Source organism: Nesoenas mayeri (assembly GCF_963082525.1).
Source record: "Nesoenas mayeri genome assembly, chromosome: 18".
NCBI classification, from domain to species: domain Eukaryota; kingdom Metazoa; phylum Chordata; class Aves; order Columbiformes; family Columbidae; genus Nesoenas; species Nesoenas mayeri.
The window spans coordinates 7,710,678-7,825,837 of record NC_137566.1 but is presented as its reverse complement, the minus strand read 5'-3'; the positions used below and the strand labels follow the sequence as shown (position 1 = coordinate 7,825,837).

General features: G+C 48.3%; 8 protein-coding genes across 16 annotated transcripts; 4 read left to right on the top strand and 4 right to left on the bottom strand.

Annotated features, from left to right (window-relative positions):
- Positions 1-2,068: 2,068 nt before the first annotated feature.
- Positions 2,069-25,302, top strand: SH3GLB2 (SH3 domain containing GRB2 like, endophilin B2; the record flags this gene model as incomplete). Of its 3 annotated transcripts, XM_080356199.1 has the most annotated exons (13): positions 2,069-2,131; positions 9,455-9,596; positions 9,936-10,064; positions 11,275-11,408; positions 11,861-11,953; positions 13,628-13,639; positions 15,643-15,705; positions 19,743-19,766; positions 22,341-22,430; positions 22,924-23,024; positions 23,505-23,519; positions 24,109-24,370; positions 24,901-25,302. In XM_080356199.1, 13 exons carry the CDS (start codon positions 2,069-2,071, stop codon positions 25,006-25,008), a joined length of 1,236 nt encoding a protein of 411 aa, XP_080212325.1. In that variant the 3' UTR covers positions 25,009-25,302. The 3 variants fall into 3 exon arrangements, with proteins under 3 accessions (XP_080212325.1, XP_080212324.1, XP_080212323.1); XM_080356198.1 differs by lacking the exon at positions 13,628-13,639; XM_080356197.1 differs by lacking the exons at positions 13,628-13,639; positions 23,505-23,519.
- Positions 24,748-55,625, bottom strand: NUP188 (nucleoporin 188). The gene is made up of 45 exons (XM_080356191.1): positions 55,582-55,625; positions 53,622-53,676; positions 52,951-53,024; positions 52,299-52,383; positions 51,527-51,607; positions 51,122-51,166; positions 50,564-50,656; positions 50,303-50,422; positions 49,720-49,931; positions 49,463-49,577; positions 48,748-48,948; positions 48,196-48,285; positions 47,547-47,612; positions 46,897-47,016; positions 46,306-46,432; positions 46,030-46,185; positions 45,558-45,684; positions 44,826-44,913; positions 44,659-44,735; positions 44,382-44,496; positions 43,927-44,047; positions 43,627-43,693; positions 43,079-43,207; positions 41,942-42,075; positions 41,440-41,546; positions 40,439-40,645; positions 39,618-39,787; positions 39,222-39,291; positions 38,523-38,590; positions 37,715-37,910; positions 37,122-37,199; positions 36,909-36,994; positions 36,327-36,472; positions 35,020-35,201; positions 34,445-34,645; positions 33,680-33,772; positions 33,309-33,467; positions 32,388-32,525; positions 32,045-32,119; positions 31,129-31,338; positions 30,274-30,405; positions 30,066-30,136; positions 29,511-29,640; positions 28,305-29,281; positions 24,748-24,938 (listed from the first exon to the last, which is right to left on the bottom strand). Exons 1-44 carry the CDS (start codon positions 55,605-55,607, stop codon positions 29,111-29,113), a joined length of 5,214 nt encoding a protein of 1,737 aa, XP_080212317.1. The 5' UTR covers positions 55,608-55,625; the 3' UTR covers positions 24,748-24,938; positions 28,305-29,110.
- Positions 54,963-61,390, top strand: DOLK (dolichol kinase). 3 transcript variants are annotated; one of them, XM_080356192.1, is made up of 2 exons: positions 54,963-55,762; positions 58,503-61,389. In XM_080356192.1, exon 2 carries the CDS (start codon positions 58,607-58,609, stop codon positions 60,176-60,178), a length of 1,572 nt encoding a protein of 523 aa, XP_080212318.1. In that variant the 5' UTR covers positions 54,963-55,762; positions 58,503-58,606; the 3' UTR covers positions 60,179-61,389. The 3 variants fall into 3 exon arrangements, with proteins under 3 accessions (XP_080212318.1, XP_080212319.1, XP_080212320.1); XM_080356193.1 differs by lacking the exon at positions 54,963-55,762 and adding an exon at positions 55,826-55,906 and having other exon boundaries at positions 58,503-61,390; XM_080356194.1 differs by lacking the exon at positions 54,963-55,762 and adding an exon at positions 55,951-56,012 and having other exon boundaries at positions 58,503-61,390.
- On the bottom strand, positions 61,354-68,087 carry PHYHD1 (phytanoyl-CoA dioxygenase domain containing 1). The gene is made up of 11 exons (XM_080356200.1): positions 68,013-68,087; positions 67,044-67,202; positions 66,452-66,527; positions 66,275-66,322; positions 64,731-64,786; positions 64,488-64,550; positions 64,371-64,392; positions 63,876-64,004; positions 61,923-62,039; positions 61,649-61,775; positions 61,354-61,467 (listed from the first exon to the last, which is right to left on the bottom strand). Exons 1-11 carry the CDS (start codon positions 68,043-68,045, stop codon positions 61,422-61,424), a joined length of 876 nt encoding a protein of 291 aa, XP_080212326.1. The 5' UTR covers positions 68,046-68,087; the 3' UTR covers positions 61,354-61,421.
- A 1,541-nt stretch (positions 68,088-69,628) lies between these two features.
- Positions 69,629-91,771, bottom strand: LRRC8A (leucine rich repeat containing 8 VRAC subunit A). Of its 5 annotated transcripts, none has more exons than XR_013923016.1 (5): positions 91,643-91,771; positions 80,764-82,927; positions 75,459-77,400; positions 72,476-74,176; positions 69,629-69,652 (listed from the first exon to the last, which is right to left on the bottom strand). XR_013923016.1 is itself a non-coding variant. In XM_080355929.1 (3 exons), exons 2-3 carry the CDS (start codon positions 82,918-82,920, stop codon positions 77,125-77,127), a joined length of 2,433 nt encoding a protein of 810 aa, XP_080212055.1. In that variant the 5' UTR covers positions 82,921-82,927; positions 91,643-91,771; the 3' UTR covers positions 74,742-77,124. The 5 variants fall into 5 exon arrangements, 1 of the variants encoding a protein (XP_080212055.1); XR_013923018.1 differs by lacking the exon at positions 69,629-69,652 and having other exon boundaries at positions 71,318-72,629; positions 72,697-74,176; XR_013923019.1 differs by lacking the exon at positions 69,629-69,652 and having other exon boundaries at positions 71,318-74,176; positions 75,459-75,641; positions 75,738-77,400.
- A 5,681-nt stretch (positions 91,772-97,452) lies between these two features.
- Positions 97,453-104,686, top strand: KYAT1 (kynurenine aminotransferase 1; the record flags this gene model as incomplete). Its single annotated transcript, XM_080356108.1, has 13 exons — positions 97,453-97,536; positions 99,748-99,806; positions 100,715-100,865; positions 101,153-101,302; positions 101,676-101,762; positions 101,864-101,992; positions 102,223-102,343; positions 102,752-102,828; positions 103,087-103,176; positions 103,541-103,727; positions 103,976-104,052; positions 104,307-104,393; positions 104,618-104,686. The coding sequence occupies 13 exons, from the start codon at positions 97,453-97,455 to the stop codon at positions 104,684-104,686; spliced, it is 1,368 nt and encodes a 455-aa protein (XP_080212234.1).
- Positions 104,687-106,452: 1,766 nt separating this feature from the next.
- Positions 106,453-111,824, top strand: LOC308047537 (putative methyltransferase C9orf114; the record flags this gene model as incomplete). The annotated part of the gene is made up of 12 exons (XM_080356107.1): positions 106,453-106,494; positions 106,584-106,626; positions 106,748-106,867; positions 107,182-107,341; positions 107,967-108,056; positions 108,334-108,383; positions 108,624-108,754; positions 109,349-109,421; positions 109,787-109,885; positions 110,547-110,649; positions 111,190-111,337; positions 111,522-111,824. 12 exons carry the CDS (start codon positions 106,453-106,455, stop codon positions 111,594-111,596), a joined length of 1,134 nt encoding a protein of 377 aa, XP_080212233.1. The 3' UTR covers positions 111,597-111,824.
- A 413-nt stretch (positions 111,825-112,237) lies between these two features.
- On the bottom strand, positions 112,238-114,700 carry ENDOG (endonuclease G). Its single transcript, XM_080355755.1, has 3 exons — positions 114,177-114,700; positions 113,498-113,607; positions 112,238-112,973 (listed from the first exon to the last, which is right to left on the bottom strand). The coding sequence occupies exons 1-3, from the start codon at positions 114,675-114,677 to the stop codon at positions 112,688-112,690; spliced, it is 897 nt and encodes a 298-aa protein (XP_080211881.1). The 5' UTR covers positions 114,678-114,700; the 3' UTR covers positions 112,238-112,687.
- Between the last annotated feature and the right edge of the window lie 460 nt (positions 114,701-115,160).

The window sequence follows — 115,160 nt, the reverse complement described above, 5'->3', positions numbered from 1 at the left end:
CAAAGGGGCAAATTTCCAAACTGCTCTATAGCAGAAGCACCCTTGGATTCAATAGCAGCCAGAGATTTCCACATGCACCAGAAATGGCTGCACGTGGTTGGAGAAATTTTATTTGCAGTCTGCATACAAAAAAATTAGCACAAGTAACCATATGTATGCTTTCATTGTCAAAACTCTGCTTTCATACGGTGCATCAAAGACCAATCAAAGGCGGTTTGCCCAGGAGGTTTCAAGACTGCTTGAGTTTATGCAGAGAGCTGGGGAGGAGAGATGTACTTCATGTCAAGGACAGAGCTCCAGAAGAATGGACTGAAAACAGAGGGGGTCGTCTTTTAAACACCGCAAAATTATAAATCCTTTGGCCCCGCTCCCTGCCAGGCCAACCATCACAGCAAGCTGACCCCGCTCTGCACGAGGAGATACTCCTCTTACCTGCTATCCAGCCATGCCAGGCTCTGGCATCTCCCCACGGCAACAAGATAAACCCACGGTGGGTGTCACAGCCAAGTGGCAACCCCCCCATTCCTGGCTGACCGGAGCCTCACACCCCACAGCTCGTGGGCTGGTGTGACCCCGTGGGTTGGTGCCACCCCCTGGGCTGGTGTGACCCCCTGGGTTGGTGCCACCCCCTGGGCTGGTGTGACCCTGTGGGTTGGTGCCAACCCCTGGGCTGGTGTGACCCCGTGGGTTGGTGCCACCCCCTGGGCTGGTGTGACCCCCTGGGCTGGTGTGACCCCGTGGGCTGGTGCCACCCCCTGGGCTGGTGCCACCCCCTGGGCTGGTGCCACCCCCTGGGCTGGTGTGACCCTGTCCAGAAGTCACGTTTGAAATGGTCTCAGGGTCGCCACAGGGACCAGGCGCGGGTGACGGGCTCTCCACACAAGGTTAAACGCAACGTTGAGGCCAGAGCGGGGATAAGGAGAGCAAAGGGCATGAAACTTTGAGCTCAGAAAACAGTCCGGGGGTTACTAGAGTTGCCGGAGGGGTACAGGCAGCAAGGTGCCGAGGAAACCCCCTTGTTTGGGGCAACTCACCACAGCCCTGGGTGAGGCGGCCCGGGCACGGGGGGTTAAACCCACCGGCCTGGCAGGCCCCACGCCGGCAGCTCCCCCCGGGAGCCCCCGCACCGGCTCCGCAGCAAGCCGGGTCCCTGCGAATAGCGCTCCCCGGGCCCGCTGCACCCCCGGGGCATCCCCATCCCCCTGTACCCCCGAGCACCGCCGTACCCCTGTGTCCTGGGGTCTCTCGGGCCCTTGGCGCTCCCAGGGCATCCTCCGGGTATCCTGCACTTGTGCACCCCGTCGTACCACCCGCACGACAGGCATCTCCAAGCCTCCCTCACTCGGTGCGTCCTCCATCCCCAGGCCCAGTTCCACCCGGGGGTCCCCGTCTGCCCCCCCCCCCCGCCGCAGTGATGGTGCTGCCCGCCCGGCCCGGTCCCCGCGAGTGAGCGCGGGCGGCACCACTCACCGTAGCGGGGGGGCGCGCGGCCCCGCTCGGTGCCCTCTCCCCCCGCCGCGCGCCATGGCCGCGGAAGGGCAGCGTCTCCTTCCCCCGCACCGCAGCCTACCCTGTGCGGGGCGGGGCCCACCGCGGCGGAGCAAAACCACCCCTCCCGGCACCCCTCCAGCCAATAGGAGCGCCAAGCTGTTGCCGGCCGACCAATCGGGACGCTTTCCCGGGGCTGGCTCGACGATGCGGCAGCGAGGGGAAGGGGCGGGAGGGCGGTGCGAGCGCCCATTCGATGGCAGCTGACAGCTCCCCCCGGCGCGGCTGCCCCGCTTAAAGGGGCCGCGCCTGCTACTGACGACCCCGCGGTCGAACGCTCTTCGCGGGGCGGACGGACCCCCGCAGGCTGCCGCTACGACTCGGTGCTCCCCTCCTGCCACGGCACCGCCCGGCCGGTTGGCTCGCCGCCGGGAGGCCCCGCCGGTGACAGACAGCCCTTTTAAGACGCCGCGGGGGGGTGGTTCGGGGAGGGCACCGGTCGGCGCTATAAAGGGCGGGCGCACGGCGGCCGCGGTGACAGCGGGGGCGCGGCACGGCGGAGGGGCCTCCCGGCGCCACCATGGACTTCAACGTGAAGAAGCTGGCGTCGGACGCGGGGGTGTTCTTCTCCCGCGCCATGCAGGTGAGTGGGGCGGGCAGGGCCGCAGCGCGTCGCCATGGCAACCGCGCCCGCCCGGAGGCCTCGGGCCTGCCCGGGCCTTCCCCCGCTGCTTCCCTCCCTCCCTCCCACCGCACGGAGCGTCCTGCGCCGCACCCGCGGATCCAGGGCACAGCGGAGCCTGGGGCTTCTTTTCCCCCGTTGGGTTTTTTTGGGGGCTGCTTGGCTGAGTCGCAGCCCCGGGAGCGGCCACCTCGGGGCTCTGGGTCCTGCTGGGTGACCCCAAGCATCAGCTGAGCTGTTGTGCTGAGACTGGTAAAGGTTAATAAGGAAGATGGCTCCAGAGATGCTTCTGACCCATTGATTGTGGCAAGGCACACACACACACGCAAGTGAGTGTGGAGTTCTTGTTCTTAAAGAAAAGCTTGCCTTGTAATCAGCTGTGCCCAGACCCATGGGGGCCCATTCCCTCTTGCCAGGGAGATGTGACAGAGGTGGCTTTGCTGCCGGTCTGCAGCCTGGGGAGGTCGGGCAGCAGTAGCTCCCAGCCCCTGACAAAACACAGTGCTGATAAAGCGATGGGGTGGAGCTGCTGAGACTGAGCAGCAGTGTCTGGGTGGGCCAAGATGGCATCAAGACCACAAACCTGAGATCAGGGATGCAGTGACCCCCTGGAGCTGCGGAGTGAAGAAACAGGACTACCCGTGAGGCGCAAAGTGCAGCAGGTGGGGAGATGTGGCTGCTGGGTCTGTCCACTTCTTGGGCATAATAACCGAAAAACTGCTCTTGGTTGGGTAGGAGAGAAACAGGTGAGAGTTGGTTGGGATCCTTCCTGAGGAGTGAAGTCACCAGCTGGTGACTCTGGGACTGGGCTTCTTGTTCTACCTGTTTTGTGGGGGTTGGTAAACAAATAGAGCAGTGCCGTCTCGTTCCAGACCTTCTGTGCAGTGGAGTAATTCTGGCTCTTTTAGGAACTGGTCTCCTGTAAACAGATATCACCTCCTGTAACTGTGCCAATGAGTCATATGTTATGAAAAAGAGAGATATTAACTACAGGTGCAAAATAAGGAGCAGATGGAAAGCTTAAAGATGCTGTTCTCATGCAAATGACCTTGGTAGCAGAAGAAAGGAAGAAATGCTGTAAAGAAATCTTATGTTTAGAAGCCTTATTGTAAGTCTCTGATAAGTGGTTTTTAGCTTCAAGGCGTAGGAAGGAGACAGGCATGGGAACAGTGTCTGCACACAGCAATTCTAGAGCAAGGAGGCGTTTATAAATAGCGGCTTCTGCCTGCTACACCTACTCCACATAATCTCATATGTGAGTATTCGTATGACTAATTACAGTAGTAATTTCTTGAAACAAAATGGGCACTAGTACTTGTGGACAGCATGCAGATGTTTGCATAAGGAGGGGAGACTGGAAGGAAATGGATCGCTGAAGCTGAACACTTTTTGAAATGTAATTGAGGGGAGGAATAGGCATTATTTGGGCTGTTCCCATAGAGTCCTGCTGCTGGTGTGAGTGAATGGATCCCCACCAAGAGCCAGAAATGACAGCTGAGATCTACTCTTGGCAACGAGGATTGGGTTTGTAGCACTCTCTAGCACAGCAGATCTTCCAAGAAGGGAATAGGACCTGTCTAGAATAAGCTCCGTTTTCTATAGCATTGGAGATGCTTTCTTTGGCTCCGGGCATTTAACAAAGTGATGTTTTACTGGAACTGCAGCGACTGGGAGATAAATGGACTGGCCATTATGTGCTGTGCCACTCAGACAGCATTAGCTATTGGTGTCTGGCTCAGATGTCTGGCCAACACACGAGAACTCAACTCCATCTGGAAGAAGAGCACCCCTCAGGGAGGGTGAAGGAGGTAGAACATGGTCAAGCCACCACTTCTGAGGTGGTTTCCTGAGCTTTGGGGCAGGAGCAGTCCTGGTTTGAAATCTCTTGAATATAACCTAGTGTAGGTGCTGACTGAAGGATTTTGGACTAGGCTTGACCTTAATCATGACCAAAAAAAAACCCCTTGACAAAGAGCTCTTTTCTTTATATGGCTTGTCTTAGTTCAGACACTGGTTAGCAGGACTCCTACCTGGGGAGAAGTGGGGCAGTTTGAAGGGCTCATGTGCTCCTGGGTGAGCAATCCTGTACCGATCTGCACCAGGACAGAGGTGGCCGTGACAAAGGTGCTGTACAAACAGTAACTATCTTACGAGGCTTGTGTATGCTTTTCCCTGACCAAGCAGTGCCCTGTGGGCTTCATGGCATCTCTGATGTTCTTTGGAAAAACAAAACAGGTAGTAGGAGTAGATGAAGTAGAGGAGTGCTGGTCAGCACTGCTGCCTTTGGAGTGGAGAACAAGCTTCTAGGCTTGGGCAGCTGCAAGAATAAAGAGCTTTTGTAGGATTTAGCATCACACTGGAGGATGTGCTGCATTGACACTTACACCACCAGGCACAGCCGTGGAGTAAGTGTCTTCAGAGGGGCTGCAGCCCCTGACAGCTCTGGCACCTGCAGACAGACTTCAAACAGGTCACACTCTGCATCTTCACTGAAGAAGAATAAGGCCCTTCCCCTTGATCAGCTGCGCCTTCAAGTTTCCAATAAGTGGGTTTGATCCCAAATCCCTGCAGAGGAAGCTGTGCTGATAGTTCCAGCTTCCCTACAGAACTGGCATCTCTCTTTCCAAAGGTAACACATTGGATGTCTCTGTTCTAGACAGGCTGCAAGCCAGGCTCTCTCAGGGATGTCTGGAAATAATTGTAGGTGTCTGTCTTTTGTCAGTTTTGATGTAAACTGTCTGTGGATGAAATTGCCCAAGCGTGAGTACAGCTTTTGGGTGCTTATCCCACTGCTAATGGAATTACTACTAGCAGCTAGAGGTTGACTTTATCTTGAAACTCCTGAAGAGAGAGAGACTCCCCCATCTCCCTGAACTCTGCTGATAGAAGAGACTTTTCCCCTCTGCTTGCTGACCTTGCTGGGGTTGATAGCTTGATTACTGGACACCTAAAAAGTAAAGAGAACAGAGGTGACTTAAGAAAAGTGTTTTGAAGGCTAGAGATACAGGCCAGAGCATGTTTCCATTTGAAACACACCTATGAATCCACAAGGGCAATATTTTTTTCCTCTCCTAAATGCCTTGCTCATGAGTTAACCAAGCTGTCCTGTTAATGGCTTCCTTCTGTCCTCTAGCACAGTTTCACTTGGCTCACAGCCTCGCTTTCCTGACTCCTGGTGACCAAATATTTGAAGCATATTCTGCGTCCGGTCCAGAGCTGTTGAAATTCAGGTGGTTTTTAGATAACGAGTGGCTACGGCTTCTCTCCTAATGTGACCTTTCAAAAGCTTGGAGGTAGATTTGCCTGTACAGATTTTGTTGTGTCTCCGATCATCCAAAGAGCAAATGTTACCATAGTCTGGGCATTATGGGCTTCAGAAAATCCAACAGCCCAAATCTACTGGCAGATACAGGAGTCTGTTCTTGGTTTAAGATCCTAGTTTTATCTTTGTGATTTAAGGTGAAAAGTCATAAGTAATGTCAAGCTGGAAAAACTGTGGACCCTGCAAGTGATGCAAGGGCCCGAACTCTGCCACCAGATCATCCTCAAGGAGTCTGAAGCTTCCCACTGAGAGCCCATGGCATCCAGGTCTGGGCTGCTGGACAGGAGAGGGATGGAAAAAATCACTCAAGCTTGGAAGAGACACAAGTCAACTCGTGGTGCATTGTGCAAAACAGCTGTGGCGTTGGCATAACTTGATGGGAACACTGGGATTTTGTTCCCCTTGTTTTGAAGGGGAGAAAAGTGCTAATGCTTTCAGCAAAGAAAACAACATGTGCTATTTTAAAACCCAACCTTGGTGGCCTTAAGTCTCCAGAGCTGTAGGCACAGCCTCTTTGATATTGTAGCTGCAGCACAGAGGGTGCCATCCAGCTCTATTTACTCACCCTCCTGACATCCCAGTAGCATCTCTACCAAATCACTTGGGGAAAGGAGAATTTTTCCCCAAGCAGGCAGCTGCCCAAACTGCAGTCTGGCAGGTTCTTGCTTCTTTTGGGCTGGTCACCCAAGTGCTGCTCTCCCAACTGGCCAGCCTGCTTGTCCACATGGGCCCTGATAATGCATCTGGTGTTCCTGCTGGCCAGCCAAGCCTCCCTGCCTGAATTATTGATGCCCTGGAATGCAGCACGGCTCTCCTCTTCCTGGAGAGCGAGAGTGGCACTTGACAAAAGGCTGCCCTGCATTATTAATCACCTCCTCAGGTTCCCTGTGCAGAGACGGGACCGGTGCTCAGCTGGGTCAGCTGCGGGAACGCTCCCTGCAGGGCAGGATCCGCGGAGCCTCTCAGCATCGCGACCTGGCACGTGATCCCAGGATGAGACCCTGGAATTGGTGCAGGGCAGGACTGTTGGCCCAGCCACCAGGTTCTGGAAAACAAAAGGGAGTAGTTCTGCTGCAGCAGGATGGAGAAGCTCAGAGTTCTCGCCAGGCATTGCAATAGCAAGCGCTGTGACTGCCCTGACCTCTCCCAGCTGGAAATGCACCAAGTGTGTAGGTCAACTTCATGCAACCAAGTTAATGCTCTAGTTTGTGGCAGTCTGGAGTATTTGGTGCTACAAAAGACACTGATGCCTCTAGTCCAGGAGCAGCAAGACACAGAATAATTTTAATCTGTCATTTTGCAATCAGGGGGCACGAGCGTATGATCAGTTTGTCTGGTCTCCTGCATCTCTTGGCCTCACAGTGAAATCTTTGTTCAATGGGGAGGAAAAATAATGAAATTTCTGTTATAAAAATAAATTCCTAGAAACAGAAATCCTTTGTGGGGCAGTTCTGCCTGAAATGCTTGAATAGCCGTACTTCATGAACTGCGGTTGTTTTGTCCCGCATTTCACTGCGGACACTGACTTGGGCAGGCACATAAGAGGGGATCAGCAGCTGAGACCTGTTGCCACCTGAAAGCTCGGATCTCCACTTGCACCAGCCATGAGAAAGAACCAGCTCATGGGATAAGGTAGTGTAACTTACCTCTAATCTCCTTCGCTGGCCGGGCTTTCATGAGAAGCTTCATTCGATCTCACTGCAAGCTGCTCCTGTGAGAGGTGGTTCTGCGCTCCCCTGCACCTGAAGGCACATTCCCAGTAGCGCTGTGAAGTCGGGCAAGTTCTCTGATCCACCTAAAATTCATGTTGGAGGTTAAGTTGAGCTGGATCAGTGACTCTGCATGCACAGACAAGGAGAAGTGTGTTGCAGGGGAGGAAAAGAGCACCCTTGGCAGCGACCTGCTGTGTGGTGGTACTGACTACCCCAAAGCTGTGCCTGGATCTGGACTTTGCAGTGTAGCTGACTGCTGGGCAGGGAGACATGAAGGTAATTAGGTGGAAATGGAGTAACAGCCTCCTGTGCCTTTGCACCCACCTCATGACATTCATGCGCTGCTTTCCAACCCTAAAGCAAGCCTGAATAAGAGCTTGTTTTCTGGCCTGACCCTTTGGAGCCACAGGTTACAGAAAATAGCCACAAAGGACAGTGATGGAGATACTTCTTGTGAATATTGCAAAAGACTCCAGAGCAGGAGAGATTTGAGAGGGCAGCAGCACTGTGGAGATGCCGGAGGGCTTCAGCAGCGATCTGACTGCAGCAATGCTGTAAGAACCCAACAAGAAACTGGGTTTAGGGCTGCTCCCGGGCAGATGCTGGTGCAGGATGTGTCTAATACTGCAGGGAAAAGAGCTAGAATTGAAAGTGAGATCTTAAAAAGCTGTCTGGGAAAGGGGGGGGCGAGGGAGACTCTTGCATCAAGGAGTCTTGGCTTGTTTAAGAAAGCTCTTAAACAGATGATTCAAAAACTGGTGCCAAATACCTGGGAAGCCCCAGTTTGCTGCATGGCCGTGACTCAGCCCAGCCTGGCAGCGCCTGGAAACAGCCCTGGGCTTCCAACAGCGACAGAGGGAGGCAGGCTCAGCCGCTCATGCACGGCTGATAGTTGCATGTGTCCCCAAAGACCATCACAGACCTTGGGTACAAAGCAATACAAACACTCATCTTGAATCTGCTTTTAGCCGGTAACCAGGGGCTGCTGGTCCCGAGGAAGAGGCTAGTGAAGCGACCCCTGGTCATGCATGGCTGCGAGTCCTCTGTCCCCATGGGCTGCCGGAGGGAGCGTGACTGTCCCTGCGCTTTGGTAGCCGTCACCACCACCATCAGGCAGAGCGGTTCACGGACTCCATCTCAATCTTGCCCAAACAGGTCGCTGTGCAAACATACCTGCAGGGCTTGTATATCTCAGACATCTAGTAACATTTGCGCAGAGCTGGTAACAGGACTCCTAAAGCCTATTAACCTACCTCGCGTGCTGGTTCTGGGTTTGTTCCTTATCTCAATTTGTTCCCAGCATTGTACTGGATGTGAATGCAGCTGAGGCTGCTGGGCAGCCACTGATCTTGCCAGAAAGTCTTTCTGGGGCAGCAGACAGCAGGCCCAGAGCCATGAAAAGGGTATCTTGGCCCATCTAGAGCTGAGCTGTGGGACAGGGGAGGAGGGAAGAGAAGGTGCAAGTGGCAGAATAGACAGGAGCTGTATTTCTCCTAAGGGCTTTAGCCAGGCTTTAATCTCTTGGCACCTGACTCTACCAGGTATTGTACAGTACCGTGTCCTGATAACAGTGGCACCAAGGGCCGGCAACAAGGGCTCAAAGGACAACTGCAACCTCCCAAGTGCCACAGCTGTCTAAAGAGGTCTTCTAGTATACTCCAACAAGATGCCGGTTCCATCAAGAGCAGCAAATTGTGCTTAAAAATACACTAAAGTTGGCCACCTTCACTGAGAGGAGCAAGTATGAAAACACTGAAGGCTTGCACAGCAAGTGCTGTAGCAAAGCCCATGTTGTGTGCATGCTTGTTAACTAAGAAGAGAACAAAGTGTGACTTGTGAGGTGGACGTGGCGTTTCTGATCCCGTTGGGTTTTGTAGAGTTGGTTAGGAGAAGGTGAAGGAAGCTGGATGCTGCATGAAATACTGCAAGCTATGCGCACTTGAATTTGATTCCTCACAACTACAGTATTTTTGCATCAGACCTTATTAAAAGCTGCATACTCTGGACCACCTCTCAAACATGGGCTCTGTTTTTAGCTCAGTGCTTTTTTCCACCCTTGGGCAAATTTTTGTCCTTTTCCCCTGAAAGATGCCTGGGAACAAAGAATGACACCTTGAAGGCTTTTTAGCTCCACTCCAAGATAAGTGCATGAGACAGAATAAGCTTTCGTGTCTCTTAATAGCTCTATAGCACACTATAATTTTGCTTTAATACAACAGACCTTCTAACGACTACTGCTCCTTCTTGCAGTTTACTGAAGAAAAGCTGGGCCAGGCTGAGAAGACTGAACTAGACGCCCACTTTGAAAACCTTCTGGCCAGGGCAGACTGCACAAAGAACTGGACAGAGAAGATCTTGCGTCAGACCGAGGTTCTGCTGCAGCCAAACCCTAGTAAGTCCAGCTTCTAATGTTCAAAGAACAAATATCACTTGCAGCTCAAGCGATGTTAAAAGACGTGCCCTCTGGCAGACAGCCCTGTTGCATTGAGTTTGTGGGGGCTGGAAGAAACCTGTCTTTGCAGGGCTTCTCCTTCCTTTACTGCATAGCCGAAAGATGGCTGGCTGCTGCCTCCCCGAGCCTGGCAGCGTTCCTGAGGGCTGGGACGTGGTTGGAAGGGAGGTGACACCTCCCCAGTGCATGGTTGAGGAGTGCATGGGGTGTGCCACCATGAATGCCAGCTCCAGGGGCCCCTCCTTCATCCTGTAACCACCCGTGACATCCTCATTCCAGGTGCCAGAGTAGAAGAATTCCTCTATGAGAAGCTTGACCGGAAGGTGCCTTCCCGGGTCACCAACGGGGAGCTGCTGGCACAGTACATGACAGAAGCAGCAAATGACTTTGGGCCAGGAACACCTTATGGTAAGTAAGCCTGGCTAATTAAACCCCCCTGGGAATCCATCCCTTCCTAAGAGGGGATCCCCACTGCTATGATGGGTTAAAACTTTTGCAGTGCGCCTCTTGAAGGAGGCAGGGTGTCCTGCTCCCCCCATGGCAACCTGCCTGTTAGTGTGTCCAAGCAGATGCCAGAGAAGGGTCTTCCCTAGCACAGAATCTTGGAGCAGGAAGGCAGTTCTTACTGCACAGCAAAACATGCTCTGTGCTGTGGGAAGAAGGGGCCGGAGTCTCCCTATTGCTAAAACAATCCTCAAGTCCAGCAGAGCTAGAGAAGAAACAAAGACACACAGATCCAGGGTAGTTCATAGAACTGGTGACAGGACACAGAAACTATTCTGTGCTATCTCTGTGTCTTTCTAAACTAGCCTGAACAGGGAGTTGCAGTGAATGGCTTTAGCTTTGTGCAGTTTTAGTCTAAGGTGATGTCTAACTGCACAGGGCTTCTCTAAACTCTGAACAGGAGAACCATCTGTTAACTGTGTCTTGCAGATGGAGGGTGAAAATCTTTCCCCAGCAGAAAGAGAACAGAAAAACAGACTTGGGAAGGTTGGTGCTTGGCTACAAGCCTCAACAGGCCCCTTCCTGACCACACAGAGTATCCTTCTGCTCCTAAATCCTAACAGTTGCCCCTTCCTGGGGGAATTTTGAGCTTCTTTAAGCAGCAGACCTGCACAGAAGCACAGCTTTAACTTCCAGCTGCCCTTGCCTCTGCCATGAGCTTTGTACTGCTTGCCAAATCAATAGTTGTTCAATAGTGAGTCCTGCAGAACAGCTGTAGCTGCATCTATAGCCAGCACTGCCTAATCAACTTATTTTTTTCTGCTCTGGTGCTTTTTAATTTGCTGCTCTGTTCCTGTGCCTCTGTTTTATGAGACAAACAAAAATCATTCTGCGCAAGCAGGTGTAGCAGTAAAAGGACATCAGCAGAGTAAGTGCCTCAGCAGATAGATAAAATCAAAGCTGCACTGGGAGCAGCTGAGAAGAGGCCTCAAGCTAAAGGCAGACTGTAGTTAGGAATGAGGCTGATGTGGTGTGGGCATGGTCACCTTGGCCAGGCAGGGTACACTGCGCCTTTGTTCCCCAACACTGGAGCCTGGTGGCTCTGTGTGAATTGGCTGAAGCCAACACGAGGTTAATTGGTTTCTCCTGGAGTTGAAGGCTCCTGTTGTTGCAGGGAAGACCTTGATCAAAGTTGGAGAGACTCAAAGGCGCCTGGGTGCAGCAGAACGGGACTTCATCCACTCTGCCTCCATCAACTTCCTGACTCCACTGCGCAACTTCCTGGAAGGGGATTGGCGAACCATCTCTGTAAGTGCGCTGGCAGGGAAGGGGAAGCTTGTCATGTCACCAGAGACAAGGAGGACAGGGACAGAGGGAGACAGTGCTAGAAGAGCACATTTTCCTTCCCTATGAGAAGGGAGGACTCCATACCTTTCCCCTCAAAGGATGCTAGGATAGGGGAATGCCCATCCTGGATCTGCTCAGGGCCACCTCTGCAGCAGAGAAGGGTTGCCAGTTGATGTGCATGAAGAACATAACTCCTTTCCCGACTCCTTCAACCCACAGGCTGCTCTGTTTCATGTGTCCCTGGCAGCCAGGCCCAAAACTCCTGCTAATGAGATCAGTGTAGCAACTGCTTCTTTCACACTAGCACTTTTTTGTTAAGGAAATAAATTTGATTCCTAAATGATACCTCATTTCTTTCCCTCACCAAGAGCTCCTAAGTAGTCTGTTCTCATCCTATTTTCTATCCCTTCCAGAAAGAGCGGAGGATCCTACAGAACCGCCGCCTGGATCTGGATGCCTGCAAAGCCAGATTGAAGAAAGCCAAAGCTGCCGAGGCAAAAGCAGCGGTAACTTTTTCCCTCATTCCCCTTGCCTGTCCTTCTGGCCCCAGGGATTGGCTCACATGAGCAAAGCCACATGCTCTCTGGACAAAAATTAGGCTGCCCAACAATGTCCTGGCTCTGGCAGCCATGGGTAGGGATATTCCCTGTCTGATATGCAAGGGAACTGGGAGCAGGAGCCATGTGCCTGTTCCTTGGATGTTCTCCCATGGGGGAGTTGTTGAAACAAATTGTTCTGAACTTCCAAAATCTGCCAACTTCTACTTGACCCAGGTTCCCGTCTCCTGACTAACAGTAGTTGCTGGATGACTTGTGCTAATAACTAAAAGGTTGTGTCTTCTGAGGACTTGCTAAGTTTTCCTGGGGATCTCAAAGCAAGGCAAGAGAGAGCTGAGCTGGGAAGTGCACAAGGGGAGAGCATGCTGGGGCTCTGCAGCAGCCCCAGGCTTTCAGATTTGTTAGGGTTCTCCCAACTCAGTCTTCCCTAGGCAGGAGTGCCAGGAGAGCCTGTGAGAGGTGACCAGGGTCAGACTGGCTACCAAGACACCCTTCCTTCAGTCTCTCTAGTCACTTAATTCATGGTGCTGTCTAGTTACAGGCTAATCTTGCCCTCTGGCTTTGGCAAATTCATGGCAAGTAAACTAGCAAAGCTCCCAGCTCAGAGCAGTGCAGAAGGGACTAGTAAGTCAGCCATCAGCAGGTATAGCAGAGTGCTGAGGTGTATGTGGGAAAGCCCCAAATAAACCTTTGGGTGAACAAAAGCGATAGCTGCCCTTTAAAGGTCCCTTCCAAGCCAAGCTATTCTACAATTAAAAGAGCCTTCTCTCATTAGTCAGGTCAGCCAGATCCACCAAAGGTAACTTCAGGGATGGTGCCTCCAGTCTCAGTGGGAAGTGGTGGCCATTGCTTTATCTGAAGCTCAAATCAGAGGAGGAGTTCACTTACCTCCTGTGCTGCTTTCCTTTCCACCCTCTTTACCTTGCTTCCTGTGTGAAGTGATCCCAAGGCCTCTCACCTGCACCCAGACACTTGGGTGAGGGACTTCCCTGTAGCCAGAAAAGTTTGTTTTCCCACTGGAACTCCCGGGCTGGGCTGCCCCAGGCAGGATGCAGAGCCAGTCCAGGCTTTCCAGTGTATTTGCCCCAAGCCACATTTCAGCTTCTCTGCTTCTTTGAAACCAAGATCACACAACAGAAGAGCAACCTCAGCTGCTGTTGTGGGCACCCATCTCTTACCCAGCTTAGCATAAAGGGGGGCGTCCCTGGGCTCTGGGTGCCTCCCTGACTACTAGAGGACAAGGCACAGGTGGAAGCTCCCAGCATGGGGGGGCAGAACTGCTGCCTCTGCTCTAGGTGTGTTAACTCATCGTTAGACCACAACGTTCCCCTGTAACATGTCTGGAGTCCTGTGCCACCCTCCTCCCATCCAACCTGGCCTGCAGTATCGCACCTCTCCCAGCTCACCACTCTCTTGCTGCTCTTCCCGTCTGTGGTGCAAACCTGTGTTCCCACAGCTGCTGTCTCGTGGCTGTCCCTCCGAGTGCGCTGCTGCCCAGACCTGTCAGCTGCTCTTCCCGTGTCTGGGCTTGTGCATTTCCCTCGGACTTTGTGCTTCGGTCCTTCCTGTTGATGCTGTTTTGTTCACTAACCTTTTTGTTTTGTTTCTTTGTGATTTGCTCAGTGTGAGGGAGATGTGAGTATTGACTGTGCTAACAGTGCTGTGATTTATTTTTTTTTTTCCTTTAACACCTCTCATTGTCTCTTTCCCATTTTAAACGAAAAGTCGTATCTCCCTTGTCCCATTGGGACTGGCCCTAGAGCATGTATTGAGCGTGGTCAGGGCTATGGCTGCCTGGGGAAGGTGTCCCCGAAAGATGGGGCAATCTCTTGCTGCCTACAGCCCCTCTGGAGCATGCACTCGGTTCCATCAACGCTGCTTGCAAGCAGTGCTCAAGAGCGCCATGGGCTCCCGTCAGAACCCACACAGACTCCTCCAGCTGCAGGCAGGAGGGGTCAGGTTGGGTGGCAAGTCCCTCTCCTGGACGGGAGGCAGCCCAGAGACAATGACAGGCAGGTTGATCTGGTTGTGGTGCTGTTCTGTCCTCCAGGCTCCTGGGTTCTGCCCATTTTCCCCATTACAAGAGCAGAACAGGGAGGGAGGTGGGTCCCTTCTGATCACTGCTTGCAAATACAACTCGTCCATGCATAGGAGTGCAAGAGGAGTTTGCCTCCTTCATCCCATGTGCTGTGACTAGTTTTGGGACTCTCTGGAGACCAGGGAATGGGAGGAGAGGTTTCTTCAGTTGCACTTGATAATGAAAAACAAAACAAAAAACATAAGAAACTATTTGTGAAACATCTCCTCTCCCCACAGGGAGGAGTCAAGCCTAGTTGCTGTGCTGGCCTCAAATCTCATTTGTGCATTTTTCTCCCTATATTCAGATTTGACTTGTAAAAGGAATCACTCCTCCTTATTCCTTCCTCTAGCCATCCCCAAAACTCCTAGATGGTTAAAAAAATATCTTATTGTTGAGATTGCCTGATTGCTCTTCCACACACTGGTCACTCATTCTAGCAGGCTGCTCGGGGCCCAGCAAATCGGGTCAGTGTGTATAAGCAGATCTGTGTGAGCTGCAAAGAGATTAACCTGGGAAAGGAAATGTGGGGCCCGAGAAGATTAACGACATAGCTGGGTTATGGCAGATCGTGTGCCAGCCTTGCACACTGGCCCAAGGCTGACCAGGAGGATGCCCTGGTCCACCACACCAGTGTGATGGTCCTGATGTAAGCTAGAGAGCTGGTTTATCTCTTCAGGTGATGCTACAGCCAAAGACCATCCTAGGAAACTTAGTCTTAGCTTAGCTGAACAGAGAGACCATGCTATGTGGAGGTTAGTGAGCCCACACCTGTGTGGGGATGGACTGGATCATTCCCAATGAGGAAAACCTCCAGAATGCTTGAGTCTTCCTGCCCCAGGGCAGAGGTTTAGCTATGGAGAAGGTGGCTCAGAGGTTTGGTGACCTCTGGGCTGAAAACTCATGCACTACCTTTGGCAACAGCAAGGCTTTGGACCAGATCTGTTTTGGCTAAGTCATGCTCCTTACTGAGAATAGCAGATCTGAGTCTGTTAGGGGGAAACATGCCCAGAGGTTTGGTGAGAGTAAGAATAAATAGACGTGTTTCTTTGAAAGGCACTGTGGAAAGGATGCTCTGGTGCTAGTGAACACAGCCACTTTGAGGACAAAGCCCTGTACAGGGACACATCTAGGATTGTAGGTGGAAAGCAAGGAGAAAGAAGGTCCTGCTCACTGGACCGAGCCAACATGAGCAACCTGCTGGCTGCCAGGGAATGGGAAATGTGTTTGAGATTGTGCCATCTCATCTCCACTCCAACTGGCCACTGTGTGAGCAGATAGCTGTAAGTGCAGGCAGAGTTTCTAACAGTAGAAACATCTGCTGTTCGGGTACTAGGTGTGACTGCATGAGCCAGTCCACCTCCTCTTGCACAAGCCTGGCTTCCACACACCACCGCCCAGACTGCTGGGAGACCTCCCTCCTGCCATCCCATAGGAATTTGAACTAAGCTCCCAGCACAAACAGGAAAAAAACACCAGTCCCTTCTTCCATCCATTGCCCAACTGACTCCTATCGACTCCTCTGCGTGACTTGTACATGAAACTCTATTCCCCTCACTAGGCTGTGCCTGACTTTCAGGAGACTAGACCTCGTAATTACATTCTCTCCGCCAGCGCATCTGCGGTAAGATTGCCTCCCGCTAGATGTTGCCTCTCCAACCTCTTCCTGCCCCTCTCTTCACCCAACTTATACTCGGACCTAGTGCTCTGCTGTTTTCAACATTTTAATGTGACATGGGCTGCCCAGGGTTCCTCTGGCTCCACCTGAAGGATGCAGATCACCCCTGTGAGGGTGCACGGTCAGGGTCTGGCACTTCTGCTGCTTGGTTTGCTTTCTAGTTTCTCTGCCAATCCTTTTCCACATTTTCTAATGGGAATCTTCTGGGTTTTATTGCTAGTAGAGCAATTGAAAGGAAAAAAACCTCAAAGGTTAGCCTTTCTGGCTGGTTCCAGCTGTATGCTGGCTGTGTCACACGTGTGACTGCCTGATGAGTACAGTGGCGTCAGTGCTCAGAGGATTTGTAGTTGGTCAAGAGAAGCAAAGGTAGAGGAATCTGCCACCAATCGTGTCTGTAATGCAGGAGGCTGAGAGCGCAGGCTTGTTTATTCTGCAATAGAGGTGAATGTTTTCCCTTTCATCTCAGGGCCTGTCTGGTGGCTGTTATGCAGTCAGATGCGCTGGGGGTGGGTGAAGAGCCCGTTGCATCTCTACTCTGTTGCACTGAGTGGCTGTGGTCAAGCAATTGACTTTCTGTGCTGTGTTCATGGCTCCCCATTGCACAATGTCACATTTCTCGTTAAAATGTTGAAAACTGATCATCTTGCTTCCTAGATAGCATTCAAAACAACACTGATGCCTGTTAGTAGAATAATGTGAGAGTGGAAGGGCTGGGAAGGGGGACCTGTAGATATGAAAAAGGACAGCCCAGCCTTCTAGCAAACAAAAACTGTCATGGAAACAAGGTGGGTTTGGTTAACAGGTAACCCATCCCATTTGGAGAAAGAGGTATGTGAGAGCTGATAGCATCAGTGTTAGTTCTCAGGGGGATCTGTCCTGACCTTCTCAGAGAGCGATGCTGGGATCAGAAATAGCTTTGTACCAAAGCTAGAAAACTGTTTCCATAGATAACCAGCCTGATGACAGGGGTGCTTCGGAAGAAGCTGATGCTGGTGATGCTGTAGCAATTGCTCAGTTCCTGCCTCTCCTAGTACAGCTGTGAACCTGTGGCTCTGGCTTCTCCCTTGGAAGGGTCTGTTCCAAGGACAGCACAAGTATTGCAATAATGGACTAAGACTGAGCACTAAGAGAATTAGAGGAGAGAAGCTGGACTTTCCCTGCCTCTGAACAGCTCAGGTTAGACCAGGGTATCGTTATTCCCCAAGACTTTCCAAAGCAGACCTGGAGACAAGCGTTTGTGTAACAGGTATTAGCATGTCAGAGTGCCCAGATGCTCAGTCCAACAGGTCATCACCAAACCAGGGCTCTCAGTGAGCAGCCAGCACGGACCTCGATCACTCCATCACGTTTGATGGTTACACAGTGGGCATCCCAGCACAAGTGCCTGTAGCAAACCCGCAGGCCTGGCCAGCAGTGATCCTCCTGGCTGCCGAAACTAGTTCACAGGTTGCAGTTGGTGGCTGAAGTGCCACCTGAAGTCCAGCTGCACTTGACTCACTTGAATAACAATTGGAATCGTTAATTAGCAAAACACAGGCTGAGCCCAGACAGCCCTGTGCAGGCAGAACCAGTTTATAATGAGCTCTCTGCTCCCAGCATCCTCCCCGGGGGGTCAGGTACTGCAGCCAGGTAGGAGCTCTTCATGCTGTTGCTCTGCTTTTCTTCCAGGCCAGAGTCCTTCTGCTACTTTAGCCTTAGCGTGCGCTGACAGCACAGAGCAGTGCTTGCTGCTCACCTTGCTGCTGGGCTCTGCTCCCTGCGGGGGGGAGGGATTGCTCATGCCCAGGTAACAACTTTGTCTTACAGGTGAGCAAACAGGTCAGCTCTCTCCTGGCCCCTATGCCCTCAGCAGGGCTCTGATTTGGATTCTAAATTTATGTTGGTTTTTTTGGAGACACGGATAACACGGTGCTTTTATTTTTTCCCCTTCCATAACAGGAAGGCTTAGCTGGAATTAGATCCACCTGGAGAGAAGCACCTCCCTTGTTTTGTACGAGTTGGAGGCTAAGGAGCCATTTCTCCTCTCTCCCACACTGACCTTTTGTTTTTGTGTAAGAAGGTGTACGTGGGCTGTGTAAACCTAAATATCCCTTTCTCCCAGATCCTGCCACTTGCCTTCTGCTTACTCCTAGGAATGATTCCAAGAAAAACACACTGAGTACCTTCAAGGCTGTTCCTCTGGCTTGAGCTGGGGTGGAGGAAGAGAGAGGCAAATCATGGGCTTCTGTCTGAAATGCTCTGACTAGAGCCATGTAGTGTCTGAGCCCAGGGACAGGTCTGGGCAAAGCTGGCCTGCCCCAGAGCACCACAGGGTCAGAGCTGGAGATTGCACAGCAAGGCCAATGGAAGAGAAACAAATTTGTCTACTAATTGAGAACTGCAATGATTAAACAGGCCTGAAATGGCTTAAGTACTGTCTACAGCATCTAAGTAGGAAGAGTGAAAGCTTCCCATTGTCTCCATAGTAAACCTTGCTCCAAAAACATGAGTCTTGTGCCAGAGCAGCAGCTCAGGCTGGGACCTGCTTCTCAGCTGCCTACAAGGTGCTTCCCACCATCCAGAACCACCTTTCAGAACAGGAGCTCTTAGACCAAGAAGGAAAAGGACCTCATGTTCCCTCACATGGCTGAAATTGCCCAGGCCTTAATAGAACCTTTTCCTCACCTGCAGTAGCAAATAAAGGTCAGAGAAACCACCCAGCACACTGAGCATAGCACAGGGACAGCCTGTGCCCGTAAGAGGACCAGCTACAATAACTCCACACAAATGAGAAAAGATAACAATCAGGCTACATACCATGGAATAGGAACCGAACTATAGGCCATGGGACAAAAGCCAGAGCAGGCAGCAAGCCAAGGAGCTGCTGTAACACCTTTCTGCTCCAGCTCTTCACCAGGTGCTCCTCATATTGCCTGGTGAAGTTCTCTCTGCAGCTGGGGCTACCACAGCCCATGTGAGCAAACCTCAATGAGGTCTAAACAGAGCGTGTTGTCCTGTGACACAGCAGCATCCAGCACAGAGCCCTTAGGTGCCTGCGGTGCTGATTCAGCCATGCTGTGGTGAACTTCCCTGATCTGCAAAGGTGACATCGGAGGGTGAAGGTCTCAGAGGCCATCTGTCCCCTGGCCCCACCAGTGTGGGGTGTTGCCAAAAGGATGGTGTGCTCCAGTCGATCCAGGGTGATTTCTCTTCATGTTGCCAGGGCTGCAGGAGTAATTTCTGCTGAGGAAAGGCCAAGCCGAGAACCTCTGGGAAGGATCAATGTGTTTTTCTACCTCTTCTCTTCCTTTCCCACTGCTGTGCGTGACTTCTGTTGTCCATTGTTTCATGTCCTGGAGCCAGATCCCAGCAGCAGCTGGCAGTTGTGCTGCCCCAGACGTGCCCCTGGGGCTGAGGGGAGCAGGAAGGAGCCGTATGATGTTTTCCTGGCTCAAAGGCAACATCCAGCCTTGCGTCCTTTCCTTTGTGCCTGTTGGTAGCTCAGGCTGGATCATGGTTCCACTAACCTGAGATCTCTGGACCAGTGGGTGAGGAGCTCTGGCCTCCGTGTGCCTTGAGCTCATGGCAGCTCCCAGGCCCTGTTTGTGGGCTCAAGCAGCTCACCTGCCTCTCCACAAGCCTAAAACAAGGGCTGACCTTCAACACCAGCCTCTGCAGCAGAGTGACCCTCATTCACAGGACTCAGCTGCTTAATCCATTTCTTCCTGGAGCTCATTAAATGCCATTTTACCAGCCCTGGCAGGGAGCAGAGCGGGAGCGCTGCCGGCTCTGGTGGCATGGACTCGCTTTCCCATTGCGAAACTGAGCTCGAGGGTGCAAAAATGAGGGGAAGGGACGTGGATCTGGCAGCTGCTGCTGGGTGAAGGGCGAGCTCGTCCCCGGAGCTGCCCCGCTGTGTCCACTTGCCCATTGCTGTTAACACAGAGTGCTTCTCAACGTCTCCAACACTGATCTCCTTTCCTGTTGCTCTGTGGCCCCTACAGCTTTGGAGCGACGAGGTGGAAAAAGTAAGTACCCAGCTGAAATTGTACTCAAACCTTTTTGGGGTGGGGGGATGCTGCGGATTCCTTCCTGCTCCACCTGTGCAGAGGAGGATCGGTGGGACGTTGCTGTTAGCTCCTCATCCCGCAGCTCTGCGGTTCAGTGCGACTCTGCCAGCGGCTCGGGAAGAGCTTGCCCTGTGGGCCAGTTGGCTGTACCCAGTGTGCGTGGGTTCGGCTGTACGTGATAAAAACCAGCTCTGAGAGCCCTGCGCTGGTGTCATAGGAGCAGAGGTGACGCGCTGGGATGTGATTCAGCTCTGCTCCTGTGGCAAAGGCCCTGCCTGCTCCCGTTTTGCATGTGCTGTGCGTTAGCCTCTAGTAGCCCCTCGTCTGTTCTGGGGTCCAAGCAGGAGCTCTGGGCAGAGCTGTGGCCAGGACAGAGGGGTTTCTGGTGCCCAGCCCCAGCTGCTGGAGGGAACAGCCCTCTCAGGAGGGCAGGGTGGGAAGTTTGGAGTCTGTGACAGAGGTGACTGTCTGGGTGAGCTGCACTTACCCTTCTGAGTGGATCCGTGGCGGCAAAGTCCCAGATCTCGTTTATTTTCTGTGTTGCCCAAGACGAGCGCAACTCGTCCGTGAAGATGGATGGAGGGCTGCTAGTGGACTAGAGACCAGGGTGAGCTCTGTGTGGAGCTCCAGCATGGTGTGGAGCTTTCAGAGACGCCTCCTGGGATCCCGTTGCCTTTCACGCCTCAAACACCCCCGGCAGACGTTAGCCTGAAGCCTGAACTGCAAGGTGGTGGAATGGCACGTTCCTGCATGCTGTGCATGATAGAAACCTCTGACTGCCTTCCTCAAAATGCATTAGCAGAGCAGACTGGCTGTTTCTGAACCAGCTCATCCCTCAAACAAACAAGGTGACTGCAGTCAGCTGTCAGCATGCACGGCTCTGTTCCTCTATCTTTGCTCTATCCTGGTTGGATAGACCAAGGTATGTCAGTCAGCTTCAAAGTTCTTCATGTCTTGGAGGAGCACAAAACTGGAAGGGACCTCCCGGGTCACAGTCTGTGCTGGTTTTATGGGAAACTACATCCTGTGTCTGCTCAGAGCTCACAGGGAGAGGCAATGGAGCAAATCCCAGGTGCTGCCAAACACAGCTGTGTCTGCCTGTCACACGTTTCCAATGGCTCTGCTGTCACTGAGGTCTCTGTGCAGCTCACTAGAACAAGAATCTCTTGGTGCTTAGTGAGGCATGGCACTGGTATTTCCTGCTACATTCCCCCTTTTCCTTTAGATAATCCCTTTCAGACAGAGGATGCAAGAAAATAGATCACTTGTAGCTTAAAATAGACAAATCTGATTAAAAGACAGTCAAAGCCTTGCTTTGTTCTGGCCTCGCTGCACAACAGTCCTGGTCGTGCTGTCAGCAGATGAGGAGGCTGGGGGGACCCTGGGGTGACCCTGCTCGGAAACACCAGTGATGCAGCCTCTGCTCTGAGACCATCATCCTGTGTGTATTCGCTCTCTGGAGTCAATTCCAGATGAATTGCTCCTGTGCCAGAATAATTGGAGCATTTCCAAAGCAGCAGAAGGAGAACGACAGAACTGGTGCTGTGCAGGAACTGCTGCGCCAAGGCGGGCAGCCCCGATTGCTGCTCCCTCCTGGAGAAGGGGACGCTGAACCACGCTCCTCTCCTTCCAGCAAGCTCTAGCCCAGTGAACGTCACTCTAAGAGGCAACTGGCATGTTCTACTGCATGTTAAGGAGTAATGCACGTAAGAGAGAGTGAACGTGCTGCTCGTTTACCCTCCAGTATCACCCTGTCTTTGAATCCCCATTGACTGCTACTCACTATTGCTGAGTTCCTCCTGGCTCAAAATAAGTAATGAGCTTCCAAGGAGAGCCTTGGGTAGGAGTTTGGGTTGTTCATCTCCGTTGCGGAGAGATGTAGCTGAGTGGCAGCAATTTGGTAGGTGCTCCGTGGCCTCAGCTTTTGTTCTGTGATGATAAAAGGATACTGGCAAAAGTTGTACTTCTGGAGAGGAACTTGGGGAGGTTGTCCCATTCCAATACCTATAGGCTTGGAGAGGCATCTAACAGAGCTGTATTTTGCAGCAGACTCAGCCGTGCTGACCACAGGCACTGTCCCGTTTCCAGTGTTCCCTTTGCAGAGGACAGATGCTGATGAGCAGCATCGGCTGCCCAGTTCTGAGTCCTGCAACAGGCAATAGAGGGAGAGGTGCTGGCATGGGACTGGCTTTCCACACAGCTCAGGATTAGCAAAGCCTTTCCATCTTCATGTTCTGGTCTTGTGGGAGCAGGAGCTTCCGAGCTTGATGCATCAGTCTTGAGCTGCCGTTCCATGACCTGCAGTGATCCAGTGTAGGATCAAGCAGGAATCAAGTTGAAATACAGCCAGAAGTCTCTGGGATCCTCACCCTGAGTGTGTGGTCCCGGGTGCACGTGGATCCTGCCGAGCCAGCAGCGCACGTGTCGGTGCCAGAAGGGGCTGGTGGAGGAGGCGGGTGCTGCCTCTCCCTGGAGGAGGCAGAGCAGGGTCCTCTCCTGGTGCTGTCTCCAACACCCTGTCCTGTCTTGCAGGCAGAACATGAGCTGAGGCTCACGCAGACAGAGTTCGATCGCCAGGCGGAGGTGACACGTCTCCTGCTGGAGGGGATCAGCAGCACACATGTGAGTCTTCCTCGGTAATGGGGGTGACGGGGACAACAGAGACTCTTGGCTCCTTTGTTGAGGAATGCCAGCAGGATGCTGGAGCCCTGCACTGGGCGCAGAGGTGGAAGAGGTCATCAACTTGGAGGCTACAGCAACCTCCTCATCAAACCTGGAATGTTCAAAGTAAAACCATAGTGAAGCGTGGGCAGGCAGTGCCATCATGCCTGCAGTCTTCAAAATGCTTCTGAGCCAGAAAGACCTTGTTCTTCTCTCACTAGAACTGTGGATGAGCCACATGGGCATGGCCAGAGTGCCAGGAGCAGCCTCCTCTCTGATATCACCCTTGGGCCTATGCAAATTAACAAATTAGTGTAGTCAAGCTAACCAAATAACTCTTAAATGCTGGCCTGCACAAGCCTGCTTCCCACGGGGTAGGTCGTGGCTGCAGGGAGAGGGATCCTCTGCCTGGCACCCAAACTCACAGACCGGCCTATGGTCCTTCTCCCTCCAGGTGAATCATCTCCGCTGTCTCCACGAGTTTGTGGAGTCTCAGACCAACTACTATGCTCAGTGTTACCAATACATGCTTGACCTGCAGAAGCAACTGGGCAGGTGAGATAAGACGCTGCTTTTACTTCTCTAAGGGTCATTCAACTGGTTGCCCCTGGCTCGGGCCTCCTTCCTCATCCTATGTCATCATGTCGGGTAGTTTTAAAGCCCCTTCCAAGCTCTAACAGAGCTTCTTTGCTTATGGAATGGTGACCAGTCCGGGTGGTGATGCGTTTAGAGCAGGCTTTGCCATGGGGATTCATCAGGGGCTTATCCATTCATCTCAAAGCACAAGAGCCATCAGTGTTCCTCCAAATCTGTGAAATCATATGGGAGACAAATTCCCGTTGCCAGGCAGCAATCCTGAGCGTGCTGTGCTGCAGCAGTGGCTAATTCGGCGCTGCCGGCCGCGCGTCCCGCGGGTGCAGGCAGGGCTGTTCTGTGTGTTACCTGGCACAGCAGCGCGGTGGCCTGACCCCAGAGGGGCTGTTGCTTCTGCATGATCACTCACTGCTCCTGTTCCCTTCTTTTCCACGCTTGCAGCTCCAAAGGAGAAATGTAAGTAGGATGTTTTTGCTCTCAGAGCTCTGCAACTCAAACTCCGGAGTCTCTGCGGACTCACTACAAAGACCAGAGCTGCACTCCCTGAGTGTGTGTGTGGGGTATTTACAGATAAACAAGACCGACCTCCATTACTGTCTGTAGAGCCCAGCAAGCCTGGGAGCCTCCAGTCTTGGCATTTAGTTTAACAGCAACGACTGTCCCTTTCTGAAGAACTAGCAGACTAAACAGGTACCACAGACGAGGTGAGAGCAGGGCAAGGACACAGCACATCCAGTAAAGCAGCTGCAGAGCCCAGAACAGCGCCTGCCCAGACCCCTCTCTAGGCCCACGCTTCCCTCTCATGCTCTGCGGGTCGTGGAATGGGACACAGGGATCAAAGCCAGCAGACAAGCGTTACCTGTCACAGTCTCTGCACCCAAGAACCGAGTGCATTTCCCCACCCGAAGGGCAGCGCAGATGTTACAGCCGTTAACTGGAACTCCTGAGCAGTGTAACCACTGAAAGAACAAGCTCTTTCTTGGTTCCTTGTATTAGAGCCTTACTGAACTCTGCTTCTCTTTTTATTTTTATCCTCCTGTGTAAGATTTTCAGGCACATTCGTAGGCAACGCAGAATCCACATCTCCTCCCCCAGCCGCCGCCTCTCCTCCAGCGGTTGCTGCCACGCTCCCCGCTGTGCCTACAATTCCAGTTGTGCCCACGATTGTTGGGGTGCCTAATTCCGTGGCAGAGAGTGTCCTGAACCCCAATGAAGTCAAACCTCCCGCCAGCGGGACGCGGAAGGCCCGAGTCCTCTATGATTACGAAGCAGCTGACAGCACCGAGCTGGCACTCCTTGCAGATGAGGTTGGTACCTTTTCTTTGCTTAGTATTGCATGCTCAGCAAGGTCTTGGTTACATTTCCTGCCCGTAAACCCCCCATTTTATGGAACTGCTACTAGAGATTTTTCCTTGACACTGGTGCCTGCTGAACTGCAGTGAGCTTTGCTCATGGCCATTTGCTATTTCAGAGTATCACCCCAATAATTCTCCTCTTCTGGCTGGGGGCCTGATCTAATCATACGGAGAAAAATGGAAATTCAGCAACCTGCAAACTCTTTTGTTGACTAGACTGAACATTTGCATTCAGAAGGGATGATGACATGGCAATATCATGCCACCCTGTATGCAAAAATAACCGTAAGTCAATTTGGAGAATGAAAAGGCAACAGGGACGTCAGTGGGCAGATTTCTGTAGATGTTCTATTAAAGCTGCAGATGGCTCCAGGGAAAGGGCACAAAGGTTCTTGCTAAATGAGCTCAGGAATTGTCGTTCTTTCAGTTCTTGGCTGTCTCTGCAGAGTGAGGTCCTGGCTAACACCGTCTTCTCTCCCCAGATGATCACTGTGTACAGCCTGCCAGGCATGGATCCCGACTGGCTCATCGGTGAAAGAGGGAACCAGAAAGGGAAAGTTCCTGTCACTTACTTGGAACTGTTAAGTTAAATGTTTCCAGGAAGAAGAATGTACAAGTAGAACACGCCCCTCATCTCCTGGCACTTCTAACGCCGATTTCTTCATCCGAGACCATTGCTCTCTTCAGGGTTGACACTCCATTGCTAGTACGGTAATTGTGGAAAAGTGGTAAAACTGTTACTGGAAGGTTTTGGGAAAGGGCTGGTGGCACCCGAGACTGAATTCATTACCTACCAGTGCGGCCTGCTTTGAGGTATGTCTTGATGGCGTGAGGTTCCTTGATCATTTTTCCTACCTTCCCATTGTCTTGTTTCTCGCAGCGGCTCCCCCAGGGCCAGCGAGCTGCCTCCCTCAGCGGCTGCTCACCGAGTTTAACTTACATCCCCTCGTGTCTGGTGTGAGTTAGTGCCTGTCTGCCCCTCCTGTCCTCCCTCTCCTTCAGCAGAATTGCCCAAGTCAAACCATCAAGCGTTTGGAACCCTCTGATGTGTTCTAGCTCTTAAGGCAAGGAAGCTGAATTTCAGCATTAAGAGCCTGTTAAGCCCACCCACCTTGCTCACCTGTGGGAGAACAGTAAGGCAAGGCTCGAGAAGAGCCGCGCTTACTATCATGGTGCCTGATGGCTTCAATCTTTCAATAGAACCGTCCTCTGAAGCTGGAAGGGAATTTCTTTGTGAAGATCAGCCTAATAATATAGGGTCTGTATGTCAAAAATCAAACCTCAGTGCAAGGGACCATGCATCTTGCTTGCATTTCTCTGCTCTTGGACTGCAAAGAGTTTACAAGCCTTTTTACAAGCTTTGCTCCCTGTGTTAATTGTCCAGGCTTTTATTTCGGTGTGTCTGTTCCAGGCATGGTTGAGCCTGACTTTATTTTCACCCCAGATGACAGATGTCCCTAACGCTTCCCCTCCCCTCCCAGCAGTGAACAGACTTGGTGCATCCCCGTACAGTGAGGGACGGTCCCGCTTGCTGGTACCTCCAACAACGAGCCTGTTCTGGTCAATCCAGGCTGCCCTTGGCGTACACGGTGGTTTAGCTCAAAGGGAGCGCTCAGGCCTATATGCTTTTTAATCCCCTAATGAGCTTTTTAGCCAGAGCTCACCTGAAGGACTCCTGCTGCTGTAACTAGTTTTCCACTTGAGCTGGATGGAAGAGAAACTCACCTGCACCAAGCTCTCGGTTCACTCCTTCCCCTCGGTATGTCACAACTAACTTTGCTTGTTTATTGATCTTTTGCACTTTCCCCAATGGTATCGTGACCACTCTAATGTAACAGGGCACCGAGCACCTGTGGTATGTAGGGCTCGTGGTTTTCAGCACTTATTTGCCAATAAATGAACTGCCTGACCCGCTGCCTCAGTGTTGTGTGTGGGCTCAGGGGCCGCAGCGCTGGCTCAGGTGTGCGCTGTGTCCTCCTGTTGTCCCAGGCTTGTTGTAAAAGCAAATTAAAGCTGCTCATCCTCCCTGTTCCAACTGAAACTTAAGGTCGTTAATGCCTTGCAGTTCTCGGTACATCTTGGTTGTACTATAGATTCGAGAACTCCAAGAAACAACAGCTCCTCCTTAACCTGAAGCAGAAATAGAGCAGCAGTCTGACTGTAGCTGCTGAGGGACTGGAAATGCTCTTCTAGATCTAACGGACTTTTTTGTTGTTATGGAAACTAGATCTGCTGCTAATCTAAAATCCTAACGCCTTGTCCCGAGCGCCCGGCTTGGGAAGGACGCCTGGGAAAAGCAGCAGTTGAAATGCTCCGTGGTGCAGCGATAGCGCCCAGTTTGTCTGGTTCAGTGACAGGGAATGGGGAAATCACATCATGCTGCTGGTTTTGTTACAATTGCCATGATTACCACTGCCACAGTTCTACCCCAGCCTATTTCCCTGCCAGTTCCTGCACCTCTCCCTCAAGCCAGTGATGTCCCTGTTATTCCTCTCCCTGGTGCATTAAAGAAAGAAGAACAGCTTTAGCAACAACAGCAGCAGCTTAATGATGCAGAAAATGGTGTCTCTTCCCTCAGAAGAGCCGCAAGGAGTTCTGTTCCTGGCAGCAGCGCTCCCTTCCCTCTGCATTAGAGGGGGACGCGCAGAAACATCTAGTGCTGCTTCTAACGGGCTCTTTACACAAAGATCGCAGTCTCATGCTGCTTATTTCCAGATGTCCCTTAGCGAGGGCTGTTCCCTGTCGCTCTGGTCAAGGTACAATCAAATGTTGTGCTCTAAGGCAAAGCTGTAGCTCTAAAACACAGGTGTAGCCAACAGCATCCACTCTTCTTTGCTATGTGGCACCAAGGACTCCTGCCCAGCACTGTAAACTCACTCTAGTGCCTGAGCACTAAAGAGTGTTGTTACTTCTCCCTAAATTCTCACGCTGTCTGTTCTTTTTGGGCACTAATAAAGTGATTAACACACTGCCTGGAGCTTCAAAAGCTGTAACAGAAGGAAAGGCACCTACCAGAGCTATCAAAGAACAGCCCCGACTGTGACTGCTGAGCTGTACCCGCCTGTTTGCCACCTTCTCCGCAGTTCTTCACCTTCAAACCTCTATGTTCACACCGGGGGTTCCCTGTGGCAGAATGTGTTAACCATTACAGGACCAGGCTTGGGACCGTCACCCCACGTCCTCCTGTCAGAGCAGCTCACCTCAGCTTTGGGAAGGTAACCAAACCCTTCTCCTGTCTACTTTAAGATCACTTTGCTCCAGCCACTGAGTTCAGATCTCTCCAAAGCCTTCAGGGCAAGTAAATCTAGATCCAAAAATTGTACTAGAATATCGTGATCACATAAGCTTACAAGGAAAAAAAAAAAACTCAAAGCAAGATAATCTAATTTTCTCGCTCTAGTCTCTTAAAACCATCGAGATTAAAAACATTCTGATTGGTAAAGCAATCAAGTGTCTCTTGAGGAAAGAACTGATAGGCTACTGGCTCACAGCTACACTGAAATTTGATTTCTTAGCTTAGGAAAGTCTGTCTAGATTTCAGGCTTTATTTTAAGCAATAATCACTGACCTTCTCTTAGTGTCTCCACCGCACATGGAGCCTTGGAACTTTTAAGAGTTTGTTGATCTGCTTGAGAGAGCGATACCAGCACACCACAACCTCACCGCAGACAGTGTCTTTGTAGCTTGAGCCCATGCCCCCCCTGCTGCTGCACCGTAACCCGTGCGTGTGGCCCACACCAGCATGTGCAGAATCTTTCCTGAGTATTTCATAGTGACGCTCATTTAAAACCTCCTACAAGTTCCCCAGCGTGAGAGTAAGAGAAAGGGAGTGGGTGTGGGGAAGCTGAGGGAATCAACCTTTGCCTACAGTCACTGCAAACGGTACCTGGATTGGCGCTTACAAGCCACAACTCGCATCGCTGTTCGCTGGCACTTCGGCCCAGCTGACGCCGCAGAACGATGGTGGGGAAATGCAGAACTGGTGCTGCCGTGTCCAGTACAAAACCACCAACGCAGCTGCTGTCTATAAAGGTTTTAATATCAGTATAAATAGGGCACAGTTACAAAAAACTGCAAGACTGGAGCAATGGAATTTTGATTTACAAACGCTGAGTCAGGCCTTTGCTCTTCAGAAACACACACAACACGCAGACCGCGGGGTGAAGGGGAGGCGTGAGCACACGTACACCGTCTTGCCTTGAACCATTCCGTACAAAAATAGCGGTAGAAAGATGGTCTCTGAATTGCTGGCTGATCCCGTGGTTGTGCCTTAACTGGACTCTGGCTGTGAGGGAGAGGCAAATTGCACCTTAAGAGCAGAGTTACCGCCCAGTGGAAAGCTGGTCTCTCTCCATCCAGCCACAGCTTCCCCAGCTGAGGTACAAGCTATAAAAATAAAGGTTTTGAGTGTTCAGCACTAGAACCCAGCCGGGACGCGGCGGCAGATGGAGCGGGTGGGCTGCGCACGCGGGCTGACCGCCAAAGAGCCGCTCTCGGCTTTCCTTTCGTTCACGCTGCTACTTGGGTTGCAAGAGTTGAAGGGGATCGCGCTGCTGCCGCCACAGCTCGTTCGCAGCCCTGCCCACACCGGCCTCCCTCCCGCTACCAGCTCTGCAAGGGTGCTGCCTCCTGGGGTGGTCGAGAATCGTTCTGCTGCAAGTCCTGGAAAGGGAGGCAGGGGCCGCACAGGATCTATCTCTGCACGTGCCGGACAAAGGCCTGCACGAGCTGAAACAAAGGCTCCTGCCCCTCCGGACCCAGCTTGGAGGCAGATTTTCCTTGCGGAGAGGGAAGAACCCCGCTGGCCGGTGAAGAGGGGCCACCGCGGCGGAAGTAACGGGACAGGCTGGAGAGCAGCGTACTCTGAAATGAGAAGCAGGCAACAAGTGAGCTTCTTCCAAACACGCGCCCCTCCACCTCCCCCAAAAAGGTGCAGGTGGTGCAGGAACAGGCACCGGTTTGTGCAGCCCAGGCTTCCTACAGCTGTTGGCTCACGCTGGGGAACGGCTCCATGGCAGCCAAAGACAAACAACCTTCTCCCACAAGACACGTTTACCGCGCAGAGCGAGGCAGGATGGTACAAGCTGCTTACCAGCTCAGAGCTGAGCTCCTGCTTCATCCGCTGCTTGTCACGGGGATGCACAGCTGGGTCTCTCAAGTACCGAACAGCCTGGGAGATGAGCAGGTAGAAACAGTTTTCCATTGTAAACATGAGCAGAGACCTGTGCAAAGAAACGGAGATGAGCAGGAGCCAAAAAGGTCAGCACGCTCTAGCTGCAAGGTCAAAGACTCTGAGAAAGGCTTCACACGGGGTGTGCAGGAGGGAACACTGTTACTGTTCACATTCTACTCAAGCAGCGATACCCAAAAGCTGTGGTATGCGGAGCAGAAACCCCTGTTAGCCATCAGGGATGTCCGATTTAAAAGTCTTGGTAAATAAGTATCAAACAACGCTCTACCTACATCTTCAAAGGTTGATGTGATGGCTTCACACACGCTCCCCCAAAAAATCCCTGCTTGCTTTGGGAAGCTTCTGCTGGGCCATCTGAACCCTCTGGACTCAGAGTGAGCAGCTCTGGAGCTCAGCTCTGAGCCGAGGAGCATGAGGTTCTGCTCCTCGGCCACAACTAAACAGCTGGAAACTTACTTGAGGGTTTTGGTTCCCTCTTGCATATTCAGCCCTGCAGCCTGAGGGAAAGGTTCCTTCTTCTTATCCAGCTTAAAAGGAAAAAAGACAGGCATTAGAAATAGGAGATAGAAAAGGGGAAACACTTGCACTCTTCAAAGTATCAGCCGAAGGAGTGCTCTGAGATCACCAGCTGCTGTGATCTCCCCACCACAGGAATGGCTGTTACCTCTCCCAGCATGTTAAGGGCCACGTTGACTGTGGCAAGGAGGGTCCCAAAGGAAGGTGCCACATCCGAGTCAAAGGCTGGTGTGGTGAAACTCAAAACAAAGAGCAAGTTGTACTCAGCAAGGTCCAGCGACTGTGGAGAAGCAGAAAGAGGAGTGAGGCCACGAGTGTGCTGTTGTCATAGTAACAGGAACACCTAGTCCCTGTATCACACTTTTTGTATGGAGAACTAGAAGCACTGAGATAATTTCCCAAATCCCGGGTGTACAGACAGAGCAGCAGAGAGTGCTCTGTGTGATCCTGCACAATCAGACTACATGGCTCTTCTCACATGAATGAACCTTCTCAACTACCAAGCCGTACAGCTTGCCACCAAGCGGCAAGCAAAAGTAACGACTGTTGCCAGGTTGTTTTCAAACACCCAGGCACAGAGGCATAGGAAAAGGATTTTAACTGTCTAAAAGTCAGCAGCAGGACATTGCCGGAATCGAGGATTAAACCTTCCTTCTCTGAACCTGGAGACCAGCCACTGGTCACACCGACACAGGAAGATAACGAGAGGGTGTCACTTCTGCAGGGCGGCACACTGAGGATACAAACCCGGCTGGGTTTAGTCTGCTCCGGTAAGGTTACACGCACACAGCATTGTGCAGACCGCACAAAGCTCAGCCCGGCCATCATTTCACACCCAGCACTCCCTGACTCCTACGGGGAATTCCTTGTGTCCTGCCTTCCCGCTCTGTGCAGTCACTGTCTCAAGCAGGACAGACTGTGCCCTGCTAAACACCCCCAGAACAGCACTTGAAATACCAGAACCCCCCTGCCGCAGGGAGCAGCATCTCTCCTCTCTCCCTACCTGATCCAGGAGGATCTGGCAGACATCAGGGGTGAAGTGGCGCAGGGCAGCAAGAGACTTGCTGAGGATTTTCAGGAGGCTGTACTGCACCGTGAGCAGCGCCTTCTGCTCCGCTGCCTCCGACTCAGGACCGGGGTGTTTGGAGGAGGCTTGGGGGTTACGCTGCACTCGTGGAGTCACGCTTGATGGAAGGGAATCGCCATTTTTTGCCTGTGGGGAAAGAAAAAAAGAACGTCTTGAATGCACATATGATTATTTTGCACTAAGATTAATACTTTGAGGGAAAAAAAGATGCTACGAATAAAAGGAATGAGGAAATAAGGCACCCAAAGTCTGTCACAGTTGGTGTGCAGCGGGGGAAGCACTGCATTGCAGGGAGGCAGCTGCAGAGGCTATTTAGATTCCACATTCCAGAAAAATAACCTCTAATCAACACACTGAGCCTTAGCCATGATGAAACAACACATCAGGAGCAATGCGTCATCTCCACCTCATGAATTTAAGGATTCCCCAAGAACAAGAGCTCTCTCTTTTGAACAAATTCAATCAGATCAAGGACAGCAGGTCAACAGCGGCTTAATTAACGGCACTGCAGAGTACTACAGCAACGCAGCCTTCGTGCTACAGAGTGGGCAGCTATAAAGTGATAACAGCACCATTCAAACACAGGCTGCTGTTTCTCTAGGACCGGCTTTACACAGGCCAGGAATTTGGGAGTCCAGACTACTCTTTGCACATTTTTTTGCTGTGGAGAAATGCAAATCCTAACTGTTGATGGTTGCCAACAATCACCAGTAGGATTATCGACAATTCAACATCCAAGAGCCTGCATATTGAATACTATTTGCCTTTTAACAGGGAGCGTGGGCGTGCAACACTCTGACCTCATGGTTTGGTTCAGGGTCCCCATCCTCACCTGCAGGTAGTGCTGGAGCATTTTGCGGCTGTGCAGGAGGGAGGTGCAGGCCTGACACAGGTAACACAGATTCACCTGAAATTAATAACGTGGAAAACTGAGAATAAGACATTGAATTCCTCAAGTTATTTTTCTAAGCTATCTTCAATCTGTCTCCAACAATTATTTTTCCTCAGTCAATTCAGACAAGGTACTGACAGCACAGACGTTTAAATGAGCTCAGAAGTAGTTCCTATTAAAAGAGCAATAATAAAAAAGTGATACAATGCCATTTTCTAGTAACACATCCATGTCCCTGCACTCCAAGGCAATGTATTATCCACAGTAATAATTGGATTCTTACCTGCATGTCCCTCATAAGCTGTGGCAGGTGGAAATGCCACTCCTTGGTGAAATTTGAGAGCTGAAGAATGAAACCAACAGTGTGATCGGCCTCTTCCAGACAGGCCAAGCTCTGTACTGTCCGTACTGCATTCAGGCACTGGAAAGAGAAGAAAATCTGTTAAACAATGACTGTTAAATCACTAAAATCCCACTCCCTCCCTTAGAAGAAAAAGCTGAAGCTGCAGAGGACCTGCCCTTAGGGACTGGAAATGCATTGGTGAACGCAGCCGCACAGCACGCGGGTCAGACCCAAACAACTTTCTATTCTTAGTCAGAGGTCGATGCACTTCACGAGCTGTGCTGCCGTACAGAAGGCAGCTGTTTGTCCAGGGAACATGCTACAAACAGAGTTCAGCACCTGTGTGCAAACGGGACTCTTCAGCCCATCCGCACTGACACAATCCAGGCAGTGCAGGTATTTCAGCACTGCAGGACACGAGAGCTTGCTGACCCGGGTGGGGACTGCACCCTGACCACAGCATTGCTGTTACTGGAGCAAGGCTGAGCCGAAGCCACCTCCAAGACAGCTCTCATACTTCTATTTCCTGAGCAGACAACCACAAAGTGGGTTCCCAAACAACTCACTTCTGCTGCTGGGTTAAGCAGGCACATCAAACACCTGTAGCAAAGTTATAACCCCAAGAGTGAACAGGATGAACAGATGGTGTCTGCCCAGCTCTAACAAGTATTGTAACAGTTATCCCTGCCCCACTGCACAGCTTGAATATTCTTTCCTCCTTTCCCCACAAGGGAATTATTTCTAATATAAATCTTTCTGAAGCAGGAGCCTCTTTTCAATGTTTCTGCACTTCCTGACATGTTTCCATGCCTGTTGCAACACAGAAGCCAAGGAACCATCGCAGGGAAGTACACAACACACCTGAAGAATCCTCTCTTGATGGACACCGACAAAGTCCAATGCTTCCGTCAGGAAGTTGTATCTCAGTGTTTTAAGAAGGCGTTCCATCAGCGACATGGAGACACGATAGACCCCGGGCCAAGAGGGGGCATCCAACGACTTTCGAGATGAAGCGGACGTCTGAACAAATCAGATACAAAAATAAATTACCTATTTATGCCTCTGCCCAGTGTGGCATATGCCACAAACCCTCCACCCTGCGTGGGAAGTCTCCAGTCCCCAGGGGTGGCTGCTGTCCCCACAGATGGGAGTGCTCCGCTCAACCACAGACCCAGGGCAGGACATGGCACGCGCTCCTGGCACGTTCCCACCCAAAAGGACGCAGCGCCCACCTGGATGGCTCCGTTAGTGCTGAGCTGATACACACTCAAGAGGGGCAGGCAGACACTCTCTGTGACACCAGCTCCAGCCACTGCTGCTGCTCCCTACAAGACACAGAACGAGCCACTGTTAAAATGGGCACATCTCTCTCCTCTCTGAGACTAAAGAGATTGATTTTGCATTAGATATTTCTGTCCTTTGCACTGTCATCACCTTTTTAGAGAACTTCCATCCACACATATGTCTATGTTGTTAAAGAATTAATATCAAGAAAAGCAACACTGTTCTTCCAGTAAAATTTGACCTGCATAACTGTACTATGAATTCCATTTCAATTATCACCTGGTTTGGTACATACAAAACCTTTGAAAAGGGCTGGCTTTGGAACGACCTTGCCTTCACCTCAAGCCACACACAAGTTGAATTTCTAATAGATAAATTACGCTTTATTGCAACTAATGAAAAAGCAGGTTCCGACACTTAAATGCTGTTTTAACTAGGAGGGGATAATTTGCATTGCAGAAGAATACATTTGGTGAAAGTGCCTGCTCTAAATTACAGGTTTGGCTCAGCTCTTCCATCTAAGACATCCCATTATCGAGAAGAACGAGGAAAACTAAGCAGGCGTACGCACAGGACCTGCGGCTCGCCAGCCTTTAAAAAACAATCCTTTATCTACAGATCATTGTTCAGCTGCATTGCAGGCAGAATAATAAGATAGACGGTTCCTATTAAAAATGTATAGCTATATGCTCTCATTTCTCCGCATCTCTCACCTGTTGAGTCCTCGCTAAGGTCAGCAGTAAATGTAATGAGGCCTCTGTGAAGTGAAGGTTTTGTTTAACTCTCAGGCTGATCTCCAGTGCGGCAAAGATAGTGGGAAGCACAGGGACTTTCCTGGTCACCTGTAGCCAGTAGTCTCCATCTTCATCAACTTCACAGAGCTCTTTGGCCAGATGCAGACCCAGAACACACACCTGCAGGGACAAGAGAACAAGGTGCAGGCTTGACACAGGTACCAAGAAAATCCCGAAGGCATTTACTAACACAACCTAAAGTTCAATCATTCTCAGAATCATAAATTAAGGCACCTGGTATCCCTCACATTACACTCTGCACGCTTCCTGGCTGTATTAGCAATCGTGACAACAATTTTTAGGACAGATCTGTAAGACGGGCAGCAATGGCCAATTTCCCAGATTGATGTGTGCCAGAGCAACAAGGAGTAATTCTGAAATAGAAACTGCTGAAACTTCTTTTGAAGGCAACCGGCTGCAAGTGGAAGTTGTTCCAAACATACATGGAACCTTTGACTAGAGAGAAGAATGAAGCAGATGAACAGGTCCCTCACCCCATCTCGCTGGTCTTTGTGTTTCACTCGGGAGGCATCATCTGTCTCCATGCTGTCCTTGTCATCTGTAGCATCTCCCAGGGTCAGGCTGTGTCGCGTCTGATCAAAAAGCGCAATGACCTCATCCTGGAGCGTTTCACACACGCTCAGCACCAGCTGCGAGTACTGGGGGATCTCGTTCACTGTGGCACACACAGAACAAACCGTTAACACACGATACATGTACTCAGGTGTCCAGTTTAACCAATAACGTCACTGGGGCATGTTTCTTGGAGTTAGTATTTATTCTGTTTTCATTTAAAAACCCACAAAACAGAATGTGAGGAACTGTGACTAAATGACATGGTTAAGTCTAGGAAGATGTAATAAGGGATTAGAAGGTCATCTGGATAACAAAAATACGTGGTTTTACTGAGAAGTCACATAAACTCATGACATTTCAAGGCGCAAATCAAGCACTACTATGGACAGATTATTCCATAATTGCTCACTACAGCATTTCCTACCCAGTTTTCCAGGCTGCTGTACTGCCCCATGCAAATTGGGTACAGTCTATGTTTGTGAGTCCCTATAAATACTACATTCTTATCAAAACCATGATGATAAATCACAGCACCTTGTACCAGCATGACTGGAAACTCAAACTGAACGGTAAAGAAAAGCATTTAAAAATAACCCAACGCTCTACTTCCTATTTATTTTCTAAAATATATAGGTTCACAGGGCCCAGGCAGTGGCAGAAGGACATGGAAAGGGAAACCGATACACATCTCAACACCACGGTTGCCTTTGTATGTGTTGTACAGAGAAATCGTGCCCAGATTCCACCGAGCATCTCCAAGTGCCACTGCAACGTAAGATGCCTCACAAGTGCCAACAGTAACGACCAGACTAGTTTCTCTGGTTTGTAACAAACAACCTGCTTGTGTTTGGGTCTTTTTTTATCTCAAACTAGAAATTCATGTCAGAATCCAAGCTCTAGTGTGACTGTGAGATGGTGTCACCAGGGTGTCCCTCCCACACCTGCTGAGCTATTTTCAAAAAACACATGGCAACCCCGTCTTGTCTCTGTCAAACTGTTCAAACACAGAGGTTATTGTTGGGGAAAGACAAGAGAAGGGAAGACACAGACACACTATGAATGCTGAACCTCACGTTTTTCTAAAACTAGCTAAAACAGGTAAAAAAAGCAGAGAAGCCCCACAGGCTGGTGACTATATTCAGCATCCTGTACTACTACTGACACCAAAAGGATTTTTACCTTTAGAACATTAGGGAATATGACACTCGTACACACACCACCTCACCTTTCATCTCCTTCATTTGCAGCACAGTGATAAGAGCTGAGAACACTTTGGCTTTGGTTTTCTCCATCATCTGCTGATCTGCCTGTAGCACTCCCTCCAGAATCTGCGTCAAGGAGTTTATGATTTTATCCACAGAACCCAACTCGCTGACAACAAAAAGGGAGAGCTCTTCAGATTAGACAACATCCCTCAGTAAATATATTGGCTTGATTGAGCTGTGTGGATCATAAGTCATACAATCCACACAAATAAAAGCAGTTGTTTTAAGTAAAGTTTAAGTCACCACCTGGATCTCACTCCAGACATTCCACAGCGCAGTGAAAATGCAGGACTGACCATCACAAAAGCTTTTTTGATACACTTTCCACAAGCAAGCAGGAAGCCAAGCCATAAAAATATCACTACAAGAGATTTCAGCAACAGCCTACAGACATTTGCCCACCCCAAAGAGAATTTTGTGATAAGGTTTCGGTTTCCTCCCCAGATCACTAAGGGAATCTCACTAGAGCAAATCACTTAAACATAACCTCCCAAGTTTTTCTATTTAGCAGTGACTAGTAATTATCCAGATAAAATACCTACCTCTTCCACTGTTTGAGCAGGATGAGAAGGAGGGTGCACAGCATAGAGCCCAGCTGCAGACAGGACACTGACATGGGAACTAGAAGCTAAAAAGAAATACTGCAAGAGTTAGAGTTGCGATAGTTACATGTAGGAACACTTAAGAATGTCACAGCATCTAAAAAACCTATGATGACAAAGAGCTGCAGAAATAGAACTAGAAATAGCACCTACCAAAACCTTGGTCCCGTTTAGCACATCCAGAAACAACTGCTGATGAACTGCAGAATCAGTCAGGTGCATTATTTCTGCCTAAGATCCACAAAGACAGAGATCAGTCAAGCACAACAAAAGATGCACGTTCTTAACAGTCTAACAGTCCACTGCTTTGTTACATTAAGAATTCACTAACTTTTATAGCCGCTGAGTGATACAGGTTTATAGAAATCCCTGAAGTATTACACTAACAGTTGACAAAACGTTGGCAGTGACTCGTTTCCCTAATGGTGCATCCCTGCCTCACTTGACTCAGCAAAACCTCTTCAGGATTCCAGAATTACTTAAAATTGCTATAAAAATGATTTTACTACCTCCCTCCCCTGCTCAGACAGACAATGTGCTCATTTTGATCAAACAGTAAAATGCCACCACTCTTAACCTCTTGTACCATGTTCACGCCAACTGGTGGTGTAAACTTATATACAGCAAAATTGAAAGAAAAAACAGTGAATTCTTCATTATGGCTCAGCTGGCCCTGAGAAGCTTGACATCGGGTTATTCAAAACGTTAATTTCAGATTAACATGAAAAACGAGAGGCAGCTCTTACATGGCTCGTAGAGATTATGAGCAGCATCCTCCAGGCTGAGATGAGCATTTGATACTCGGTGACGGAGGCGCAGCTGCTCCCCTCGGTCTCTGCCACGTGATACGCCAGTAACTTCACGTATTCTGACCAGTAGGCAAAGCGCTTCTTGGTGGAGAAATTCTTCAGCGTGTCTTTCAGGGACTGATCCAGTGAGCCCCTGACCAAAGCAAGAGGAGACGTTATCTTCATTTATTCTTTGGTCAGAAAACATACTTCTTCCGAGATTCAGGTAGGAAAACCAAGGACACAGCTTGTAAGTGAAGGTTATTCCACATACTAGACCTGTGCAGGGAATCCCACTTTTGCATCACGTGTTTTCCCTGAAGAAAATCTACAATTTACTTTTCATTTAAGCGGAGATCTTAGTTAATCCTGACTTTTCAACACATTAAATGGCAGTTATGTTCAGGAAAACAAAATGAGTGCGAGAAACTTACTAATATGTTATTCAGCAGTCACTAGAGTAGGTGTACTTAGCTTAGTTCACATTTTGTTTTAATAAATACTGTATATTCTCCTTCCAGGATACAAGGAAAATACTAACATTCTTATCTACGGGCTGCAGAAAGACTGTAACATCTTTTTGTGCAATTGGTGATTGCAAGAAATGCATGTTTGCAATTTCTTTATAAATCACCATTCCTCCCACATTTTCACAAAATTACATGTACTTTGTCTCTCAAAGCCTGCACGGTCTATCAAGATTTAACAGACACAGTTTAGATAATTAAAAAGTAGAAGGATGAATTAAAGACTACCAGAGACTCACTTGACAACATAGTAGATCTCCAAACAGATGATTTTCATGATTAAGGCACAGGTATCCAAGACACTGAGCTATAAAGACACAAAAAAAGCAAAATCTGAGCACGTAGCCCTGCAGGGTGAGTTCAATTCTGATTTATCCCTCCCCATACCCTTGCAGTAACTGATACTTCAGTGTTGCAGGACCCTCGTTTCTCCCACAATAGCAACAGTTATGTCATTTGACCATAGACTGGTGATAATAAGGGGAGGATGCTGTGTGCAAAGCAGCACAGGACTTTCATAGTGCAGGGGAAAACCCCCACAGAAAGGAAGAATAACAAGAACCTAATCAATTCCTCCATGATACTGGTCAGCCTGAGCTATGCCAAAATAGTTAAAAGCTTATTTTGCCAAACAGCATCCAAGGTACAGTACGGGTGCCCTACGGACAGCGTACCTTCCCCAGTACGTGTTACCACAAATGCTGGGTGACATCCAGTTTTGTTTCATATGTGAACAAAGAGCAGAGAATTTCAACAGAGAGTTCATGGCTGTACAGTCTCTGCAAAGCCAGAAAGCATTTACTTCATCTCTCGCCTGTGTTCAAACCAATAGATGATACTTCCGAAAACTGCAAGCAGAGGGAAGAGCCACCTACATCACTTAGAAACCCCATCTGAGAAGGACGTAACTACCTTCATTTTGTTTGGATGTAACTCACCTCTGACGATTCTGAAGGCGGAGGAAGGGTCCCAAAGAGGGGATTGGTTAGATTTTCCCAGAACTTTGGCCTAAAACACATATACAGAAGTAAAATCAGTTATCTCCCCCAACCCACATGCCTTTTGACTGTTCCAAATTTCATAGAAAATATGTTTGGGTAAATACAAGCTTATCCAGCTTTGTATAAAAGTAACAGAGTGAAACATACTTGTTTCTGAACAAGCACAGTTCTCATCTTCTTCCCCAATAGACCACATTCGAAGCCCACACACTGCACACCCTTAGCAGAGCACACAAAGACTAGGATGCAAATGTCCCTGGAAAGTCTGATGAACCGAAGAAAAAGCGTTTTGGGAAAAAAGGAAGGAAAACGCGTTGTGGAAAAACAACTCACTTTGTCCTCAGAACCAGCATGGCGCTATCTCGACGGTCCTGCCACAGCGCGTGCAGGAAGGCGATGGCAGCACGATGCAGGAGGGGAGGGCACCAGTACCTCTCCTGCTGTTTGGAGTCTATCAGCTCCAAGACTACTTGGAGGCAACTCCACTCCCCTAAGCTGAATTCCTAAAGCAAAAGGAAAGAAGAGAGTTTACATCACCACAGAACCCCCACGTAGGCATCTAGTAAGGCAGAATGTGTTTGGTTCCACTTGAACAATACACAGGCAAATCATGATGCTATCATGTATTTTGTATATAACTACAAGGAATGTAGTCATAACACAGGAGAGAAAAAAATACATTTTTAGGTGAATAAAAATTGAACTAAGCTAAGATTTGGTAGAACCAAGTGCATTCAAAAGGTCCCAACGCACAAGATCTTGCACTGCAAAGCACCAGAGGGTGTATTCTGGAAAACTGATAGTGTCCACTGTACATCTGGAAGCTGAAATCTTCAGCTTTCTCACTGTCTGGCTACTGTCAGAGGCAAGAGAGTGGGTCACAGGGATCTCTGGTCTGAGCCGGTGGATGTTCTTACGTTAACTCCGTATCTGCCTTGGAAACATTGGGAAAGTTTCTGTTTGGTTATAGGGAGAAGTTAAAGTGGGATAGCAGCACATCCACTAACTGCAAGTACCAGCTGCATTTATCTCTCCATTGAGTGCTTCAGGTCACGTGTAAGAGCTACCTGATTTTAGAGACTAGTGCCATAAGACTGCTGTGAATGCTGCAATAAGAGACTAGTGAGCCCTTGAGCAAATTTCTGCTGTTCTACCTTTGACCCGTCACTGCCATCCTTCACTTCCAAGTTCAGGAACAGCTCAATGAGCCCAGGTTGTGTCTCCACCGCAACCGTGAGGAACTCCAGGATCATGACCTTAATCCGCATGTCCTCAATCCTGCTCTGCAGGCGGGTGAGGAAGGCGTCACGGATGGCGGCAGCGTCGCTACCGAGGCAGGCGTAAACAGACATGGGAGCAACCTGCAAAGCGCAAGAAACGTCACAAGCAGGAAGAACCAAACCCTACAGAACGCTGCTTCTCTATATAAAAGGTGATTTGCATTTCAAATTGAAACTGGAAAATATCTGATATTGGATCTACAAACAGATGTTGAGGTAACTCAAATGTAAGTTGTAGTCATTAAGTGAGAAGCAACCTGAAAAGTGATCCAAATTCTCCTCTTTGGCAATTCTGCTCTATCCCTCACCTACTTCTCAAGGGTTATAACAAAACTGGGAAAAACAAAACCAGTTTTGGAATAATGTTTCTTGTAATAACCAAACCCAGAGCTGGACTTACATGCTTTAATAAAACTGCCAACACATTCTCAGAAGTGTAGTAGTGAAAAAGAGTAAGTCTAAAAGGCAAAGATGAAAGCTCCCAATAAAAACTTAAAAAGGATCCTCTTCTCGGTAAGATGTAAAAGTTCCAGCTAAGGTGGTCTAGGAAATGTATTTTACAGTGTGACTTAAGAAAGTCAGTCGAAAAGCCGAAAGAGATCAACTGGAGGTACAAATACGTTGCAGAAAACACCCCACTCATGTGAAACCTCTTGTCAGATGCTGAGCAACTTCTGCAACAGCAAAGGATGATCTTAAAAAACTAAGGGTGTTCTATGTGATTTTTAACATGCTTAGAGCTTTCAGTCCACGTTGCCTTCAACTGACTTGCATTAAGCTTCTTAATACAAAAAAGCCTGAAGCAATTATCTTGAAAGAATTTCAGTGGTGGAATCGATCATGAGAGAAGCAAAGAGTTGTGAGTGTCATCTTACCGTAGCCAGTCGTTTGAGCAGCTGGATGGCCAGGCGTGGAAGCGCCGGGTCATGCTTGTGGTAGATGTATTTGGCCAAGACCGCAATAAGATTGTTTCCATGAGCACCTGAAGAGAATGCAATTAAAATCAAAGAGAAGAAAAGAGCAATAGGATGTAACTATTTATAAAATAATGATTTCCATAGCAGAAGGTGAGAACTAGGCCAGTCTTGCAGAATAACAAGGCAGAGGTACGAACGGCAGCTGATTTACTGTGTTCTGTAATCGCACGCAGCTCATTACAAAGCAGCAAGCAAGCAGCCACGTTCACATAATACTTAAGAAGCTGTCCCAGAGGAGAAGAATCCCTTAGAGGAGGGAGAACAGCTCTTCTCCCAGCACTAGAAATCACTTCTTGGAACCCTGAAATCTTTACTACTGTTTGTAATGAGACACACAATGATTATTTACAAATAACAAAAACCACAGCTTCCCAGGCTGCCCCTGTGGAGAAATACGTACCATGCTGAGTGAGCGCCTGTTCTAACGGGGACACCACACTGGAGGGGGGTTTCAACCGGATGACATTATTGGTAACCGAGAATGCCAGCTTAACAGTCTGGATCAGCAGCTGACCTTGGCCTTGTGACTCATCACTGTGTTTCCAAAAAGGAACCAAAGTAAGTAACTGTGTTGAAAACCAACATTTATCATTTGCACAACATTCAAAAAGGAAATTCGATATTCTGTCAATCGGAGATTATAAGACATTTTTACTCAGACTGTCACGTCACCATGTAACAGTGGTGAAATACAAACCCACGTATATCCGCAAAAAAGTCTACCCAGCCCTGAGTTCTCTCTCAGCATCAAACAAAAACAAGAAAAAGCCTGACAGCTTATTGTCACTTTTTCCTCCTCTTTGGCACATCAGGATTTAAAATGTAGTAAGACAGAGGGAGAAACATTTACAGAACCAATCTCACAGAAATTACAGTGAAAACTGGATGAAGAGATAAAACTGGCTCTAAGTCTGGTATTTTCCTAAGATTTTCCTTATCAGATAAACATTCTAGCCTTCAGGGAGCCACATAGGGAAGTTAAGGCGCTCAATCCTGAAGACATCTTCAGTTCTTCCAGAGTACTTCAAGCTGCCTTGAGAACCATCTGATCAGCCCTACCACTTCCAAAATCACAGTTCAAGCTTTATTACAATTTATTCATGAGCATAGCTTGACTTAAACTCTGCTGATACCTGAAGACACAGAACTTCTAACACTGGCTATAATCCTCTCACTTCTAATTTAGTCATTCAACCTTGAGTTCAAGACTCATAAATGAGCTCTCAAGTTAATTCTTTATGAAAAAATGTAAATGCTAGCAAATGTTAAACAATTGAACACATTTACACCCACCGGCATGCTCCAAGTGCCATTTAGAAATATAAAACTAAAACAAGAGTATGAAATGGTTAGCGTACAACAAAGATGATATACAGATCTGGAACAAACACAGCTTGTTTGCCCAGAACACGCAAGTCAGGCTGTCATGGTGAGCGGTTATGTTGATCCCCTGTTAAACACAATCAATTAAAGCTCCATTTCAAATATTATAATTTGCTTCTTTCCTCAAACTACCGAAAGGAAACGCAGCGCTCACCTGCTGGACTGGGAGGCCATCACCATATCGATAGTGTCCACGCCGATGCTCATGATGTTGATGACAGCTTGTCCGGCCTCCGTGTTGGCCAGGCTGAAGACGCACAGGGACTGCAGGCTGGGGGCGTTGCTGCCAGACACCAAGGCACAGCACATCAGCACTAGGAGCACTTGCGGTATTTTCTCACCTCATACTTAGAAAACTACCGCAAAGTAACCTCTTCATTTCTACATCCCCACTCACCCCTACTTTATTGTCCCTTCTACTTTCCTCATGGTGCATACATCAAATAGGAAAGTGGGTGGCAGCCAGTCCCAGGAAACCTATTTACTGTTTTTCTTCACCAGGTGTTCTAAATAACAAGGTCCCTAATCTTCTCCCTTTCCTATACTCAGTAACACTGAAAAGAGCAGAAACCAGCACTGCACAACCATGCCAGTTCATTCCTAGTCATTTACATTCAAAAACTGAAACAAAAAAATAGCAACAGGGCCCTCGTGCACTGTGAGCCAGGCTAGCGCAGATCTGAAATCCATCACCTGTCTTACCTGCTGCAAGGATCCATTTCGGGGCATAAATTCAGTATAGCATGGATCAGCTGCAGAATAAGGCATCCTGAAAGAGATGAAATGGACTGCTCAGTTCAAGAAGATCTGTAGCCCAGCTCCTACTATTTTGAAACAAATCACAGCATCTAGCTATAGTGGTAAACATACAACGCAAATCCCAAACGGCTGCTAGAAAAGGTATGATAAAAAAGAAGTAAAAGATTCACACATCTTCTCTGAGAAGAGAGATGATCCTTTTTAACCCTCCTCCTCCTTCTTCCCCCCTCTCAACATCCTTACCAATTTTCTCTCTCACTCCATGCGAGTTATAACGCCATTTGTGGTAATTTGGTAACATCTCCTTCAGGACAAACACAATGCAAGGGACAAGTCCTTGGCTCTGGGTGCTACCAAGTTGTCCCTAGGAGAAACAGAAATGTTATTGCCCCCTTCTGGGTAAAAGGACAAGAAACCATTTGCAGGAAGGTATGTCTTATGTCTTTAAAGAAAACTATCGAGCATGGGGATTTAAATTTACATGAGACTTCCACTCTTTTGTAGATCGGACGAACCAAAATGTTTTTTTGAAAGAATCAGACTTCAGAGAAAGCACAACCAGTGGCACAGAAGGGAGGGTCAACCTATGATTACTCATAGAGACCTGTTGCGCAGGATCTCAGACACAGCTGGATTTCACTTTCCTATCGTAACAGCCTACAGGTACTTGACACGCAGAGCATTCCAGAAACACTCACCCGGACAAGAGTCGTGATCAGGTTCAGGAAGGAGACGGTAACACTGTACTCGCCTTGAGGCTGTTCTATGCTCATCAACAGGTTTCCATAACCCCCAGCGTTCATTCCCTCTGCGCTGTGAAGTGAGCAAGAGGGTTTCTTACATGAATAGCAGGACTTTGACGTGAGTGAGAGAGGTCAGATGCACAGATTTCACACTGGCAAAAAGTTCTTGTGGCAGGTTATGAATAGGTTAGGCAAATAATTTAAAAAAAGGGAGCTGGGGGATGATGAATACCTAATCATGTGATTCATGCTGGACACTGGATTGGCAACAAACGGTAAGAACCCTGTGTGGTGAAGGTCAGTCCAAACCTGCAAGAGAAGAAGTACAGATATTCCGTCTCATTCACATATATACATCTGCTAGTTCTCAAATCCAGCAAACCCAGGTCGTTTCCTCACCTTGGCTGGCATCCGAGCAGCCAGTACTGTCAAACAATTGACACAAGAAGCAATAACATCCACAGGGGGAGAGATTACAGTTGTTAGCCTAGAAAAACAAATATTATGCATAAAAAGCATTGCCATCTGTGGTCTGTCTGGCCTATATACTGCTGTTTTGATCATAAAAGCTTCTCTCTCACTGAAATACACGAGTATAAAAGCTCAGCAGGTAAATACAGACACCAGAGTCTGCACTTTCAGTCTAGACTTGCAACCTCCCCCTCACACGTGAGTCACATCAATTTACTGGAAGAGGCAAGGCTGGCAAGACAGCAGACTGTCACAGCGAGCACTCACTATGCAGCAGAACATCAACTCCCAGGCAGTTAACACTGAGAGGAGTGTTAATAAGTACAACTGTTTTAACACCTGGAAGTTAATGCGCTAATGATATGCTCTACTCCCCTTTCATGTAAACAGAGCTACCAATAAAAAAATGCCTTTAAATGGATAAAATTGCACAACATTCAGGAAGGAAGCGGAAGAGGGGCCATTCTGCTGCACCAAAGCATTAAACTGAGTGTAGCCAGAACAGTTTTGAGAACTGAACACCAGTCTTGGGGAGTTCAAGCACTGAGACACAGTTCTTGCAAAGCTCTTGGCAAAATGAGTAATCAGCCATTCTTCCAGCTCATTATATGTTCTCAGGTATGTTCGCTGTTAGTGGCCTGATGCCGGTTGGTGACTTACCTCTGCAGGAGCATGTAGATTCGCGACGTGATAGGCAGAAGGCAATCTGCTATCGATACGTCAGTGCTGATGACTTTATGAACCAAATCGATTATTGGCTTGACCCTCTGGCAATGCTGAATCACATCTGGGTAAAGAAAACTAACACTGGAATGCGAAATCGTACTTAAACAGTAATCAAATCTGGAACGATGCATATAAATCTTACCACACATCCTCATGGTCATTCTGCATACCAAAAAAACATTTATTTTATCTATCTCAACTTTCCCCTCGTCTAAAATTTATCTCAGCTCACTACATGCTCTGGGCCTTTTAGAGTGAATTTTACAGTATTATATTAATAATTAAAAAATAAGGTTTCTGGGAAAGTATTCCATGCTCTTTTAAAATCGGTTCAGTCCTACTATTAACCTCAAATTGATACATGTCAACAATTATTTATTCTCTTTTACACTCCAGCCTATCTCACCTGCTGTCGATACAACTTGGAGCAGCATCTCAATCTCGCAGGTGAACAGTGTCCAGCTGCTGTAGGAATATTCCCATCGTACCAAATAAGCCCGGTCATCCAGCATCACTTGGCCCACTGTTCCCTGGGGTATCCGCAGATTTGTTTGACCTAGTGCTAAAGATTGAAGAACTGGGTGAAATAAAGTCACAAATTTCCCTGTGAGTTAGAAGCCAGATAATGAACTAAATTCCCCAAAGCATTTCAAAAAGAAAAGGTTAAATACAGTTTCTTTACCAAGAGGATAGAGGAGCTTTGCAGCCTGTCTTCGCCAAAGCGTGCCGTCTTCATGAGAGATCACATCAGGAGGTTTATGTTTGTACAGTTCGATATAGAAGGACATTTTATCCAGGAAACTGTATACCTGCACACAGAGAGAGCTTCAACAACACAGCCAAAGAGCCAGACCTCCTTAAAAATTAATCAACTAAGCCATTTTCAGGAACAGGCAAGTTTTCTTGACATGGACAATATCCTTTGTATATGTCAACCACACCAAAACATAATTAGACAGTCCACATGTCCAGACAAGTCTCATCTAATGAATCAGGAACTTTGTATGAGTAAAGCACAACCTGAAAAACTAGGCAGTATCTTAAACTTCAGTCATTAGACTTGAAAAGAAGCAAGAAAATGTCCTGCAACAGCACAGGACTAAAAAGGAGCGATGTTCACTGTTCTTTGACAAAAGCTTAATATCTGTCACCTAAGATTACAAATGAGATAAGCACAAGTAATGGAAAGAAGGAATCACACAGCATTAGCACACAGAATGTTATCCCTGCCTTGAAATAACTCATCTCCCAAACACCAAGAGAGATCCTGTACCTTTTTTGCAGTAGATTTATCAGACACAAGGGCTTGAAGCAGCTGAAGGAGAGGAGTAAGTAGATGGGGAAACATCCCACAGACACTGTCCAGGATAATACCCAGACCCGCAGTGGGTTCCTGATGGTTCAAACAGAAAACAAATGTCTTATTACTAAAAAAAAATGCTAAAATGGTCTTGGTAGAGCACATGGATCCAGTTTCTTTTTAAGTTGTACATTTAACATTAATCATGCACAAAAGTATCACTCCAGTCCTTGCACAGACTAAAGCATGAGGCAGTGTGCAAGTATAAGGCAGGAAAAGACTATAATGCATTTCATATCATCCTAATTCTGTGACAACAAAAAAATAAGCATGATGCTTTTGCCAGCAGTTAGTTCAATCCTTGCAACACCAGCCCTGGTTTAAACTATCACCTATATTAAAACTTGTTCCAGTATCCTTCAAGAGTAAAGCCAAGGCTGTACCTAAAAGGCAGGAAAGGGCAAAAGTAAATCAAAGATAAATACAAATGAACACTGGTTCATCAGGCCCTCCTAGAAATTAACTAAATAAATACAATTAGTCGGTTCCTTTCCTAAAAAGGGATCTTTTATCAGGTTTTAGTTATAAGCAGGGTAGGTCAAAGAAGTTGCCAACACACTCACCGTCTTCCAGAAGAGCTGAGGAATGCTGGAAGCTGCCAGAACTTCACAGGCAGCATCAATTATATCCTTCAAAGGAAGAGAGAATGAAGAAAATAAAAGTTACTTTACACAGGGGAATTTCATCCCAAGCAAGTTCTGCCACATCTTTGGAATTTAAGTTTCCATGTTTACCAGCCAAGCTGTAACTAATTCCTCTAGTCAAAACAGAAATAAACACCCAACACACAGCCAGCCTAAAACCATGGTCCTTATCACAAATGGACTGGGCAGGGTAAATTTCTCCCCTATATCTGCAAAGGGCTATATGATGTCTTCTGAAACGTGGAATTGGAGTGTGCGGTATTTCCTTTGCTTTGGAAATAACACATCAACAGGTTCAAATCCACACATCAACAATCAGGTTCAAATCCACAGGACTTCAAGTGCAATATATGCTCTTTTGTTATTAACCAGCCAGTCTGCAGAGGTGTTTACTACATTTGCATTGTGTAAATGCAGCAGGAAAACCAGCAAATTACTCTTCTAGATCTAACTCATGTAAAGTTTGCAGTCTCAAATGCAGGATTATCATTTCACAAAAATAATTAGCATGAGTTATGACAGGTTATTTTAAATTAGGTAACAGACGCAATGAGCCTTGGACGCTTACCTGCTGATTGCCCAACGTATGTAATTCCAGTGATGTCAGGACAAAAGAAAGAAGTCCATAAATACACATACATGCTGTGCTGGCTGTACACTGGGAAAAAAGAATACATAGGCCATTATAGGAAAGACTATGAATTACAGAGTACACAGTAACCGTGTTCAGTCTGCTTTACAAAGCAGTTTATTCTCATATACAGTATTCTCTAATGAAACCATATACAGAGAATAGTGCAGAGTTAAATCATCTCATACTCAAGATCCACAATGGCAAGTACACTCACGGAGGCAAATCAACAAATGTAATTTAATGCAGTGTGTTCTGCTGAAAAGAGATGTAGTTCTTCAATTTACAAAAGCATTTTTATTATTATTTCAGCTTGATTTCTGATCTTCAATGAAAGAAGGTAAGATGATAAAACCTGCTTTGCTGCATACTCTGCTTAAAACCAGATATAGTTTGAAAGTTCAAAATCATCCACTCCCCATCACACCTTTACATCAGTAGCAGTTAAATACCTTCAAGAGCTTACATGCACAATTGTAAGAAACTCACATTCTTCCCCCCGCTGCTCAGCGATCGCAGCAGCTTTGTCAGATACTGGAAAACGTTCAGCTGGATAGCGGTGCTGCCCATTCTCCTGATGATGTTTGCTGACTCCTCTGGGTTTACGGTGTGACGGAGCAGAGCCCAGGCCAAAAGCACCGGAGCGTGATGTGAGACATCCCCTAACTGCAGCAGCTGATTGTCCATCTCCTGCACAGAGACAAAACAAGAGCAAAATAACTGAGATCTTCTGAAAGAAGCTCATACTCGACTGATTGAATCTGCTTGCTAACAGTCACCTTTCCCTTGCAGATAATTATTTCAAACATGCAGCTGACCAAATCATATACTTGAAGCCTTGGTCTGGTTTTCTGCACGGTTTACTGACTTAGAGTTGGTGTAACCTCAGGTGATCTCTGTCCTAAAAACCCTGACACTACAAATCCTTTGTTTCATTCCCTTCTGGAAAGTTCACACTGCCTACTGCTTTGCACACACCTTTCTTTAGAGAAAGGTCCAAGATAACCAACAAAATACAAGTGGAAGAGGAAATAATTTTGTTCTTATTTGCCCCAGAATGTTATGCAGATGACAGCTCTTACACTTGGTCAACAAACCCAAGAATTAGAAACTTCCAGGCATAACCTTTAAAAGCACTGCTTGGGTAAAACAGTAAGTTCTGTACTGTTAGGCCTGACCAGGGGTTACTCTGCCAGTGCTTTACCTGGTGGATGCGGTCAGTATTGGCTAACTTGTGCTCCCCCGTCCTGTCATCCAGAGCACGCTCATGGAGGGAATCAATTTCCATGCCTTCCACCAGAATAAGAGCACTAAAGTAGCTGCAAGCAGAAAAAGAAATAAAAAAAATAGGTCATAAACTTTATTTTAAAGTTTTAAGAAGCAGTAGCCAGAATTATAAATTATTTTTTTCTGAAGAAAACAACGTTTCACTCTGTACTCACAAATATACATGATACTCACCCGATACGGTCAACCAGGTGATCCATGCTCTCGTCTACCAAGTGTCTGTTGGTTTGTCTAGTGCCAAATCCCTGTTCTTTGAACATCTTGGCAAATGCCAAAAGCTCCTCAGGTGCCATTTCAAAGTACGCATAGTAGAGGAAGATGACTTCCAGGAGCATGGACTGTTCGCGGAGGCATTGCACAAACCAACGGGAAACCTGACGTTCTGTCTGCACAAGGAAAAATCCTACCATGTATGCTGAGGCTCGTGGGTCAGTCAAAGCAGTCAAAAAATGAGAAGTGTGAATATTTCAACAGCTTGTGTAAGCCAGCAGTTTATACTCGTGGCAAGGAAAGCCACTGTAAATACAGAGTGTGCTGATGCAAAGAGATTACAACCACATATAAATGGATCTGTTAGCTTAGGGCTGTCAATGGATTTATCACAAGGAACAACACGTTCCATACAACTCTCTCTGTTTCTGAGCAGAAGTGTGTTCTGTTAGAGAGAAAACAGCTTCTGCACGTATGCATTTTCCAACACACTACATATAAGGAAAGACCCTATAAATTTGATAAAAAATAGAAAGAAATAAAATACCATGAGATTTCCATGTGTTTCCCATGTAGGAGCTTCTGCTTTGTACAGCTCTTCAAACTGTTTCCGGTAATTAGGAACTAGTTCCTTGTCCAACTTTTCGACGCACTGGAAGTATTGTGCCTTGAATAAACAAATGATTAAATTAACTTCTCACACACACACACACGTGCTTTTTACCATCACAAGTGGACAACTACTACACAACTTACATATTTAGTTGTTTCAATGCCATGACAGCCAGGAAGAGGGTTTGGTACTCACTGTGTAAGGGTGCCTCTCATCCTGAAAATAAGTGAGTAGATGGAGGACGCAGCGCAAAATGCAAATCCTCTCTTCGTAATAATAGTCAGCAAGCTGTGAATATACAGTTATATCGAATCAGTTTGCTATAGTGTTCAACTCCATACACTTTCCTCTCCCATACACTGTCACGGCCTTCATCACAATATATAGTGCTCAAAGGTGATCTCTCATTGCTCATCCCTATTATCCTGTGTCAGATACGATCATCAGTCTCCAATTTAGAGTTGTCGCTTCAGACAGTAACACATGAACCTATCAGCTTTGGAAAACACGGGAGTGTACACCTGCCCAGCTAAATTCCCTGATAGTGAGTCTAAAATTTCCTTCCTGTAGCAACTATTAACACTGTTCAAATCTTTATGCACATCCATCTATTTCAGAAGCATCTTCTAAAATCTGTTCCTTATATAAAGGAATACTTCAATTATTCCAAGATTTCCTGGATCCAGAGAAATAAAGTTGGTTCTCTGTCCAAAGAGATCTTTTCAACAGAAAATAAAAATGGAAATTACTAACCTTCAGCATCAGAGCCTGACTCTGCCTTTCATCCTGAAGAACTGTCTGTGAGCAAAACACAACAAAATAAAGAATTATTCACTGCAGAAAATACCTACCGACAAAATACATACTTGCAAAAAAAGAGACTGAATTCTTTCCATTTCTTTTGGAAAGCCAGATTCCAAAAGTACAAAGCCAAAGCACTCATTGGTAACTACACATGTGTTCTTCATCTCCACTCATCCTCCTTCATAAATCTGTAGCTTTCCTGTGTTCTTGCAATAGAGGAGCACAGAGAGATTGGAGCAGGAAGGCGTACAAGAAAATTTAGCCTGCATATCTGTGATCACATTTCCTTATGGTGGTACTACCGGTATTAAGGAAAGACGTGGAGTAAGTAGAATGTAAGTGGGAGCTACGGACCTTCAGGGAGTCCCTTGTTCCTCTGTAATCCTCTTGAAGATAACACTGTAACAGCTGCACACTCTGCTCTTCATCCAGACCCTGAAAAACAGAGAGATGCTCTGAAACGAATAAAAAGCAACTGAATTCATGAAATATGATGATTCTCTCCAAATATTCGGGCAGCTCCTCTCTTCAAAACACGTAATTTCCAAAATATGCCAAAAGGATTTTTTGCATCAGGCAGATGCTTGCTTTAGTCAGCACTTCTGTTTAAAGAAAAACACATAAGCTTTGATGTCACTCAGACGCAGCCAGTTTAACTTCAGCAAACAGAACATAACAGTGATTATAAAATGGTACTGCCACCAGTCACCGAGTTCCAGCGTGTGGCTTGAAGGAACAGAATCTTGCAGGAAAACTGACACTATTTGCAAACATGGCAACTGATTGAAGGGACATCAATTTTTAGCTGAGCAGTTTTGGATGTCTTGAAAGAACCCAAGAAAAACCAGAAGTGGGTGACAGGTTCTGAAAAGCAGGGCCCTTTGCAGCAGGGGGGGTGTTAACCAGGAAAACTGAGGTACCTCAAGGTCACTAAGCACTTCTTTAAATCTTCATCTACAGCCCCAACATGTACTTCTAACATCCTTTAGACTATTCTGAACTGAAAGTAATTTTTAAGTTTGCCTCTATTCAACATCAAGAAGCTTACTTAAATAAAAGAATTCCAGTAACAATGCATTCCAAGTGCAGGGACAAAAAAAATCATCAGAATAGCACCTTCACTCACCAAAAATTTGCTGACCCTCAGACCCAACTCTTTTAGTGGAGCAGCTACATCTTTATCAGCTTTTATTTTTTCTGCGGAAGTTGTACTAAAAGAAAAAAGAAATTTTAGTCATGAAAAATGCAGCAATCATTTAGAATGAACTAAAGAGGCTTAATTCCAAAGTCCTATCAGTTTAAACGGAACATTTGCTTTTTCCTCAAAGGCCTTTCCATATTTCATGCAACAATATTCTGTAACCTCCCCACCCGAGAAAACGTTTTTCATAATTGTTACTATAATAAACACAGGCTGTATTCATTCCACCTTCTCCAATGAGGGAATCTGGATATCCTTCTGGGACAAATGAGTGTCAAGAGGAGTCACCTCTCCACAGGCTGCACACGATCATGCAACTCAGCAGAGACAAGGGTTAAGAGCTACATAACATCAGTAATGACAGCAGGAACTGCTGTGTCTTCTTTCTGCTCTGTATTTCATGCCCAAAAATGTAGATTAAGTACTTTCTCTTGACACTTTGTTCCTGAAATCTCAAGTCATGCAAGAGAGTAAAAATCTATTTTTAAGTAACCAGAGAGAAACATTCAACGTGCTCCTCTACTTATCAGAAAATCTCATTTAGAGGGTAATATCTAAACTCAAGCAGCTACTATACCTTGGCGGTTTATAGTATGAAAGCCCCTCTAACAATCTCTGCCAGTGCTTGTTCAATTCTGTTGCAATCTGTGCCTAAAAAAAAGAAGCAAACACTACCGAACAGATTCCTCAACATACACTGTGAAGTATCAGATTTGTCAAATTTAAGTAAAGCAAAGAAATTCCACCACCACAAAGAGACAGGAACGACACAAGACAAGCGTCTATGATTCAGACTGATTCAAGGTGCGTATTGTACGAGACAGCTCGCTGACTTGCCTAATCACGGGAAGGGAGAGGAAACAGGAGGCAATGGACTAGATTCAAAAACATTTGGATTTCCAACCTCTGGGCAAATTCTTGAAAGCAGGGGCTCCGTCCCAGAAAATAAGGACGCAGGCTGTACCGCTCATGAATAACCCAGGCCAGCCAGTCTAGAAAGCAGCACTTGTGTCCACTCCAGAAAGGGAACCACCTTTTCAAACACACCCTTCCAGGCAGTTCATGAAGCAGCTATAAATAAGGAGTGGAAGAATGAACAAGTAGTGGAGACAGAGGAACAAAAATCGCACCAAGGGAAAAGCAGCAAAACACATTTTCACTAATATTCAAAGAGATGTACAAATGATATATTTGGCCATGAAGTCCACTCAGTGATGGGCAAACCTGCTCAGCAAGACATGGACTTACTGGTTCTCTTAAAGCTGATCTGCCCAGAAGAATTGTCCATAATTCTCTGCTGCTCCTGTAAACACAGGGAAAGGGTGAACAGTATTTTAATGATGAACATGATGGCAGGCTTCTATTTAGCTTACACCTTTTCAAACCTGCAATTAATGCAGAGCAGATCGTATTGCAATATAAGAAAAAATATTTAAGGAACATTAGTTTTTAGCTGACCTGTTTAGATGTCCTAGAAGACCCAGGAAAGAAGCAAAAAGGGTGACAACGGCTATAGCAAGACTTGCAAACCCATATCAAAGCAGCAGCACATTTATATCACATTACTAGCTCGATTTGATTTTGTTACTTGGACATTTAAGGTTAATAAAAAGAAACCTAATGAAAGTATAGAGCAATATTCTATTCAGTTACACTTGAAGCTCTCCTCCAAACAAATTCTTCTGTAACAGTTTCATCCTTCACTCTAAGTGGAGCATAAAACTGGGTAAAGTGAAAAATCGCAACAGCTTTACATAAGGTAGAATAATTTGCCACAGGTCTCCAGAACATTTACCCTTGCCTTCTTTCTCCTTCCTGAGAGCTCTGTAGAAAAGCCAGTCTGCACCATGAGGTATTACAGATCAGATCCTGACTCTGGCATACGCACCCACAAAAACGAGTGTCCCTATAACTGCTCTGAAAATGTATGTTTGCCAAAAAGAATATCTCAGGAACTCAGACAAATGCTGAATTGATAGCAACGTAATCCAAATCAGGAGTTAAACACCACAGCTCCCCACGCAAAGACTATCTACAGAAGCAAAGAACACTCATTAACTTATTTTTAGAACAGCATCATCCAAATAACTCACTGTGGCAGTGAAAGTCGTCTGCAACTCCTGACACATGGTGCCACGTAAATTATGAGATCTATTATTCCCCATACACCTATCAACATAATGTCTACCTGCTAATTCCTAGATAGCTGTGTATAAACTCCCTGTGTATAAACTCCCTGTGTATAAACTAAGGAACACCCCCATGACTTGCTCAGCAACCAGCTGTGGGTGCAGCCTCTCCAGTCCCCCAGAGCACCGAAAGGCCACAGTTTTACCAAGAAAATAATGTCTTTGTAGAACTGGGCACCAGCCTCGCACAGCCAACCCTTCTACTTTTCATTCTCTCTGAATCTCTTCTGTGAATAAAACAGACCGCAGTTTGTTGTCAGTTCGTTGATTACAGGCTCCAAGAGAGCTAGGGACGGAAAGCTCTTTTTATGCGATCACATGTAACAGTGGTGTTCCTGTCGCCATCAGGGCTTATAGACACTAATTTAATAAAAAATAGATATCTAGGAACCCCCCAGAGGATAAAAATGGTCCAATAAAAGTCAAAAAGTGCGCTCAGGACAAATGACAGAACTAGTCTAAGGTGATCACTGAACCTGGGATTCAGAGAACAGCCTCCCTTATACACCTTCCACATCTCTATTTTGATTTTTACGTTTGCAAAGGGTTGTCCAAGAGGCTGAACCAGCCCCTGCGCGCTCGGCGCTTCCAGAGGCGCCTCAGGGACGGGGCCGCTCCGACAGACAGCTCGGGCGGCAGCGCCCGCCGCCACCCAGCCCCGCGAAACCGACACCTCAGCGACCGTTTCACCTTCCACAACGAGGAAGGAAAAAAAAACAAACGAAAAGAAACTCCACAAAATGACTAAAAAGTCGTTACTAACACGCAATTCAGCCCCCGGGGGTCCCGCCGGGCCCCTCACTGAGGGGCGGGGCCTCGCTGCGCGCGCGGAGGGGCGGGGCCAAGTCGGCGCGGGCCCCGCTGCCGTTAACCCGCCCCGCGGTGCTCCCCCCGCCCCGCGGGCCCCGCTCTGCCCCCCGCCCCGCCCAGGAGGCCCCGCACGCAGCGGGACCCGGGGCCGCCCCCACCCTCAACCCCCGACCGGACCCCGGACCGGAGCGGCCGCCGCGGTCCCGCACCTCGCGCACAGCCCGCCCGCCGCCATCTTCGCTCCCTGCTCACGTGACCCGCCGCGCGGAGCCGCTCGCCCCGCCCCCTCCTGCCCACGCCGGCGTCACGTGGTGCCGCTGCCCCGCCCACTCCACCGGCGAGCTGGGTCATGTGACAAGCGGCAGCGCCAAGATGGCGGCGGCCCGGGAGGTGGGTAACGGGGAACGGGTTCGGCTGCGGGACGCGGGCGGGAGCGGCCGCGGACCCTCGGCAGGACACGGCGCTCACCCGGGAACAGCCTCCGAGACCTTCCCGCTGAAGCCCGAGCCCCGCCGCAGCTTCCCGGTAGCGAAGGTTGGGCTGCCGGGGGTGGCGGCGGCGGGGCGGGACGGGACGGGACGGGACGAGGGGAGGACACGAGGCAGGAGGCGATGGTGCTGCAGGAGGCGATGGGGCGCAGGTCGGAGGAGGTTTCCCGGGGTGCGGGTCGCGGCAGGGGAGCGCTGGGGCCCGCTCGGTGTGTGCGGGAGCGCTGCGGAGCTTCCCGTTACCTGCGGGAGGATGCGGGCGGGGAACCGCCGCAGGCACCGGGATCAGCCCGCAGTGAAACACGGCGCGATGCGGAGCCAGAGCCGCCCCTGGCCCCGCTGGCCGGCTGCCTGCGGGGGGAGCTGCCGCGGGCCCTTAGTGATGCAAGAGCTGGGTTGCAACCTTCAAACTGACAGAGTTTTCAGTCTTTGGCCACCCTGCATCTTCCTAAATAAGCCTTGAGCTCCTCCCTTGTGCTCAGAAACAACAAAGAGTGGGACCCCAAAACCATTATTGGTCATGGGTAGATATTTATTGCCCATACCAATTCTGTTTGGTTGACTATATGAGTAATTATTCTGCCTAAAAATAAATTGTGATGGCAAAAAAGTTACAGTGAACATAATGAAGTTGGGTGGAAATTGAGTATTTCGGGCTATACAAATAAGAATAGCAAAAAGTAATCTTTTAATAAGAGTTTGCAGTACAAAGTCCTAAATAACTAAACGCTCCAGAGCTACCATGTGAGGGAGTTTGACACCACAAACTAACAGTTACCCGGTACTATTGCTGGTGAGATCTCTATCAGCTTTGTAACCCGGTGACACCATTCAACACTGAATGAAAACCCAAACTGGAACCTTAAATAAACTTCCAGCCTTTTATGAGAGAGCTCATGTAGATATTAGTAATGAGACTGCGGGAGCAGAATTTAATGAGCATTTACTACTAATTGGCTTAGGGGTGCGGCAGAAAGAATGAATGAGTCCAAAGCTTCAGCTGGAGATACCAAATCCAGTAGGGACACACACAGCTGGGTCAGCAATTCTATTGCTGACAGAAATACAGAAATTAATACCTTCAAAGAACCAAAAGAGCTGCCAGTGTAATGGTGTTGGCTTAGACTTAATATCAGATTGTGGATAAGGAGATACAAAGGTTTTCAGGAAGCAATAAACACTGGTGAGAATTGCACAATGTCGTGAATGCTCACAATACCTCCAAGAAGATAATGATTTAACCTAATAGAGCCATTATGTGCATTGATGATTATCTCAGCTATTTATCTCATAGTCCAAAAGTTTAAAGGAAAGTTGAGTTTGCAATGCAGCTGCCGTGGGGTATAAACCTTGATTTGGATAAGGTGAAGTGTGGTGAGTGCAACATTAGTGAGACAAGAGAATTAAGGGGATATAGAAAACAGTGACAGCTTTAGATCGTGGTTAATAACGTCTTAAAATGTTTACTGACTCCTGAAAAATGTGACGAAAACAGCACATACCAGAGGTTAAACAAATCACTTATAAAATAATTATGCATTTTGGGGATGGGACTTGCTAATATTTGTCTAGTGTGCTTAATGACTGACTAACATTAAAATACTTCACTTATTTATACAGAACTACAGTCCATGAAAAATAGGTTCACACTCAGAAAATAGGAATGAAGACAGCTGACGGGGGAAGAGATGGTGTCAGGGGTTAAAGAGAATGAAGCCAATACCTTTCCTTAAAAATAAATCAAACTCATTTACTGGCATGTGAAGCTGTATAATAGTGAAGTTATACAGCTACAACACATCCTAAAGTTAAACAGAATATCGCCACTATGTCAATATGGACTAGAAACATATCTTAGAATAGATCTTTTTGTGACAAATATGACCCATGATTGTTGTAGAAACAAAAAAATTAAGCTGCTTAATGCTAAAGACATGATGAGATGAATGTCCTTCATGGCCACAGGCAAGTTGAGGTCTGTTCGTTCCAGTTTTCCATCCTCAGATCTCCAACGTAGCTTATCCTGACAGTTCTGGTAATAGATCAAAATAGATAAAGTACACCATCTGATAGTTCTTTTTTAATGCTTGTGATGTTTTCTTTCCCACTTCTATTGTAAATATGATGTAGCACTATAAACGATCTGCTGCAGTGGAACTATTCAATCGTAATACCAGTAACAGAAGGAGAGAGGGGTACGTAGGGGGTTTTGCACAGCAGTAGGAAGAGAAATATTTAACAAAAGTAGGAACATTCTGTAAAATTACAGCAAAAACCACATACAGAAATAGATTCTAAAATTACCTTTAGGCTTTTAAATTAACTGTATTTCAAATTCACGCCACAATGAAACCTTCTGGGAATCGTTATGGCCCATTTGCTTCACATTTCAATTCAAAGATACTGTAAAACTGTATCTCAGTGTGCTAATATTTCTGCCGCTGCAGGCTGACTTGTCTGATTCTCAGATGGGGTTAACAGTGCTGGCTGATTTATTACCTCACTTTTTATTATATTTTTGACATTAACAATTGGCACATAACTATCAGTTTAAATTAAGCTTAAGAACCAAACAGCTGTGTGAAACCTTTAGCTTTTAATAGCGGCTTTAATTGTTTGCCCTTTCTTATATTTTGTAATAGGAACTGCAGTAGCATGAAGGAATTCTTCCTAATGGAAACCTATTGAGCACATCAGGGCTCCTGAGAAGGATTTTTGAAAGCCTGAGCCACCGTGAGCTGGAATCATGTTAAACAAGCCAGTGCTGGTGGAATCCCTGATCGTGTTCGTCGTCGTTCTCTCCGTGCACGCCGTGGTGTGGGACCGGTACTCCTGGTGCGCCGTCGCTCTCGCCATCCAGGCTTTTTACGTCCAGTTCAAATGGGACCGTTTGCTGCAGGCGGGGGGGGCCGTGTTCCAGTTCCGCGCAGCAGCCAACAGCGGGCTCCTGCCGGCCAGCATGGTCGTCCCCTTGCTGGGGATAGCCATGAAGGAGAGGTGCAAGTCGGCCGGCATCGTGTACTTCGAACGTTTCGGCATAGTTGTGGCTTCCACGGGCATGCTGGTTGCTCTCTTTTTATCTGTAATAGCAGTTGGCATCACGAAACCCATGCCAACCAACACTTGCATACTGACCGGTGTTGCCGGCAGTATAATTATCTATACCATGAAGCATTCTCTGACTGTTTCAGAAGTGATAGAGGTCCTAGAAGTGCTGCTCATTTTTGTCTACCTCAGTATGATCTTGCTGTACTTGTTGCCTCGATGTTTTACTCCTGGAGAAGCGTTGCTGGTTCTCGGAGGTATAAGTTTTGTCCTCAATCAGCTCATTAAACGCTCACTGAATGTAATCGAGGGCAGAGGTGATCCCATAGACTTTTTCCTTCTGGTAGCAGTCGTTGGAGTTGTTCTTCTTGGGCTTTTCTTCACTGTCCTCTTCATTTTCATGGATTCGGGTACGTGGATCTCCTCCCTGTTTTTCCACATGATGACAGCAGTGCTGGGCTTAGGGGTCATCATGCCCTGGCTCTACCGCCTGATCCAGAGGAACCCTTTGTTCTGGCTGCTCCAGTTTCTCTTTCAGACACAGACAAGAATTTACCTTCTTGGATATTGGACCTTTTTGGCTGCTTCAGCGTGTGGTGTAGTTTTCTACCAGAACGCTAAGAGATCATCTGAATCGAAAAAACACCAGGCCTCCACTATAACCAGGAAATATTTCCATTTCATTGTTGTAGCTACTTACGTTCCCGGACTGATCTATGACCGCCAGCTTCTCCACATCGCTTCAGTGCTGTGTCTGGCAGTGTTTATCTTCTTAGAGTATATTCGGTACTTCAGGATCAAACCATTTGGCCAAACCCTTAGGCATTTGCTGTCTCTCTTCTTGGATGAAAGAGACAGCGGACCTCTGATCTTGACTCATATTTATCTCCTCCTTGGCATGTCCCTCCCAGTGTGGTTGTTCCCCAGATCTTGTGCTCCTAAAGGCACCTTGTCTGGGGCAGGAGCTCTGGTCCCCTACTCGGGGGTACTGGCAGTGGGGGTAGGAGACTCGATTGCCTCTGTTTTCGGCACCACAATGGGGGAAATCAAATGGCCAGGAACCAAGAAGACCTTTGAAGGGACAATGACAGCTATTTTTGCTCAGATCATTGCTGTGGCTCTTATTCTGATCTTTGACAGCAGCGTGAATCTGAACTCCAGCTACGCCTGGATTCTGGCATCTGTGAGCTTAGTTTCTCTTTTGGAAGCATATACCACCCAAATCGATAATCTGCTGTTGCCTCTCTACCTCCAGATAATGTTTATGGTATGAAGATCTTCCAGGAACAGAGATTTTCCCTTTCTAGAGAGAAGTGGTAACAGAACATGCACTATAACCAGAGCTCAAAGGTGATCTAAACACTGCTTTTGGTACACCAGATGCAATTGTTAAAGACAGAAATGAAAAAGACCTATTTAAAATAAAGGTTTTGCCTTGGTCTTCCTTTTTTCCCCCTGTTTAAAACAGCATGAGCCGCTTGCTTTTCTCACAGGAACGTAAATATGATTAAAAACCCACTTGTGTTTAAGAATCAAACTTAAAGTTTCTGAGTGCCCAGAGGCAAGGGAAGTAGAGGAAGAAGAGGTAAGTCAATTAGAAGAGAAAAATAACCAAGAAAGCCTTCAGTTTAGGACACAAGCCTGAGCTTGCCTCAGATCTAACTTATATTCCTTAACATTCCTTAATTTTCACCTTGCTGTGAGTTGGTTTGGTTTTTTTTGAGTTTTGGGGTCAGTAATTGTTCCTGTGCACATTGAGGGTTCAAACAGGTCATCAGACAACTTAGCGCTGGCCCCATCTGTTGGGAGGAGGTCACACTGTGTCTTCCTCAAAGAGAAAATGAAGGAGATTAAAAGGAGAATTTCATTTTTTTTTAATTTAAATGTTAGCAGTTTGGGGGTTTTCATTTTCATAATTCCAACATGAATCTTTAAAAACTGTAATATTTTAAATCAACACACCCAGAGATCAAACGCTGAGCTACAGTTTGCTAGACATACTTAGAAGACTGATTATAAAAGTAGACTTCCTGCTTCATTTTGCCCACAATAGAGTTGTTTTAAATCACTGTTATTCAAACAATAGGACAGAGACCAGAAGGTGAAGTCAGCCACCTTCACATGACACGCTCGCCTGCATTGCTGGGGTTGACACGACCACGAAATGCACTCTTGACTTAAAAAAGGAGAAAACACTAAGTATCTGCAAGAAGAAATGCTTCTTAACTGGTCCCAGTCAAGGTGCAATGGTCCTGAGTGGTGTGTTCTCAAAACTGAGGGAGTTTCCTTACTGAAAGGACTGGGTGACTGTTTTCACACTACGGGGGCTCGTGCTGTAGTAGAAGCCCCTGTGTAAGTGCAGGTGTGCTCAGCGGTGCCGAGGGTCCTCGTTCTGACGAGAGGATGAAGTTAATCTTGAGAGCTGGTCTAGTGGAAGTTGTATTTGAAGGGAACATGAACAAATGGTCAGAAAGAAACGTTGAGCAGCTGTTGGCTCCAGAAGCCAATCGCTACCTTCAAGTGTAGAGCGACGGAAAAGGCAGCTCAGGAGTTGGCTGGAGCCTAAGGAAGAGATAAAAACAAAACTTCAGAGGCTGTTCCAGCCCTACGGGTATGAAATCAGCACCAAGGTACTACCAAGAGAAAACCTGTGACATGCAAGACCACCAATAAAAGTTTATCCCGGCTATTGCAATGAATAGGCTCCGGTTTCCCCAGCTGGTTGTCAGGACGGTGACCTTACCAGTTCTCTTTGCTCCAGCTGGTGTCTTTGGCTTCCATCACGTGGAAGGTGAACGCGTGGCGCGAAGACTCCGAGCTGTTCAGTTCGCTCTTATGGACGACCTCCCCGTGGATGAGGATGAGCCCACCTGTTTGAAAGAGACATCCCTACTGCTTTCTTTTCAAATTGTCAGTGCCAGCATTGAAATACAAGGGAAGCTGAAAGCATTAGAATACACTTCTAGCTCTCTTGTTGTTCTTGATCTGTAGGCAGATTCATTTGGGGGCTGTTTTACCTTTATTTATAGGCAGAGGTATGAACTGGCTGTCGTCGTAGGACGGCTCTGACCCTACAAACTCGACACACGTTGAGGAACCTGACGCTGCACGGACCATTCTCCGGGAAATTCCACCTGCAAATCCACATAAGCAGCAAACACACAAAAATAAAACAGCTAGTTATGTTTTACACAATGAAGGAACAATATCCACGATTTCTCTTGGAAATTAAAAGAACTTTATTATTATAGTATATTCACTTTTTTCCTTAGTAATTTACATGTGGGTTTTTTTAATTAAATGAAGACTTCACATTTTCCAGCTGTAGCAGAAACTAATAAAGAACGTGTTGAGGTTTAACATCACTTTCAGTCAAACCGGCACACAACTGTCTTATTTTTACTTTTCTGGCTCATTCTGTGCATTGCAACATAGCCCCTTAGGAACATAAATAGTCATACACTTAGCACAGCCAACCTTTGGCCCATATCCCCTTTCTATAAGAACAAAAGTGCAATCAGTGCAGCTGCAGAATTTGAGGGCTGAGTGCCTGAAGAGCACTACGATTGCACTGAGTGAATACTTAGGAGAGCAGCAGCTTAAAAAGCTGAATTGTGTGCCCTGAAGGGAGTGAAAAATATAAAGTGTTGATAATCCAATAGTGGTTACACACACACAGCAACTACCATCGGTCACAACAGCCATTACGTGAGTCTGCGCTGATCTGGCTTTGTCTGTCTGTTCCCCTGGGAAGGTTCAGATGGTGTCCAAGTGATGCTTGCATGGACTTGGAGCCTTTCCCTTTTTACTGAAGTTCAGACCAATATTTGATAGTTGTGTGCGTGCGGAAGAGGATTCTTATTCTCATTACACAAGACTAAAAATCACAGAATCACAGAATCGACTTGGTTGGAAAAGACCTCAGAGATCATCGAGTCCAACCCTTGGTCCAACTCTAGTCTGTTTACTAGATCATGGCACCAAGTGCCATGTCCAATCTCAGTTTAAAAACCTTCAGGGATGGTGAGTCCAGCACCTCCCTGGGCAGCCATTCCAATGCCTGACCACTCTCTCTGCACAGAATTGCTTTCTAATCTCCAGCCTAAATTTCCCCTGGCAGAGTTTAAGCCCATGGCCCCTTGTCCTATTGCTGACTGTTGTCAGCCAGGGAGAAAAAAGGGGATCTTAGTGAAGGGGGTGCAACCTGGAAATGAAACAGTTTTGTGAGTGGATGGGGGAAAAATTAAAAGGAAAACAAACACACAAAAGTTATTTCTTAGTGTGTTCCTCCTCTGGGAGGCAAAAGGAGGATTATGACTCTTTGCAATCCAGATCAGACTTGCTGAACATTTTCAAGGCTACAGTCAAAACTCCGGAAGGAGCACCAACATCCAGCAATGGCCTGTTTCACTACAAGAAGAAAGGACCCAGTGGTTTAACACCTTCTTAACTTTAAAGTCTTAAATGTCAGCGGCCTGGAAAGGCACAATCTGAATCTTGCAGGGGAAGATTTTGAAATAATACTGAAGTTAAAAGAAAAGATTCAGGAGCAGTTTTAATGGGCCTCCCCTTAGGTTCTGGAGTAAATAACACTCAGGATGACTGTCCTTCCTTTCCCCGGTGCCCTGATTCTTTGTTTCTAGGCTACATAGCAACTTAAAGCTAAATAGTGTCAGTCATGGATAGAACCTATTTTTATTAAAAAATATTGTTCTAGTAGCCTCATGTGATGAGCTGGTGGCCAAGAGCAAAGCGAAGCAGTTAATAACCTGCTGAAAAATGTGGGTTTAGTTTGACAACAGCACAGAGGGAGGACTTTGTGGTGAACAAATCATCCTTTCAACAAAAGAGAACGGCAGCGTGTTTCTGTAGGCACTGAATGCGGGGAACTCAACACGGTCCGTGTTACCTCCACCCTTAAGGAAGACGGGGGAGCGCGCTGCATGGCACCGAGCGACCGCGGCTCGTACCGGTGTGGGAGCCGGGGATGAACCACAAGCAGCCGTTCTCCCGCGTGGCGTCTTCCAGGGCGATCCAGAACCCCAGGATCCTGCCCAGGGGCTCCGTGTGCAGGAAGGTGGCATCCTGGTGCGGGGTCACTGCAATGAGACGTGTTTTAGGGACTTGTAATACCTGAGGAATTCGGTCCCGCTAGAAGGACGACAGGCTTGTTCTCCCCAACTTCTTGCCCTGACCTACCCTTCCCACCCATCGGTCATACACGTTGCATCTTATGTGAAAAGACCAGCTTTCCGCTTGTTGCAAATGTAAAAGTAGCTCTTTTTTCAAGCTGCAACTAACATAGAAACTTTTCTGGAAAACGTGGATGCTTTTAAATAATTTTAAGAAGGTTTGAACCACAAAACTCAGAAGCTTAAGTCTGATTCTGGGCCTTTTTCATGGTAATATTCCTTTCCTGAAAGAATATTATCTGCGGTATGATATAGAGAGAATATAAATCTCACCTTCACCACCAATGCCAGGTTGCTGCAAGGAAAGAAGGTGATGTATGAAGAGTTTCACAGCTTCCCACCCAACAGGGTCTTATTTCTTGAGCGAAAAGCTGACTTAAATTACTGTACCTTGAAGATATACATGCTTTGCACAACTACTGGTCTCTCAAGGCCCAGTTTTCTTCCCAATTCCTGCAAGAAACTTTCCAAGATTCGTGTTTGCTGCGTCCCATAAAGCATTATTCTTTCAAGATATTGAAATTTCATTTTTACAGACAAAATGACTACACTTGGGATTCTAGAAAATTAAGATTAACTACCCCATAATATGTTTTTTATCTCAGACCATTCTAGGAAACAGTCACAGCTCACCTGCACCTTGGTGGAGTGGGTGATTTGCTTGAAGACGGGATCATAAGCATGTAATGCTAAGGGGAAAGAAAAGACTCAGTCTGAAGATGTAATTAACAGAAGGGGACTCGGCAGCAATCAGTGACGAGCTGCAGAGACGACAGCCAAGCAAGATAAACTACAGCCAGAAACTTTCATCCCTCCCAAGACTGGGCATATGCAGCTTATCACAACTAAGATGATACAACTTGTAGATTTGCACAATAATCTTTAGAGGCCAAAAATATAATCAGTCAGTGGCCACAAATGACATATAAAAAGCAGTGCATAACAGAGTGATTAAGTACTATATTATGCAAATGCTGGTATAACCACCACTACACATGACCCTGAGGCAGATTCACCCTTTAAAACACGGTTCTTAAGACCTACAATCAATCAATCAAGTGCTGCAAAAATGACCTAGGGCTTGGTTTTTGGTGCATTTTGTGCATAGATGCTGCAGCCCAGCTCTGACAAACCATAAAGCAAAGACTTGGGTTCGTGCCTCCATCTCTGTGCGATAAAACTCGCCAAGAGGACACACAGGCGGGCCCAGCAGGGGCTGCTCCTGAGCAGGGGATAAGGCCAGACTCAGCTAAAAGCAGTAATTATAATATAGAGGTCTTGTTAAGTCGCCGAGTCAGCAGGCAACTGTTGTTTTCACTTCCCCTGGGGAAAAGCTGAAGTACAACAGAATAGGGGGGGAGAGGGGGGTGTTTTTTTCTGAGAAAACAAAGAACCCAAGTACTCTCGGTTTCCAAGTTTAGTGAAGTTTATTCTGGACAAAGTTCATGTGTTTGGAGATGCTGTGAAACCTGCTCTCGTTTTCCATTTATGGCTTGAAAACAAAAGGGATCAAAACGAACGTTTGGCAGCTTGGAGAGAGGAAATAGGTCAAACTGAAATCAGCCAGGGTGAAGAAAAGGTGCTGGTGACACCAAAGGAGGGGGGACAGCATCAGCATGGGCGCCCCACGCCTGCACAGGACACAGAAGACACGGTTTGATCTGTACTGAATGTGACCAGCCTTAGGTGGTAAATTCACTAGAGCAATCTCATACGTAAAAGTGACAAGGGCTGAAGTCCAAACTCTCACATGTCAGTGACTCTGAGCTGAAAAACATCCTAGAAATGTCTTTTGAAAACGATTGTAATGAAGATTTTTAAGTCCTTTGACAGCAGAGAGCGAGGGGCAGCAAAGAGAGAATTGCAGAGACAGCGACAGAGCGACATGGGGAAATCAAGCTGAAGAATTCAATGTGGAAACCCAGAGTACAACAGCCAGGGGTTGCAAAGCCAGGAGATGGGTGGCCACAATGGCAAGAGGGGGTGAAGCTTGAGATGTTTGATGTTGTAGTCCCTAGAGAAGCAACAGATGAAGGAAGAAGTGCTTTCTCTGCTCAGAAAGGTTTCAACTCAGCTGGCCAGGGATGTTTATAGTGAGTAGTTCTGGATAAGTCCCCACATCTGAAAACCACATCCCTTTTTCGCACCCCTCTCAAAACCCCAACCTCTAAACATACCGTGGCCAATCTTGCTGACGGACTTCTCCTTTGGAATTAGAAAGTTACCTACAAAACAAAACCAGAATTTAATGTTGTTTGCAAGGGAGAAATCATCCCTAAAGCTGAAAACTGGCCCCTGACTCCTCCCCAGCCTCCCCCGTCCCCTCCCCATGGCGAACTCAGGCCAGGACTTACCTTTCTCATCCAAAACGCCTTTCTCAAAGAAGAATCTAATCTTGTCCCCGCTGGTTAGGAAATAATCCGAGCTACCCTGCCAGGGATAAGAGCCCAGTAAAGATACTACCCTTGTAAAAACATAAATGAACCTTTGATCAGAGCGTTAACACTCACCTGCATCTTTTTAACATCGAGCGCAGCACAAACAAAACACAGGCAAATAGAAGTTACTCGTAAGAAGGGTTTTCACAAGGCTAAATGTCATGGCATTGATTAGGACTTTACAAGAACTTCTCGCATAAAGCCTACCCTTGCTTTTCTTTTGCTGGCTGCCTGGAAAATAAGCTATTTTCTATCTGCAGAACAAATACAAAGTGACCTGTGAGAGCTGCTTGTGGCTACCAGGGACAAGAACTGTGGGGGCTGACAGTGCAGCTGAGCCACACGCATCTTCTCCTTCAGCCTCTGCTAAGGCCACCACCACACTTTGGAGGAACCTGGACAGCAAACCCCTCACACAGTGTTATGTTCATTTAGAAGAAAGAGCCATATTCCCCCTAAGCAGCTACTTTTCCCCGCCCAGCGCTCCGATGGGGGCTCCTATGGGTACCTGTGCCTGGAGCTGCTCATCTTCCTTGGTGGAGAAGGCGGTGCGGCAGTGCGGTGGCACTTCCATCTCCGCTACGATCCTCCCGATCTGGCTCCTCATGCTGTCACACTCCTCCGCGGTGAAAAAGTTCTCTAGGACGAGGAAGCCGTCCTCGTGGAACTGGAAGAGATGGGGGTGACTGCTCTTCCCAGAGTCCTTGGGGGAAGCAGCGCAAAGCGAAAGAAAACAGTCCTGACCCTTCGCTGTGCCTCAGAGCAGCGTGGAAACACCCCCACTGCAGCTCTGCAGCTGGACAACATGCTCTTAATTTTTAATTTCAGGAGGAATTTCTATTGTAAAAAAAAATAGTTAACAGGCTCAGGTCCCATACAATTCAGAACAACACATGTCAGACCCTTTGTCCACAAAGCAGAGAAGATATAATCGCTAGAGCCTTTGTGGTTTAAGGCTATCTTATCTAAGATGTGTGATCAGCAACTATTAAATTACAAAGCCTGCTAACTGATCAGAGCAGGCACACCTGGACTCCAAATAGGAATGAGATTCCTTTACAAGCTGCAAAGCATTGTTTCCTCTGAAGGAAAAATCCCTGGGTGGATTTCTCACAGTTGACTACACAATCCCTTCCAAAATGAAGTGAACTCTGCTGACATTACTGTTTCTTTATATAGAATACCCTGGAGATTATCCTTTGACAGACAGATTTCGACTTGGGGATGAGAGCTGAGCAGCAGAAAGGGCACGAGAGAAATTCCTTTGAGAGCTCTGCGGGATAAGTCGAAGAGTTCATAGCTACGACAGGGTCCTCAAAATTAACGCAACACAAGAAGCTGAGAAGAATATAAAGCGTTGTAAAGGAGATCTGATCTCCCAGACCCGCTCATGGGTTAACTAGTAGTGACTGTCTTACAAGTAGTATCACCCACCTGCACACCAGCCATGCTCCTTCCCCAGGGGACACGTCCTTACCTTTTGGACCTGCTGCTGGGTCACAGACGCCATGGGAGGCGGAAGGTCCTGGATCTCACCGGTGACACTGCGACGCGGCCGGGCTCTGCGGGGCCGTTCCTGCTCTCCACGTGATGCGGTGCTGGGCTGGACGGCTGCGCAGCCAGCGGAGCAGCCTCGCGGGGAGTCCTGTACACGTCTCGGGCTGTTTGTCCCTGCCAGGGACATCCGGGGCTGTGGAGTTTTTGCTTTGGCTCCTGGTGCTGCTTAAAGCGCAAAAATTATTCCGCTCCAGTGCAAGCATGAAGTTGATTCACTTAACCCCAAAGAGGAATCACTGTTTCTTTAAATCTGGGTTAAGGTGGTAAACACAGTGGTAAATTCAAGGAGGTAAAATAAGATTCAAGTGGGATTAAAAGATCTAAAAGTTTAAATTACCGCTTTAAATTAGTTTCAGAACTCCCACAGAGCCCTTTTTGCTCAGTCAGCCTTTTTTTTGCTGCAGCACCGGAAAGGGACCCCAGTGACGAAGGAGATGACAAATGCCACACTAAGGGTTTGGTAAAATCACAGAGAACGGATTTGTGGTTTTATTCACGGCTGCTTGTTGGTGATTTACACCTTCGCTTGCTCAGTTCGCTCTCTGCGGCTCAGTATGTGCACACAAAGAGCTGGACCCAAAGGCACAGCTCAAATAGGGAGAAAAAGAGCAGAAAGTGGGTCTAAAGGGCAGAAGGGAGTGAAAAGCAGCGGTCAGCCCGGCGGTGGCGCTCCCCGCCAGCACAGCCGCCCGCCGCGCTGCACACCTGCGGATTGCCTCTCCAGAGGGAAAAATAAGCGCTTGGCTCTTGCTGAAAGCACTGAAAACATCATTCAGCAGCACTCCACAAAGAAATAGCATCGTGGGCCGAGTTTATAGACCACCCAGCAGAACGAACGCGAAGAAAACTAAGGAAAGGGTTCAAAACGCTCATGGGAAGGTGTTTACTTCCAAATGTATTTGTTAGCAACTGAAAAATCCATCGTAAGGATTTGTTTGAAAAAATAAAGTCCTCCATTGGGTGAGGGAATCGACTCCAGACAAAAATTCCTCCCCGTCTTGTTCACTGTTTTGCCTTTTTTTTTAATAGAAAGGGAATTCGGTGCTTTCACTGCAAAACATTTTTGAGCATTTACAACTTGTTTTCAAGCGTTTCCCTGCGCCCAAGAGGATACGAGTCTGGCAGTTTAAAGGACTAAAATTTGCAAGAGGATTTAATCACCTGGCTATGAATGGGGGGGGAACGATCAGCCACCAACACTGCAAAAGCAAAAATAAAATACATTAAAAAAATCGAGTATTTCCTTCTTCCTGTTGACGAACTCTCACCAACCGGTGGAGCTGGAGTGTTTTTAAGGAAGATGAGTAACCAGAGGAGAAGATCCCCGTTGTAGCTATTGGCTGTGAGTGGATCTGGTGAGGACCCACCTCACCCCAGAGAAACACCCCGTGTCACTGCGGTACCTCCATCACTCCGACTGTTGTGTGTTTCTCCCTCTCAGTCAGTTGTTTTCCAGCAATTTCACACGTCATCTTCTCCAGTCCCCACCTCATGCACACGCAATGACTTCAGGAGCTGGTTTAGCTCATACGCACGGCAGCAAACCACAGCTTTCCTGTTCTAGGGATTTTTTTAAGCAATATAACCAGCAGATTACAGCACACAACACAGCGAGCGCCAGAGAATAAGTGACTGCATAAAGCAGTAGAGACAGCCCATCTCGGCTCTTTGCCACTCCCGACGTGCCCCTATTTTGAGGCTCAGAAAGACCGTTTCAGCAAGAAGAAAACCACCCCCACCACATAATGCCCCAAAAAAAGTCAAAGAGAAGGATGTCACCTTTGTAAACACCTTCTCTTCCAGTAAGTTTAAACAAGGAAGGCAGAAAGTACATGGACAAAACTGGGAAATGGCCCCTTTTCCTTCCCTTCCTCCCCCTCCAAGAGCTGTTTTGCAGATTAATAACGTTTTCTCCTGCCAGCTCTGCAAGAAAACTGCACTCGTGGCCAACTCCATTGGAGGCTGCGAAAGCCCATCCAGGGTCTGTGTGCAGGTACAGGAGTGAGGGACAGCTGGAACATGAACAAGCCTGCAGCAGGCAAAGCACAGGACTTCCAAATACCTTTCTGACTGGCACTGTTATCCTAATTTCCTCCTCAATAAAAGCTCCCGTTGAAAGCACTGGGAGCCAAGCCAGTTGCCAGATCCCCAGAGCCAGTTTAAGCAGCTCAGCACTCTCACCAAAACTGCTGCTGTTGGCAAGTAAGCAAAAAGGTCACCCCCATCTCTCATGGCCTCTCCTGAAGTGTTTGATATGATTGGCAACGAGTGACAGATGACTTAGTGAGAAACAAGGAGCACAGGAACAACAATAACCATAGCAAGCATTTAAATGGTATTAAATAGTATATTAGTATTTAAAATGGTATAGATGCTTGACTACTACTTTCCCGCTGTATCAGCAGTCCCTTCTTTCAAGTTATCAGAAGCCTCAGAAATGCTGTAGTTTTCTCATTGTCATCAACAGGTGAAACAAGACTGGCACTTTCTTCAAAAATCAGCAAGGTAAAACCTTATGGCACAGCCGGGCTAGAGGATTTACTGGAATAAAACCAATTTAATAGTCCCAGCTGCCTCTACTGCATCCTCACCATATGCTTTTCAGTGAGATACATAGAAAACTTGGAATTATCAGGATTAAAAGCCTTTTTCCAACAAAGATAAGGTCTTTACCAGTGGGCTCTCTCCCATTACGGCATTAAAGTCCTGCAGGAATCCAGTTTCTTCGATTGTACCTTTCATCTGCTCCTTTGCTCAGCTGTGCAAAGAGCTGGTAAATCCTCGCCAGAAGGAGCTGCAGTGCGGGTGAGCCTGAGATGACACAGGGTGTTCTGCCCTCTCCTTTCTTGATTCAGTCCTGCTAATAATTTAATTAAAACTCATCAACACAAATAAGCAGCACCGCAGACAAGCACCTTTCACCACCTGCTCATACTTTCCGTCACTGAAGTGGGACCAACGTGGTCAAGCTGTCTGGGAAGAGGGAAGCACAGGAAGGCAAAACACAAGAGGAAAACCTTTCCATGCAATAAAACTCAAACTGCCTTTGAAAGTTAAAGGCTGATTCTCTGTAACACATCCTGAACGTACTGGATTAGGAAAGACACATTTTGACTTAAAAAGCTGAGCGTGGGGTGTGCAGACAGCCAGGAAACACACTGTGATCTGTTGGTACCAGTAGCGGGCTGAACACACAATTTCTATAGCAACCGGCCGTTTCCTCCATTGACTTTGGTCCCTGTCCCTTCCCTGGGGAAGGGGAGAACAATTTGCATTTTGAAAGCCCAACTGAGCTTCTATTGGACTATGTAGACAATACTCCAAGTGTTTTATTTGGCTCCATAAACTGCATCAGGCATTTGTTAAAGCGATGGTGAAATCCATAAGGCAGCCCAGGCTTATTACCAAGCAGGATCCCTTTTGCTGTACATCTACTTCTTGCTTATTCATATAGGAATGTCATAATCCATGAGGACCCACGTGATGGGTAAAAAGGCCAATAATCCTACGCAATAGCTGGAATTACTAACATCTGCTAAGCGCCTTTGCATACAGAAAACTTACAAGAAAGCAGACGTAAAAGGAAAATGCAAATGCAAAATTAACACTTTTATTCCGTTGAAGTGTCCAGTCTTACAAGTCTTTCAGAGCACACAGCAGCCCGCAGTGCTCACGGTGGAGGTGCAGCCGATCAGCTGCCCAAACAACCCCACGTACAAAGCCAATGTCACAATCCTGAAACGTTACAGCAAGTCGCGGGTCTCGGATGCCAAACCACAACCCTGCTCAGACATTTACAAAACGGGAGTGAACAATGTTTAAGCCATGAGTAGCGTCTTACTTAAAGGGCACATTTGTCAGCTGTAAGAGATGACTCAGGCTCATTAGCCCCCTTCTCGTTAAGTCTCCTCTAAAAAAAAAGAAATTCCCTCATTGTTCAATAAAATTCCTTTAAAGGAGATAGAGGAAGGGAAGGGTAAACCCTGAATTAAACCTTCCTTTGTGTGAACTCACCCAAAGTTCACTTTTGCTGTCGGGTTCCAGCAATTCAAACACAGCTACTTTTGAAAGGGGATTTTGGAGATGAGGTTTCTGGAGGGTCACACACTGCCCAGGCAGCTCAATATTCACCTACAGCTGCGAGTTCAATAATTCTCTTGTCCAGTCATATAGTCACCTACAGGGCCGAGTTCAGTAATTCTCTTGTCCAGTTGTGCTTCACACACTGTTACAATGCAGGTAGGACAGAAAACTCACTTTGGCACGTGCTTAGTAAAACTACAGGATCCACCAAACGGTGGGGGGAAACATCATTTTAAAATGCAATGAGAAAAAGTGAAGTTTAAGCAATAGTTTTACTAGTTCCCATTCACACAGCCTTACCGTAGGTAACGTTTCAGAGGTGACTCTACTGTTTACAGTATGACAATATTGTTTGTCAGTGAGAAGTCACACCAGAAGTTGAGAAATGTCTCCATGGTTGAAAGGGAGGATCAGAGGGAAGAGCTGGCTGCAGGCAGGACTATCGCAAATACACCTGGAGGAGTAAATATCTCTGTGGAGAAGTTACATTAATTTATCTTTAGAGAAGGTATAACTATTACCTGAAAGGCAGTTCCAGCCAGGTGGGGATTGGTCTCTTCTCCCAGGCAGTCAGCAATAGGACAAGGGGCCATGGGCTTAAACTCTGCCAGGGGAAATTGAGGCTGGAGATTAGAAAGCAATTCTGTGCAGAGAGAGTGGTCAGGCATTGGAATGGCTGCCCAGGGAGGTGCTGGACTCACCGGCCCTGGAGGTTTTTAAACTGAGATTGGACATGGCACTTAGTGCCATGATCTAGTCAATGGACTGGAGCTGGACCAAGGGTTGGACTTGATGATCTCTGAGGTCTTTTCCAACTCAGTCGATTCTGTGATTAACGAGGAAAAATAATAATAATAATAATCCTCCCCTTAAAGACTAAAAATAAAAAATTTAAAATCCAAAGAACTCCAACCATGCAAGTCCCTTTCCAGAGCAGGGAAAGGAAACAGTGTCACAGCTGTGGAATCAATAATATTGGAAACGTTTTTTCCGTACACCTCATCCTCTGCAAAGGGTGTGTTATTGTTCTCCAAATCTCTAGAATCAGTTTTCAGCGAGGAAGGAAAAGTGTGGTTCAGCAACAAAAAACCACTTAATGCTATTTATGGTAATGAACACCAAGAACTTTAATTAAAGTGAAGTGAGCTAAGAAGAGTGCATAAATGGTAATAAGAAAAAAATAAGAAATGAGGTAGGATTATTATCAGGAAGTAACAATTAATACCAAAAAAACACCATGTCGTGAAAGCTACCTGGAACAGCTATTTAACCAGACCGGCAGAGTAAATTGAATTCCAGCTGCTAAATTAACTGGGGACCAAATAGAAATCAGAACATCTTAAACAAATAACAACTTCAGCTAACATTCCAGTGCATAGTTTCAGAGATACAGCAAGATGTAACACACGGAGTAGGTTTGGTATTCCTTAGTTGCAATTTAGTGGTTTTTGGAGTATTTAGCATCACTAATGTCCAGTCCTAACATGGGATAAGCGTGTGTGTGTGTGATCTACAGGGGCTCCAACAACTCATTCAGCTCAGAAGTGCTATTAAGGAAACAATTGGGTTGAAGTTGTTGTATGGTTTAGCAGCTAATAAATAATCTGGTTTGCTACTACCAGAGTGCTTTGAAAAGCCCATCAGGAAAACAATACACTGACCAGACTGTTGATTGTTTGCTTGATTGGTTTTTTTTCTGAATGCACAGATCAGCCTCAGAAACAAACCCCTTAAACTTCAGTTCGATGGAAATTTAAAGGAAAAAATATACACTAATTGAATACTTGCAAATGAGGAAGGATTGTTGATGCAAGCTCATCTCTCAAAGCCTGAGCAATCCAGACAAGTTTGGGAGGTGGATGACTCATTCTGCTGTGGGTTGAGTTTTGCAGGAGTCCTGAGCAATAAACACATTCAGGACCTCCCAGTTTAGACCCCATCCTTGACATTTTAAAGCTTCTTTCATCTCATCACGCGAGACTGATACTATAGAATCAGTATCTATTTGAGGGAAGACCAAGAAGCACATATCAGGAGTAAATAATACATATTGCTGTCTTCCAGAGTAGCCATGTATATCTGTGCCACCCGTGTTTCAGGTACAAGAAGTTATCAGATTGCTCACCCCAATTTTGCCACGCAGGAAGCTATCTCAAGCCATAGCAGCCATAGCCAAAAAAAACTGAGCTTGCAATATTGTAAGAGGAGCAAAAAGCCAGCGTCTTCATGCACAATCAATACTGGCCTCTCTTAAAAATGCTTTGTAGACCTCAGGCACGGAGCAGTGTCTACTCAGCGAGCAGCAGCATAGCTCCGTTATTTGATCACTTGTCCCATGGACTCAGCACTGAGAAAAACAGCAGTTCAGGCTTGCAAGCTTCTAGAAGCACTGCAGCATACTTTCAGAAGCCACTTATATACATTTCTAACGCGACTGTGTAAAGTTCTGTTTGTACGACTAAGACCACAACTACAGTCAAGAGTCAAAGCACCCGTGTACAACGATCTAGACACGCAGAAGGAATCTCTCCTCCTCTAAGGCAGGTGAAAATCCTGAGGTGCTTTGCCCTTTCAGCCCTGCCTGGTCTAAAATACATGTGTTGTAAACCAGTCAACCAGTGGGCTTGAATACAAAACAGAGCTCAAGCCGCTATTCAGTAGCTGTTACTCTCCAGCACTATCTTTTGGCACAGCATAAGGAAAAAAGGTTTTCACAATCCAAACAGCCCCCACACCCACCACAAGGAACTGACTGGAAAACAGTTATTACTGAAGCCTGGAGCCATTCCCGCTTTATTTCAAAAGCATTAGGCCCACCCAGCAACTCCTGTCCTCTCTGTTAATCCAAAATGCTCGTGCAAATAGAACACGTACAATCCAAGAAGCATCAGCATCAACGCTTCCCCATCTTTTCAGTGGTGGCCCCAACTCTAATACAATTTCAAGACACTAACCCTGTTAGAAAGAATAAGAGCTTTTACAGTACCTTGCTTTCCAGATAAAGAGATTTAATTATATTATTCCCTGGACTGTTTAAACTTTTCATAATGAATGGACTATGGGAGGCAGAATTTACATCCTTCTTAAAAGTAGTTTTATAAACGTATCTCCTGGATTTTAATGTAGCTTTATTTAAGCATCTGAACATCAACAAATCCAGAGCCCAGTTAACATCGTTTGTGTTTTCAGCATGATTAGTGTATATATTTCATATCTTACATCTGATGAAGAAAGCCACAGCGTGCCTTATTGCCCCAGCATCCAAGGGATCACCACAACTCACCAGGCCGGGGCACTCCCTGGGAGCTTGCCAGGAATCGATTTGGAGGAGGCTGCAGCTCCGTACTTTTGTACACATGGGATGCCCCCAAAGTTGCCAAGCCCCAGCTTGCAGCTCTGCACCTTGGGGCCAACCTGTTGGAGTGTTACAACCAGGACCTGGAGGTCCTTGAGCCTCCTCTTCCTTCTGATGGGAAAGAACAGACCTCGGGTGTATCACAGGCACACCTTAACCACCCCACCTTAAGGACATGATTATCAGTAGCTATTGCAAGTTATCTACCTCTGCCAGCGCAGACACTTGCGGTTTTATTTTTCATTTTTTTTCTTCTGTCAAACAATACCAAACAGGTCAGACTTGTTTGAATTAAGCCTGCTCTGTCCCAGGGATCTAGAGGAGCTCAGTCCATGGAGGATTCTCATATCACTCCTTAAAGCTGACGGAATGAAAGAGAGGAAGAAACAGGAGGCCAGGTCCTTTTCCAGCAGCACGTTCAATCAGCATCAGCCTCCTACTTAAGTCAAGAGGTGTAACAGGAACTGACAGCCGTTAAAGTGAGGAGGACAACACAAGAGACCAACCAAGCAGCTCTGTAGACTGCGCTCATGAAAAACATTGGCAAAGCATTTAACAACTTAACGGGGGGCAAGAGATGCAGAGAAAAACCGAGTGTTCCTCTCCACCAACACCACCAGCCCCAGGAGACACCCTGGCCAGTTGTACGTTCATATTTGATATGTGACAAAATACCAGGAATGTAAAAGTAGCTTAAAAACTTTAAAAGCCAGATCCTGAAGCAACTCAATGCTTCTGGGAGAGTAGATTAGACAGTCCCACTGCTTTTTATCCAGATTTTTCTCCCGCTTGCACTATAACCATCCATTTCAGAACAGGCTAAAGCTCTGGAATTATGTCAGTTAGTGCTTCCAGCACAAGTGACTTGAAACTACTAAAACAGTGCAACCTTAAAGGAGCAGATATAGTTTGGGGAGGGTTTGTTTCTTCTCCAGGGCAGAAAAGAAGGTGCAGAGTGCAAAGGGGACAGACATTTGGTTAAAAAAAAAAATAAATCCTGCATTCAAGCTGATGTCTGAGATCAATTTATCCCCCAAATCTTAATGCCAGCATGTAGATAAAATCAGCTGTCTGTATCCTATCCCACCCCACCGTGAGGCCTCACTGCCTGAGTCTGAGTTGAGGGGACAGTACCAGGTGTCACACACAGAGATGGAAGTTCAAGAGGTTTCCTAGTCTCTTGATCTTTACTTGCAGGACACTAGACACTCTCGGTCCCTGACACGTATAAGCCCCATTTGGAGCAATGCAGCAATCCCCACATTTCATTTTCTCCTCCATTCAAAGGTCATTTCTTCTCACCAGCACCATCCACCTCACTTTCTGTCCAGAACAGCAAGACCTTTTACTCCCACTGCCCCTTTCTCAGAGGCCGACTAATCTGTCGTGATCCTCATCCTGATCCCAAGCTTCCCCCAGCCTGCACCTGAGGCAAGAAGCCGCCTCATTCAGAGTCGTGTGTTTGTTCAGGGACTCCTTGGCTAGTCTGGTAGTGATCGGAGGGGAGAAAGGGGAGGATCTGGGGAAAGGGGGACTGGAATGGCCTTTTGTTTCCTTCTAGTTGGTCAGACGCTTTTCCCTTTTTTCCAGGGGCTCAGGCTTGCTCTTTGTCTGCCCTCCAGAGCCGCTCTTTGACTTCCAAGGGCAGCGTGTTGAACAGGTCCTCCTCTACCACAAGCCCACTGCGTTTCAGCAGAGGACACTCTCCCAGCTCCACGGGCAGACACTCCAAGCGGTTCCCTCGTAGCTCTATTTGCGACAGATTTGTCAGCTCTCCGACCCGGGACGGGAGTGACTGCAGCACGTTGTTTCCCAGGTGCAAGGTTCTCAGTTTCCTGCACTGGAACAGCTCTGGTGGGAGACTCTCAATCTGAAAAACAAACAAAAAAAGAAATCAGTCATAGGCAGAGTCACCAGCAAACACGGACACATGCTCATAAGAGACCAACAAGCCCACACAATGCTTCAGAGTTTACAGAGCACTTCTTTTGGATCATCCACTTCTCCCCCGCTTTCCACCATAAGGACTGCTCCCAAAGTCACTACACCACAATTGTATGTGTTTTTCAGACACTCTGCTGCCTGAGTTAGAAGAAATCACCAATGATGGTGGCTAAAGCTGAAGATATCACCAAGGACAGGATTAGAGGACCAGAAACCAGCTCACAGCTGGCCTGTACTGTCACACGCTCCCATCAGTATCAGCTGTTTTCCACCCCAAACCCTTTATACTGTCACTGATCAAGCCCCTTTGCACAACCGGTGTCATGCTGAACACCAGTAAGACTGGATTGAGTCAGCACTCCTAGTCTGGCTGTTGTAAGAGAAGAGGCTATAACAGGTATGACCTCCAGACCCTGAGAACTGGGACTATTCTTCCATCATTTCCGTCAGGCTTTAAAATGTTGCCAACACTTTCTAGGCTCCAAAGCACAGCACAGCTTTTTTTGACAGTGCAAAAATGCAACCAAAAAAACCAAAGCCACCAGCTGTTAGCTTTCCCACCACCACCTTCAAGTATCCATGAGTCACTAATTTAATAAGGCTTACTTCTATTAAAGCCTTTTAATAGTCCAGTTTTCCCAATGAATTTCTAGGAAAACACTATGGCTAAAGTTTAACAAACACCAGGCTAGGAACTGAACATAGCAATTCAGTATTCTCCCCATAATTCAACGTCTCATCCTGGAGGCTATGATTTGTCTTTAAATACAACCATGTCCTTTTTTTTAAAACTTAAATTGTGCATGATATCATTCATAGTTAAATTAGACTCTAATCAGTTCTGAATGACATGAAGTCCAAGAAGAAGCCAAGTCGAGACCAGACCAATAAAACTCAGTTGAATTCAGTCATTGTTACTGGTACTGTCAATTGTTTTACAAACAGCAACATGCAATTAAATGATCGCAGACTCTTGAAAATAATAGTATCGTTTAAGGGACAAGTATTGGTTTAGGAAGGAAGCAGTGTGCTGTAACGCAGCCTGCTTCCCAGAATGGTGCGCCAATACCAGCCAACTCCTGGTCTCTATTTGCTGAGACTGCTGAGCTAGGAGAGGACATTTGAGCTAATTCCTGGCTTTGGGAAATGCCAGCCTGCCAGTCCTCCTGTTTCCTGCAGTCACTCTTTACTGTAAGTAACTGGGTCACCAGAGCCCCACGGCAACTGTGGCCTTGCCCAGGCACCGGTGGAGGATACAAACGGCTCAGCTGTTCCACTGCGTCCTCACCACCTTTTGCTTCAGAACAAGCTGGAGCTAAGGCTGCTCCAGCCTTTCTCTTGCATTATTGTTTTCAGGTTTTTTTCAGAGATAAATGGGTGGTGTCGCACTGTGCTGCAGAACATGAGGCTCCCTCCAGCTCCTTTTCATCCACGAGAGGCTCCACCCCAAGACTGCAGAGGATACGGTGCAGATTAACCCTTGGAAGCTGTGCCAGGAAGGTTACCAGAAGACAAAGGTACAAAATTGTTTGAATTCTGAACAGTACCTTAAAAAACAAACAAACACTCCCTCATCTCTGCTTAATGCCATCCTCAGAAACTACCAATATCAGCCCCACTTGCACCAAGAAAATATTTTGGGTTTTAATGTAGCAGGGAACGTGTGCATAGTGTGAAGTTTACCAGAGCTCAGGCCTCCCGTACAAATAGATGCACAGCCACCCAGTCCATTAGTGCTGGGCAAACTGGGTGAGAAGCTGTTAAACTGGGATCGCTGAGCGGCTGCTGCTTGTGCCACTGACAAGTGACAGCACACAACACAGGCTTGAACTTTTCCAACAGCCACTTCAAACTGCTGGCTGGAGTTTTAAGAACCCTGTGTAATACTGAACTGCATTAGCAATTAAATACTTGATTTGAGAGCGTTTCCCCTGTGAAAAGCCAAACCACAGCAGAACTGCGCTGTCCGACTCTCACAGGCAATTTGACAGTGTTCAATTATGAATATATCTTGCCAATAGCAGTAAGGATCTTGATATATGACAGTGAAAACGAGGACTGCTCCGGGACAATTCTATTGCGTATTCCCCAAAGAACCCAGAAGCCACTAATTAGATCTGTCAGCAATTTGTAGTTATATTAGAGCCTTTTGCAACTTCAGGTGGTAATAAACTCCAAGAGAAAAAGAGCCTCCCAGGAATTTGCAGACAGAATGAATGAAAGCTTCAATGAGACATTCAGCTCAGCAACCCAGCCCGTGCAGTCACAGACTGATCTCTGTGATACATGGTAAATTGAGTCCCTTTAATCGCAAACACAATAACAAAGACACAGGAAAAAAAAAACCATGGGTACAGTTCGCTGTAAGCAAATAAACACCCTCCACCAGAAGGCAAGAAACAACGTGTGGCAATCAGGCAGCCTGGCACACTTCACCATCCTCTCTAACCCGCCCTGTGCTTAGACTCAGACACTTAACGCTTAGACTCGGTCTATATGGGATTACGCAAGAAAACGTGCAGCGCAGCAGGGTGCCATCGTATTTCCAACCCTCTGAAAGTCAAGGAATTGCCACAGTTCACATTTTCACATCCGACTGCCAGTTGATAAACCTGGTTTAGTTCACTCTGCCCTGACTGAGGACAGTGCAGAAGATTGCTCTGCTCTCTCCAAAGTCTCCTTTGGGAAACAAAACGATGACTCTTGAGTGAGATCTTAAGAACCATTTTTCTTAAGTCTTTCCACATCCTGCTTCTCACAAGAAGTACATGCTTACAAGACCAAACTCCCCAGAAACACAAAGTACCACAAGCGAAGCTGTAAGCCGCACACATACGTGCCCCAAGGCGGCCACTGCAACAGTGTACGTACATGGCTGAAGCACATAAGCTTAAGTGCGTAGTTCTAGATTAAGACTACAGTTTCTCAGATCTCCATTTGAAGCCCCAAACTGATGTCAATCTAGAGACTACAAGCTTCCTACTGCAGAGAAACAACCAACAGGTAGGATTTCTAAAGCAGCTCCAATTGCCACTTAGAAGTAGTTTCTTTGTCAAGAGAAGAAATGTTACAAACAAGTGCTATTCTAATAGAAACTTGCCCCTGGAGTTATTTGCAATGTTTTGCTTTTGATAAACCCCTGGAGAGAAACAAAAGCTGGAGAATTTAAATAGAATGGCAGTGCCAGGAGTATTTCACACACCATTGTAGCATGTTTAATCACATAGATAACAGAAGTGCCAGAGTTAGTTCTATTCAGGCAGGAACACTCAGCTCTGTGCTCACTTACCCTGTTGGCCGTCACAGCCAGGTTCTGCAGGTTTTGAAGAAGTCCAACATCTGGGGGTATGGAAGTCAGATTGTTGTGGCTGAGATCCAAGTACCGAAGTTTCCGGCAATAGAAGAGCTGGGTAGGGATCTTGTCTATCTTGTTACGGTTCAGGTAAAGGCGCTCTAAATTAGTTAAATTGCCTATTTGCATGGGGATGTAGGCGATGTGGTTGTACCACAATTTAAGGCAAGTGAGACGATGTAAGTGCTGGAAGCTGATGATTTCTTCAATAGTCTTTAGGTTATTGTCCTTCAGGTCTATCTCCTGCAGATTGTGGAGGCTAAAGATGGAGTGAGGAATGCGTTCCAAGTCACAACGGATCAGCTCAAGCTCCGTCAAGTTGACCATTTTCTTAAGGCTGTTGAGAACAATGAGCTTGGTGCCCTCGTTGTTGATGGAAAGCTTCTGAAGATGCACACCAACATCTGTCACCACCTGTGGCAGCTTGGTGAGGTTACTCTTCAACCGTAACACCTTCAGCCTCTTCAGCTCCCTCAGTCCATCTATCACAATGTACCGGTTGTTTTCGGCACTCAAATTCCCAGTCAGATGAAGCTCCTCTAGTGTCTTCAGGCTATAAATCCAAAGAGGAATCTCCTTGATGTCTGTGAACTTGATGTGGAGAGATTTCAAGTTCTCCCTCAAAAAGGCAAGGGCTGGAGCCTCAATTTTGGCAGCTGTGTGGTAGAGCCACAGTTCCTTAAGGCTGGTGAGCTGAGCAATGCTTGGGGGAATAGTGACATCGGGGATAAGCTCCAGCTTCAAGACCTCCAGCTCAATGAGGTCAAAGACTGTGTCAGGAATGCCACTCAACATGAAAAGATGCAGTTCCAGCTTATCCTGGGAGTTCTTGGTGATCCTCTGGCGCAGCTTCTCCAAAGTCCACTCATTGTTGAGGTTCAGCTGCCGCAGTTTGTTCTCACTCACCTCCGACAGAAAGACGGCAAAGCGCTTGGAATACAGGGGGTCATACTGATCGATCAGATGGAGCATGAAAGCAAAGTCATTTTTCACATCAGGAATGTCACTGTAACTGCTCTCCTCCCGGATGGACTCAAAGGAGTATTTCTTGAGCGATCGTCTCAGCATCCACCAGAGCGTGTACATACAGATCAAGCCATAGAATATCACCAAACTGATGTAGAAAGAAGCCAAGATTTTGAAGAGAGTGGCCAAAGGATGAGCACAGCGGTACATCCTGTAGCCAGTCAAGCTCTCAATGTCCACTTTACAGTCAACATCAAACGTTATGTTGTTGACATAGTAAACAGTATAGCAGATGATCAGAATGAACTTGATCACTTTGATGATGGTCTGTCTCATGTAGAGGCGATAAACTATATCTCCCTCTTCCACATGCGTGCGGAACTTTTTGACTTTTTCAAAGAGTGCTTTGGCCTGCTCACCTTCCTTTTTGTCCAAGACACCAGTCTCAGACCTGTCCACAATCCCTTGCTCAATCCGAGACTTTGTTCTCTGCAGCATGGGAACAGTGGCTTCCACATCCTCGCTGACTGTGGAGGATTTCTTGTCCATGGAGCCATTCATTTTCCCAAATGCTGGCTTGGTATCGCTCTCCTCCACCACTGTCTCAGATAATGCCCTCGTTGTCCATGGAGAGTCAAAACACTTAAGCAAAATAGACACAAAATGCTCCAGCTTGGAGCTGGTCCTTGGGAATTTGAACCAGAAGTTGCTACAAGCCAGGAAGATGAGAGTATGTAGCAGCACCAGATAAGGAAAATACTTGGCAAACCAGTGAAGACGGTTCTCATAACACACCGCATCCACATAGTTATACTGGTGCCGGTCCAAATCATACCGGATCCCCATCGGCCCTGTATCAGTAGAGGGAACGAGACTGGAGTTATAGTAGGTACGCTCCGGGGTTGCGGCTGTCCAACCTCTGACCGAGTCATTGCAAGAGTCTTTGGTAACCCATTTACAGGGCAAACAAATCATTTTGTCCTGGGTGACCTGAAGCGTCCCTCCAAACACCGCAATCATCAGCATCACTATGGAAATGTAGTCTGTGAAGACGTCCCACCATGGCTTCAGGATGCGATACGCTGGCTGAGTGTCCGCAAAGTAGCGCAGTTCAGTGACTGGAATCATGATTCACCTGAGAGGAAAACAAAAACAGGCATTACTAGCTTGAAGTGTTTCATCCTGCTTTTCAAGAGGGCATCAGGAACCTCACATTTTAAGTGCTGGCCCAACAAGACTGGAATTAGCAGACACCAAATTTCAAGTCACTTGGGGACAAATGAATGAGGCTTCCTTCAAGTAATTTGCTACAGCTGAGGCTGTGAAATTGGTTTATTGCTGTCTTCCCTGGCAAATGAATTGACACAAATATCAGAACCAGTGCTTACCATTAGCAGTCTGTGGGGCAAGACATTCACACTTAAAGAAAGCTCACAAGGCAGACTGAAACTACCCCAGCCAGGCCAGTATTTGGAAGTTTACTGTTTTATCTGTGGATTTTATTTCAGGGATGAAGGAGCGTGCCAGCACTATGAGAAGTGATAACATCCCCACACAGAGCATGAGTTTTTTACCGTTTTTACAGAGCTAGTAAATAATAATTCTGCATTTGTGTGGTTCTCCAACTGCAGGGGGCAAGAAGATTTACATGCAATAGTTATATTTCCTAGAACCACTTACTTCACTGACGCAACTCAACAGCACGTTAATCAAGCAAACTGGAAAAGAGAACAAAGTTGCTTGATATCCTGACTCTTCTTTCCAAGTAAGTAGCTTAGATTTCCCCCCTTTTTGCATTAATTCTCCAAGGAAAGATTAGTCACTCGCTCTCTGATAAACTCAGTACTGAAATCCTGTAACAGCTGCTCTTTGCCTTATTTACTTCAGAAGCAGAGGAAGGGGGAGACAAAAGAAGAATTCACTTCCCTGACCAACCACTCCCACTTAGAGTTCATCTCGGCTGGGATTTCAGTGTCACAAAGGAAATCCAAAGGTTCTGGGAAGCAGAGGCTTTATGGCAGTGCTTGTCCTGTCCTTCAGACTTCCAGATAAAAACTTCCAAAACGTTCTTCAACAAGCCATAGAAAGTGCGGAAGCCTGACTGATCCACAGGTAACTGTGAACTCAAAACAGTCCCCCAACAGGCAACACAAGCAAAGAACATGAAGTCATTGTAACTTGTCCTAATGAGTGTGAGAAAGCAGTAATATCACCTCAAACTTGCTAGCAAAGTCCAGGAGCAGGCCAAGCACTAATCTTTCAGTCATTTTGAAACTCGCATTAATTAAATCGTGAAGCAGGAAAAGCAAAAATTCAACCATGTTTTCCCAGCCCATGAGTTATAATTTGTACAGACCGTCCCGATAAGTCCTGGGGGAATGCAGGTTCTATAAACCCATGGCCAGGACAAAGGTTTTTTGACAAGTGGGGTGCCCATAGCGCCTGCTTGGGTAGAATTCAAGTTTGTATTTAAAATGAACTTTCAGCACAGAACCCCACAGGAAGCCCTTCCTAATATGAACTCAAAAAGCACCACATTCCCTAGAGACACTAAATACAGAACTCTGTTCCCTGGTATGCTGCTTACAACAATAAATGGTAACATGCCAGCTCTGGCTTAGTGCTACTTGGAAAGGCTGCAAGCAACTAGAAGTGGTAGATTGAAAGATGAAGCATTCGCCCTTTTGCCCATCCAGTTCCAATACTACGTTAGTCCATCACAAAAGACAGACTGGGGTGCCTCTAATGTATGTATTCTCTGAATACATCCACCTCAGGGAGAGAAAGTCCATTTGTAAGACACATTTGAGAAGAGCTGTCTGTGCATACTACAGAAATACTAATTCCAGGATAAAACAGGGTACAGTTTTCTTCACAGCCTCAGCATTCCAAAACAACTCAAAACTGGAAGCTAAACAGCTCCCTGAATCACAGTTCCTGCTTGTGTACATCTCTTCAGCTTGTCTACACAGACAAGAAAATTCAGAGTCAAAATCCATTTTATAATCTTTATTTTCTGCAGAAGAACCTATGCTCTAACAGAGGCCCTTAATCATTACTGACAGTAGCCTTATGCCATCCCAGGCCCCTTACCCATCCATTCCCTCCCTCTTCAGAAGCACCAAAACTGGACATATACCTGATTCATTTTATTTTTGCCCCTTTTTTTTTGTTAGGACCCCTACTATACCAGGCCAGGAAAGCAAGACAGCTCCTAGAGACGCTGGGAAGTTCAGCTACTGAAAGATTTGAGAGCTAGGGCAGGACTGCTGACACGCTGCTGGACCACAGGGAAAAACAAACAGAACAAGAACACACATGCCCTCGCTGTCACCCTCTGTAATCAGGCTGATTACATCCAGGAGGTAACACAAATTCCACCATACCATTCCCTGCTCTCCATAAATAAGATCCTATTCCTCTTCATTTCAGGAACATGTGGCAAAAACCACTGATATTGTTAACAAAATAACAGTGTCCCATGATAGTCCATTAAGGCTTGGTGTCAGCATTTAAACCCTGGTAGGGTGGAACAGGAAATCTCCTGCCTTCCAGTAACAATGACAGGGTCACTGGAAGATGAAAAGGACATTCATTGCAAGTCCCCACTCCTCCGGGAGACCCTGTTCAAGTCCCAGGCAAACAATAAAACTAGGGGCCACCTTTACAGAAGCTGGAATTTGCCACGTCTTATCTAATCTTACTCCCAGCATCTGCAGTAAAAGGGAAAATTGCCCACCAAACACTTGAGAAAGTAGGTGGGAAAGTTGCATCCCTCCTCATCCGGATTTCCCAAGCATGTAATCCATTTCTAGCTCCTGAAACAGCAGCTTTTATCAAGATGCAAATATCTTTATTTTGTGAACTACATTTTGTAATCATTTTAAAATGTGATTCTTGTTGCAACACTCACTCTTCTGGATTAGAGCAAGCAGTTTTGCTGCTGAAGTTGATGACAACAGCAGACTAACTCCAAGAAGTCGGATTCTCAGGGGCCATCTCTGTCACTCGATGCTCCCCTGTGCAGTAGGATTCTTCCCATAGACTGTGATTCGAACCACTATATAGAAACCAACCAGGTAGCTGGAACACAGACCCTCCCAACAAGTACATGGGCAAAACAGACCTATTTAGACAGAGCGTATCATTCTGGCATAACACAAGGAACAATCCTTGCATGAAGATGTGGCCAAAAATAAAGTTACCTCCCTTGTGACCAAGACAAGAGCAAGCTCCACAGGACCAGCAGGCAGACTGCAGAGATTTCAAGCTTCTGCTCTCTTCAGGAGTTGAACTCCAGCAAGCTTTGTCAGCAGGAAAGAGTTTACTGGGAAGAAGCTTAATTTGCTAAGTCACTTCTGTCATGTAGCCTCACTGAAGGCTGAGCAGAGAACACACGAGCTCAGCGAAGGAGTTTACTGACAGGAGCAGTCATAACTGGAAAGGAAGCACCATGCCAGAGCAGCCTTGGTGCAGAAGGATCCGACCTCCTTTGTATTTACCTCAAGTTGCAGAACTTGCCAATTGCACTCAGAAACAGGTGATTTGTTCACAGTGTAGTTAACTCCCCACATGGAAGGCATCGATACTGAGATTTTGAAAGAGTGTGTTGTTCAAGTTCAAAGGCAAGTTGATTTCAGTAAACTTGCATAAGCTGACAGCCAGGAACATCTATGCTTAAACTCCTGTCAACTTATCAGAAGCATAAGGAAATATGTCTTCCAAGGTTATAATTAAATAGGCAGGTGTACGTATTGCACACTGAGGAAAAAAGAAAAAAAACTTACAAGTGTCTGTGTCAGAGGTGTTTCGAGTTCTGCATTCCACAGGGCTCCCCCAGCTACCACAGTCCCCAAGCAGGCCCTTCACCCCCGCTCTATAAGAAACAACTTTACCTTTGAGGGTTTCAGCTACACCAAAGCAGCACTTCTTTGAGCACTACAATTCATATCTAATATAGAACAACCCCATATCTAATATAGAGCAACCTCCAAGATCGTACCAGGAAAGATCTGCATGCTAAAGCCTCATTACCATACAGCAGAATCAATCCGGCATAACTAAATACACTTCTAAAGCCTTAGCACATTCTACATTTAGACACTACGCACCTTCAGCGCCTGCAGATTCCCCGGCTCCAAACTCGCATCCCACAGTGGGATCCTTTTGCCAGACGCTCATCCCTGTCTCGGCCTGCTGGGCACCCACCTACTACGTGCGGCACGGCCTCACCATTAATGCTGAACAGGCTGATTCGACAAAAGAAATAGCAGTTTCAGACTTACATAACCAGCCTGCCAAACCTACCCAGACTTCAGCCAACCATAAGCATCACCAAGTACTAATCCTATGTTTTACTAGACACACCTGGGGGAGAAAGATAATCGCTCGTGTTAGGAGAACGGGGACATTCTGAGCACAACACACCTGAATAGTAAAATCAGTCAGAAACAAGATTAAACGTATCTGGCTGACAGAGACATCACAAAGCAGCACGTACCTTACTAGATAAAGGCTGACAGAGCCGAGAGCACAAATGCTTTCCACAGCCCCCAGTATCCTGTGATATTTAACAGGTTCAAAGCATTAACAGACCAACTGCTGCAGGAGCAAACATCCTCAGATTTGGACAATTCCTCTGTCCAAAGCCACCCAAGCTAAACAAGTGAAGATTGACTTACTGTTGACAGACACCTGGCTGAGCAGCGTCTGAAATTCCTGCCTGCAACTGCTGGCCGGCATATCCAGCTAGGGACAAAGTGACCAGAAACAACATCGCTGTTCTGTTTCACTGGATAGTTTGTCAGCTTAACTCATTTACCGAATATTTGATCAAGCCTCCTGTTTTCTCCTCCTTTCTGTGGGCCATTCTGTTACTAATGGAGCTACTGGCAAAACAGGACTACACACAACATCTCATGACATGCAGAAGAATTTAAGTTTCCACCCCTTACTTGCAGGAGCTCCCTCAAATCAGGGAAGTCCTCCTGACTTCCAGTGGTATGCAGCTTTCAAGCGAGGTAGCCTCATAATAAAGGTCTAGATAAATAGACACGGATACACTGTACGTTGGATCTTGCAACTCTTTATTTTCCACTACAGGTATTTCTAATTCTCAGTGGATTTCCTTGGAAGAGTGTGGACTTGCAAAGCAGAAGTCAAGCACTGCTGACAGAATTTCTCAACCCATAGAAGCCCAGAGAAACAGGGAGATAGATAAGGGAAAGAAAATACTTGATGCTGTTAAGTCTATAGCCCTGAGTATTGACAAGCTACAACATGTAACCATAAGGTTTCAACAAAGCAGAGCTTCCCTCCCCAGCATGCTGCCACCTGAAATTCTGAAGGAGGGCATAACACAGAGCTCTTTGTTCAAAATCTGGGAAATGTAAGAGTTTTGCAGGTCAGAATGGGACTGGGAATTTATGTGTCTCCTCCCTCACGTTTATTAGGCCCAGAATTAAAAGGAAAAATAAAAGGAGACTGAAACACAGCTACTTTCAAGTACCCCTCAGAAAACTTTCTGAGCATAAGGACAGCCACACAAGTAACTGGAAAAGTCCAAAACATGCAGTGGAACAGCTCATGTGCTTTTGTCCTTTGCTGTTTAGAAATAAAACAGCAATGAAGCCAGATGCCAAAGCCCTGACCAACAAACAATTTTCCCTACCTCAGGCCCTTTCTGCATTAAAAAATAAATCCCTCCTGAGGGACAAAATGTCTTCTAAAATAGAAAAGTGAACATGTGAAGTTTAAAGGGTCATTTAGCATTTAGACTAGCAGATAGAGCAGTGGAAAGAGCAGCTGCCAGAACTCACCCTCTTCACTTAGTGGAACAGCCAGTGAATTCAACAAGGAAAGCAACGTCAGTTGGTTTTCACACAACCATCCAGCAGCTGCACGCAACATCCAGCCGCACCCGAGCCACAAGATAAGCAGGACAAAGCGAGCAGATGGGTCACAATGTCTTTACTGAAGTTCATGAAAAAGAATAATTCACTTACGCTGTGGATAGCACTTCATCATCCTTACAGCTACTCCTATGTTGTCAGTCTTGCATCTGACGGGAAGAGTCATTCTTTTTTTAACAGTCCCGTGCAATAGCTCTTGTTTGCCATCACACAAGCAAGCCTGTCCTAACAAGCACAGGGAAGAACATCTGCACCACCAGGACAATCCATGCTGGAGACCTGGCTTGGCCTGCCACATTTTCTGCCTTCTGACAGCATTTTGCCCTGGCTGCATAGAACTGAACATAGTCTGAAATTATCAGCTTCACTGGCACTTGGAGCAGGGACTGTATGTTGGTGTCATTCAACTACGTACATTTAAGTGCTATCGGGTGACTTACAACAGTGATGCAGACCAGAGAAAAATGTCTGTGTCAGCTTATAAATTATGAACGTACATGGCCACAGGCTTCCTATCCAAAATTAATTTTCTCTTTGCCATAAAAAAGATACTTCAAGGACAGGGCACTGGAGCTCGTCTTGGAAAAGTACAAAACACTCCCTTGTACTGACTAATGCAAGTGATTGCATTAACTCTGTTAGTAACTAAAGATAAACAGACAGCAACAGCATTGACTTGTAACAACCAGAACAGCTTCAAGCACTCCACCAGCTGCAGGAAAAGGCTCTTCAGCATTTAATTCCAGCATTGAGAAGAGTCATACAGGAAAACATAACCAGCTGTTTTCAGCTGAAGACAGGAATGGTAGACAGATCAGAGCTCTGACATACCTAACAACAGATGGAGAAATCAAGACACTAGATTCAAAGTGAGTAAAAACTTTTAAGGATAATCTTAATTGATTGTTGACAGACCATCACAATATGCACAAATCCAGGAGTGTTGCCACAGCTGTTTTCAGGCTCAAAGGGATGAGCCCTTTAAGATGAAAGAAGATGCAGATGAGAGCAAAGCAAGATAAATAAGACACCAGCTATCAGCACAATAACGTTTAGCCTCAGTCTGAGGAAAGAAGAGGAATAAGAACATATTCACTAACAGTCTTGCCTTCAGGAGCATGTGCTCCAAAACACTGACTATGACTTCCAGCTCAGAACATCTTCTGAGTGCATTAGTCAATTAATAAGGGACAGGCCATCTAACCTTTGATCATCAGGATCTGATAAAGCCAAGACTCTAAAGGAGACCCTGTTAACTAGTCCAGTACACAGCTCTGCTGTGCACAAAGGTAGGCTGGAGCTAGAGAAGCAGCTTGTGAATTTGTCACAAAAGAGGAGCTTTGAGAATTGCCAAGGTAATTTTATAGCAAATGTTAACAATGCTTAGTACACAAGGAAAAGGAAGCACTATTATTTCAGCAGGGAGGTCACAACTGAATAGCTTTTAGTTTCAAACACGGTTTCACAGCAGTAAGAGAGACGTGTATAATCCAGCCATACGAACTGGATTTCAAGTTGGAATACCAAATCCATGCACCACGTCAACCGTTTAAGGAAAAAGCTGCTTGGAAGCATTCAAGATACACTCTTCAAAGCACGTAGACTGTTAAACATCTGCTCGGTATTAGTGCGTATATCCTAAACTAAGACTGTTTTTGAAAACAATTGAAAAAATGCACAAAGGAGGCTAACCACACTGCAGCCCCATACATTAACTTTTAACAATTACCACAATAATAGCTATGCATCCCATCCCCTCATATTAAGGAGCCCCACACAAAACTCCTAAACCTTTCTCTTCTGTGCTCCCCCACCACTCACCTGACATTGTGCCTCCCTTTTCCTAGACACCAGGTAAGCTCAACCTAACACCAGAAGTGAGTTTTCATTTCCTTTTTAAGCACTCTGCTGAACAAACTCCTTTAGAATGTGGAGAAATTACATGAAGGCCTCTAAATAACCTGCTCCAATCACACAGCAATAACACAACTTATACATTTGACCGCCACTGCTTGTTTAAAAAAAAAAAATAGCATCAGAAAGCCCTAAACCACAGACCAACTTTCGGAACGCCTGCAGCATTTACCAGAATATAAACAACTCAGTAAGTCATCACTGGAAGGCTTCAGGCACTCCACATTTCAAACATGGAAACATTAGCTTTTAACACATGGCTTCTGGCATACTTAAAGGAAATATTTATGCATGTTGTCTTTGACCTACAGGAATAAAGTCAGGCTTTCCAACGACCATGAGAGGATCAGTACAAGAAACAGATCAGTGAACTGCCAGAACACTAACCAGAACATCAGACAGGTCTTAGGGATATGTATATTCCAGAAGCAACATGCTGCATGTTTCGCTGCTCAGAACACAGCCAATCTGGACAGCATTTCTCATCTTGAAGATAAGCACAGAATTCTGCAATACCTTTCATCACTACTGGTGAAGAACCAAGGAAGGAGGGAGTTTCTTGCAACTAGTTTCTGTCATTGCCTAATTGATACCTGCACGAGTGACGAGCCAGTGCACTCCTGAGTTCACTGTGAAAAACCACCCGGGAGATGTCTGCACAGCAACACAAATGTCACCCCACAGGGAACGCAGGAGCGCCCACCACACTCACCAAAACATTTACTAAACAGTCTTCAAGTAGCCAGGAATCAGATGTGTGGGTGAATATACATAACAGTTATATTTTACTTTGGACAACACTCAGATCCTTTACTCTTTTTTGCATCTTCAAGCTGACTATGGGCTCACAATTTAATTAGCATACCACCACTCTCCCCATATCACCCCCTGATCAACCACCTTTCTTCCTTGCTCCTTATCAGTCATCGCATCACTGCCCTGTGCTTTGCAACTATATTTAAGTAGCATCCCGGTCATTTTTTTGGCTTTATTTTACCACTCGAGCGCTGGCCTGCAGCCCTTACCCTGCAGCTGGGTTCTGCTATCTGCACTTCAGTTCTCTGTGCTGGAAATAGATGATATTCCTGCGTGCTGGATCCTGAGCGGGTGCTGAAGCGTTGCATTCCCCACACGCCATGGGAACAGCTTCCCTGAAAGGAGACAGAGATCATCAGCAAAGAAGAGGGGATTCACTTCACAGAGGGACCGTGTTATGTAAAAACTTGGTAAAGGATTTCTAAGAAACAAAGAACAACTCAGAGGGTCACTGGAAACCAAAAAGAAACACCCTGATGCATAGAAAAGCGGTAAGAACTCCAAGAGCTACATGAAACTCTTGGGAGGAAGGAATCTCCCAAATTAGTTATTCAAACCAAAGTGACCAAAAGCAGATGTTGCAGACGCAGCCAAAGGAGATGCTGAATATTAATATTAAAACTAAACCTCAACTCGTAGAGACAGATTAACCTCCTGGAAAAACAATACATTTTTTTTAGATGGAAAAAAAAAAAGATTAATGACTTTACTACCTACTTTCTAGTCTGAAAAGTCTGAATTTTTTTTTAAGTGTTACCATCAGGAGTATCTGAAAACATAGACCATGTTCCTAAACAGTCCCAACTGAACCAACTTTCCCGTCTCCTCTCAACACGTATCTCCCAACACAAATCTTCTGAAAGGGGCAGCAGTCTAGCACCATCAACAAGAATTTCAACAGCTTTTTTTCTTGCTTCCTGCATGTCAGCGTGGGGCATGGGAAAGCAGAGCAGGGAGCAGAGCAGGGCTTTGGGAGATCTCTCGAGCATCCAGCATCCTGGCTACGTAGGGGAGGACTGCAGAACTTCAGAAAGCGTTTTGTCAACAACAGCGGGGAAGGGAAGGGAAGGGAAGGAAAGGGAAAGACATCACGGGAGAAAAAAAAGAATAAAAATTAAAAACCCAACATAGTGGTGAAGATGTCCACAAATACATCCCTCCTGATCCCAAAGTCAGCACTGGGGCTGACGGGTTTTGAAGCCGTTCTGCCGTAGCTGTGCCAGACTGCTGCAGAGGAAGCGCTGAAGGGAGAGGACTGTCTGACCTTCTCCCCCACGGCCTCAGCACCGACCCGAACCCACAACACCCGGGCCCGGGTCCCGAACACACCGGCTGCGCATCAGCCCCGTCTGCCCACAGGCCTGACACACCGCCCCGGGCTTCCAGAGACAGAAAACACATCCTCTGTGAGATATAAATTAAAAATAAAACAACCAGCTTCCGTCCCCAGCACCACGGGTAACAGACACAGGACTCAGCCCGCGGCAGGAGAAGGTCCCCGGAGGGGACACACGGCACCCACCTGTCCCCAGCCTCGGGCTGCCCCGCCGCATGACAGGGCAGGGTCGGCGGGGACACGGAGGAAACGAAATTACAGCCCAATTAGTCAGCAACCCCTCCCTGCCCGGCGCGCAGGCCCCGCCCGGCCGCCGCGCTCCCCTCAGCGCTGCGCGCCCTCAGGCGCCCCCCGCCCAGCCCGCGGGGTCCCGTCCCCCCACAGCCAGCCCGCCCGGGGGACGCGCCCCCGCAGCCCCGCACCGCTGAGGGGAGGACAACGCCAGCCGGCCGGCCCGCAGCGCCCCGACACCCACCTGGCCGCCCGGCCCCCGCCCTCCCTCACGCCGGCTCCGGCTCCTTTTGTTCGCCCCGAGCCGCACCGCGGCGGCCCCACCCCGGAACTGACCTCACCCGCCCGGCATGGCGGCCATCAGCCCGTCCCGCCGCTACCGACGGGCGGAGGAGGGTGCCGCCATCTTGAGAATGGGCATGACGAGCGGGCACGCCGCCATCTTTGTGCAGGGCAAGGGTGGGTGGGCGGGGGGCATTTCTATTGGCAAGGTAATGAGGAGAGGGAGAGGGGAAAGTGAGGGCGAGGGCGCCATCTTGGTGCAGGGCAGCGCTCAAAATGGTGAGCGCCTTAAAGGGGCCGCCACAATTCCAGCCTCAGCGCTGGGCAGGCGAAGGGAAAGGTGGGGGAGCCGAGTGCCCTCAGCTGCTGTGGTGGGACAGCAGGACTTTGGAGTACAGAATTATTATTTCTGTTAAATAAAAAATACCCTACCTCTTTATTATGGTTTATGACCCATTCATCATCAAGGCTTCTGTGATTTAATTTAACATAATTCTATGTACAGCAACTCAGCCTCGCAGCCTCTGTCCCTCAGCAAGAACAGAGAGGAAAGCCAGGCCCAACAAGGATAATTCCAGGCCCTGATTCAGGCTGGTATCCCTGCTGTGGAAACACAGAGGGTTAAAAATGCCCCGACATCACCTTGTGTCAGTTTTTAACCAGTGACATCAACTCCATTTAGGGACCAGGGGCACCTGGACCAGCTCAGTGAAGAAAGTCTGGCGAACATCTCGCTGGATGCCTCAAATAAGAAACAGTGGATACAACTAATATCAGCATCAAGACTAGTTAACAATAAGAGACTTAAATTACAGCTTTTACACTTTTTCCTGAAGAACCAACCTAGGTGACATTTCCAAAGTGGAATATTTTGAAAACCCTGTCTTATTTCTCTAACAACAGCTCACCAAACTGAGCCCACTGAAAAACACAGCGTTTGTTTCCTTGCAGCAGGAATAGTAACACCCATGTGTTACGAGGATATATCCAACAGTAATTTTGTGGTGCCTGAAAAAAAGAGGCTGATTCACTATATGGTTATTTTCATTTGCTGACTCATTGGAGGACACTGGGCAGCATCATTTTTTAAAAAACTTCATAAAGGAGCGTTCAAAGGCATTAATTATAATGTCATTAGTGTACAAGAGGCAGTTCTGAGTGGTTAAGTGCGGCCAATTTTAACTTGTATACACCAGTGATCACTGCTGTAGTAAAATAAGAATATGTGTGGCTTTCTAGGAACATTATAGGTTTTAGCATCCTCCTGTAGCCATCGGCACAGGACATGTACCAGGGGAGCTGCGGTCCCTTCTGCCAGGGGACATGATGTAGACACTCATCAGACCACTGCAGTAGCTGGATTTTTTAAAAAAACCCATTATTATGAAGAATTGTTCATGTCTAGATGCACTTGTTAAATTAAAATGACCTGAAGAAAGAGAGGGTCCTAATTTTCCTTGAGTTTTACAGCACAAGCTCCCAGAAGGCCAGGCAGTGTCCTCTTCCTCGCTGGCCACGTGCATATCATCCACCAATTTCTGCTGAATTTCAAGAGGACATTAAGGCAAAGTTACATGTTACTGTTGAACCAATATAAAGGGCAAATCCTGCCAAAGAAGGTGGGGGCTTGTGCTCATGTCCGTTCCTTTTTGTCCCCACTCCTCTCTGCTCTGGCCCTACCCAGTCCTCTATTTCCTTGCAGCACCTTTAGCACTCACACTCACCTGCCCTGAGTCCATTCAACCCACAGACCTGACCAAAAACTGTCTGCCTTTCTGCAAGGCTGGCGGAGGAGACAGCGAAGAAAGCAGGGGGAGAGGAAAAAATGGCACTGAGCCATTTGCTGGCTCAGGACGTGCCCTGTACGTTCATACAAACACAAGTTTTCCTCCCATCTGTTTGTTTCAGTGTTTAACAGAAGTTTAGAAAACAAAGAGTCTGCCTCTGCCTGCACTGACATTCCCTCCTGTTTAGTCACACGGGGATGATGTGAGACCCACAACCAGCTGTCAGAATTCGGGAACCTCTGGCACAGCAGACGTCCGCCGCTCCCCTTCCCCGTGGCTCACTTTTTCCTACTGTGAAAGGGAGGCGGTAATTACACGACCTGATTCATCGGTGCACGTAAAGCTTTGTCTCTAAAGGAAGAGGGAAGCTGGGAGAGGACAATTTGCTCTCTACATCTCACTGCAGCAATTGTCACCTCTCAAATGGCCGATGGAGAGTTCAGCTCCTGCATCCGTGCACTGAATGTCCCCTCGGAGGCTGCTGGGTGTCCCCCTGCCCATCCACAGCCCAGGGGCTGGATGATGTTGCAGGATCCTGCTTTAGGTTGTATCACGGACATTTGGGCATTATCCTCCGATGAACCTAATGCTGATGCCTTCACCCTCTGTACCTGTGATCCATTCTTTTCTCTAATAATATTAAGCCTACAGGGTGAAATATTTGAGAGTATCTGACTTAAAAAATCATTTTTCAAAAGACTGAAGGCTCCACTCAAAGGAAATTCCCTGTCATTGCTATGCCAAAGTAATTATAGCCATACCACAAAAATTACCCCGCTATAACGACGTCAGTATGAGCCTCCATCTGAAAAAATACGCTGAGACATCTTCTCAAGCAGCCAAAATCCTCTGGCAGCTCTGCCCCCAAGCCCCCGGGAGGACGGGACCAGTTCCCAAAAGCCCTCGCCTCCCTCACCGGTGATCTAGAGAGCAACCGGTCATCTCCTCCTGCCCGGTACGATTTTCCCCATCGAGAGTTGTACTCGACTCCTGCCTCCCTGCAGCCTCCGCGGCTCCTCCCAGGAAGTCGCAGCTTCAGCTGCAGCATTTCGGAGCCGGGGAGAGAGCGGCATGAGCGCAAACGCAGCCTGGGCGGTTGTGTTGGACTTTCGCAGCGTAAGGCAGCGTGGCCAAGCTTGATGTAAGTCAGTTTTTACCCCAAACCATCCCTTCTTGGAACTGCCTTGCGCCTACATGTGCACGCTTGCTGGCTGCTGCATTCGTGCATTTTGGTGTCGCGCCCCACGGTGTGATGGGGTCGGGGGCCCTTGTCCTCAAAGCCTTTTGGCTGCGCAGCCCTGTGGAGGTACTTGGCGAGCAGCGGGACGGAGGAGACGGCCGGTGCCTGCTGGCTGGAGGGCAGGAGGTGGTGAGCAACAGGTCTCCGAGGTGACCTTTCCGCTGTCACCTCCGAAATCCTCAGCGCGCTCCGTCCTGTGCACCCCGCCAAGGCGAGAGGTGCCCCCGGAGGGTTTGCACAGCACGGCCTGACGTGCCCGCCCAGGTGAGAGGCTCCCTGAGCCCTTCCCAGTGTTTTTGACTCTCTGGTGTCTGACCCCACTCCAAAATACTGCTCACGGCTGGGGGGATGAGGCAAGAGCCCCCTGCCCCAGCCTGGGTCAGCAGCTCCCAACCCAGCTCTCTGCAGGAGCCGTGTGTCCAGCTCTTGTACCAGCTCTGTAGTTTTCTGTAACCCAGTGAAGCCTTTTTTACTGCCACACTTTTGTCACCTGGAGAGTTAATCCCCTCATTCCAGTGCTTATTTGCTTTGCATCCCAAAGCAGCATCCCCCCACAGAGGAAGGGATGGGTTTGTGCAGAGGAGGTTTGCCCAATGCACATCCCTCAGGCCCCTTGTTTCACTTGCCAGTCCCAAGGGCCCGGGTGCCCCCGCAGCCCTGCCCAGGCACAGCCCCGTCGGTGGGGAAGGTGAAGGTGCTGCAGGGGAGGAAGGGCAGAGGTGAGAGATACCTGGATCAATGAAACCGAATGAAAGCTGAGGTTGAATACCCAATTCCCAGAGAACACCCTCTCACTGGGGTCTGTACCACTCTCCCAGTGCAGAGGAAAGTGGGGGTAACTTGAACTGGAGGAGGCAGAGGCCATGGTTAACCTTATGATTCTGACTCTGTGTGTCATGGGCACAAAGTACAGTCCTGGCATTGTTTGACGTAGCAGTGACAACACACAGAGCAGCTCGCTCCCCGCTTTTCCTTGCTGTGGCAGAATAACCACAGCTTTGGGTCTGGACCTGCCTCGTCCCTGGGTACATGGAGCGTTTGCTTTGCCCCTGCAGCCGTGGAACGGTTATCTCACCCCTCCACTTTGTGTCTGGGGGAAATGCAGGTCCGTGCCCGCAGCAGTGAGACAGCAGGAGCCGTGGCATGCTCAGGAGAGCGGGACCGTCTCTGCGTCACTTCTTGCTGGAGAGGAAGAGCGGCGCTGGATATAGCTCGTACTCCAGCGAGGTATTGAATGCCCAGCGTGACTGTTCCTGGCCGGTAGCCTGGTCTCGGGGGAGCTCACAGCCCAGGAGATGGACTGGGCAGCGGTGGCAGACAGGACACGTCAGGAAAAGCCACACTGGTGCCATCTCCTCTGTACCCACGTATTTCCACATGGCCTGCTTAAAGGGAACATCTCATAAGCATCCTTCATACAGAAGAAAGATCGTTGTGGGGTTGCCTCATCTCATGGTCTTGCCTGCTAAAGTCTCTTGGGTTGCAAAGTGCTTAGGAAATATCAGCATCCCTCTTGGAGACGCAAACATGCAGAGCAAGGAAATAACGTGCAGCCGGGACTCAGACAGATTGCAGCTGGAGAAACACAGAGTTCAGTTTGGGGAGCAGAACAGGCTCAAACAGATTTGGGGGCCATGTGGCCCCAAGCCTGTGCTGCTCTTCAGCCTGATGCGCAGCAGCCTGTGGCATCATCATTCAGGCTGGGGGTGGGATGGAGGGGACATCAAAGGAAGAAAGTATTTGTCATTTCCCTTCCTGAAAGGCCTTTCCTCACAGCTGGGAACTTCTAGGCTTAAAGCACTTTGTTCCAACTGACCCCCATCACACTTGCCAATACCATTAAATTCTCTGAACTGGGGCCAGGAGCTGTTAAATGTTTCACCTCCAACTAACTTTTATTTCTCGAGCCACAAATCCTTTTACTCCCACCAAAATCAGCTCAGGCACTGGGTCTTGTTGATGATAATATCCATGAGCTTGTGCAGAAAGAGCAAAGCAGGGGGCTGGGGGAGAGGAGTGGGGCTCCCCCAGACCTGGGGACACAGCGACTTCTGCTCGCCCTTGGCCAGCTGCCGGCACCACGGGGAGCACAGAGTCCAGCCGCTGCCCTCTGAAACACAGGTAGCTCTGCCAGGTTTTTGCAAAGATCCCTAGAGAGGGCTGAAGCTGGATAAAAAAAATCCAAAGACCTCAACGCAAAATATCTTTGGGGCACTTGTCAAATTGTGGTGCGGCCCCCTGGGAACGGCAGAGGTGAGCAGGTGAGTGGGGGTTACGCCGCAGCTGAGCCGGGAGAGGGGGCTGACCTGGAATCCCCCCAACAATCCTGGCAGAGCGCAGACCCTGTCCCTTCACATCCCAGCTCTGCACCCCACCTCTCAGCTGCTTTCACGTGCCCTCCTCATCCCTGTTCAAATGCATTTTATCTGCTGTGGTGACGACTGTTTTCTCAGCTCGTTGCTTCAGAGAAACCCTCCTCATGTCCCCACGCTGGCTGTTCTTGGTACATTGAGCACCATTTCTCTCTAGTTTCCAGTCCTTTTGCTGTCTAGTTACCTTTTTCCTGCGCTGTCGAGTCACATAATTCTGCCTCTGCTGCTTTTCATCATCCTTGTGATAAATTCCCCATCGAGCACATCTGACTTTCTCCCACTGTGCTTATCCGACTGGAAGGACGATTTTGCCCTCAATGTTTCCTACTGTCCTTCTTCCCACTTCCCCTAGTTGGGTTGCACATGGAAATTAGATATGTCAGGCGAACAGTGCCTTGGTACCTCCGTACATCCGACTGACCCGTGTGCTGTGCTCCCCTCTTGCCTGGCCCCAGCTGCTGTCTGGTTTTGCCACGAACTTCAGGTGCAGAAACCAGGGGTTTGTTTGGCTTCTAGAGCAACTCCTTTCACCAAGGGCTCCAGTAGGATCAAATACTACACCTGCTACTCCTCTTGAGTAGTGTGGAATAGAAAGTTTTTTCTTCTAAGAAAAGGGGATATTTTGTGGTCTGTAGGAGGGTTCTTCCGATTGAGGACAAGGGACACAATGGAAAGCTGAGAGCTGGGGTCATTGGCCTGGCTGTTACAGCTTGGCTGAGCTCATTTGACCCCACGATTTATTCCAACTGAAAATGAGGTTTGAGTGTACTCACCCTTCTTTTGTCCATTTGTTTTCTCAATTCTTGTCGAAACTTGTAAATGAAACATCCTCCTCTGCTGGCTCCTGTCTGTTTGGTCTTTCATAAAAAGTGTTTGAAGCTTCTTCCAGAATCCACTGCATCAGCATTACTGCTCTGAGCTCGGTCAGCAACCACCCGTGAAGCAATACTGAAGGTGTCACCTTCTATTGGGAAAAATATACCTGGGGAGCCCACATCCCCTTTGCATGTGACCCCATTGCCATTAGTAAAAGCTTCAAACTCACTTACTTTCTCTCTCTTTGCAGGCAAAAATGTCAAAGCCAGTGCAAGCTCGGAGGCTGGAGGGAATAGATAAGAATATCTGGTGAGTTAAGAGAATACCTGGTTTACCCTGGTGATAGATGTGTTTTAAGGCAGCCTGACACCAGACAGGCTCTGCTGCAGCCACACAGCGCAGAGCAGCATGGTTTCCCTCAGCTACTTCACATTTGTTTAGGAAACACATCAGGGCAGGTTTGTCCTGGGAGGCTTTACCCTGGCTCAGCTCTGCACCTGCTGCTCGCACTTTGTGCTGTCTCAGGTGTCCCGCACCATCCTGTGGGAAGGCACCTTGGAGCACGTTGTGCCCCATCTGTCCTATCCACTCGAATGACCCCAGCAGCACCCAAATCCCAGTTTGGCTTCAGCCTGGCATCTGCTTCAAGCCCAGCCTAAGGGGACTGCAGAGAGGCAGGTGATGGGATGCTGCAAATGCCATTCCCAACCTGCAAGCTACAGACATGGGGAAAACTGCATGCTTGAAGAGGAGATTTAAATGGGCTTTCCCCAAAGCCTTGCTGTGCCTGGTTTCAAGCTACAAACTGCCTGTGAGTCGGCTCTTGTTTGAGCCAAGCGCTGAGTCCAGCCTGCCTTTCCCTCTTACACCTTCACAGGGTCTAGATGCTAAATTTTACAGAACTGATATGAGCTTGAAAACCAGAGACCTGGTCTGCCCAGTAGCGGCTTCATCAGTGACCATGCACCCAGACCCCACAACGGCTGTTTCCTTCCACTACAAATTACAACCACCCCCAGTGCAATCATGCCTTGTGCTTGTTTTAATTGAAGCAGGTCTGAAATGACCTGTGCTTGGTCCCATCCAGCTGTGATCAGCGGGATGGCTCCATGGGAAGGACACCAACCTCGCTCACTTCCAAAGGGACTCTGGCAAGCAGGGTGTGCTCCTCAGACCCACTGTAAATGCTTTTCTTTCTCTCCCTTTCTTTCCTCCAGGGTGGAGTTTGTCAAACTGGCTGCCACCTACTCCACGGTGAACCTGGGCCAGGGTTTTCCTGACTTTCCCCCCCCGGACTTTCTGACGGAGGCAGCTGTGAGAGCCCTCAGCGGGGAGAACCACACGCTGCACCAGTACACTCGTGCCTTCGTGCGTGGACAGACCCCTCCTCGGCAATCCCCCCTCACTCCCCGTTAGCCTTGGCCACTTCAGGGCTCACCAGGCACCAATAAATGGGGCAAACCACATGACGCAAACCACACACCCAGCCTCAGCCCATGCCCCCCGCACCCAGGGCTCTAACACCCCGATTTACCAGGGTGTTTCAAGCAGCTGGGTTGGAAGATGTCCTGCATGCTCAGTCACCCTTCCAAGGGCTCATCCATGATTTAGGAAGCTTCTGCAACCCAGTTCCCACCCATCCTCTCGCCCCACAGGGCCACCCACCTCTGGTGAAGGTCCTCGCTCAGTTTTTCGGGAAGCTGCTTGGACGAGACCTGGATCCTATGACCAATGTGATGGTGACTGTGGGGGCATACCAGGCGCTTTTCTGCTGCTTCCAGGCTTTCGTTGATGAAGGCGACGAGGTAACCCAAGATTTGGGCTTGTTGCACAGGCAGCCTTTCCCCAGGAGAGCCCTTCTTGGCTGTGGGTCTGCCAGCAGCTGCAGGCTGGCTTTTATTGTCCTTTTCCAAAGCAGAAAGGGTTTTATCCCCATTCTCCAGTATCTGAGCATCCAAAGGAAGAAATATCTACTGCGGGGCACTGTCTCTTTCCTGCACGAGGCAAAATAACCCCTCTGTGCTGAGAGGTGGTGTTCTTCACTGCCCACAGGCCATGCAGATTCTTCACTACAGTAATTCAAGGATTAAAACTACCTGTTCGTCCCATTGCTCTCTGCACCCCTCAGGGAAGGTCTGAGCAGGGCCAGGAGAGCGCTGACGTGTCCCTTTCTTCCAGGTGATAATCATTGAGCCCTTCTTCGACTGCTATGAGCCGATGGTGAAAATGGCTGGCGGTCTGCCCGTGTTTGTCCCACTGAGACCGGTGAGTGGGTGGGAGCAAAGCACTTGAGGAGGGAAGAGGTGAATGGTAAGCAACACACAGAGGTAGCAAAGCAAGCCAAGACCCTCCTCTATTCTCCCTAGAAAGCTCCGAAAGATGGAAAATTAATGTCTAGTGCAGACTGGCAGCTGGACCCAGCTGAACTGGCTTCCAAATTCAGTGACCAGACAAAAGCCATCGTTCTGAACTCACCCAACAACCCCCTGGGCAAGGTAACACCTCTGGCCTTGCTGTGGCTGGCTCTGAAAGCAGCTGGGGTGCTCAGCTCACACACACTGCGCCCATGCTTCTGGTGGTTTGAAGCTTGTGCTAGCAGTGGTTTTGCCACATTAGACCATTGCAGCCAGTTCCTGCCTGCCCCGATTTGGGAGGTGGTGCAGGCAGGGCTGCAGCCATTGCAGAGAGGCAGGGACATCTCTGCTCCGCTCCCTGCCTGCTGCAGGTGTTCAGCCGCGGGGAGCTGGAGCTCATCGCAGACCTGTGTGTGAAGCACGACGTCCTGTGCATCAGCGATGAGGTGTACGAGTGGCTGGTGTACGACGGGAAGGAGCACGTCCGCATCGGTACGGAGGACGGCTTGGCTGAGCTCGGGTGGCTCCTCTGGGTACAGCATCTTCAGGGAAGGAACTGGTGGTTTAGCTGAGGTTTCCTGGAAATTACACGGGCTGTTTGCATGCACAGCTCTACTGGGCATGTCGTTGTTGCAGGGTGATGGTGCTTGGCACCTCTGGGAACCACTGGGGCTGGGTATATGTGTATGAAAACACTTAATTACAAAGAGATGCTCTTGAGAAACCTGGCTGCCTGCTTGGGATGTGCTTTGAGGCTCATCAAGGTGAAAGATGTGTTGTGAACACAGGTGTTCACCGTGGGTTATGGTGGGCAAAGAGCTCTCACTGTGTTATTAATATAGACCAGAAGCAAGGATGCTGAGCTCTGCCATCAGCATTTCTCTCTTGTTTCATTGCCAGCCAGCTTGCGAGGGATGTGGGACCGCACGGTGATCATTGGGAGTGCTGGGAAAACCTTCAGTGTTACTGGATGGAAGGTGAATTCCCCTGTGTGGTGTTTTCTGTTCTCCCCATCCCCGTCCTTTCACTTCAGGGCAGGGGTCCCATTGCCACAGCGTGGCACTGGGGACACTCCTGCTGCACGCTCGGCTTTGAACCTCAGGGTCTGAAAGTACCCAAGCTGCTTTACAATAGCTCTGTTTTGAAAATACAATGAAGCCAGCACAGGAAAATAAAGGGGACCCCAAGCAGGTATCCAGAAACTTCTCACTTTCCTCCTCCTCTCCTGACCACAGGTGGGCTGGACGGTGGGACCCAACCGGCTCCTGCAGCACGTCCGTACCGTGCACCAAAACTCCGTGTACCACTGTGCCACGGTTGCCCAGGTAAGGCTGCAACTGGCTCTGCAATCCCCAAACCCCAAAAGCAGGGGTGAGAGAGGCTCCTTCTGCCCATGGCTGACCTGAAAGGCACAGACAGGGTGATGTGCAGTGCCCCGGAGAGGCTCCTTCCCCTCTCCCTGCAGTCACCTCATGACTGGGAGGAAGGGGAGAGCCCAACCTGCCTGCGGTATGTTCTTTATTTTGCATTGGCATATCCAAGGGGGCATGTGGGGGGGCTGGAGGCAGAGGGCTTGGCTTGATGCCATGAGAAATCCCCCCCTGCTCCCTCATCACCTGTGAATTGCATCAGAACAAAGTCTCCAGGTCTCAAGCAAGCCTTGACCATCAGGTTCCTCTCTCCTCGCAGGACGCCGTGGCTCAGGGTTTCCAGAGGGAGCTCGAGCTCTACGGGAAACCAGAAAGCTACTTCATCCAGCTTCCCAAGGAGCTGCAGAAGAAGAGAGACTGGCTGGTGCAGAGCCTGGATGCTGTGGGGATGAAACCCATTGTCCCCGAGGGCACATACTTCTTGGTGGCAGACATCTCCCAGTTCAGTGAGTCTGTGCGGCTGCAGTTTTGCTCAAGCAGGGCTGAGGATGGGGGGGCAGCTCGGAGTGGTACCACCAGCAGGGACAGAAACCTGCATAAAGCACCACCAAAGCAGGATGGACAACAAACAGCGTGTTTCCCCTCCGAGCTCGCAGAGGCCGTGGGTTTGGGGCTTGGCTGAGGCAAACAGCAGCAGCCCCCACCTCCACATCCTCCAGCAGCCTCCACCTCCATCGCTGTGCTTCTCCTGCAGAATCCGACGTCCCCGATGTCCCCGACTCCGATGAGCCCTACGACTCCAGATTTGCAAAGTGGATGGTCAAGAACAAGGTAAATGTATCTGCCTCTCTCTGCTGTGTTTGCCCCAGGTGTGCTTGTGCCCTCGTGGGATCCAGCAGCACGATCCCACTGCTGGGTCTTGGCAGATCACTTGGGGGTGCTCAGCGTGTCTGTCAGCAGCTGAGCTCAGCTCTGGTAGGCTGAGCTCAGGCAGAGCGAGCAAACAGGGCACCACGGGCATCTACGAGCCCATCCCTGAGACTTCCCAGCAGTAAGTGGAAGCTCCACGCATTTCCCCTTCCCAGGGACTCGCCACCATCCCGCTCTCCAGTTTCTACTGCAGGGCACACAAGAACGACTACAGCCATTTCATCCGGTTCTGCTTTGCAAAGGTGAGATATGTGGCGATGTAAAGGGAGTTGAGGGTGGGAGTAATAATCAGGGCTGGTTTCATGAGATAAATGCAAGAAGAAATGCATTAGAGCCTGAGTGGTGGCATTGCAGATGGTTGTGATGTTCCAGAATGAGAATGGGATTTTTCTGTAAACGATGACTGCAGTGAAGGGAAAGGGGATTTGGCTGGAAGCTGCTGACCAAACCTGTGGTATCTGTTTAGGAGGACGCTACACTGAAGGCAGCAAATGACATATTGCAAAAATGGAAACAGGAGAAAATCAGTCCCTGAGCACACCGGAGAGAAAGCCAGGCTGTCTTGGTCCTCACCTGCCATGGCTGCTCTTCCTCCTCTTCCTTTGCTTGGCTACAGACTTTGATACATCCTTATTTTTGTTCTTTCAACTACATTTTCTGTCAGATGAATGGTTAAGGTCTGCCAGGCCCAGGGTCTGGGGGACACTTTTTGTCACTGTGAAACGGTTGCACTGTTCCTTGCAAAACACGGGTCTTCACATGTGCTGCCAGTACTTGATGTATCTTCTTACTATGTTTAAAGACATGGCTAATCGTTTCTGGGATACATCAGGAAGACACAAGGTAAGGTTCACTCCTGGGGTCTTTTCCACCACCAGATTCTGAAAACGTGTTTCAGGACTTACTTTTAAGGCTGTTTAGGGGTTACTGACTTGTCTTGCTCCACATACCCACTCATGTACCCCAGAACACAGGCCAGCATTTCCACCAGCACCTACATTCCCCATGGGAACGTGCAGTATCACCACTCGTCAGTAGGTTGATTCTGATGATCCTGAAAATTATAAACCCAGCAAAATGCTATTTCCCATAATTAACAGTTTTCCCTTTTCTTCTTTTCTGTACGTCTCTGGGGAGAGCGACTGCGGAATTGGTAACTGGCTCCCCCCAAGAAAATAGGCTTTTGTGTAACACTCAGTTATTGCCAAACCTTCCCAGTGCAGCCCAAACCATCCCTGGTGCTTCGTCAGGGTTCAGCAGCACCGCACAGGCTGCAAAGCAAAACCTTCGGGCCTTTGACACACATAAGCAGGGGCTGAGGAGGAAGGACACGGTGGCCCAGGGGTGCTCCTGGCCCCGCAGCCTCCCACCCGCCGGGCTGCTGGGTGGTAGGGCAACGTAAGCAGCGTTTTGAAAGTTAATTCTTGCATCATTCTCAATTTTAACCTGGATAGGAATGTAAACCTGCATCAGCAGTCACATAGGAGCTACGTGCAACGGACTGTGCGATAAGTATTTATGGCTGTTAAATTATTAAAGAGTAATTATTGCACTTATTAAAGAGTAAGTGTCTCTGTAATGATTACAAGGCTAAGGCAGCCACCTGTGCAACATCTGCATTGCATCCCGCTGTGGTGGCTGCTCGTCCCACCCAGGCCGGCGAGCAGCAGCTCTGCAGGTTTTCTGTGTTGGGCTGCAGCTGGTGGGACCGATTTCCCTGGAGCGAGAGCTGCACCGACCCGCAGGGGCGATGGAGGGGGACAAATACCACCTGCTGCCTTCGCCCATGGGAGACACATCTGCTCTCACCTGCCTGCACAGCCTGGGTGGGTGAGGGTGCTGCTGAAGACTCTTTTGCACCCACACACATGCCAAATACTGGGAAAGCTGCAACCACCGAAACAGATAAACAACCACGAGATTAAATATTTAGCATAAAGATCACTTGCAACATCCCCATGTGCGTGGGCTCTGGCTCTAGGACTTGACACACCCCGCAAGGGGCGGGGCGCATCTCCCCATCCTTCACCACGCACACAGCGCTTGTGCAAATACACCCAGGCCCAGGCGCCCGTGTTTTACCCGCGCCCGCAGTGCCCCCCGGGTCACCCATTCCCCCGCAGACCAGGACAGCGCCTGCTTAGCTTCGCATCCCGCGCGGGCGATTTAAACCCTGGCCCCGCCTCCTGCTTGGCCATTGGCTCACGTGACACCGCCCTCCGCCCCCATTGTGGGCGGGCCCCTGCGCTCTCCAGCCAATCACCGCCCGGCGGGGGCGTGGCCGCGGCACGTGGGCGGAAGATGGCGGACGGCGGCGCGGCCAAGCGGCCCAAGGCGCTGCAGGTGGGGCTGGCGCGGCGGTTTCCCGGTTACCGGGGCGGCCCCTGCGGGGCCCCGGCGGTCGCGGCCGTAACGATCGCTCTCTCCCGCAGGCTCCGGACAGGAAGGTGGACTGGCGGCGCTGGAAGCAGGAGAGTAAGGCCAGGCCGCCGTGAGGGCGGGCAGGCAGGCAAACCGGGGTGCAGCCCTAGCCCGTGTGCTCCCCGCTCTGAGCGGTCAGGGCGCGTTGTTCCAAGCTCGTTGTTCTCCTCTCCAGGGAAAGCCGAGAAGAAGAAATGGAAGGAGATGAAGCTCCTGAAGAAACTGGAGAAGCAGCGGATGCAGGAGCTGGAGGAACAACAGGCAGAGAAGCAGGAGGAGCAGAAGGAGGATAAAGGTGAGGCTGCTGTGGGGCTGGGTTGAAAGAGCCGGGAGAACTCGGGTCGTTAAAAGCCAGTCAGTTTTACATATTCCTAGGAAAGGTGCCACACGACTTCATAGATCCGATATAGATCAATCCAAGTGCATAAACAGGCACAAACACGCTGCCATGAGCACTCGTGAGAGCTTAAGAGCAAACCTGTGGTTACAAAAATCTAAGAAACAAAGTTTGCCCGTTTCTCCCACCACAACTACAGCTGAAACGGTGAATAAAGCGCCGTGCATGCGGCTGTCGCGCTGCGGCTCTGCTGACCGCGCTCTGCTCCCCAGGGCGGCACCACACGCTGAGCGTGGCCCTGCCGGGCTCCATCCTCAACAACGCCCAGTCGCTGGAGCTGCGCACGTACCTCGCCGGACAGATCGCTCGGGCCTGTGCCATCTTCTGCGTGGATGAGATCGTAGTGTTTGACGAGCACGGAGAAGATGTAAAGTAAGGAGGAGCCACCACCTTCTGCAGAAAGCATTTCCTCTCTGCATTCTGCTTCTTCAGTCTTATTAAGCCGAGACCAGAAAAGAACTGTGTGTTCTCAAGCGAATGCTTCAGCCTCTCTGGGCTGCCAGGATTAGTAGGACTTTTGTGCCACTGGGCAAAGATGTTGACTTAACTGCCCTGGCAATTAAGATCGTTTATCCCAGTATGCGGACAACAAAAACAGTAGGAGGTCAAGTCTTCCTATACTCTTGCTGTGGAGGGACAGGGTGTACCTATACCCTTATGGAAGATGAATTCCTGTTCCTTCAGCTTCTCACCTGCTGTGCAATCCTGTAGCGTCCAGCTCAGCGCATCCACCTGCTAGGTTGTGTCAACACATAGAGATTAAAAAAAAGAAATGCTGCAAAAGGCATTTGGCTTACAGAGGGTTCCAAATACGACTTGTTAAGTCTCTACCTCTGGAGTAGCCCTTTTACAAGGTGGCCCATGTATTTCCTGGGGTGGAGGGAGGGCGTGCTGCTATTTTCAGATTAAGTAGCAAAGCTTGGTCTTCTGTAGACTTGACCATTTGGGGCTGTACGGTCTCGTGCTGAGTTCACAAGCTGCTTCCTTTCTCTTTCAGGACTGTGGAGGGGGACTTTGAAGGAATCGGGAGGAGAGGCAAGGCTTGCGTGCAGCTGGCTCGGATCCTGCAGTACTTGGAGTGCCCTCAGTAAGTGCACCATGATCAGGCTGTGCATCAGAACTGACTGCCATGGTATCGCATGCCAGAGGTGATGGGAGCACGGGCCAAACTGTCTGTGTTGCACAATTATGCAGGATCTGATTGTTTAACTGAAACAACAGCAGTGAATGCAGGATGCAAACTGCATGCTACCTTAAAGGTATATTGAGAATTGGAGGTGCCTTTGAGTTAATGCAGGGCTAGAATGGAGGGTTGGATTCCACAAAAATAACTGTTTTCACGTTTCAACTTTCTCTGGTAACAGGTACCTGAGGAAATCCTTTTTCCCAAAACACGAGGATCTGCAGTTTGCAGGTAAGGATGCAGCTGTCTCTGTCCCAAGCTGTTGGGTCCCCCTTCCTGAGCTCTGGCTCTTGTTTTCCATGGGATGCCCAGAACTGAATAACTTTTCCCCACTTCAGAGCACAGGCAAGGTGCTGTGCTCTGGTATACTGGACCAGAGAGGGAGGGGACAGCAGAGCAGTTGTACTTTCACCTGTTATCCCACAGTTTGTACTGTCTTCTTAGCAATTGTTTTCATCTGTGCTGTTCTAGGGCTGCTCAACCCCCTGGACAGCCCCCACCACATGCGGGTGGACGAGGATTCGGAGTACCGAGAAGGTGTAGTGTTGGACCGGCCAACTAAGCCAGGCAGGGGCTCTTTTGTTAACTGTGGGATGAGGAAGGTATGTCTGTCACCCACAGATCCCAAACTCATTTCCCCTGTGCCTCTGGTGGATTGAAGCAGGCAGGGTGGGTATTGCTGGGTTTCTAAAGGCCATAGCTGGCTGGCGTGGGGTTTAGTGCTGTTGCTGTCTTGTCCCTTCTGGCTCATTAATGGTTGTAGCTTCCAAGTCCTGGCAGGGCTGACCATTCCAGCATGTCATTGCTTCACTGCTGGAGTTGAACCTTTGAGCAGCAAAATAAGTCAGACTGAGACCCAAGTCACCCTGAGCCTGCTCTGCACTGCACTCACCAGCTCTGATCATAGAGTCGTTTTGGTTGGAAAAGATCATCACATCCAACCATTAACCCAACACTGCCACGTCTGCCTCTAAACTGTGTCCCTAAGAACCTTATCTACATGTTTTTTAAACCCCCCCAGGGATGGTGACTCCACCACTGCCCTGGCAGCCTGTTCCAATGCCTGATAGTAACAATGATTGTAGAGCTCCTCATGGCAGCTCCAGGCCAGAACAGATCCACTTCCCCAGAGGGCTCCCTTCCTTCCCCACCTTCCCCAGTATTTGCAGAGTGTCTGATGGTGGCTGTCACTGCAGGAGGTGCAGATCGACAGGCAGCTCAACCCTGGTCTGCGAGTCACCGTGCGCCTGGAGGAACCCCAGAAGCCAGGTAATCCACTGCTCCATGAGCATCCCTGAACTTCAGTCCCGCAGGAGCTGGTTCTTCCGTGTGCCACCGTTCAGATTATCCATGTTTGAAGGTAGCCAACAGCTCTGCATGTTCCCATCACACACAGACTTAATAACACCCTTACCATACCTCCCTAATTAACTGGAAAGAACCGGCAGCTCTTTGACCAACAATAAACAGCCCAGACATAATTGCACGCTTTCCAGAAGGTGCTCCAAAGTGCAGTTCTTGGTTGTACACCAAGTTGGTGCTCTACCCTGGGAGAAGCTGCCTTGTACAGCTGGTCAAACCCAGCTGCCACTAGGAGACCATGGGGGTTGTTTATCTCTTTGCATCCCTTTCAGAAGCCAAAGTGCGGAAAGGCACCGTGGTGTCCTCACACCACCCTCGGACGGTGTCTGGCTTGTACTGGGGTTACAGCGTCCGCCTCGCCTCCTGCTTGAGTAAGTATTTGCAGTGTTCTCCGCTCTCTCTGGGCTTCCACACTAATTTCAGGCTTACTGGCTGCACGTCTGAGCACACATTAACATGGTTGAAATCTCTTTTGTCTCAAAGGCAGCTTACACGTGCAGCTGGCAGCCACATGGCAATCAAATGTAAGGGCTAAAGCTAGGGGTGTAAATCACCCCAGTCACCCACCAGTACTCTGCCCTGGACTTCCACTCACCATTGTGCCAAATGTCCATGTTGTAGAAGGAGACGAGAGTTGGTGCTCTCCATCTCCAGCCAGTACATCTCCATTTCCACGATAAGGACCTCCTGCTCATTCACATCAAAGCCAGCAGTAACATTTGAGCTCAGGAGCCCTGCAAAATCCTTTTCCTGTCTTCTGATTGATTTGACCTCCATTGGTCAAGGAATAGCTCCTGGCACCTATTAAAGCTTGGAGGAAAAGCTGCTGCAGTTGAGAAAGGTGCCAGAGATTCCTGCAGCAAGGGAATTCTGTAGGAATCATTGTCTGTCTCCTGATGTACTCGTGGCCCTGAAGAGCAATTGCTGCTGCTGCTGCCACTCACCTGGGGAGTGTTCTGGGCTGTCCAGAAAGCACACACAGCGTGGGTGAGGGCACCACAGGAATAATTCCATATTGCGTTTGTTTCCCAGGCGCTGTCTTTTCAGAGTGCCCGTTCAAGGAAGGCTACGATCTCTCTATTGGGACCTCAGAGAGGGGCAGCTCTGTGGACCAGGCCACTCTCCCCTCCTTCAGGTTCGTGTCCTGGCCGCACTCCGAGCCCCCAGGGCGGGCTGGTGCAAGCAGCAGAGCTGCACCGTGCCCTTGGTGTTCTCCCAGGCAAGAGCACTCCTACATTAAAGTGCGAGACTCACCTACAGGCTCCCTCCCGTGCTCTGCTGCTCCTTTTTACATCAAGGCACATTTCTCTGCATCCCAGAAGCTGGGGGAATACCCCAGGACAGGGCCAAATGCCTTACCTGTTTCTCTGGAGTTGGTAGCAGGGAATGTTGCATTGGCCAAGCACTCTGGGGCTTTGTTAGGGTGGGGGCTGCAATGGTTGTTGTCAGCAAGAGACACAGAGGGGATTGAACACATACCTGGATACCTGAACAAAAGAAATGAGTCTGCTTCTTGCAGATAAGGAGAACTGTTTGTGTGAAGCCAATTCTTAATCCCCTTGAAGGTTCAAGGCACACGAACAGCTCTCGTGTGTACACCTTGTAACATCTGCCTTGGTACAGGGGTAGGTAAGAGCCAGTTTTCCCCCTCACCCTGTCCCTCTGCTCTCCCCAGGCATGCCCTTGTCGTGTTTGGAGGTCTTGAGGGCTTGGAAGCTGGGGTTGATGTGGACCCAAACCTGGAGGTCACTGACCCAAGCGTCTTGTTTGACTTCTACCTGAACACTTGTCCCAGCCAAGGCAGCAGAACCATCCGGACTGAGGTAGGACTGATAACGTGGTGGGGCACGGTGCCTGCGTGCACAGGGCAGTGCTGCGTTTCTGCCTCTGGCGGTGACACAGGTGGTCCACGTGTTGTTCCCCACGGTGACACCTCAGCAGGGAGCGGTGGCTTGCCCAGTGCTCCTCGGAGAGCCGCGGTTCTGACTGCTGCCTGCTCTGTTCCAGGAAGCGCTGCTGATCTCTCTGTCTGCGCTGAGACCCCACATCGATAAGGCTGTGAAGACGCCCAGCGACAGCTGAGGGAAGGGAAACCACTGACCTTGCTGTCAGCTGAGGACTGTTTCAGGGAAGCGGCTCTTCAAACGTGGGGCCAAGACACAGCGGGACGAAAGCTGGCAGTGCCACCAGACCAAGTGTCTGGCTGCTGTTGGGAGCAGCAAGGCTGCACCTTTCTGCCTGCATGGTCCAGCCAAGGACTCTGCAGCTGCAACAAGCCTGGCAGCAGATGAGTTCTTGGCAATTCAGACGTCTGGGGTGGGGAATAAAGCAGTGTGGAAGCTCAGCTGCCCTGAAATCTGTTTGTCTTGGTGAAGGGGATGGGCATTGGCCTCTGCAGCCATGGGGCCTTCAGATTTAAATGAATCAAAACTTAATCCTTATGCCAAGAAGCTGTTCCTGTCTCAGTGATCTTGACTCCCTCATCCCACCTTTCACCTCAAAGGCTTCGTCCTTCCCAACAGCAGGAAGGGCCAGAGCTTCAGTTGGGCCTCAGCACTAAAGCACATCAGCACAGCTTGGGACAGTCTGGCTCCATCTGTGATGCCTTAAGCTCTGCTCAAACAGGAAAACAGCTGGAAAAGTTGGCTCTGTCCTCCCCCCTCCTTCTGCGATATCCAGCGCTTTGGGAAGAGCAGATAAGAAACAACCAATACTTTGGGGTTTCAAAACTTTACTGTTAAAACCATCTTCTGAAAGAAAACAATCATACAATCCTTTGGCCACAGAAAGGCAGGAAGCTCACCTTTCCTCCCCCTTGCCTGTCTTGCTCCCATCCTTCCCTGCTAAATAGCAGAAATGAAGTAACTTCCCTTTGTGTCTTAATGAGCCCCACACAACTCAAACGGAGCAATCACGGGGGTACGCTCAGTACTGCAGATGAGGGGAAAATTCTAAAGATCTATGATGGTGCCAAGTGCCCAGGAGCCTTCTGCAGGACCTGCCCTTGGGACCTGCTGTGTGTGTGTCACTGTCACACAGAACAAGGGGAAAGGTAAAGGGAAGCATTGCCTTGATTATTTCCCACATTTAAAATTGCACAAGAAAACTATTATTCTGTGGACAACTGCTGTGAGTCCCTTCCCAGGGGATACCTGGATTTGTTTAATCATGGTTCAACGCTTGTTTCCAGCTGTGATGGCTTTCAAGTTACTTGTTCTCTTCAAGATGTTTGGGACAAAGAGGAGCCCTGAGGCACGCTCAATGCTCTCGATGGGAACCAGGAACCGTTCCAGGGGGATTTTCTCATCCACAGGGCTGTTCGGCATCACATACGAGCGCAACTCGATCTCCCCGCTCTCCTTTTCCAGGATGAGCACCTTGAAGAAATGGGTGGGGACGGCCACGTTGTTCTTCCCAATCACCTGATACTTGACGTACATCTTCCCATCGGGCTCCATCCTGCACCAACAGCAATGTTGACAGGGTGAGGCTGAGCTGTGTACTGGGTCTGCTCCCCCAAATCCCCTCCCTGCCATCTCTCTAACAGCCTTTCCAAGCTATTTCCTGCTGCTGAAGAGATTTCAACGCGTGACAGCTGCTCCTCAGCGCTACAGGAAGGTCTTTGCAAATACAGGTATGCTCTTAAGTGGCGAAATAGTTCATTAAATAAAACGTAGCAGCTTCATTCTGCAGTGAATGGGTCTGCAGTCTAATCTGTAAATCTAATAATCTAGTCATCTACTACTACAAGATTGTTAAGCACTGCAAACAAAAGTGGCTTGGTTATGTTGTAGCTCGAGAAACCCATCCTTACAAAAACATCAACTGAACAGGAAATACTAAAAATAATCCCAATCCTAAGTAGCTTTCCACAGAACCCCTGTGCACAGCGGGTCTCAGCAGATCACTCTGCCTAGGAACAGCTGGGAGGCTGCACCCCGAGCCCGCTCCCCTTTCCCAGCACAACACGCCCTTGTGTTTACCTGGGCAGGAAAAGGGGTCCCGTGCAGACATAGACGTTCTTGTTGCTCCTCGCCAAGCTTCTGCTGTACTTCTCAAGGTTATTCCAGGCATTCTGGTTTAAATGAGGGTTCTAGAAACACAACACAGGCAACAGTCAGTTGCTGGGGAATGTCCTCACTGTTCTGCCTAATAACACCCGTCTGCCCAGCAACATGCCTTGCAGCACCCCAAGCGCTTTCCAGAAGAGAACTCCACTATTGCTTTAGCTTCGAAAGCTGCGTAGGGCGAGGTCTGGGCGTGCACACCCAGGAACAGAATCCATTCGCCTCAGGCCATGATTTTTGCAAGTTTCTGTCCCCCTGTTTAACTTTGCTCCTGCAAGGAGCTGCACTGAACCACGTCTCTCCGCTCTCCGGCTTGAGAGAAGCACCCAGGCAGGTGTGTTTGCAGGATCGCTGCTGTTGGGTTTAGCCGGAAATCCGGCACCCCCGAATGACCTTGGCCACTTTGGACTCTCTTTGGTGAACCACACTAAGGACAAACACACGGCAGCCGCTCGGAGGTGGTTTCCAGCAGGGAGCAGCGTCTGCCCTTGAACACGGGCAGCTCCGGGCTGCCCCCTCCACCCCACCCCGGGCCGGGCGAGTCTCCCTGCGGGTCCCCAGGGCTGGGGCAGCCGGTGCCCGCGGCGGGTCCTACCTGCGGGGCGATGTTGCTGAGGTAGAACGTGTCCCGCATGGCCGCCTGGCTCCACTTATGGTTGGCGGCAGCGGCCAAGTGCCCCCGGTCGAAGCCGCTGCCGCGGTAATCGGCGTTGGTAGCGCGGTGATACTCGTGCACCGAGTCATCCTCCTGGAAGTCGCAGGCGGCGCGGTCGGAGGTCCCGCTCAGCGTCTCCCGGTTGAGCTGTTCGATCACCCAGAGCGCGCTGCGGCTCCGCGGGTCGTAACACAGCACGTAGGACTCGCGGCTCCGCAGCTGCGCCAGCCCGGGCAGCCCGTACTTGGTCAGCTCCGTCCGCCCCGAGCCCGGCAGCGCCGGCGGACCGGCCGCCACCACGGCGGGCACCACGGGCAGGCGGCCCAGCAGCCCTTCGGCCTCCGCATCGCCGCGGGCCCGGCGGCGGGAGGTCAGCGCCGCCCCCAGCCCCGCGCCCAGGGCCAGCGAGGCGCCGGGAAGCAGCCAGCGCGCCCGCAGCATGGCCGTGCGCTGCGCCGCGGGGGCGCCCGCCGCTTAAACGGGCCTCGGCTTGCCAGGGGAGCGATGCACTACCGAGGGAGCATCGCCGCTTTAAGGGCAAGAGGGCGCCGCGGCTCGGAGCGCGCCCAGGGCAGGCGGAGGGAGAAGCGGCTGCGGCCCTGGTGTGCAAAGAACCCAGTTTATTGGGAGATATTAGAGAACAGCGTGAAAGTACAAAAATAACGAGCAGAGAGGCGAAGAGAGGGCCCGCGGCTCCCCCGGCCGGACGCGACGGCGACATCCCTGCCCGGTCACAGCCCCGCCGGTGCCGCTGCAGCGTCACCCTCTAGAAAAGCCACCGCTCCGAGGTGGGAAGGCAAAGCAATGATTTGGGGGAGGCAAAGCAAAACCAACATGCTGGAAAGATGCTGATGGAGGGAGCCCTGATGATTTAATATACAGCCCTGGCGATGTAATCTACAGGCCAGATGATTTAATGTACAC

Excerpts from the sequence above, each read along its gene's own strand:
- NUP188 (XM_080356191.1), bottom strand. The coding sequence starts at position 55,607 with ATGGCGGCGGGCGGGCTGTGCGCGAG. Across the intron at positions 51,167-51,526 it reads GAACAAGGGACTCCCTGAAG|ACAGTTCTTCAGGATGAAAG; the intron begins GTCCGTAGCTCC and ends TTTTGCTCACAG. Across the intron at positions 48,949-49,462 it reads ATACTGACCGCATCCACCAG|GAGATGGACAATCAGCTGCT; the intron begins GTAAAGCACTGG and ends GTCTCTGTGCAG.
- DOLK (XM_080356193.1), top strand. The coding sequence starts at position 58,607 with ATGTTAAACAAGCCAGTGCTGGTGGAATCCCTGATCGTGTTCGTCGTC.
- PHYHD1 (XM_080356200.1), bottom strand. The coding sequence starts at position 68,045 with ATGGCGTCTGTGACCCAGCAGCAGGTCCAAAAG. Across the intron at positions 67,203-68,012 it reads CCCAGCAGCAGGTCCAAAAG|TTCCACGAGGACGGCTTCCT; the intron begins GTAAGGACGTGT and ends CATCTCTTCCAG. Across the intron at positions 64,393-64,487 it reads AAAGCATGTATATCTTCAAG|CAACCTGGCATTGGTGGTGA; the intron begins GTACAGTAATTT and ends CTTTCCTTGCAG.
- LRRC8A (XM_080355929.1), bottom strand. The coding sequence starts at position 82,920 with ATGATTCCAGTCACTGAACTGCGCTACTTTGCGGACACTCAGCCAGCG. Across the intron at positions 77,401-80,763 it reads TGGCTGTGACGGCCAACAGG|ATTGAGAGTCTCCCACCAGA; the intron begins GTAAGTGAGCAC and ends TTTGTTTTTCAG.
- ENDOG (XM_080355755.1), bottom strand. The coding sequence starts at position 114,677 with ATGCTGCGGGCGCGCTGGCTGCTTCCCGGCGCCTCGCTGGCCCTGGGC. Across the intron at positions 113,608-114,176 it reads TCAGCAACATCGCCCCGCAG|AACCCTCATTTAAACCAGAA; the intron begins GTAGGACCCGCC and ends TTGTGTTTCTAG. Across the intron at positions 112,974-113,497 it reads GGACCCCTTTTCCTGCCCAG|GATGGAGCCCGATGGGAAGA; the intron begins GTAAACACAAGG and ends CTGTTGGTGCAG.